This window comes from Mytilus trossulus, chromosome 10, assembly GCF_036588685.1.
Source record: "Mytilus trossulus isolate FHL-02 chromosome 10, PNRI_Mtr1.1.1.hap1, whole genome shotgun sequence".
Taxonomy (NCBI): Eukaryota; Metazoa; Mollusca; class Bivalvia; order Mytilida; family Mytilidae; genus Mytilus; species Mytilus trossulus.
Window position 1 is genome coordinate 77608778 of NC_086382.1, and position 144179 is coordinate 77752956.

The 144179-nt window shown below is 36.4% G+C and overlaps 6 protein-coding genes and 1 pseudogene across 8 annotated transcripts; 4 read left to right on the plus strand and 3 right to left on the minus strand.

Annotated features, from left to right (window-relative positions):
• Positions 1-2872: 2872 nt before the first annotated feature.
• LOC134688604 (stabilizer of axonemal microtubules 4-like) lies at positions 2873-16460 on the minus strand. Of its 2 annotated transcripts, XM_063549429.1 has the most exons (12): positions 16321-16460; positions 14438-14680; positions 13439-13592; positions 11759-11881; positions 10270-10330; positions 9263-9375; positions 8549-8620; positions 7585-7686; positions 6708-6811; positions 6163-6333; positions 5560-5727; positions 2873-4899 (listed from the first exon to the last, which is right to left on the minus strand). In XM_063549429.1, exons 2-12 carry the CDS (start codon positions 14665-14667, stop codon positions 4821-4823), a joined length of 1377 nt encoding a protein of 458 aa, XP_063405499.1. In that variant the 5' UTR covers positions 14668-14680; positions 16321-16460; the 3' UTR covers positions 2873-4820. The 2 variants fall into 2 exon arrangements, with proteins under 2 accessions (XP_063405499.1, XP_063405500.1); XM_063549430.1 differs by lacking the exon at positions 11759-11881.
• A 250-nt stretch (positions 16461-16710) lies between these two features.
• On the plus strand, positions 16711-29691 carry LOC134688605 (ribosome production factor 2 homolog). 2 transcript variants are annotated; one of them, XM_063549431.1, is made up of 10 exons: positions 16711-16805; positions 18566-18698; positions 19509-19546; positions 20145-20184; positions 21183-21264; positions 22085-22161; positions 22928-23027; positions 27950-28052; positions 28884-29028; positions 29481-29691. In XM_063549431.1, the coding sequence occupies exons 1-10, from the start codon at positions 16786-16788 to the stop codon at positions 29682-29684; spliced, it is 942 nt and encodes a 313-aa protein (XP_063405501.1). In that variant the 5' UTR covers positions 16711-16785; the 3' UTR covers positions 29685-29691. The 2 variants fall into 2 exon arrangements, with proteins under 2 accessions (XP_063405501.1, XP_063405503.1); XM_063549433.1 differs by having other exon boundaries at positions 16723-16809.
• A 367-nt stretch (positions 29692-30058) lies between these two features.
• LOC134688202 (helicase POLQ-like) lies at positions 30059-45345 on the plus strand (annotated as a pseudogene).
• A 7012-nt stretch (positions 45346-52357) lies between these two features.
• On the plus strand, positions 52358-76651 carry LOC134688606 (uncharacterized). The gene is made up of 4 exons (XM_063549434.1): positions 52358-52472; positions 56708-57237; positions 66218-66442; positions 73759-76651. The coding sequence occupies exons 2-4, from the start codon at positions 56724-56726 to the stop codon at positions 74985-74987; spliced, it is 1968 nt and encodes a 655-aa protein (XP_063405504.1). The 5' UTR covers positions 52358-52472; positions 56708-56723; the 3' UTR covers positions 74988-76651.
• LOC134688203 (uncharacterized) lies at positions 75928-91410 on the minus strand. The gene is made up of 2 exons (XM_063548674.1): positions 87600-91410; positions 75928-75953 (listed from the first exon to the last, which is right to left on the minus strand). The coding sequence occupies exons 1-2, from the start codon at positions 91408-91410 to the stop codon at positions 75928-75930; spliced, it is 3837 nt and encodes a 1278-aa protein (XP_063404744.1).
• Positions 91411-122000: 30590 nt separating this feature from the next.
• Positions 122001-126166, plus strand: LOC134688204 (uncharacterized). The gene is made up of 2 exons (XM_063548676.1): positions 122001-123935; positions 123995-126166. Exons 1-2 carry the CDS (start codon positions 122001-122003, stop codon positions 126164-126166), a joined length of 4107 nt encoding a protein of 1368 aa, XP_063404746.1.
• A 2784-nt stretch (positions 126167-128950) lies between these two features.
• LOC134688607 (uncharacterized) lies at positions 128951-131231 on the minus strand. The gene has a single exon (XM_063549435.1). The coding sequence runs from the start codon at positions 130762-130764 to the stop codon at positions 129838-129840; it is 927 nt and encodes a 308-aa protein (XP_063405505.1). The 5' UTR covers positions 130765-131231; the 3' UTR covers positions 128951-129837.
• Positions 131232-144179: the final 12948 nt, after the last annotated feature.

Genomic DNA, 144179 nt, shown 5'->3' on the forward strand with positions numbered 1-144179 from the left:
GTTTGAGAAAACTGAGAACGACTGCTTCAGCTTTAAGGAAATAAATTATGTTGTGGTTCCTTCGGTGCAATACATTATATGGTACTGAGAGAAATTTTGATGCTTGAACTTACCTTGTTACTTATTCGTCGCTTCAAAATTGCCACCCCATGTCACACATAGCTGAAACCCCGCATGTGGTGTTCTACACGGTGATATCCAAATGGTGGGATGTATAAGTACCGAGCCACATCAAATTTATATTTCCAAAAAATGACAGTTTCTCATCGTCTTGGTGCCTAGAAGCAAAATGTGCTGTTTAACAATGTGCAGATCGTTTATTTGTCTCTGTTGCGTAAAGATCAGATTGGGACGACTTGTTTATTCATGATTACTTAAATTTAATGGTGCATTGATACAAATTAACTGGCAATATTTTTGTTACAAAAAGTAAAATAACAACAACAAAAATGCACCGAGGAACATTCAAAACGAAAATATTGTTATCAAATGGTAAAGTCAAGAGCTCAAACACATCAAATGAATGGATAACAACTGTCATATTCCTGACTTAGTACAGGTATTTTCTTATGTAGAAAATGCTGGACTAAAACTGGTTTTATAGCTAGCTAAACTTTTATCTTGTATGACACTCACACAAAATTCCAAGCTTGTCACACAATGTTTGTTTCTCCATTTAAGAGTGCTAATTTTGGTTCTTCCATGCCGTTCGTGTTTAAACCAGAGGCAATAACATGCTATTGATAGAACTATGACTGTTCATGACCATGATCAGTTAAAATATTTTGTAAGTAAAAACATCCGTACTTTTATCAATACAGGGCAATGTTCCATAACTCGTTACCATATGTACCACTGATACGAGTTATCAAACTTTGCTAAGTATTTATGAATGTATACCGAATATTGCTAGGACTTCAACATGGGCTTCTATCATTATCATTTTCTCTAAAATATTTATTTTCTTTATTCCCTTTGTTTTTTTTATATGAATTTTAGGTACGGCATGCCGTACTAACGAACATTATTGGTACGACAAGATATGTACCTGCCGTACCGGCTGCTACGCCCCTGCAAAATTTCATAGTACTGGAACAAGATGCTAACTTGATCAATAACAACTTGTCATAGTGTAAACTATATAACAAGTATGGTAACCTGTAGCTGATAATTTTTGTGTTATTTAGTCTCTTGTGGAGAGTTGTCTGAATTGGCAATCATACAACATCTTCTTTTATTTCAATTCAATACTTTAAGCATGATGAACAAAAAAATGTAAAACTGATTATAAATTTTTAAATGAATTTCTAAGTCCAGGCACCATTACTCTTCACAAAACCATAAGCCTGGAACAAAATTTGAAAGTGATCTGTAACTTATCCTGATAAAAATATAATACAAGAGTGCACACACTGAAAAGTCTCGCCTTCTTTATTTATAATTGATATTATGTAGATAGAACTAAATATAAAGCTCTTTTAAAACTGTCACATAAACTTAACATGAACCTAGATAACTAAACATTGACCAATGAACCCTGAAAATGAGGTCAAGGGCAGATTAACCATGCCAGGAGGACATGTACAGCTAACAATTCTTCCATACAACAAATATAGTTGACCTATCGCTTATAGTTTAAGAAAAACAAACCAAAACACAAAAAAGTCAACACTGAGCAATGAACCGTGAAAATGAGGTCACGGTCAAATAAAACCTGAACTACTGACATAAAGATCGTAAAATATTTCCATACACCAAATATAGTTGATTTATGGCATATAGCATTAGATAAAAACATCCAATCTCAAAAACTTTACTTTGACCACTGAACCATGAAAATCAGTTCAAGGATAGATGACATCTGCCCGCTAGACATGTACACCTTACAATAATTCCATACAACAATTATAGTAGACCTATTGCATAAGGTATGAGAAAAACAGACCAAAACACGAAAAATCTAACTTTAACCACTGAACCATGAAAATAAGGTCAAGGTCAGATGACACCTGCAAGTTGGACATGTACACCTAACAGTCCTTCAATACACCAAATATACTAGACCTATTGCTTCTAGTATCTCAGATATGGACTTGACCACCAAAACTTAATCTTGTTCACTGATCCATGAAATGAAGTCGAGGTCAAGTGAAAACTGTCTGACAGACATGAGGACCTTGCAAGGTACATACATACCAAATATAGTTATCCTATTACTTATCATAAGAGAGAATTTAACATTACAAAAAATTTGAACTTTTTTTTCAAGTGGTCACTGAACCATGAAAATGAGGTCAAGGACAATGGACATGTAACTGACGGAAGCTTCGTAACATGAGGCATCTATATACAAAGTATGAAGCAGCTAGGTCTTCCACCTTCTAAAATATAAAGCTTTTAAGAAGTTAGCTAACGTCGTCACCGCCGACGTAGACGCCGGATCACTATCCCTATGTCGAGCTTTCTGCAACAAAGTTGCAGGTTCGACAAAAATTGAGAATGGAAATGGGGAATGTGTCAAAGAGACAATGACCTATTATCAATATCTTCAAGAATAACGAAAAGTGCAAAAAACTTATAATTTGAGTGAATTCTATACGTCCAACTATAAGTCTGCATAATATCACCAGATCAAAACAAAATTTGAAAATGATCCGTCAAAACAATAAACCAAATATCAAATCAATATCTTCAAGCATGAGGAACAAAATGTTGAAAACTGATTTGCCTGATTGATAGATGGACAGATAGATGGATGGACTGATAGATGACAGAATGTTAACCTAAAACTCCCTATGACTGCATGGGTAGGGGACTAACAATAGGATAGAGGGGGCAATAATATTTCTAAAAACATTTTAAACAATTATACTTCAGATACTTTTTTTTTTATTTTTTCATATCATGATTTATTTTACAATTCCATAGATCACATGCCTTTGACAAGTGATTAATCACCTGACCTTGACATATAAATATTACCTATTCATGTTGTTACTTTACAATATCACAACCTTCATTGGTTAAATGTTTTAAATAACATTATAAACATATTTTCATTTTCAATATATAACACTGGAAATCTTTTCATTAGGTACTGATAATATACATCCAGTGATATATTCTGAATCCAAACCTCAATAAAATAGTTACAATCTCTTAATTTATAAACGTAGGTAGTGCAAATTTAATTTAGCAAGAAACATTGATTTGATTCAACAAACCTGTCCTTTAAGTTACAACATAAGGTTTTACTGCTCATGGTTTTCAAAAGTTAAATAAGCAGCATAAAAGAATAGAAAAACTTATATAGAAAAAAAACCAACAACAGCAGACAGACAGAATGGTTCAATCTTGATACAAATAAACAAATAAAAAACACATGACATGTAAAGTCATTACACACAATGTATAAATAAACATAGAATAAAAATAGAATTACATAAAATCATCATAAAAATAATTATTTGAATGTCACAAACTTAACAGCAAAAGGTTTTATCACAATTTTTAAATACTGATTAAAAATATTACATGTAAGAAAAATACATAATACATTTGTAAATGAAATACCAAAAAAGATAAAACATTTCTAAAGTCTAAAATTGCTGTCTATTTTGTTGGGTGACCCTTGATAAGCATGTGAATACAGTCATCTACAATAATATTGTGGCTTTTTCTTTTTTGTTTTGCGTTTCTTACTGAAATAAGCATATAAACTATGATATATTTATATAATAAAGTAACACCCATAAATAGTTAAGAAAAGGATATTCTTGCATAACTTGTTAGTTAGAAATTGGTTTCAAAATCAGCAAATTTGTGCAAAAAGCAGCATACAAAATTTGTTTATCATGAATAATAAACAGTGAAATTTGACTACCCTATTTCTGTGACAATAAACAGTAAACCTAAAACCACCCTGTTTCTATAACAGTAATAAATTTTACATATAAAGGATGCTTCTTTAGACATTTCTATTATGGTTTGTTTTGTGTTTTCAAAAACTTCTCTACAGACGAAAAACAAAACTAGAGAAGTTCTGAAGAAAATACTATTGACAGGATTTCTGAAGAGAGGTAGGTTAAAGCTTGATGATTAGGAAAGTATATAATGAACATCAACCAAAAATATAACTTTTATAATGTAAATGTTGGGTTTAAAACTCAACTCTGGAGGTCTTATGTTAGATAAACTGGGGTTTTTTCATCCTCTTTTAATCTTAATAAAGTATCATTTCTATTTTTAATAAACATTCCCTTTACATAAAACATATTATAAAATGAAGATTTCCTTATATTGCACATAAATAACTGCAGTATATAAACATAAATATGCAAATAAATATAAGGAATATATACACAAACATATAAACTTTCTAAAATTGTATTTAAGTATATCATTAAGAAATAAATATTAAAAGAAAGTTTACGAATAATTGTATATTGTGTGGCAGATTACACAAACCAGCCAGATAATGCCATGTGATGTTACTAACCTGCATGTAAGCAGATATTATTATCTAATTAGGGGGCAATTTCGTGGAAAAGAATGTAAAAATGTCAACTTATGGTTTTTTTAATATTGAAATTTGAACTCTGTATATATAAGACTAGTAAAGTGTCCGTAAATTAAAGACACAAGAACAATATAAAATCAGTAAAAATATAACATCCATTTGACACATGTCTTTATAAGATACAAAAACATTCACATAATAATATAAAATGTAAGTTTTCAGCAACTTATATTTTACTGAACAATTTAGTTTGTCTAATTATAACTGCCACATACCATCTCTCACTCATTTATAACTCTACTCAAAACACTGTTAAACTCCTGTTCATTTTAGCATCATGTGTATGGTCATCATAAAACACATCTCTGGCTTTCATACTCCTATAAATACATAAATGTGTATGTGAAACCTCTCTTTAATAATATTGTAAAATAAAATAAATATAAAATATTTGTTTGTTGGAACTTTTGAAGTTATTCCCTTGTTTGTTGATATTTCCCTGATAATATTCCATTTTCTCTGGTGTCTAATAAGTTTTGATGAGTGTTTCAATTTACCTAGACTTAGCATATTTCTGATACCACCTATTTACACTAATTCCATTTCAGATAATTTGCACTTATCAAATTTTAAGTCAGCATTTCTTTGAAATATGACCATTGAGCCTTGTATAAGCTTTGACGTTAACTCTAATAATATATTTAATACAAGGCTCAATGGTCATATTTAACTAGTAGTTTACTAGCCCATACAACTTGATTTTGATATCTTATGATTGCTACAAATGATTAATTCTGGCTTTCTGTCCAGCCTTCCAGGTATTCTGTATGTTTCAGCCATTGAAATAAAATAGAGAAAGGAAATGGGGAATGTGTCAAAGCGACAACAACCAGAGCAGACAATTGCAACAGCCAAAGGCCACCAAAGAGTCGTCAATGTAGGAAGAATTCCCCAACCCGTAGGTGTCCTTCAGCTGTATACTCTTTGTTGCAATCATACCACATCTTCTTTTTTTATATCTTATGTTGCCCATTACTTACCTTGCTACATATGGCTCGAGTCTTCTGAGAGTATCTGTGCTATGTATATCTTGACCATAAGAATGGACAGATGTACTCTTGGTAAATCCATCTGGTTTTTGCCGTTGTATTTCCCCACGAGTATGACCTTCACGATCTTTTCCTACAGGTGTGGGATCTGGACCAAACCTAAAAATAGATTGGTTATATAATTAAGCTACGTGTGTTTTCAATATAGTTCTCATATCAATATGTTTTTAAGAATTGTCCAATCCTAAAATCCATAAAAGCAGGAGTGCACATGCCAAATATTATGCCTGCTTTACTTATCATAATTGAATTTATGTTGAAGTTTAATGTTGAAGTCTGTAATATGAAGGTTTTACTTTATAGAAATCTTTAGAGGCAATCTCCACTTGACCTATGACATAGAAGTGCTGCCAAATGTATAGACATATTACTTGGGGGCATTATGGACTAAAGCTCATCCCTAGGAAATTATTAATAGTTTCATTGTTACTCTGTATATCTCATAGCCTTACCTGTCATGCAATGAAATTGTAAATCAACTATAATCATTGGTTGTTACCTTTAACTGTTACCCAGTATATCTGGTAACCTTACCTGGTCATGTAATGTGTTGTAAATCGTCTATAATCATCATTAACAGCTACAAATCTATCATTATTTTCACTGTATCCAGATAACTCCTGTTTCCCAACACCAGTTCTCTCCAGACGATCAGCCTCATTTTGACTTGGCCTTTGTTGACCTTTAAATATATCTTTTGTAATGCTGAAAAAGACATACAATGATTATATAACTTCAAAAACATTTGTTAGTCTGCTATCAGGAAAACAGAAATATAATCATTGTTCAGAAATACCACAACATTGAGAATAAACCAATGAATGGTGAAAATATAATTATTTTACTGTTCTGAAACATTCAAACAAAACCTGATTTTCAGATTACAGAATAAAAGCAAAAATGACTTGGTATATTAAAATGATTTTTACAGTAATAAGATTTAAATTTGAGGTTTCCAGTAGATAGCATTGCTCTTCCTGGCAGCACTTGTTATCAATAGCAATAGGCATGCAGTCTTACTTCATATACATACAAATTTTACCTAGAATTATTGTTTGTAATTGTAATAAAAGTTTTACCTAGAATGGTTGTTTGGATTTGTCATATTCAGATAATCAGCTGGGTCTGATTTCTTTGTTCTCTGTAATCTGAGACCAGGAATATCATCAGCTCTATCATAAGCCTAAAAATATATTCGTTTACTTTATAAACACATGTAAATTAAACTTAAATATCTATATATCAATCAAATATTACAATAAAGGTATTAAATCCATTGTAATTAATTTAAATTCATATCAGGCCCTTGTAATTTAAGAACTTATGTTGGATTTGATTCTATCACGAAATGACCTATTTAATAAATAAATGATTTTTGAAAATTTCTTTGATCCTATTATAATTATATGTTGTTAGCTGCATTGTCAGCATGTACCAATACTTACATCCAAAGGATTTCTGGGGACATACTATAATTATATGTTGTTAGCTGCATTGTCAGCATGAACCAATACTTACATCCAAAGGATTTCTGGGGACATACTATAATTATATGTTGTTAGCTGCATTGTCAGCATGTACCAATACTTACATCAATAGGGTTTCTGTGGACATACTATTATTATATGTTGTTAGCTGCATTGTCAGCATGTATCAATACTTTCATCAATAGGGTTTCTGTGGACATACTATTATTATATGTTGTTAGCTGCATTGTCAGCATGAACCAATACTTACATCAATAGGATTTCTGTGGACATACTATAATTATATGTTGTTAGCTGCATTGTCAGCATGTACCAATACTTACATCCAAAGGATATCTGGGGACATACTATAATTATATGTTGTTAGCTGCATTGTCAGCATGAACCAATACTTACATCCAAAGGATTTCTGGGGACATACTATAATTATATGTTGTTAGCTGCATTGTCAGCATGTACCAATACTTACATCAATAGGATTTCTATGGACATACAATGGTTTTGCCTTTTCTCTTGTGAATCCTGTCCCCCTCTCAGATCCTGAAGCCAGGTTTGGTAATGGTTCATCTCCCTTAAAATAAACAATGCAAACTTATATATACAACAATCTCCAATAAAAAGGAAGTAACAGAGTGTTGTTTTACAACAGTTTTTCAAACAGACAGATATTTCACAAACACCGGACAGAACTGAATTTTTCTTCAGAAATGTAATATTAATGAAAAAGAAACACAATTTTTTTCCTAGAAAATTTACCAGTTAATTTTGGGTATTCAAATTTTTTTTGCAACATGAATTTTCCCATTGAATGAAGTCATTGTACACAATAGATACTGTTCTCTGTGGAGCTCATTCAAATGGATCTTTAAATTTCAAAGTTTTGAAAACTTTCCCTTAAGACATCACCATGACAATTTAACCATTTTTGTTTAGTTACAGACATATAAAGACATTGCTTTGAAATTTAGAAATTGGTTACCAACAATGATATATATTCTCCTTCTGTGAATTTGCAACCAATTAAGCCATCAAATGTACCTTCTAAGTCTGAGTTCTATTCAAACATTATTGTTGAGTACAACAATCTAAATAATCTGTCTTTCTAATTATACTTATCACTTATAAACAGGTCACTTCCAGGCAGAGGTCAGGGGTTTACTGTTGAGTACAACAATCTAAATAATCTGTCTTTCTAATTATACTTATCACTTATAAACAGGTCACTTCCAGACAGAGGTCAGGGGTTTACTGTTGAGTACAACAATCTAAATAATCTGTCTTTCTAATTATACTTATCACTTATAAACAGGTCACTTCCAGGCAGAGGTCAGGGGTTTACTGTTGAGTACAACAATCTAAATAATCTGTCTTTCTAATTATACTTATCACTTATAAACAGGTCACTTCCAGGCAGAGGTCAGGGGTTTACTTACATGTGGATATTCTGATCTCAGGAAATCTGTCTTCATTATAGTAATCCCTGTTGGTCTGTGTGTCTGCCATCTCTGTCAGATAATATATATACCAATTTATTATGACTATGTGTGTGGACATAAATATGATAGTTTAGGGGATAAGCACTTCAAAATGACACACACACACACACATTCCTTGGGAGGATCGATTTTATTTAACAATTAGAAAATTTATAAATACAATTCAATAATCAGTTATCAAGCCAATTTTACAACTTGTATAAACCTGATGTTAAGTGGTTGTTATTTGCTGATGTGTTTCATAAGTATTTCTTGTTTTTAATATAGTTTAGACCGTTGTTTTTCCTGTTTGAATGGTTTTACTAGTCATTTTTTGGGGCCTTTTATAGCTTGCTGTTTGGTGTGAGCCAAGTTCTGTGTTGATGACTGTACTTTGACCTATAATGATTTACATTTACAAATTGTGAGTTAAGAGTTGTCTCATCAGCACTCATACTACTTCTTCTAGATCTAAAGGGTATGTTTGTTTTAAACTTAAACTATTTAATAACAAAAAATATGTTACATGTAAACTTCAACGTTTTTTACCAAGAGTTTAATTTCTGTATATTATAAATTATTGATGAAAATGGACCCAATCAACTTAATTTAAGTCTACTGACTATTTATGGTTATGTAAAATATCATATATAGGGCTTCCATTATACTCACAGGTCTATCATTCTTATGTGGATCACCTGGGTAATATGTGATTGGTTCTACGTTATAGGCATGTGTAAATCCTGTACCCTCTGGGTCACCAACAGTCTTCATTGATACATCCACTGAAAAATACAACATAAATAACTTACACAGTTCTAAGCTAACTTGGGTAGGGCAGTGGAATCATTGACTTCACAAAGTTCATACAAGTGATCAGATCAGGGAACGAGGTGGGGTGTTCACTAGCAGAATATCTGTTACCCTAAATGAAAGTAAACTAAAACACTGAGTAAATCAACAGTAAAAAGGTAATTATGGTCATATAGCTATTTATATTTTCTCAAAATAATTGTCCACTGATTTTTTTAGTTGTACATTTTGTATTTCAACCCTTATATCATTCACCTTGACAAAGTAACCAATCTGTAAACTGAAAGTCAAAGTTATGTGACAAAGTAACCAATCTGTAAACTGAAGGTCAAAGTTATGGCACAAAGTAACCTATCTGTAAACTGAAGGTCAAAGTTATGGGACAAAGTAACCAATATGTAAACTGAAGGTCAAAGTTATGGGACAAAGTAACCAATCTGTAAACTGAAGGTCAAAGTTATGGGACAAAGTAACCAATCTGTAAACTGAAGGTCAAAGTTATGGGACAAAGTAACCAATCTGTAAACTGAAGGTCAAAGTTATGGCACAAAGTAACCAATCTGTAAACTAAAGGTCAAAGTTATGGGATAAAGTAACCAATCTGTAAACTGAAGGTCAAAGTTATGGGACAAGGTAAATCAATTTTAAAGTATTATATATCCTTGATGTTGAAATTCAACAAGTCTTTCAAAAAAGTTTTTTAGTGACCATTTATTCAATATCGATTCAATATTGTTCAGTTACTCAATGAGGAATTGTTATTCTGTTACTTTAATATTGACTTTCTTAACTGTACAATATTTGTATCAGAAAATCAGAAACCTATCATTGTTAGATAAATAATTGAATATCATGTTAGTACTTACTTCTATCTGGCTGATCTCCCCTGAATCTCTTTGATGTCTCTGATAACATATACTGAGGACCCTAAAATGACAAAACATCAGTCAGAACATGTAACATATACTGAGGACCCTAAATGTCAAAACATCAGTCAGAACAGCTCTGTTAAAATGTTTAACCAGATCAAAATATCCAACTTATCATTAATACCATTTACCTTTTTAAACTTTACTTAACTGTAAACACCTTATCAATAATAGCACCTGTATTTTCTGATGCTATTATCATAACACATGCTGGCTTCGAAGGCACTCCATTAGCCCCCATAACTTCTTAAAAGTGGACTGAAACTTTGATTTTACTAGAGCCATTTTTTTTAATTGTTTTTTTTTCTGAGAAACCTTTTTGCAGTACTTTTTTGCAGTACTTATTTAACATAAATTTAAAATGCAGTCGTTTTATACAGCAAAAAAGTAAAGTGGACAAAAAGAGTGTATGTCTATACCCTCATAGCACCCCAGAGAGAAAGGGGTCCAGAGTCATATTAGAAGAGTTAAATGACAAGTAAATTTTGGGATAAACAGTGTTTTTATACAATGAATATGAACAACTTCACCAGATGGTGTAAGGAATAAAAAAAAATGCTCAAAACACCATGTGCCAAGTCTAGAATTTCAAAGGTTCAAATACTGGGACTGTTAACAAATCATACGCAAAATATCTTTAACTGTAAGGTCTGGTCTGGACAAGCATGTCTGTCATTAACTTAAGAATATCATAAATGATTGTAAGGGTTTGATTTCAAATTAGTCCAACTTATACGAATTCACCCAATATGCATATTATATAATAACAGTGAAAGTTACACTTTTATATGAACAGAAGTCAAGTCAGTATAAATATACATCACATGCTGAATACTATCTTTAATGACAGCTATACTGGCAAACAAGTCAACCCATCTGGACATAAATAAAATAAATGTGAGTAATGTGTATTACTAGTGTACATAGAAGAATATGTGTGTATAAAGTGCATTGCTAGGTATTGGTTGTGTTAAGACTACAAAGTGTGCAAAACTATAATAAAAGTGCATCAAAAACAATATAAAGTACAGGATTCTACAATTATAAATTGAAATAAGAATGTCATTTGTACATTATAACATTGAAAGAAATGCAAATTTTCAAGTTTTTTGTACAACTTAATTATAAATATGAATATAAAAAGTAACTAAAATGATTGAAAATGAAACTCACTAACTGAGTCACTGGAAATTGGAAATTTAACACTCAATACTAGTTAACTGGTTGTACATTACTGTAAGAGACTGGATTTTCAGTGTATTATTATGATATCATCTCTTTCTTAATACAAAGAGTACTTGAGTGTAAAAACGTGCCAGTGTCCTCAAGAATCATGAAATTTGATGAGCTTGTAACCGTTTCTTCCAGTGCTGTGTCAAAACATGTGAATTGTTGGCCATTAGTCACACCAGCTTTAAAAACTTACATAGCCCTCATTTTCTAATTCTATCGGATCCTTAGCTTGTATTCTATGTAATAAAGGTTTAGATCTCGGCAGAATATTGGCTGGTGCAGAGGCAGCCCTAGTATCTATAAATACTGCCTTTACCTACAATAACAAAGTCTAAACATGCAATAAAGATAAGCCAAAAAAAATTAAAAAGTCTTTGAAGTACAAGATTATATTATCTCCCTTTCTTAAGAAGCAAATCATTCTCCATGAATATAATGTCTATATACAGAAATCAAAATTTGTAGAAAATCAATGCCAAAAGGTTGTCTGTCGAACTTATATTTAATATACATGTACATCATTTTTCTTCGTCTTCAATTTTTGAAATTATCACTCAATTTCAGACACCATTTTTGATTTAATTTAATTCAATTGATTCCAGTACAGAAAATTATTTCCTAAATTTCATCTCTCAGTAATAAAACATCATAATAATTTAATTCAGTAAATTTGCAGACATATTCACAATGATGTGCATTATTTAAAAATGTTTAACTAGAATAAAGGGAGACAATAATGTAAATACAAAAGTAAGAAAAAAACAATATATTGGATTTACTGCAAAAACATATATATTTCTTGTAAATCAAAAATGCTTCCTTTACAACTTCCCTTTGATTTTTCTTTTTGTCAACAGACATGCCAGATGAGGTTAAGTAAATTTAACCAGCATTTTGTATAAATTGGCATCTTATGACAAAGGCTTACTGTAGGTTTTTATAGAGTTTTCATTTCATCTTTAAAGTTAAAAAAAAAAAGAAACGGTAAGTGCTATATGCATTATCTCTTTAATCAAAACATGACCAGGTTGTATCAATTTACATTTCAAATCTGTAACTGTGTCATGACTATATTTTAAATAATACCATAATCCTTTCTTACAGATGCTTAATATATTGTATCAATTGAATTTTTAATTTTTAAATGTTCTTGCAATAAATCCCTCTAATATAAGAGTGTTATTATATATAATATATAGCAAAACCGTACAAATCATTTTACAATAAGTTGTACATGTATGTTGTACCTCCATCAAAATTATATTGGTACATTTATCTTTATTATTGTGAAAGGAAAATGTGTGGAATTTTCAAAACTGTTTTGCTATATATTATGATTTATAAACTAAAGAGGTGATAATATAGTATGTTAAAAGGGTATGTGCTAAAATAATAAAAATCTATTTATAAATTTGTGTACAATATTTATATGTGTGTTGAATAATAACAATAAAATATGTGCAAGTCTTAAACTACTCTAACATGCAGTTCTAAATGTATGATTATTTTGTTTAAGATAAAAAGTAATGCAACAACTATAGGTTGTATTATAGGGTTGATCTTTCTGATATACAAAGCTGTAGTATCCCATAATTGCATTATGTTATAAGTTTCATACTTAATCCAGTTATTGGAACAGTTTTCTTCTTTCATAATATATCTCACAAACATAATCACAAGTTAAACAATATATATCTTTATGGTAAGCTTGAGACAGTTATACCATTGACTTGATGATTCCAAACAACCTTAAATTATATGTCACAAACCGTAGTCTCAAACTATTATATTATTAAGGCTTCTGTAATTAAAATTCTTATAAGAACTAATACAAAGTTCCCTTATGACAACCCCACTCCCCTACCCAACTTACATCAGCATCTTTAGAAAATGTGATTGGTTTCTGTCGTACAAATCCTGACCCCACTTGATGGACATTACCAGGTAAAGGTTCTCTACCACTGTTCTCCTTGTACGGTTGGTAAGCTATCTCTGTTACTGTGTGGTAGTTCTTGGAACAAATATCTCTGTAAATACAAATAACACGTTTTAGAACTTAAACAAATTCAAGGGTAAAGACAGTAACTATACAGAATTGAAGAACTAGGTAAAATGTTAAACAGTTATTACTAGGTAAAATGTTAAACAGTTATTACTAGGTAAAATGTTAAACAGTTATTCATATTGCTCAATCATTTGATTTCTAAACAGTCTCTTTTGTCTTCTCCAAGGTTTTTTAAATGTTTTGCCATGGTTTTGTGTGTTTCTGACAAATACTTGTTCCTATGTTGTGCTGTTACAGGGAGGATTGAGTGCTAACAAACATGTTTACCCCCCCCCCCCCCCCCTCCCTTATTTATGAAACTGTCCCAAGTCAGGAGCCTGTGCCTGTAGTTCAGTGGTTGGTTCTTGTCTGTCATATTTGTTTTTCTTAAACTTTTTTAATTAGTACAAATTAGGTTGTTAGTTTTTTTAATTGAATTGTTTCATATTTTTCATGTCAGGGCCATTTGTAGCTGACTTTACGGCAAGGATTTTTCTCATTGTTGAAAGTTGTATGGTTGCCTATAATTGCTTACATCCATTCTCTTTGAACTTTGCTGGAATGTTGTCTAAAAGACAACCATACGATATTTCCTCATTTTTATATTGTGATTTTTTATTGCCTCTTTGGTAATTTGGTCTTTTTTTCAATTCATAAACATTTCTAATTTCAAACTTTTAAAATTCACAGTAAATAGAAAAATCGACTGCAATCTATGAGCTGCTGTTAGTTATTAATTATAGTCATGTTCTCAGTGTATTTTATTGGCTATAGAAAGTACTGTGGTATAATATATGTTGAATGCATGTCTGTAGTTTAAGTACTTACGCTAGAGTTGGGTTATCAGATTGATCAAGACGTTGGTTATAATATACGGCTGGTCGGAAGTTGGCAGAGTAACCAGTCCCAGTATGTCGGCCAGTTCTTGGTTTAAATTTTTCATGATATCTACCATAAGTGGTAGAATTTTGTGTGATGTAAAATTTCATCATGTTAATATCTGGACCTTGACTGGCCTTGATATGGAGATTTCTACTTCCTTGTGGTAAAGGACCCATCTTTGTTTGAAAGCTGGAATATAAATGAATGTAGATGAACATGAATAGTGAGATAGTGATAAATAAAGTTTCCTGTTACTTCACTTTCACATTTATGATTAGCAAACTGTGAATTAATGTAGATATTTCTTTTTATGTGAGAGGTCATTTAGGGGTCCTCTTAATTCATGTTATGCATTTCTATGTTGAAAAGACAAATTAACTATTTGCATTATAATAATAACCAAACCTTTCAGTCCCAGGGGTAAATTGTAGGATCAAAACAATAGACATGTATGTGAACTGTCAGAAATATAATATTTATGTAAACTCTCTACCAAACTGGATAAAAGCTTGTGCAAGACTTTTGGTCTGGTTTCTAAAGCTCTGATGTACAAATAAATTCTCAACAAAGAACTAATCAATGTGACACGACATGTAGATAGTACTCTCATTAGTAAGAATAGAATTTAATTAACAAACCCTATTCCTATAATGCTTTGATAAAACCTTAAAATATCCTAAAAGTGACATAATTAAGTCTTCAGTACAAATTACTTTGTGCAAACTGACATTCTCAAGTAACATGCCACAGCACTTCAGCAGAGAAAAAAATAATTAAACAGAAATCAATTAAGGTCAATAAAGATTTTTTTTCAACTTCAGATACTTTATTTTACCATTTAATAGTTGTTAACAAAGTCCATTAATGTTACAACAATGACACTAAGGTCAATAAAGATTTCATGAATTTAAAATAGAATCATAAAAATTTCTGTAGGAATTTAAAAAGAGATAAGACATTTTTTTTCAGCAATTCCCTCTGTACTTAGATGCTATGGAAGACAATTAGCATACACGTGTACATGTACATATTGCTACATGTATTGAGTTCTCATTTCAACAATGGTCAATGGAAATTTTTATCTAGCTCTTACATGAATATATGGCCCATGACAGCCATCATCCTTTAAAAAAAGTATTATTTTTTCACTGAATGTACAAAAATTGTAAAAAAATATTCCAACTTCAATTTTAACTTTATGAAATGCTTACAGTAGAGTACTAGATCTGGGGACCTGTAGCTGTGTAGGGGATGAGCCATCATAGACATTGTGACATTAAGCTGTTTGCTTTGTGAAAAGGAAGCAATCAGAAGATCATGTATAATAGGGCTCTTCACGGTTAGTTTGGCCATGTTGGATAGGGGGCAAATTTTTTAGAAAGAGGTGGAAATAGTATAAAAGTATGGGAAATCCTATGTGTGTTTCCAAGCAACTGCTCTGTTTCTATGATGTTTTCCCGTATTTTTGCCCCCTATCCAATATGGTTGAACTAACCGTGAAGAGCCCTATTAAATAACAGTTTTTGGTATGGTACATTTTTATAAGGTGACATTACTTATACCTAACCATTAGGCATTACAAAGTCCCTGATCCAAACATATAGCCATAGCACCTAAAGTAAAAATTCCCTCACCCTTAAATAAAGGGAGCCCTAAAATAACAGAGGACCAACAATGTAATATCATAAAATATTGACAGTTGTGAACATGAATAGGAATATAATTGACAAATTATGATGTGCAAAACATCTTTACTGTACTTTTACAACCAATTTATTATCTTTCATAAAATTTATCAATGCAAATTTTCTATAGCCACTTAAACTTACGATTATTTTATCACTGATAAAGTCTGTTTGGTATGTAAACAATTAAAATACGGTAATTTAACTAAATTGTTCAGTAAAGCTTCTTGGTTGCCTTGGACAACATGTGCTCTTTGTGCTCATAAATTTGTGACGTACTTGACAAAAATATGGGAGACAATTTTTATTTTAAAACAAAAACCGAAAATGACCGATAAAAGTATAAACAACAACGATCTTTATATATTTTTTATAATTTTTTTTATAATTTTTATCAGATATTAACATACTGTTGAAAATCATATTTCTTTCATTAATTTTCTACTGAAATAATAAATGTTTTTGTTAAAATATTATTTTTTAGCCAGATTTACTTAAGTCAAATCTAATCCGGAAGTTGTTTTGCACGTCTTACCGAAGTTGTTTCTAACATTAGATTCACACGTGGAAAATTTGTAAACAAGAAACAGACACTGCAAGACAGTAAAAATGGTCATGCAAAGAGTAGTGTAGGTTATGAAATATCATTATCAGTGTAAAAAAAATGAACACACTTGAAAGTCGATTTTCTTTTTATCATTTATTGTTTAAAAGTTTTAGATCATAGGCTAATGAACATAGGCTTTAGTTTTAGTTTAGAAAAATACAGAATACTTATCAATACATGTACTAGGTGTTTTAACCTTTACACTGTTCACACATAAATCAAGTCATATCAAAGGTTTATTTGTTTTGATTTGTGTCTGAACAATACATCACACACACTTATCTCTGAAAACAATGCAGTGGCGGATCCAGAATTTTTCATAAGTGGGGGCCCATTGACTGCCTACTAGTAGGCCCATGCCAGTCACACGTAATGGTTAAAGTTGTGACTGAGTACAGAAATATGAAGATAGAGATAGATAGGCACATGCCCCCTCTAACTCCGCCTCTGCCATGTCTATATATACTTTGATAAACTCATTCATTTTCTTGACAAAACACACACAAAATCTAAGGTCACAAGCAGGTGGGTCTTTTCACCACCTAACACCACAGAACACCGCCGAACACCTCAAATACCACCTACCACTAAGAAAAACTATGATATTATACAATAATACGATAAAATAAATTAAATTACTTATAATTAAACAATTTTCCGATTTTTATGGGCATCATTTTTATGTTAAAATCGAAAATCAATATGAGGAAAAACGTCTGCAGATTCATCACTTTCCGGATTACATTGTCATGATTGTGTGTGTTATAAAATTCAAATATATTCATAATTTATAGTCATGATAGTAATCAGTTCAAGTATCCTGGATCTCTGTTCATTGGTTAGATTTTGATATTTTTCTCTTTTATTATTGGTACAACTATTTTATAAAAGAGTTAGAAGAAGAAAAAATGGAAAAAAGTATATTTGAAGTGTCCATGAGGGTCAGCGGAGTTCAAAAAGTGGGGTGTTGTAAGACTCTTCCTTTCTGTTTTCTGTAGATATTTGGACTTTTAATCTTCTGAATTGTTGAATTAATCACTTGAATATTATATTTAAGTAATTCACATTGATAACGATAAAAGACAAAATAATGAACTTTTGGGGTGTTCGGTGGTGAAAAGACCTACCGGTCACAAGCTATTAAAAATAATTATATTTCATGTTTTCTGATCTCTTCTTTTTAAAATCTATTTTTTATCCTGTCCAAACTAGCTAATTTTATTTCACTTTTTAACAAGCTGGTTATACCAGCAATCCCAATTTTAAACAAACTGAACTAATTAGGTCTAATGCAGTCACCTGAAGAATTAATTAGGTTTCAGGGAGTATAAAATTTAAAATGGAAATGGGGAACGTATCATAGAGACAACAACCCAACCAAAAAGCAGAAAAGAGCCCATGGTCAAAAATGAGTCTCTAACATATCAAGAAAATCCAACAACTCTAGTTGGGCTTCAGCTGGCCCCTAAACAAAATTTGTACTAGTTCAGTTACATTTCAGTAGACACTTAACTCAGAAACATATAAATAAAGTAATATGTGGCAGGGTTAAACACGTTTTGTGAGATCTCAACCCCACCCACTTTACTTCTAGCAAAGGCAGAATAAACAAATACACAGCAATATGCACAGTTAAACTCAGCTTAATAAAAATCTTAGTCCAATTTCAAAATAGGTAACAGAAGAAACTAAGGGAAATGATAATAATACACCAGTTAATAAAGGACTACTAACAGTTACTGAAATGCACTACATTTGTACATATATGTTTTTTTAATACAGAAAGCCTAAGACACAAAAAGGAAGAAGATTTTTAGAGAACAGAGATGGCAAGATTACAGAAAATACAAAATCATCCATGTTTATCAAAGGTGGAAATACCAGCATTACTGTGTCACAGATTTTAAAGGAACTAGTAAGAAATTAAAGTTAAACTACTATATCCAAGATTAAGATATTAGTAAGAGATAATACTTAAAATTGCCATAACCAACTTTAAGGATATAAAAGATAAATTACTATACATAGTGATACCATATATAAAATTGAGAATGGAAATGGGGAATGTGTCATAGAGACAACAACCCGACCAAATAAAAAAACAACAGCAAAAGGTCACCTACAGGTCTTCAATGTAGCGAGAAATTCCCACACCCGGAGACGTCCTTCAGCTGTATATATATATACAAATATATACTAGTTCAGTGATAATGAACGCCATACTAATTTCCATGTTAAAGATATTTGTAAGAGACCAAACTATAGTAACTATATCACAGAACTATAATAAAATTGAGAATGAAATGGTGAATGAGTCTAAGAGACAACAACCCGACCAAAGAGAAGAAAACAGCCGAAGGTATTGGTGAAAGATAGATCTTGAATTATGTTACAACATCCTTAATGGTTGAAAAAAGATATAACTGAATTATGTCACAAAAATAATAAGTTGAACTTGAAGTGATTAATCAGAGATTTATACTTTGCTTGAGAAGGTAATTCTTGGTTTAGCTCACTTGGCCCAAACTGTCATGTGAATTAAACTTTTATAACTTATCACAGATAAAATCATAAGTAAGAGATTGCCATGCATAACTTTTATCATACTTGTACTATATCAGAAATAGAGGAATATTCAGATGTCAAATTGTTATAACTAAAACAAAGAAACTGATAACATTAGAATACTACTGTATATAATTTCTTATGATTATTTGTATTTCAGTACATGTTAAAGAAACCTCATGCAGTGATGTATAAAAGGTAACCTATTAGCACATGATTAGTAAATCAGTAATTGATAAATTCTGTATGATGTACCGTAGTAATCATGATTAGTAAATCAGTAATTCTGTATGATGTTGTACCGTAGTTATCATGATTAGTAAATCAGTAATTCTGTATGATGTTTCACTGTAGTAATCATGATTAGTAAATCAGTAATTCTGTATGATGTTTCACTGTAGTAATCATGATTAGTATATCAGTTATTCTGTATGATGTTGTAATAATCACAAAATAGTTATTGTTTGAGACAACAAGTGACAGAACTATATGATTAATGCAGCAGTTAACGATTTAGCCGATTAAATGTATTAATTAATTAAATACATGTTTACGCCGGACAGAAAACAGAACAGGTAATGGCCTGTCCCCTTCTATCATTCTATGTTAAATTAAGATTCCAAACCAGGAACCAGAAATATACCTGTTTATATCACATACATGTACATGTTATAATTGTATGTTTAATTATAAGTTAGTGTTCATTGAATTGTTTAAATTCCCTGTTATCCTTACATGTAAAAGGCTATGAATGTGTTTCTCCTTATTTACTTGACTTGCTTTTTTTCAATTTCAGAAAAAATATATTGCGACCATTTGAAGATGAAACACCACTGGTAAGTTATCAACGGTTATAAAATCATCAAAAACAATATAATCATGGAAACCGTGTTAACATTTTAGAATAAATTTGAAACACTCAAAAGAAGACTGAACTAACCATTAGACCTGTTCCTTTGGGAAATGGAGCACAAACACAAAATGATATGGAAATATTGATTTTTTACTGAACCAACCAAATATAGTGTCATCAGTCACCTGTTCAAGTAAAAAAATATAACATCAAAGTATAAAAAAAAATATCACATCACAATAAACAGAACCAGCAAGACACTGCTGAGGCATTACATGTGGTTGGGTTAAACTAGTTTCCTTGATTCTTTCTGGTCCAGTTTAGTTGTAAATTAAACAATTAAACATTAGTTCACATGGCTACCGTAAAAAAAAACAAACTCTGATTTAAAAAGAAAACAATGACTAAGATTGTCTGAACAGAAAACAATGAATGCTTTGGATAATGTCTGAACAGAAAAGTAAAAACACAAAAATACTAAACACCAAGGAAAATCAAAAGTCCAAACACATAAAACGAATGGATAACAACTGTCATATTCCTGACTTGGTACAGGCATTTTATAATGTAGAAAACTATGAAAGCTTTGAATAAATGTCATGACAGAAAACAATGAAAGTTTTGGATAATGTTTGAACAGAAATCAATAAACGCTTTGGATAATGTCTGAACAGAAAACAATGAACGCTTTGGATAATGTCTGAACAGAAAACAATGAACACTTTGGATAATGTCTGAACAGAAAACAATGAACGCTTTGGATAATGTCTGAACAGAAAACAATGAACGCTTTGGATATAGTCTGAAAGATAGGATGATTGTTGGCTTCTTCAAATTAAACTCAATGAAACTGTTGGACAACAATTATATGAAATCTACCTTTTACATTGTAATATTAGTTTGTTTAAGCTCTCATTTATAGAATGACTAAGTAAGTTAGATGTTTGTTTCATTACAGTGTGATTTTAAAATGTGTTGTAGGAGTTTTTCTCCAAGAAATCTGACGCCTCATTATTTATGTTTGGCTGTCATTCAAAGAAAAGACCTGACAACTTAGTATTAGGTATGGTATTACAGTCAAACCTCAATAAGTCAAAGTCAAAGGGATCCGACAAAACTTTGTGCGATTATATTTCAATTCTTGTACAAAGGTCATGTAGATATTATATTTAGTATTAACAGAAATAATTATTTCATAAAACACTTTGCAGAATTTACAGTACAGGGGTGATGTTTACAAAGATATGGAAACATCAAATATTGAAGTACTCGTAATGTTAAAAAGATATAAATGACTAGTAACATCTGAAAAATAAGTAAATCTGCAAATTTATCTGTAACTAAACATGCTAAAAGTCAATCTGAAAATTCCATGCTGCTTAATTTCATAATTTTCTATCTAAGTGATATAGTGTTGAGCTATATATGACCCCATTAGAAATAAGTAGAATCACTTTCATTGATTATCCTTTGAAGACATCATCTTGAGAGTGCATTTTAGCATCACCATATTTGTTTTATTTCATATCTTTGATTACACAGATTTTTAAACTGTACTTGTATTTATAGTCGATATCGATTCCTAAATGAATTTTACCTTTTACCATTTACGTTTTACTATGTTTAATGTTGATTTTGCAACTGCTTATTCATATAGAAATATTTTTGTATAGACTATTATGTCTGAAAAACAAATGTTTTGCAGCTTTGATAACAAAATTTTACTTCCACTACGAAATAAAGAAAATCAATAAAGATGTTGTGGTGTATCAAGTGTGAGTAGGATTGTTGTGTTAGATACATGCTACACCATACATTACACTATCTTTCCTTGCATTAGTTTATTACATCTTTTATCACATCCACTTTAATATATATTGTAGGAAGATTATTTGACTTCCATGTGTTAGATATGATAGAATTGGGTGTGGATAAATTTACACCAATGGCTGAAATAGAGGTAGGTTTATCCTTTGTTATAAAGAAAGAGACTTAAGATACTGTGGATTCATTTATTTTCGTGGGTACAAATTTTCGTGGATTAAAAAACACTTGGACTTTCGTTGATATTTAATTTTGTGGTTCTGACAAAGTCTGCATGCAAGTCTATTGAAAAATTGTAATTCGTTGATCATTTAAATTCGTGGTTAATCTGTACCCACAAAATCCACCAAAATCGGTATCCAACGAAAAATAATGAATCCACAGTGTTAGACAGGCAGTCTTCTATACGTCAAAGTAGACAGCAACAACATAGTCATAAGGAAAAAAACACAAGCAGCGATAATTAATTTTAAACCTGTGACAAGAAATCGACCAGACCTGTAACCTCAAATTACATGTGGTTACTATTTATTTATAATTATGTACAATCTGTTATATGAAAAAGTGGGATATACTATTTTATCTCTGTCTGTCCATACGTCTGTCTGTTCTTCCCATGAAAATTTTATGTTGCATCCTTCTCAGGAACTACATTACAGTTCTCTCACTAAATAATTCAAAATTTGGTGACTATGTTGAATGCATCTATCCAATCCAACTAGAGATAAAGGATACAACAGATATAGTTAAGTCGGCCTCATATCTTGACTTTTATCTAGAAATTGATAATTTCTTTATTAATGATTTTATGATATCAAATACCATCTTTGATTTAACTTATTTTCAGGGTCCTAAGTGTTCTCTTGATATCAAATACTATCTTTGATTTAATTTATTTTCAGGGTCCTAAGTGTTCTCATGGAACCAAGCCTTGTTTGATATTCACAGGAGAACTATTTGAACAGGATAAAGAACATAAAAGACTGAAAAACCTCTTCATTGGTAAGTTAACTCGTGTAAGATCATTGGTAAGTTAACTTGTGTAAGATAATTATCTACAGGTAAAAACCTCTTCATTGGTAAGTTAACTTGTGTAAGATAATTATCTACAGATAAAAAACCTCTTCATTGGTAAGTTAACTTGTGTAAGATAATTATCTACAGATAAAAAACCTCTTCATTGGTAGGTTAATTTGTGTAAGATAATTATCTACAGATAAAAAACCTCTTCATTGGTAAGTTAACTTGTGTAAGATAATTGGTAAGTTAACTTGTGTAAGATCATTGGTAAGTTAACTTGTGTAAGATAATTATCTACAGGTAAAAAACCTCTTCATTGGTAAGTTAACTTGTGTAAGATAATTATCTACAGATAAAAACCTCTTCATTGGTAAGTTAACTTGTGTAAGATAATTATCTACAGATAAAAAACCTCTTCATTGGTAAGTTAACTTGTGTAAGATAATTATCTACAGATAAAAACCTCTTCATTGGTAAGTTAACTTGTGTAAGATAATTATCTACAGATAAAAAACCTCTTCATTGGTAAGTTAACTTGTGTAAGATAATTATCTACAGATAAAAACCTCTTCATTGGTAAGCTAATTTGTGTAAGATAATTATCTACAGATAAAAACCTCTTCATTGGTAAGTTAACTTGTGTAAGATAATTATCTACAGATAAAAAACCTCTTCATTGGTAAGTTAACTTGTGTAAGATAATTATCTACAGATAAAAAACCTCTTCATTGGTAAGTTAACTTGTGTAAGATAATTGGTAAGTTAACTTGTGTAAGATCATTGGTAAGTTAACTTGTGTAAGATAATTATCTACAGGTAAAAAACCTCTTCATTGGTAAGTTAACTTGTGTAAGATAATTATCTACAGATAAAAACCTCTTCATTGGTAAGTTAACTTGTGTAAGATAATTATCTACAGATAAAAAACCTCTTCATTGGTAAGTTAACTTGTGTAAGATAATTATCTACAGATAAAAACCTCTTCATTGGTAAGTTAACTTGTGTAAGATAATTATCTACAGATAAAAAACCTCTTCATTGGTAAGTTAACTTGTGTAAGATAATTATCTACAGATAAAAACCTCTTCATTGGTAAGTTAATTTGTGTAAGATAATTATCTACAGATAAAAAACCTCTTCATTGGTAAGTGAACTTGTGTAAGATAATTATCTACAGATAAAAAACCTCTTCATTGGTAAGTTAACTTGTGTAAGATAATTATCTACAGATAAAAAACCTCTTCATTGGTAAGTTAACTTGTGTAAGATAATTATCTACAGATAAAAAACCTCTTCATTGGTAAGTTAACTTGTGTAAGATAATTATCTACAGATAAAAACCTCTTCATTGGTAAGTTAATTTGTGTAAGATAATTATCTACAGATAAAAAACCTCTTCATTGGTAAGTTAACTTGTGTAAGATAATTATCTACAGATAAAAACCTCTTCATTGGTAAGTTAACTTGTGTAAGATAATTATCTACAGATAAAAAACCTCTTCATTGGTAAGTTAACTTGTGTAAGATAATTATCTACAGATAAAAAACCTCTTCATTGGTAAGTTAACTTGTGTAAGATAATTATCTACAGATAAAAAAGGTTTCTGTTTGACCTACTTTTTGGAAAGTTTGCTATAGCTTGCTATTGCTACTTTCCATAGCCATCGGCCTGAAACTTATGGTGACAGATTATCGCCATTTATGAATTCTGATCCGAGATAATTTAGTACTAGTACTAGTGTTTGAATTCTGATTCTTGGAAGGTTCTTTTAAATTTTGAGTAAATACTCATTTGACTGAAAAGATTACAGCTTTAATAAAAAAGAATTGAATGTTCACCGACGATTCAGATGAATATAAGTTCATTGTGAAATTGAGTATCTCAAACACTACTTCGCGGATCTGCCATACGCTTAAGAGAAAATCACAAGAAATCTACGCCAGATTGCGTCAGTTTCATTCATGAAAATTTCATGAATGAACCTTTTCCGCTCTACTTTTACCTGTTTACTATGTACTTACGTAAACGTGGTAAAAGCCCGAGAGTATCGAAAAGATCGGGAATGACTCAGTCTGATTAAAATGCGAGAACAAGTTGACATTTTGACTGCCAAGCCGTCGGATAATTGACAAGTTTGTTGTAACAAAACACAGGTGATAGAATATAAAATACTCGATAATTATATGTCTAATATCTCATTAATGGACGAGTACAGGAAAATACGGTACCGGCTTTCATAAAAAAAAATATTTTAAAATAGCGGCATTGTTGTCAAACATCGATCGAAAGGTTTTGATGCCAAAAATCATTTGAAAACTTTAATTCCGTTATTTAAATACATTTCAATGTGGATATAAGGGCCTTCACTCGTTCAGCATGCTCAAGTGGATCAAACTGACAGCAGAAAAACATTGACCCAACGTCAATTCTTCTTCAGTCTTCTCAGTCCACTCCAATAATTTACATCATACCACCTCTGACCACCTCTGGTGTATTATCGCAAATTCGTATCATATATAGCATCCATATTAAAAGCAACCGAGTGAGCATATACTTCTTAGAATAACATAGCTCAGGGTACGAAGACAAGCTCAGGGTACGAAGAAGTGCTGTAGAAATAATTAAAGTTCATGAAATTTTAATGATGTGTACCCTTTGGCTTAAATAACTGCATTTTCACCTCAAAATTTATATAGATTACAGGTCACAAACATGTGCATAGCCATGCCCTATTTAAATAGAAATTCAATTGCTTTGTCATCCAAACACAGTGCCAATGATTACAATAATATATCAAACGAATGGCTAACAACAAAAATTCTATGAATCTAGCGTATATATAAACTTTTTATTCATGTGGTCATACTGCTGTTGTTATGCTCCCACCATATTGAGTTTTATCCTTGTTCTTCTGTAAGTAATGTACATTCTTCCCTTACTTATAAGTATCTCCATATATCCCAAAATTCGTTTCTGTTCTCTTACTTAAGTTTGCCTGAACCAAATTGTATGAAACTAATATGCAATGCTTATAACCACAATTCACAAGTCAAGTTTTAATTTTAGTTGCGTAACTTTTACCATTCTAGCGTTTAATGCTACTATACAAAAAGAAAAGTTGCTATAAATTAAAGTTTCTGTTCTCTAAGTATAGTTTGTCTTCACCAAATGTTATGAAACTTATACACAATTCTCATTACCACAAACACTGATCAAGTTTGAATTTTGGTGGATTTATTTTTACTGCTCTAGGGTTGTGCCTTGTTACAAATGGAACCAGATGCTCCACAGGGCACAGCTTTATACGACCGTAGAAGTCGAACCCTGAACTGTTGGGACAAGTATGGACACAACATTCAAGCTTGATACAGCTCTGAATTTGGATTGAGATCAAATTGTTGACCTAACATATAGGTTTCTGACACAAAACAAATGTCAAGATCTTACAATTCTATTGCGCAATACTGTATAATTAGAATGAATACACAATGTTTATTAACCCATAATTCAGATCAAGTAAAAATGTTGGTAGTGTCACATTTACAGTTCTTGAGTTTGATAACGTTAATGCTAGCGAGGGCATCATTTGAGTCCCATGGACATGTTCCCTATTTTTGATAAAAGCCTTTAATATTAATTCACTTTCTTTACAGTTGTATTGATTTAAGTTACTGTAATTGTCTTATTTATAAGTAGGGATGCAGTATTTTTTGCAAAGAACCAATGCTCTCCAAAAGAGTTCAAAGAATGAAAATGTATTAATAACTATAGGCAACAATAAAGGTCGTCAAAAATGAGAAATGTTTGTACCGTATATATATAGAAAGCTTTTAAAGGCCCCGATATGAAACATGTGGAACAATTCAAACAAACAAAAAATTACATGTGAATTTACTAAAAACAAATATGAAGTTGACATGGTACTTGACATGGAAATTAACAGAGCTTTCTGCATGTATATTTCATTATTTTAGATCTACAGCTTAAGGTTGCAATCATGAGCAAATATCAAAACTTTTTATGATAAACATAAAAAAGGGATTTTTGATAATTACTGACGAGACAATGGTTTAGTTTTAAACATCAAAGCTGTGATGAAATATACACATTTGAAATAATACACGTCTATAACCTTTTTGGAATAATACACAGCTACAGTTGCAAACTTTCCAGAGGTGCTATCCAGCACTTTGATTGAGGAATGACAGCCGTAGGTCTTTGAAATTGCATACACATTTTACTTGACTGAACTTTGTGTGTAACAATTTTTGAACTGGAGCTGAATTTGAACTTTATTTGTACAATAGTGACTTACTTATTAAGTTTAAGTCTCATTCCAGTTGACTGATTTTGACAGAATTATAGCACATGAACTATTTCATGAACATTGCATGCATCCAAACATATTTTTACGCCCTATTTATGGCCATTATGTTTTCTGGTCTGTGCGTCCATTCATCTGATTGTTCTTCAGTTAGTACATTCGATGTTTGCCTGCTTCAGGTTAAAGTTTTTGGTTGAGGTAGTTTTTTATGAAGTTGAAGTCCAATCAACCTTGAAACTTAGAACACATATTTTCTATGATACGATCTTTCTAATTTTAATGCCAAATTAGCGTTTTTACCCCATTTTCACAGTCTATTCACAGTCTATTTCACAGAATGATTCTGTTCTGTAAATATTTTTGCATACATCAAATGGACTTTCAATCACAAATGACCTACAACCATTCCTATCATATCGTTGGAATATTCCTTAGATTAGGGAATGCTTTATTTTATTGCTTAGATTAGGGAATGTTTTATTATATTGCTAAGATTATCACATTAAATATTAAAAGTAAAGAAGACATAAGTTTACCATCATCACCTTAAATATTGAAAAACAAACCTTATAATTTCAGATTTCTTCCGAGGACCTTCAGTAAAGAATATCAGATTAGCAGGTGTTGAACATGTTATCAGTGTGACAGCTATAAAAGACAAGATCCTTCTCAGAAATTACAAGTAATGATCAATTACTCACATGACTTATATTGATCAATTACTCACATGACTTATATTGTTGATTGAGTACTTAGCAACTTAATGCCTAACAATCACATGGCTTGGGTAAGGGATAAGGATTTTAGTACCAATAGCTTCTAAGTGGCCTGCAGTTAACTGACATGGCATGGCAAGTTCAGCTACTAAGTGGCCTACAACCAGTGCAAAGATGTAAAATGGGGGACATATCATTATTTGATTTATAGACTTTTAAATAAAAAAAAAAGTTCTACCACTTAATATTTTGGTTTTTTTTCAATACACAATTATGTTAATATTAATTTAAAACTGAAATAACATGTGTTTTTGTTTTAAGCAAGAACTCCAATAATAATATAAATAGTAATCTTTGTTTCAAGAGTTTAGCTCCAATAAGTATCTATATAAAAAAAGAAGATTCGGTATGATTGCTAATGAGACAACTATCCACAAAAGACCAAAATGACAAAAACATTAACAACTATAGGTCACCGTACAGCCTTCAACAATGAGCAAAGCCCATACTGCATAGTCAGCTATGAAAGGCCCTGATAAGACAATGTAAAACAATTCAAACGAAAAAACTAACGGCAGTATTCTCCAATTATAGGGTATTACATAACTTTCTAAATATTACTTTATTTTTTTCTCTCACTTGGTTGAATTTTGAAGTGTGTAATCTTCCTCTTTTATAAAACGGACATTCTTTATAATGAATAATGACTTTAATATAATTCTAAAATTATGTATCTAGAAATGATTGTATCATAACAAAATATACATTATTTGATTTAACAATCAATTTTTCTCCAGGATCATGTTGAAAAAGTCTGGTAGCAGAACACCAAGAATAGAACTTGCTGAGATGGGTCCATCTTTAGACCTAGTAATGAGGAGAACCAAAATAGCCTCTGATGATTTATATAAACAAGCCCTGAAAGTACCTAGAGAGGCTAAGGTTAGTCAATGAAAACACTAAGAATAGAGCTTGTTGAGAGCACTCTTTCTTTTAGACTTATTAATGAGAAGACTTGAAATAGCCTCCAAGTGTTGATATAAACAAACCCTGAAAGTACCTAGAGAGACAATAGTAATTCTTTAAAACCAGACTGAATAAGAGCAAATACCTATATATATAAGTTTGAGTATGACTTGGCTGGGGACCATATCAATTACCTTCCACACAACTGTGTTAGTTATAAATGTTCAGAAACAATGACAAATGAGCCCTTAAACCCTTTTTGAAAACATAAGATACACCACTTAGTCGAACAAATAAAATCATATCTCAGAAATATAGGAAACTTATTATCTTTCTAAAATTGATAAGAAAGATGAAATTTAGACATGACATGATACTATATCTCAAAAATAACTGCTCAATAATTATTTTAATTTATTTTTTTTTAGCCAAGAAAGAAAAAGAATATTTCCCAGGATGCCTTTGGAAGTAAACTAGGAAGAATTCATATGACAAAACAGGACTTGGGTAAATTACAGACAAGAAAAATGAAAGGATTGAAAAAGAGACAATCAACAGACTCTGCCGAGACCACTGGAACAACAGACTCAGCTGAAACCCCTAGTAGTCCAAAGAAAATAAAACAAACATAAACTCTCATCTTTATATTTTATTCATTTTCTGTAGTTGAGAACTTTTTATGCCCCGCCTACAATAGTAGAGGGGCATTATGTTTTCTGGTCTGAGGTCCATTTGTCCCTTCGTCCCTTCGTCCGTCTGTCCCGCCTCAGGTTAAAGTTTTTGGTCAAGTTAGTTTTTGATGAAGTTGAAGTCCAATCGACTTCAAACTTAGTACACATGTTGCCTATGATATGATCTTTCTAATTTTAATGCCTAATTAGAGATTTTACCCTAATTTCAGGGTCCACTGAACATAGAAAATGATAATGTGAGTGGGGCATTCGTGTACTGAGGACACATTCTTGTTAATATTCTTTTTTGGTAGACATGGTAAAGATTGCATGAAATGCAATCAAAATCTTATGGTTCTGACTGGATAACTATATCTTCCAAGGTAAATCACTACTTTTGAAATACTCAAAATAAAGTGCATTGATCATAAAATTCTATCTATACATGAACATTTCCAGAAACTTATCAATGCAATATATACTCATATATTCAAGTTACAAAATACTTGTCATAACAATTTCATTTCAACTTTTGCAAGGAGCAGGTATCTTCTATCTGTTCTAAAAATATCAATGATGTCATTTTTGTTGAGCCTGCAACTTTTGTCGTAGAACTTGTGTGATTATTAAAGTGATTAGGTGGTGTAAGTTTACTTAAAAGCTTCATAATTTAGAAGGTTGAAACCTGGATGCTTCCTACTCCTTGACCTTATTTTCATGGTTCAGTGAACAAGTTTAAATTTCAGTGGTCAAGTCCATATCTCAAATACTATAAGTAATAGATCTAGTATATTTGGTGTATGGGAGGACTAAGATTTTCAATCCAAACTGGCAGTTGTCATCTGGCCTTGCCCTCTTTTACATAGTTCAGTGGTTATAGTTAAGTTTTTGTGTTTTGGTGTGTTTTTTCTTACATTGTATGCAATAGGTCTACTATATTTGGTGTATGGAATGATTATAAGGTGTACTTTCAGTGTTCTCCCCAGAAATTTTGGATAGCATCACATTTTGCGTTAAAAAAAAATTAATGTCATTTGTTGCGTAGCGTTGATGCTCTATTTCCTTTATATGTTTTATTTTATATTGTTCAATTCATAACTGAGAATACAATTAAACTATAACAACAAAAACAGTTGTTTCAGTTTATGTTTTCTTTATTCATTTATAGTTGCAGAATTATTTTTTTCCTCTTGTGCAAAATACTACTTGCCTAGCTGGCAGGTGTGAGCTGATTTTGACCTCATTTTCATGGTTCAGTGGTCAAGTTCAGTTTTTAAGTTTTGGTCTTTTTATCTAATACTATATGCAGGTCAACTATATTTGATGTATGGCAATATATTGTGATGTAAATGTTAGTCTCACAGGTTTTATTTGACCTTTTGTGTGTGTGTGTGTGGGGGGGGGGGGGGGGGGGGGGTTATGGCTCAAATCATTCAGCAATTAGCGAAAAAAAAAGGAAAACAAGGGGTTTTCTGGTTAAAGGACAATTTAAAAGCAGTGTAAGGAAGGTAAGACAATTCCATTTAAAGCATACTACTATATAGATGTTATATTACCTCCCTTACACTGCTTGAAAATTTTGTAATAAGAAATGATGATTGCCTTGAGATGATTAGCTGTTAATTTATATTAAGACATGTTTGGGTTACTATTAATTAATATTAATTTCAGCCATGACTGAATGTCATTTTATATTTTCATATTTTATGATGTATTTAAATGTGTAGTTATTGTTGCAAACTCTTTTTGATATTTGTCCATTTTATGGTCTTCGATCTAAAGTTCAGCAGCTTCTACAAGTACATAGAGGAATTACAAAACTTTGGCAAGATGAATGTTTGAATCTGCCAGGTGTGAGAGAAGGAATAAATCTAATCTATTCTTTACCTACTTGTGATGGAAAAACATTAGTAGCTGAGATACTGATACTCAAACAGATACTGTGTCAACAAAAAGATGCTATTACTATAGTCATTATACTTCCATTTGTTTCAATAGTACAGGAAAAGGTTAGAAGAATTTCCACATTTGCATTAGAATTAGATTTCTTGGTCGATGAATATGCAGGCAGTAAATGCAGATTTTCTCCAATGTAAAGACGGAACAAACGATCGTTTTATATAGCTACAATAGAGAAAGCTCACTCACTTATTAACAGCTTGATAGAGAACAACATATTAGATTCTCTAGGATTAGTTGTTGTGGATGAACTCCACATGATTGTGGAAGATGGGAGTCGCGGTGCTACTTTAGAATCAACATTGTTGAAAATTATTCACAAGCAGAGTAATACACAGATCATAGGAATGAGTGCTACTATGAACAAGATTGAAGATTTACAGAATTTTCTAAAGGCTGATGTCTATCATAATGATTTAAGACCTGGGAAATTGAGAGAGGACAACATTTATGAGGTAATATTTAAGACGGCAAAAGAATTGGTATCGCACAGCCGGGTTGTGACTTTTCCCTTTTCTTCTGAACAAACCAAAACAGATCGAGACTATTTAATGGGATTAGTATTAGAGGCGACTGATAGAAGATGCTTACTCAGAGGGAACACTGTGTTTACTGGCCTGTACACTTTGGAATAGCCTATCATCATAGTGGACTGACGATGGACGAGAGACGACTGATAGAAATGCTTACTCAGAAGGAATACTGTGTTTAGTGGCCTGTACACTTTGGAATAGCCTATCATCATAGTGGACTGACGATGGACGAGAGACGACTGATAGAAGATGCTTACTCAGAGGGAACACTGTGTTTACTGGCCTGTACACTTTGGAATAGCCTATCATCATAGTGGACTGACGATGGACGAGAGACGACTGATAGAAATGCTTACTCAGAGGGAATACTGTGTTTACTGGCCTGTACACTTTGGAATAGCCTATCATCATAGTGGACTGACGATGGACGAGAGACGACTGATAGAAATGCTTACTCAGAGGGAATACTGTGTTTACTGGCCTGTACACTTTGGAATAGCCTATCATCATAGTGGACTGACGATGGACGAGAGACGACTGATAGAAGATGCTTACTCAGAGGGAATACTGTGTTTACTGGCCTGTACACTTTGGAATAGCCTATCATCATAGTGGACTGACGATGGACGAGAGACGACTGATAGAAGATGCTTACTCAGAGGGAATACTGTGTTTACTGGCCTGTACACTTTGGAATAGCCTATCATCATAGTGGACTGACGATGGACGAGAGACGACTGATAGAAGATGCCTACTCAGAGGGAATACTGTGTTTACTGGCCTGTACACTTTGGAATAGCCTATCATCATAGTGGACTGACGATGGACGAGAGACGACTGATATAAGATGCTTACTCAGAGGGAATACTGTGTTTACTGGCCTGTACACTTTGGAATAGCCTATCATCATAGTGGACTGACGATGGACGAGAGACGACTGATAGAAGATGCTTACTCAGAGGGAATACTGTGTTTACTGGCCTGTACACTTTGGAATAGCCTATCATCATAGTGGACTGACGATGGACGAGAGACGACTGATATAAGATGCTTACTCAGAGGGAACACTGTGTTTACTGGCCTGTACACTTTGGAATAGCCTATCATCATAGTGGACTGACGATGGACGAGAGACGACTGATAGAAATGCTTACTCAGAGGGAATACTGTGTTTACTGGCCTGTACACTTTGGAATAGCCTATCATCATAGTGGACTGACGATGGACGAGAGACGACTGATAGAAATGCTTACTCAGAGGGAATACTGTGTTTACTGGCCTGTACACTTTGGAATAGCCTATCATCATAGTGGACTGACGATGGACGAGAGACGACTGATAGAAGATGCTTACTCAGAGGGAATACTGTGTTTACTGGCCTGTACACTTTGGAATAGCCTATCATCATAGTGGACTGACGATGGACGAGAGACGACTGATAGAAGATGCTTACTCAGAGAGAATACTGTGTTTACTGGCCTGTACACTTTGGAATAGCCTATCATCATAGTGGACTGACGATGGACGAGAGACGACTGATAGAAGATGCTTACTCAGAGGGAATACTGTGTTTACTGGCCTGTACACTTTGGAATAGCCTATCATCATAGTGGACTGACGATGGACGAGAGACGACTGATATAAGATGCTTACTCAGAGGGAATACTGTGTTTACTGGCCTGTACACTTTGGAATAGCCTATCATCATAGTGGACTGACGATGGACGAAAGACGACTGATATAAGATGCTTACTCAGAGGGCATACTGTGTTTACTGGCCTGTACACTTTGGAATAGCCTATCATCATAGTGGACTGACGATGGACGAGAGACGACTGATATAAGATGCTTACTCAGAGGGAATACTGTGTTTACTGGCCTGTACACTTTGGAATAGCCTATCATCATAGTGAACTGACAATGGACGTGAGACGACTGATAGAAGATGCTTACTCAGAGGGAATACTGTGTTTACTGGCCTGTACACTTTGGAATAGCCTATCATCATAGTGGACTGACGATGGACGAGAGACGACTGATAGAAGATGCTTACTCAGAGGGAATACTGTGTTTACTGGCCTGTACACTTTGGAATAGCCTATCATCATAGTGGACTGACGATGGACGAGAGACGACTGATATAAGATGCTTACTCAGAGGGAATACTGTGTTTACTGGCCTGTACACTTTGGAATAGCCTATCATCATAGTGGACTGACGATGGACGAGAGACGACTGATAGAAGATGCTTACTCAGAGGGAATACTGTGTTTACTGGCCTGTACACTTTGGAATAGCCTATCATCATAGTGGACTGACGATGGACGAGAGACGACTGATATAAGATGCTTACTCAGAGGGAATACTGTGTTTACTGGCCTGTACACTTTGGAATAGCCTATCATCATAGTGGACTGACGATGGACGAGAGACGACTGATATAAGATGCTTACTCAGAGGGAATACTGTGTTTACTGGCCTGTACACTTTGGAATAGCCTATCATCATAGTGGACTGACGATGGACGAAAGACGACTGATATAAGATGCTTACTCAGAGGGAATACTGTGTTTACTGGCCTGTACACTTTGGAATAGCCTATCATCATAGTGAACTGACGATGGACGAGAGACGACTGATAGAAGATGCTTACTCAGAGGGAATACTGTGTTTACTGGCCTGTACACTTTGGAATAGCCTATCATCATAGTGAACTGACGATGGACGTGAGACGACTGATAGAAGATGCTTACTCAGAGGGAATACTGTGTTTACTGGCCTGTACACTTTGGAATAGCCTATCATCATAGTGGACTGACGATGGACGAGAGACGACTGATATAAGATGCTTACTCAGAGGGAATACTGTGTTTACTGGCCTGTACACTTTGGAATAGTGGACTGACGATGGACGAGAGACGACTGATATAAGATGCTCACTCAGAGGGAATACTGTGTTTACTGGCCTGTACACTTTGGAATAGCCTATCATCATAGTGGACTGACGATGGATGAGAGACGACTGATAGAAGATGCTTACTCAGAGGGAACACTGTGTTTACTGGCCTGTACACTTTGGAATAGCCTATCATCATAGTGGACTGACGATGGACGAGAGACGACTGATAGAAGATGCTTACTCAGAGGGAATACTGTGTTTACTGGCCTGTACACTTTGGAATAGCCTATCATCATAGTGGACTGACGATGGACGAGAGACGACTGATATAAGATGCTTACTCAGAGGGAATAATGTGTTTACTGGCCTGTACACTTTGGAATAGCCTATCATCATAGTGGACTGACGATGGACGAAAGACGACTGATATAAGATGCTTACTCAGAGGGAATACTGTGTTTACTGGCCTGTACACTTTGGAATAGCCTATCATCATAGTGAACTGACGATGGACGAGAGACGACTGATAGAAGATGCTTACTCAGAGGGAATACTGTGTTTACTGGCCTGTACACTTTGGAATAGCCTATCATCATAGTGAACTGACGATGGACGAGAGACGACTGATAGAAGATGCTTACTCAGAGGGAATACTGTGTTTACTGGCCTGTACACTTTGGAATAGCCTATCATCATAGTGAACTGACGATGGACGTGAGACGACTGATATAAGATGCTTACTCAGAGGGCATACTGTGTTTACTGGCCTGTACACTTTGGAATAGCCTATCATCATAGTGGACTGACGATGGACGAGAGACGACTGATATAAGATGCTTACTCAGAGGGAATACTGTGTTTACTGGCCTGTACACTTTGGAATAGCCTATCATCATAGTGAACTGACAATGGACGTGAGACGACTGATAGAAGATGCTTACTCAGAGGGAATACTGTGTTTACTGGCCTGTACACTTTGGAATAGCCTATCATCATAGTGGACTGACGATGGACGAGAGACGACTGATAGAAGATGCTTACTCAGAGGGAATACTGTGTTTACTGGCCTGTACACTTTGGAATAGCCTATCATCATAGTGGACTGACGATGGACGAGAGACGACTGATATAAGATGCTTACTCAGAGGGAATACTGTGTTTACTGGCCTGTACACTTTGGAATAGCCTATCATCATAGTGGACTGACGATGGACGAGAGACGACTGATAGAAGATGCTTACTCAGAGGGAATACTGTGTTTACTGGCCTGTACACTTTGGAATAGCCTATCATCATAGTGGACTGACGATGGACGAGAGACGACTGATATAAGATGCTTACTCAGAGGGAATACTGTGTTTACTGGCCTGTACACTTTGGAATAGCCTATCATCATAGTGGACTGACGATGGACGAGAGACGACTGATATAAGATGCTTACTCAGAGGGAATACTGTGTTTACTGGCCTGTACACTTTGGAATAGCCTATCATCATAGTGGACTGACGATGGACGAAAGACGACTGATATAAGATGCTTACTCAGAGGGAATACTGTGTTTACTGGCCTGTACACTTTGGAATAGCCTATCATCATAGTGAACTGACGATGGACGAGAGACGACTGATAGAAGATGCTTACTCAGAGGGAATACTGTGTTTACTGGCCTGTACACTTTGGAATAGCCTATCATCATAGTGAACTGACGATGGACGTGAGACGACTGATAGAAGATGCTTACTCAGAGGGAATACTGTGTTTACTGGCCTGTACACTTTGGAATAGCCTATCATCATAGTGGACTGACGATGGACGAGAGACGACTGATATAAGATGCTTACTCAGAGGGAATACTGTGTTTACTGGCCTGTACACTTTGGAATAGTGGACTGACGATGGACGAGAGACGACTGATATAAGATGCTCACTCAGAGGGAATACTGTGTTTACTGGCCTGTACACTTTGGAATAGCCTATCATCATAGTGGACTGACGATGGATGAGAGACGACTGATAGAAGATGCTTACTCAGAGGGAACACTGTGTTTACTGGCCTGTACACTTTGGAATAGCCTATCATCATAGTGGACTGACGATGGACGAGAGACGACTGATAGAAGATGCTTACTCAGAGGGAATACTGTGTTTACTGGCCTGTACACTTTGGAATAGCCTATCATCATAGTGGACTGACGATGGACGAGAGACGACTGATATAAGATGCTTACTCAGAGGGAATACTGTGTTTACTGGCCTGTACACTTTGGAATAGCCTATCATCATAGTGGACTGACGATGGACGAAAGACGACTGATATAAGATGCTTACTCAGAGGGAATACTGTGTTTACTGGCCTGTACACTTTGGAATAGCCTATCATCATAGTGAACTGACGATGGACGAGAGACGACTGATAGAAGATGCTTACTCAGAGGGAATACTGTGTTTACTGGCCTGTACACTTTGGAATAGCCTATCATCATAGTGAACTGACGATGGACGAGAGACGACTGATAGAAGATGCTTACTCAGAGGGAATACTGTGTTTACTGGCCTGTACACTTTGGAATAGCCTATCATCATAGTGAACTGACGATGGACGTGAGACGACTGATAGAAGATGCTTACTCAGAGGGAACACTGTGTTTACTGGCCTGTACACTTTGGAATAGTGGACTGACGATGGACGAGAGACGACTGATATAAGATGCTTACTCAGAGGGAATACTGTGTTTACTGGCCTGTACACTTTGGAATAGCCTATCATCATAGTGGACTGACGATGGATGAGAGACGACTGATAGAAGATGCTTACTCAGAGGGAACACTGTGTTTACTGGCCTGTACACTTTGGAATAGCCTATCATCATAGTGGACTGACGATGGACGAGAGACGACTGATATAAGATGCTTACTCAGAGGGAACACTGTGTTTACTGGCCTGTACACTTTGGAATAGCCTATCATCATAGTGGACTGACGATGGACGAGAGACGACTGATATAAGATGCTTACTCAGAGGGAATACTGTGTTTACTGGCCTGTACACTTTGGAATAGCCTATCATCATAGTGGACTGACGATGGACGAGAGACGACTGATATAAGATGCTTACTCAGAGGGAATACTGTGTTTACTGGCCTGTACACTTTGGAATAGCCTATCATCATAGTGGACTGACGATGGACGAAAGACGACTGATATAAGATGCTTACTCAGAGGGAATACTGTGTTTACTGGCCTGTACACTTTGGAATAGCCTATCATCATAGTGGACTGACGATGGACAAGAGACGACTGATAGAAGATGCTTACTCAGAGGGAATACTGTGTTTACTGGCCTGTACACTTTGGAATAGCCTATCATCATAGTGGACTGACGATGGACGAGAGACGACTGATATAAGATGCTTACTCAGAGGGAATACTGTGTTTACTGGCCTGTACACTTTGGAATAGCCTATCATCATAGTGGACTGACGATGGACAAGAGACGACTGATATAAGATGCTTACTCAGAGGGAATACTGTGTTTACTGGCCTGTACACTTTGGAATAGCCTATCATCATAGTGGACTGACGATGGACGAAAGACGACTGATATAAGATGCTTACTCAGAGGGAATACTGTGTTTACTGGCCTGTACACTTTGGAATAGCCTATCATCATAGTGAACTGACGATGGACGAGAGACGACTGATAGAAGATGCTTACTCAGAGGGAATACTGTGTTTACTGGCCTGTACACTTTGGAATAGCCTATCATCATAGTGAACTGACGATGGACGTGAGACGACTGATAGAAGATGCTTACTCAGAGGGAATACTGTGTTTACTGGCCTGTACACTTTGGAATAGCCTATCATCATAGTGGACTGACGATGGACGAGAGACGACTGATAGAAGATGCTTACTCAGAGGGAATACTGTGTTTACTGGCCTGTACACCTTGGAATAGCCTATCATCATAGTGGACTGACGATGGACGAGAGACGACTGATATAAGATGCTTACTCAGAGGGAATACTGTGTTTACTGGCCTGTACACTTTGGAATAGCCCATCATCATAGTGGACTGACGATGGACGAGAGACGACTGATATAAGATGCTTACTCAGAGGGAATACTGTGTTTACTGGCCTGTACACTTTGGAATAGTGGACTGACGATGGACGAGAGACGACTGATATAAGATGCTTACTCAGAGGGAATACTGTGTTTACTGGCCTGTACACTTTGGAATAGCCTATCATCATAGTGGACTGACGATGGATGAGAGACGACTGATAGAAGATGCTTACTCAGAGGGAACACTGTGTTTACTGGCCTGTACACTTTGGAATAGCCTATCATCATAGTGGACTGACGATGGACGAGAGACGACTGATAGAAGATGCATACTCAGAGGGAACACTGTGTTTACTGGCCTGTACACTTTGGAATAGCCTATCATCATAGTGGACTGACGATGGACGAGAGACGACTGATATAAGATGCTTACTCAGAGGGAATACTGTGTTTACTGGCCTGTACACTTTGGAATAGCCTATCATCATAGTGGACTGACGATGGATGAGAGACGACTGATAGAAGATGCCTACTCAGAGGGAACACTGTGTTTACTGGCCTGTACACTTTGGAATAGCCTATCATCATAGTGGACTGACGATGGACGAGAGACGACTGATAGAAGATGCTTACTCAGAGGGAACACTGTGTTTACTGGCCTGTACACTTTGGAATAGCCTATCATCATAGTGGACTGACGATGGACGAGAGACGACTGATATAAGATGCTTACTCAGAGGGAATACTGTGTTTACTGGCCTGTACACTTTGGAATAGCCTATCATCATAGTGAACTGACGATGGACGAGAGACGACTGATAGAAGATGCTTACTCAGAGGGAATACTGTGTTTACTGGCCTGTACATTTTGGAATAGCCTATCATCATAGTGAACTGACGATGGACGTGAGACGACTGATAGAAGATGCTTACTCAGAGGGAATACTGTGTTTACTGGCATGTACACTTTGGAATAGCCTATCATCATAGTGGACTGACGATGGACGAGAGACGACTGATAGAAGATGCTTACTCAGAGGGAATACTGTGTTTACTGGCCTGTACACTTTGGAATAGCCTATCATCATAGTGGACTGACGATGGACGAGAGACGACTGATATAAGATGCTTACTCAGAGGGAATACTGTGTTTACTGGCCTGTACGCTTTGGAATAGCCTATCATCATAGTGGACTGACGATGGACGAGAGACGACTGATATAAGATGCTTACTCAGAGGGAATACTGTGTTTACTGGCCTGTACACTTTGGAATAGTGGACTGACGATGGACGAGAGACGACTGATATAAGATGCTTACTCAGAGGGAATACTGTGTTTACTGGCCTGTACACTTTGGAATAGCCTATCATCATAGTGGACTGACGATGGATGAGAGACGACTGATAGAAGATGCTTACTCAGAGGGAACACTGTGTTTACTGGCCTGTACACTTTAGAATAGCCTATCATCATAGTGGACTGACGATGGACGAGAGACGACTGATATAAGATGCTTACTCAGAGGGAACACTGTGTTTACTGGCCTGTACACTTTGGAATAGCCTATCATCATAGTGGACTGACGATGGACGAGAGACGACTGATATAAGATGCTTACTCAGAGGGAATACTGTGTTTACTGGCCTGTACACTTTGGAATAGCCTATCATCATAGTGGACTGACGATGGACGAGAGACGACTGATAGAAGATGCTTACTCAGAGGGAATACTGTGTTTACTGGCCTGTACACTTTGGAATAGCCTATCATCATAGTGGACTGACGATGGACGAGAGACGACTGATAGAAGATGCTTACTCAGAGGGAACACTGTGTTTACTGGCCTGTACACTTTGGAATAGCCTATCATCATAGTGGACTGACGATGGACGAGAGACGACTGATATAAGATGCTTACTCAGAGGGAATACTGTGTTTACTGGCCTGTACACTTTGGAATAGCCTATCATCATAGTGGACTGACGATGGACGAGAGACGACTGATATAAGATGCTTACTCAGAGGGAATACTGTGTTTACTGGCCTGTACACTTTGGAATAGCCTATCACCATAGTGGACTGACGATGGACGAGAGACGACTGATATAAGATGCTTACTCAGAGGGAATACTGTGTTTACTGGCCTGTACACTTTGGAATAGCCTATCATCATAGTGGACTGACGATGGACGAGAGACGACTGATAGAAGATGCTTACTCAGAGGGAATACTGTGTTTACTGGCCTGTACACTTTGGAATAGCCTATCATCATAGTGGACTGACGATGGACGAGAGACGACTGATATAAGATGCTTACTCGGAGGGAATACTGTGTTTACTGGCCTGTACACTTTGGAATAGCCTATCATCATAGTGGACTGACGATGGACGAGAGACGACTGATAGAAGATGCTTACTCACAGGGAATACTGTGTTTACTGGCCTGTACACTTTGTAATAGCCTATCATCATAGTGGACTGACGATGGACGAGAGACGACTGATATAAGATGCTTACTCAGAGGGAATACTGTGTTTACTGGCTTGTACACTTTGGAATAGCCTATCATCATAGTGGACTGACAATGGACGAGAGACGACTGATAGAAGATGCTTACTCAGAGGGAATACTGTGTTTACTGGCCTGTACACTTTGGAATAGTGGACTGACGATGGACGAGAGACGACTGATATAAGATGCTTACTCAGAGGGAATACTGTGTTTACTGGCCTGTACACTTTGGAATAGTGGACTGACGATGGACGAGAGACGACTGATAGAAGATGCTTACTCAGAGGGAATACTGTGTTTACTGGCCTGTACACTTTGGAATAGCCTATCATCATAGTGGACTGACGATGGACGAGAGACGACTGATATAAGATGCTTACTCAGAGGGAATACTGTGTTTACTGGCCTGTACACTTTGGAATAGCCTATCATCATAGTGGACTGACGATGGACGAGAGACGACTGATATAAGATGCTTACTCAGAGGGAATACTGTGTTTACTGGCCTGTACACTTTGGAATAGCCTATCATCATAGTGGACTGACGATGGACGAGAGACGACTGATAGAAGATGCTTTCTCAGAGGGAATACTGTGTTTACTGGCCTGTACACTTTGGAATAGCCTATCATCATAGTGGACTGACGATGGACGAGAGACGACTGATATAAGATGCTTACTCAGAGGGAATACTGTGTTTACTGGCCTGTACACTTTGGAATAGCCTATCATCATAGTGGACTGACGATGGACGAGAGACGACTGATAGAAGATGCTTACTCAGAGGGAATACTGTGTTTACTGGCCTGTACACTTTGGAATAGCCTATCATCATAGTGGACTGACGATGGACGAGAGACGACTGATATAAGATGCTTACTCAGAGGGAATACTGTATTTACTGACCTGTACAAGTACACTAGCGGCTGGTGTTAATCTACCTGCTAACAGAGTAAGTTTACGAAGTCCCTATGTAGGGAGTGCATTTCTGAGCAGGACCCAGTATGAACAGATGACAGGAAGAGCTGGTATTGGTTCTTCAGGGGAAAGCATCCTGATCACTTAATCTACAGACAGGGATAAGGTACAAGAATTTATTGCTGGATCAATAAATAAACTCATCATATATACTTGTACCAGGACTTTATTTTTTATAAAAGCCAGACGCGCGTTTCGTCCACAAAAGACTCATCAGTGACGCTCGAATACAAAAAGTTAAAAAAGCCAAAATAAAGTACGAAGTTGGAGAACGTTTAGGGCCAAAATTCCTAAAAGTGTTGCCAAATCCAGCTAAGGTAAGCTATGCCTGAGGTAGAAAAGCCTTAGTATTTCAAAAATTCTAAATTTTGTAAACAGTTAATTTTTATATATAACCATATCAATGACAATTCATGTCAGCACAAAATGTGCTGACTACTGGGCTGGTGATACCCTCGGGGAAATAAATATCCACCAGCAGTGGCATCGACCCAGTGGTTGTAAATAAACTCATCATAGATACCAGTACTAATTTGTTTATATACGCCAGACGCGCGTTTCGTCTACAAAAGATTCATCAGTGACCAAATGAGATGTGTTACAGTAGTCTAATGTATGATGAAGGAAAGGGAATCCGTAGTCTCATACGTTCTGTAATAGGTTTACAGGTTACTAAGAACACCACTGATGTGTTACTGTAGGCTAATGTATGATGAAGGAAAGGGAATCCGTAGTCTCATACGTTCTGTAATAGGCTTACAGGTTACTAAGACCACCACTGATGTGTTACAGTAGTCTAATGTATGATGAAGGAAAGGGAATCCGTAGTCTCATACGTTCTGTAATAGGCTTACAGGTTACTAAGACCACCACTGATGTGTTACAGTAGTCTAATGTATGATGAAGGAAAGGGAATCCGTAGTCTCATACGTTCTGTAATAGGTTTACAGGTTACTAAGACCACCACTGATGTGTTACTGTAGGCTAATGTATGATGAAGGAAAGGGAATCCGTAGTCTCATACGTTCTGTAATAGGCTTACAGGTTACTCAGACCACCACTGATGTATTACTGTAGTCTAATGTATGATGAAGGAAAGGGAATCCGTAGTCTCATACGTTCTGTAATAGGCTTACAGATTACTCAGACCACCACTGATGTGTTACAGTAGTCTAATGTATGATGAAGGAAAGGGAATCCGTAGTCTCATACGTTCTGTAATAGGTTTACAGGTTACTAAGACCACCACTGATGTGTTACTGTAGGCTAATGTATGATGAAGGAAAGGGAATCCGTAGTCTCATACCTTCTGTAATAGGCTTACAGGTTACTCAGACCACCACTGATGTATTACTGTAGTCAAATGTATGATGAAGGAAAGGGAATCCGTAGTCTCATACGTTCTGTAATAGGCTTACAGGTTACTCAGACCACCACTGATGTGTTACTGTAGGCTAATGTATGATGAAGGAAAAGGAATCCGTAGTCTCATACGTTCTGTAATAGGCTTACAGGTTACTAAGACCACCACTGATGTGTTACTGTAGGCTAATGTATGATGAAGGAAAGGGAATCCGTAGTCTCATACGTTCTGTAATAGGTTTACAGGTTACTAAGACCACCATTGATGTGATCGAATTCATGAGAAAAACTTTGTTGTCCACTCAAGGAAATACATGTGATGTTACTATGGTAACCAAAGATTCACTGCAGAAGTTAACTGAACTTGGTTTAGTTGTCCAGAAAGGGTCAATGTCTGAGGGAGATGAAAACTGTGGTGATTTTCATTTAAAAGTTACACCTCTAGGAAGAGCTACATTTAAAAGATATGAAGATATTGATAATGCCTCACAACTTTACAATGATTTGAAGAAGGGCGAGGAGTCCCTTGTTCTGGCTACATAAATACATATTTTGTTTCTCCTTATGATATGGTAGATATGGTCAAACCATCATGGATCATTTATTTCCAGCAGCTTTCAGCATTAGATATTATTGAATTGAAAGCAGCATCCTTGATTGGTGTGCCTGAGAGTTACATAGCCATGAGAGCTTCTGGACAACGCTCTAGACAGAATGTAAATGATTTGATATTAAATCGCTTCTACATCACCCTGATGTTGTATGAGTTATGGAAACAGAAAAGTTTATGGGAAGTCGCCGACAAATTTCAGCAAGCAAGAGGATTTATACAGAATATGTTGTCTAGTGCATCAGGTTTTGCGTCCAGTGTTCATTTCTGTTGGGAATTTGAAGTGTTTTTGGGCATACCAAGATTAACTTGGAAATTTTGTGAAAAGACTGCCATATTGTGTCACAACAGAATTAATTCCCTTGATGGAAACTCCAGGTGTCAAATTGTGAAGAGCTAAACAGCTTCATTCCAGTGGATATAAAACATTAACCCATGTGGCACATGCTGATCCAGTGGACATTGTTAAAAATATTAAACAGATTTCTAAAAAGGCTGCTATACAGATTGTTACTTCTGCAAAGGTTCGTTTAAATTAAAAAGCAGAAGCATTGAGAGAAGAAGTTGAAGAACTTATAAATGTACCTGAAGGAAGTGTTTCCGTGACAACTATAAGTTCCCAAGAATCGGATATTTTACCTCCTACCCATGATGGTGCACACTTCTCACAGGAATCAGTTTTTTATCTGTCTCCATGACATAAAAGTGTTATAAGCTAAAACTTGTGCCTTTTCACGTGTGTTTTAAATGTGTTCAGATGAACTATATTGTGCAATCATCAGCTGAGAAATATTGATATTATATTTTAAAATTCAGCATACACATATGTAAAATATTTCATGTTGGTGGCTTTACTTCAGATAAATTATGATGACTTCAACCAGAAAAAAAGGAATTTTTCAAATACAAAGGTTTTCTACGTCACTTTTAGGATTGTTGGTCCTTAATGTTCTTTAACTTCGTACTATATTTAGCCTTTTTAACTTTTTGGATTCGAGCGTCACTGATGAGTCTTTGGTAGACGAAATGCGCGTCTGATGTAAATAAAGAAAATAATCATGGTATCTATGATGAGTTAATATACATGTATTGATATTTGTCACTCATTTGTGACGAGAACCTATACAAGACTGATGCGCAGTTGCCTCAATATATATCTACACAAGATAACTCTTTGTGGAAAAATAGTTATTAACATAAGAACAGACACATCAATTTGGGAAGGGTCCGCTCCTATTCTCTTAGTACAATACAAACGATCATTAAATTCTATATCATGAGGTCTATTTTTTAGAACTGTCTCATTGACAATCATACCACATCTTATATTTATATCATCAGTTATGTGTGGATTACCGTAAATTAAATGAAAAGGCTGTAACACATGTGTATCCGATACTGATGATTGAAAATAACTTGTACATGTCGTCAATGTGTTTGTATTGTCTTTCATTTTTTGGTGGTGTGTTTTGTATATGCGACTTTTTGTATTTCTTTGGTTCTTATAACGTGATTCAGATCCCGGCAGTATGATATTGTTCTATTTTATGTCATTATGATATATTTCTATTATGAATTACAAAATACGTTGAACACAAACGTCAAAATCATTCAATCGCGTAGTGGAATTAACTATTTGTGGATTCTTATAAATTCTATATATAACTTTTAGACTTTTTTAAATCTGTCTATTTCTGTTTATTCTTACATACTTTTGATTTTTTTAACCCTGTATGCTAACATTGCCTATGTAAATTTTAAAATTGTTTGTATGCACATTGAACGACAAATCTATGTGACGTATAAAATTTTCTGACGTCAGACACACAAATCAATGAATATGTTTGTAGATAGATGTTTTTGTGTTCTGTTAAATTGTTCCTTTTAAAATTGTTATACGATGATGACTGATGTACCCATATTTTGACTACTTTATTTATTGTGTCTGTTTAGTTAACGCATCAATGTAAATATTACGGAATTTGATGAGACTGTCATCAAAGTGAGAGGGTTAGCGCTATAAAACCAGAGTTAATTCTACCAAGTCAGGAATATGACAGTTCATGTCCATTCGTTTTTGATGCGCGTTTTGTTATTTGATTTTGCCATGTGATTATGGACTTTCCGAATTGATTCTTCAAGTTCAGTATCTTTGTGATTTTACTTTTTGGTTATTGCTTATATTAGCAACAACAAAAAATGAAACCAAATTTCCGCGTTTTCAAACCCACTCATCGGACTTTTTGCATATACATTTGTGACGTGTGATATAAATATGCATGTATTGCGGCATCAATGTTCCAGGGCAGAATTGAAGCAGCATTTAGAAGTATACAGTGTCATGGTGTAGTGCTATGCATTGCAGATTTAATTTTTCATGGAAAACCATTTGATGACGCTTCTCAACTTTCAAACTTCTGTTTCATACGTTTGTTGGTAGTGTAGTAAAGCCTGTGTAAAGTTGGCATAATGTGAATGTTATCGTTTTAAGAGTAATGTATAGTTAAGCGCTTTTACTTTTGTCTGAGCAAAAGTTTGTCTGTTTTTATTGATATCCATTTGACGTGACTATCAAAATGAATATGTGGTGTGATTGCCAATGAGACAACTATCCACAAGAGATAAACTTGCATGATTTGGGACAGGCACAATGTACTTGTACATCCCGTCAATGTGTTATTGTCTATAATAATTCTCGTATAATTGTCTTTGATTGTTGCTGATATGCGGTGTCTATATGCCTTTTTGTGGTTTTTTTTTTTATACATATGACGTGGCTATGTACTTACACATCCCGTTATTGTGTTATTGTAAAACATTTTTGTATTCTTGTCTTTCATTTTTGCTTATGTGTTTTGTCTATATGCCTTTTTGTGCTTCTTTGATTCATTTATTTATTATAACACAATGCGGTGACTGCTGTACCCTTTAATATTTTTGATATTTTCACCTATTTTGTCTGTTTGTTCTGTTCACACATCGTTGTCATCATGGTCATTATGGTGGAATTTGATGCGATTTTAATACAAGAGAGGATTAGCTAGCTTTTGAACCGGGTTTTATCCACAATTTTCTACAAAAGAAAATGTCTGTACCAAATTAAGTCCGGAATATGACAGTTGTTATCCATTCGTTTAATGTGTTTGATCTTTTAATTTAGGCATTTGATTAAGGACTTTCCTTTTTGAATTTTCCTTGGAGTTCAGTATTTTTGTGATCTTACAGGGGTTATTTAGTGTTTTATACAATAAAAGTGAAATCCCAGGTATACTCAACCCATAGCACATACTTGTGTGATCATTCCATGCTATGCTGGGAATTAGGGGCTAATGTTTCCTCAAATAGTGAAATTAAAGCAGTAGCATATAATGAGAAAAATATTCTAAATAGTTGGATGTCTGATCAAGTTTTAAAAATAAATAGTATAAATGAATGTATACACAATATAGAATGTTCAAATGGTTTACAGAAAGACGTTGATGATTTATAACAATTTTGTTGATATTATGCATAATGAAATGAACAATAAACTTGAATCAAGGTTAAAAGTCTTGAATGGTACCAACAATAAAAGACGAAGATTTTCAAAAACCCTGGTTGAAAAACGAACTGACTGAAAAATGGAACAATATATGTAAAGCTGAAACAACTTTTTAAATTGTCCACATACATGTAATACGACAGAAAAAAAGATGCGCAATTTTTTTTTTCGAAATACGCAAAAACTTTGATAAATCCGTACAAAAATTAAAAAAGGCTATACTGGCACAGAGGCCATGAAGAACTTGTTAAATTTAGTGACACTAACTCTAAGCAACCTTGGCAAAAAATTGGCAAAATTGGTATTTGCAATGAGAGGCAATCGAACATACCTAATGAAATAGTACAAGATGATGGTAAAAGGAAGAACTGAATATTGTATGTAATCAACTTGATGAAGAAATTTCAATCAATGAGGTGTTTAAAGTCGTAATGAAGGCAACGAATTGTAAAAGCCCTTGTATTGACATTATTCAGGCAGAATGATGTCAAAATAACATTGTTATATTTGTATTACACAAGCATTTTAATTTATGTTTTAAGAAGGGCACTGTCCCTTATATGTTGAATAAAGGAATTATAACACCAAAACTAAAATGATATACCTCAGATCCAAGTGACTCGTTATCTTATAGAGGTTTGACTTTCGCTCCAGTATTGCAATATTTTATATGATAGATTAATTAATTGGTTAGATGAAAGGGAGGTAATGAAAGATGAGCAAAATGGTTTTGTAAAAGGGAAAAGTACAATTGATCATGTTAGAACAATAACTTCAATTATTGAGACTAGAAAATAATGTAAATTATCTACCTAAGTGGCCTTTTTAGATTTAGAAAAAGAAGCATATGACTCAATAAATAGAGTATTGTTGTTTAACAAAATTTAGGAATTAGTTCAAAATTTATGTATGCCCTTAAAGGGCTTTATTAAAATGTAACATGCAGTGTACGCCTTAACGGTAATATGATATGTTTTAATGTAGATACTGTTTTAAAGCAAGGTTATATATTATCGTCTGTTATGTTTAATATTTATATAAACACTCTTATTGATGATTTAAATGCTCTAGATATTGGTATAAATATTGATGATGATAAAAATAGCAATTTTATAGTATGCTGATGATATGGTATTACTGGCGGAAAATAAAAAAGATTTACAGAAAATGTTAGATACTCCTAACAATTTGTGTATTACTAATGGACTTTAACAGGTCCAAAATTATGCATTGTAGAAATCCATCTGTACCTAGAACTGAATGTAATTTTACAATTGGTACCAATACAATGGAATGTGTTAGTAACTATCAATACTTTTTTTTTTTATTAACAGAATTTTTAGATTATCAATAAATGATAAGGCAGTAGCCAAATCAGCAAGTATAGCTTTGTGTTTATTAATTGTAAACGATATATTTTCTAAATTATACAGCAATAGATTACTATCTAAAAATGAAATTCTGATTCAACAATATATAAAACATAAAACATAAATTATGAAAATCAGGTTATGGTATTTTCGTTTTGTTTTTGCTTGTAACAACAACTATATAAACGGAACTTTGAACTTTTAAGCTAGTTTGATATTTCCAATTTGGGCTAATTCGCCGATGATGGAGGAACTTTGGAGCTATTTGATAAGTTCCGTTCGGCATTTGTGGCTAGGGTCTTTTAGTCTTTGCGTTCAGTTTTTTAAAAGTTCATTGCTGATATGTTCTTCCCCATTTTAGCCAATTTTTCTGAATGTAGCTGTCTGACTATTAAATAAGTTCTGTTTGTAATTGCGACTTGTTTGTTAGTTCCTTTATAGACTTATTTGACAAAGAGGAACTTTGTGACTAGTTGATACGTTCCGTTTGACTTTTGTGGCTAGTATCTTTTTCCCCCTTTGAAAACTTTCAAAGATAAGATGTTACGCTTTTACTTTGCATCAATTCTCCAAACGGAACTTTGAGACTGGTTGACAAGTTCCGTTGGAACTTTTGGGCTAGTTTGTTAGTTCCGGTTTTGACGAATTTGGCAAAAAGGTACTTTCTAACTAGTTGATATGTTCCGTTGGAACTTTTCAACTAGTCAGTTTGTTCCGGTGGATCTTTTAAACCAGAGGAAGGAACAAAGTAACTAGTTGATAAGTTCCCCCTGAACTTTTCGGCTAGTTAGTTCTTTCCGGTCGGAACAAAAGAGCATTTACATATGTAGACACTGGAAAAAATGTTCAAATATGATAGAATAAATTTTAAGGTTTTCAAATGGTCAAGTAAAAAAGGTAGAGGTAGAATTAAGAATTGGAGCTATAGAGGTATAGAAATGTTTAAAAATCATAATTTTGATAATTATTGTAACTATGAAACTAATGTATCAAATAAGAGTATTATTGTACAATTAAAAACGATAATGTTTGATAAATATAAAATAGAATGTGGAGTAATAGAGTATCTTCGTATGTTCAAGGTAATAAATTAAGAACTTATAAGTTATTCAAATATGATTATTGTACTGAACCTTACTTAAAATGTAAAATGCCACTTAAGTTCTTTTGCTAAATTTAGATGTGGAATTGCTCCCCTTAGAATAGAAACTGGTAGATATGAAAGAAAAGAAATAAACGAAAGAACATGTTAAAAAACTTTTTATTGTAATAATAGTATAAAAGATGAACTACATGTTTTATTGAAATGTCCACTATATGAAGATCTTAGACATATATTGTTTTATGAAGTTGCAAATTTTAATGTGGATTTTAACATTTTATCAGATCTATAATGAAAAGTTATTTTTTTATTCAATAATGATAAAGTTTTAGAAGTGCCGCCAGTACCTGCTATAGCATTTTATTCAGAAGAAATGTTTTTTTTATATATATAATTGATTGTGCTGTATTTTAATGATATTCAAAAGCAAATATATATTATACATTGTTGGGTTGATGTTTAGACGAGTTGTATATACATTATGTACACAGCCAAGTATCACCATCATTGATGGCGATCCGATGGATACATCTTTTGTAGGGTTGTCACTGACTCAGACGTACTTATTATACATATATATGTGTACAATTTCTAATTGTTTTTTTCAATAAGATTTAGTGTACAGTCTCTTGTAAATCTTTCAAGATTGGCACATACAATGTGAATTTAAAAATTGTTGTTATACATGTATGTTTTATGTACCTGTATAAATATTTTATTGTGTAAATGTAATTGTATGTGGTGAGACTTTAATAAAATATTGAATCTTGTATCTACAACTATTTATATTTGAATATAATATACTGCTGGTGGACTATTAGTCCCGAGGGTATCACCAGCCCAGTAGCCAGTACTTCGGTACTGGCATGAAAATACGGATTTTTTGTGTAATTAAAATTTGCTGTTACAAAATGATAGAAATCATTATAAATTAAGGGGAATGTATCTCCCTCGTGCAAAGCTCTGATTCCTTTCACGGATTTGGCTATACTTTTTGGACCTTTTGGATTATAGCTCTTCATCTTTTATATAAGCTTTGGATTTCAAATGTTTTGGCAGCGAGCATCACTGAAGAGACATGTTTTGTCGAAATGCGCATCTGGTGCAAGAAAATTGGTACCGTTAATCTTATTACTACCACTGGGTCGATGCCTCTGCTGGTGGACTATTAGTCCCGAGGGTATCACCAGCCCAGTAGCCAGTACTTCGGTACTGGCATGAAAATACGGATTTTTTTGTGTAATTAAAATTTGCTGTTACAAAATGATAGAAATTATTATAAATTAAGGAATGAATCTCCCTCGTGCAAAGCTCTGATTCCTTTCACGGATTTGGCTATACTTTTTGGACCTTTTGGATTATAGCTCTTCATCTTTTATATAAGCTTTGGATTTCAAATGTTTTGGCAGCGAGCATCACTGAAGAGACATGTTTTGTCGAAATGCGCATCTGGTGCAAGAAAATTGGTACCGTTAATCTTATTAGTTGTCTTTGCTTTTAATCTGTAAACTATTAATTTTTCATATGCTCTATATAGACCGTGAAATGTGAAACTTTATCCCCCTTGTCCTCCTTGGACATTATTTTGTATATGCGTCGACAAAAAAAAATCATCATGAAATATTGTCCACTGTGGGTCACTTTTTACATGATAATATGTTGGTTTACATACGGACCCAATTTTCGGTTATGGTAATAAGACGTATCGACAAACTGTTTTTAGCGACACCTCCGCTGTTTTGGGATCAAAGTTCATCCAACTAAACTGAGCTGTCTCTACTAATTTACTAACTAGTTATAATAGTAAAAAGGGTAAGAATATATATATCAGACAAATTTTGAAAGTTTAATTAAGATTTTTCTGATCTTTAGACATTTACTGAATAATTTTGTCTAGTTTTAAACTTGATAAAAACAAATGTTTATTTTTATGTAACACGACCAAGTTGGAAAACAATTTGTTTTTATAGAAATTTGCATTATTTTTAAGTCAATGCTTGCAATTTTTGTGCGGCTAATTGCAACTTTAGGCAGAGACAGGTGTAGCGTCTCTGGACAGTTGTTAGATTGCCATGTTTCACTGTTTGAGATAGATTAGATAATTTTTTGAAAATAACTGTTATGCAAACTATTGGTCACCAAAAATTAGTCCAAATAATTATGACCTCTGGCAAGGCTATTTTTTTTCTGAGACGCCTTTGTTGGAAGTGACAATGCCTACATTTGGTCAAGTGATGATAAAGTCACACGACAGATTTAACAAAAAGTATCCTGGAACTGTGGTATTGGACATATATAGTCCTTATTATTTGTAAAACCCTAACACTGCTGAAAGTGCAACAAAATGAAAAAAGAATTACTCATTTAATACTAAGAATAGACATATCTCTGCCATTCTTAAAAACTTGGGAGATAACAAGTAATGTAGACTAATAAAACAAGAGACAGAATTAGATTAGGCACTGGCTACGGTTACATGGAAATGTAACAATAATAAAAATATTATTGTTACATAGGAGACTAAATGCCGGAATCCAATTTCGGGTAAGGAACCGATTAATAACGAATGTAACAATAATTACTGAGGCTACGGTTACATGGCGTTATTGTTACATGAACAACAGCAATATACGATGGGTCTATTAAAATGTACTAGATAATAAAAATTAAAGACATTTATTTTATATTTACAATACATACAATTATAAAATATGAATTCTTTAATTATTTATTTGCAATGACATTTTCTACATATCCAGTAAGTGGTTTTTGGAGCATTTCTGAGTCCGACACATTTTTGGTGAAACCACTCCAAGCAGCCATCACACACCAGCATTTGACCAGTGATGCCGCACTGTGAACGTCGTATACTGTTGAATTTCGTGACTTCGAGGAATACACCGTCTTTACATTTAAGTTTCAAGAACATTTGGCATTTCATCTGGAAAAACTAAAAACATAAAAACAATGCTTTCGGTCAGGGTTTAAGAAACAATTTAAAATTTCACAACAAAAACGAGGCAAGAGAGTTCCAAGTGGCAGAGGCAGACATAGTACTCTGTTAAAGAAGATGTGAGGCTGTTCTCGAAAGCTATTTGGCATAGCTAGTCACAAAACAAACATTTGATTTTAATTTCCCATATAAAAATGTTTTTAATGAGCACCATATTGAATAACTTAACTTACATGCATAATGGGTCTTAGACCCTCTGCATTTAAATGATGTAGATGTAGCAAATATGTCGTTGAAAGATGGAGAAAAAGAGTTGGAGACTTGGTCTGTGTCAATTTAAACTTTGAATTATGAAACGAATTGAATATTATGACCCATTGATATTCGTTTATAGGTTAAAATAACTTACCTTTGGTTTGGACGAGCTCCATCTGATTTTGAAACAAAATTACGTCCTCCGTGGATACATGTATACAGAAGTTCAGAGTATTTTACTTCACAGTTAGCAAACTTTGTTATAGATGAATCATTTTTTTTAGAACTGCGTTTGTATAGCTGAATGAAATTTGTGTCTTGATATTTTGTATCAGTTTTGTTTCAAACGAATCCCAAGTTTTAAATTTTTCACCCACAACAAAATTGGTCACAAGAATCTCTTCATCCATTGTGCATTGCATTGTATAATGACAGTAATACGAGTGGGTGTGCAGTTAAATACTTAAAGTGAACACTTTTCTCAGCCCGAGTTCTCAACAACAAACCATTGGTCTATATTTTCGCCTTTGGCACTACTTATCTAAAGTAGTATCTTTTAAACACCAAAACCATTTATACCTTAGAAAAAACAATTTAAACACCATTTGTTAACGATAATATTTATTATTTATCATTATTACAAGTATTATTTCGTACATATGCAAGATTAAGGCAACAAAACTATACAAGATTTAAGTTTAACGATTGCTGTTTTTCATGTAACAATGACGCCATGTAACCGTAGCCTCAGTAATTATTGTTACATTCGTAATTAATCGGTTCCTTATCCGCCTTTGCATTCCGGCATTTAGTCTCCTATGTAACAATAATATTTTTATTATTGTTACATTTCCATGTAACCGTAGCCAGTGCCATTAGATTATTGAGTTGTATCAGTCACCAACACCGTGTATCATCAGTACAGCCGATATAAGTACCTATCAAGCAAGCGTGATCGATTTTGACCTCACAGTAAGGAAAATCTTTTTTTTGTTCACATAATATCAATGTGTACACCAATTCAAACATAATAGTTGTTTTAAGAAATGATGTGGTCGTAGGTTGATGATTAGACATGTCTCATTATTTTCCCAAAGCAAGAACAATTACTAAAAACAGAGACATGTCTCTGCTAAAAACATGTGCAAATACTTGTTAAAGAAGTTGGCACTCATCTCATCTGATATAATTCTATATTCATTGCAACTCTTTTTCTGATAGAAGGCCAATGTGCGTGTGTAATAATTAAGTATAGTTGTATCAATAATTAGCGTTGAAATCTTTCATGCATATGTTATTGTTTTAATATTTTATTCCGAAAAAAAAAGCATTGTGTACAGTGTTTAGCTGTCCACATTAATCCTTCTGTACGGTGCAAAGTTAAGTTGCTGTACACAATACACAAAAACAAAATTTTCAGACTCGTTTGAAGGAATGAGTTATCACAGCATTCTGCACTGTTAGCCACTAGTTCAATGCCCCAGGCAAGTACATTTGTAAATATTGATTCAGGCTAGTGAAAATTATATAGTCATATAGAGACACTTCCTGCTACAGACAGTCAAGGGTACTACTTGTACAAGTGTATTTTATTTACTTCACGAAGTAAAAAAAAATATACACATATTTATTATAAGTAAATAAATAATGTTTGAATAATCTCCCCTTAATTTTCTAAAAAATTTACTTGTACAGGTAAATTTTTCTTACAATCCCACAAAAATCCTCAAGTTTGAGATTTTAATGATTTTTCTCAGGTTTGCTCAAATTTTTTCTTTAAGGTTCAATGTTTCATCTCATAAATTCATCAAAGACACTGATTGAGCAAAGATCTTGTATATTTGCACAAGGCCTTCAAAAATTGCTCCATCAGGGCTTGTAAATGAGCAGTGTTATGAAGATAACACTAACAGACAAATGGGATTTTCATTGTTTATGAAATTACACTTTAATGATAAGTTAAGACATCTGTAAAGGGTACACAGTTTAAATTCTATTAGAGCAAAGAAATCTTAAGAATTCAAGAAAAGAAGAAAGGGTGATTTTTTTACCTATACAAGTAAATGAAATTATTAGCTTTCTTTCAGGTATAACATGTAAATGTCTCGGCCATTGTAAAGAAATTGAAAGTTAGTGTTGACATTCACAACTATTTGCACATTTACAAGTTAATTGTTTTGATTAAAATATAAAAGTTGTCTTATAAATTATGTAAAAAGGAAAAAATCAATGCGAAAATTATTTTGGAACAGATATTTCAGATGTTGAGAAATGTACACCGAATGTTGATAAAACAATACAAAGATTTTCGTAACTGTGTGAGTTCAAAATCGATCATGCCCACTTGGTTAGTAAATTGTACCTATATCCGCTGTACGGTGATACAAGGTGACCAAGGTCCAGAACACTGTAAGATAAGGGAAAGCTAACTCTTATGTACTGGAACCAAGGGACAGCATCGACAGTGGTCAGTCTATCACTAGACTTAATGTTCTCATAGGACATGTACATTGTATACGTAGGAATAGCTAAAGCAAATGAAAGGTTTTCATAATTTAATTAAAGATAACAATTTAGATGATTCAGATGAATGGTGATAACAAATTAATAAGTAAACAATAATGCATGTAATGGTTATCTAATTAAAGTACAAGGTATCAAATCTAAATATCAAATCCAAAACCTACAATGTAGATATTTTTTTAATAAAGTATAATAGATATGAAAGTTCAGTGGAAACATTGGGTTACTTCCCTTTGTTCATTTTATAGAAATAAAATAGGAATTTTATACACATACATGTAACAAGATTCTAGAGAGTTAATTATTTATATTTCAGAGAGAAAATCTTCACCATGTTGAGATCTAGGCAATTACGAAGTCTTGCCTCAGCCATGCGACAGTTATCAACCAGAGGCCAGCCTTCTGTTTTCCAGAACAAAATAAGCATTCCTCAATCCTGTAATGTACAGAAAAGAATGATTGCTGTACAGCCAAATGAGCTTCGTAAGTCATGGCCAGCACCTGCTTTCAATCTGGACAAAATGACGGAACTACTTGATCACGATAACCATGAAATGCGCAAACAATTCCGCCAGTTTGTTAGTGATCCCATTATGATACCTAAGTACAACATTTCCTTAGCTGAGGAAAGAGAAGTAGCTTTACAGAGACTTAAACGTATATGTGATGCAGGTTTTTTATCAGTGCTTGATTTCAATGACAATCCATTACGAATATTTGCTGCCCATGAGTTAGCAGCCATCATTGACGCAGCTATGGCAACTAAGATGACAGTTCAGTTTAATTTGTTTGGTGGTACAGTTCTTAAACTTGGTACAGAAAGACATCACAAGAAACTGCTTAAAGGTAGGACAAATAAAACAAGGATTATGAAACTTCTTAAATTTAAAACTTATTGTGCAAAAACAATCATGATAAATAACACATTTAAGAGGGAAATGATAGGATTATAACTTGGTTTTAACATTTTTAACACAAAGAAACTTGTGAAATAATGAATTGACAGGAAATGCCTTAAAAAAAGCGTCACACTCCTGACATATACATGTATAATGCACTCCCACTCCTGACATGTACATGTATAATGCACTCCCACTCCTGACATATACATGTATAATGCACTCCCACTCCTGACATGTACATGTATAATGCACTCCCACTCCTGACATATACATGTATAATGCACTCCCACATCTATGATATAAACATATCACAGTTGTAATAATTTTTTTTCTTCCCCTTGGAATAGCCACTTCTGAAAAATAAAGAAGAAAAAAAAAATTTTTTAAATCCTAGGTATTCTTTGGTAGATGTTTAAAGACAGTTGTCACACTCCTGACATTTTTGGGTGCCTGTCTTTGGTGTCCATTAAAACACTAAAATATGTGATTTATAGCACCAACATACCCTTAATTATAGTGCTAATATACCAATACAAACTTATTTCACATACTGACATTATTGGACTTTAAAACATGGGTACAAGGAACCTTTAATTTTATAAATGTCATTTTTGAAAGACTTTTGTTTTGGTACATACCTTCACAATAAAGGTCAGTGTTTACTTTTTTATAAATTTTATTGGACCAAATTACAAAAATATTTAAGACTAATAATGTAGCAACTACCAGAAATATTTCAGTATAGCATAAAAAAAATCCACTTTTTTCAACATTACTTTGAAAATTTCTATTTTTTTAAATGTCACTCTATACGCGTCACACTCCTGACAAAAATGGCCTGTTTTTTTAGCATTTCTCTGCAGTGGTTTGAGATATCTTCATGAAACTTGGCAGCAAGCTAGCCCTGACTACCCTGCACTTTATAACACCTGTGTTATAATTCAAAATTAACTAATATAAAAATATACCACAAAAAGTAAAAATCCTCATTGTTTTTGAAATGGCCCAAATATTTTATGATGTACATGTACATGTAAGTCTTGCAGGTTCAATGAGGTTTATTAGACTTTGACCTCATTTTCACGGTTCATTGCTCAGTGTTAAGTTTTTGTGTTTTGGTCTGTTTTTCTTAAACCATAAGATAAAGGTCAACTATATTTGTTGTATGGAAGGATTGTTTCATGACATACATGTAGCTGTACATATCTGTCTGGCATGGTTCATCTGATCTTGATCTCATTTTCGTGGTTCATTAGTCAATGCTTAGTTTTCTTTGTTACATCTGTTTCTTAGAAACTAAAAGCAATTTATAGGTCAACTATATTTACGGAAATGAAAGATTGTAACAGTGCGTGAACTGGTGACAAAATATTATCGCCCCTGTAAACAGTGGGCTCTTCTGACTAGAGGTAATCGGTAAAGAATAGCGGAAAATGGTGTACATTGTTTACGATCTTGAAATGAGCTAACGCAGACGAACTGAGACGTGTCAACGTAATGTGAATATGATAATGCACCAGGTAAATTATTAATTGTTAAGTTTATCACATCATCGTATCTTCATATGATAGGTAAATAAGTGAATTTTCGATTTTAAGTGTCGTCAGGGTTCAAACCTGGAATCATGCCAACCTTTCATTTTTTTTTTTTAATACTAACCTATAGTCGGAACATCTTGATTTTCTCCCAATTTGTAAAGTTAATTATGCTGCTTGACATATATTTTTTTGGGAAAAAAAAACTGATATGCAGTCAAATGTGGCAGTTTTTAATATTTGTTGCTATGTGAAATAAAGGGAAGTAAATTAAAGTAAAAGAAGGCGCGCTTTTTCAAATAGTAAACAATTTAATTCAGATGCATAGTATTTTGTCAAATGATAAAGAATATCGTAGAAACTTGCTAGAAATTCATCTAATTTATAAAAGATATCCAACATGACATACTGAAATCTGAAAAGGGGTGAAACCACCATACCTTGAACAAATTCAGTTAAAAAAAAGGGGGGGGGGGTTAAAATGCTACGAAATTTAGATTTTTAAAGGCAGTGCTTTAAGGCCTGACTTTTAAGTCATGAGGTTCATCTTTTCATACGCAATCTTTGCAGGGGGTCTTTTGGCCAGAAATAGATCCGGAAATGTTCGAATTTCTCCTCTTCTTTTTATGGTATGATATGGTTTTTATTTCTTTCATTTACATTGGGGACTAAAGAAACGATCAGTGTGTTTTGTTTGTTTTATAGAAATTGTTATGAGTGTGTATTTTGCATTATAAGCAGTCAACCTGACTACAAACTATCATTATGTGTATTCCGTGCGGAAAGAGGTCGGGTCAATTTCGAGTGTTATCTGACATCTAAAGATTCTTTAATTAGTTCAGATGTTGATATAACAATGAAAAGTCGACTGAACATGATTAATATTGCATCTTCTATAATTCAAAGCGGAATTCGGTTTATGAACGAGAAACTGTAAAGCGTTTTCAATTTCGGTATTAGTTATGTATGTTGTCTACGTATTATCCTGGTTCCCGGTACTACGTTCCGGGTATTAGCTTTTTGTGTATGTGATGTGTAACATTACGATCGGGTACCAGCCAATCTACGTGTGTATGTGTACATGATTTCCCGCCAAAATGACCGTTTTACAGCTATGGAAAAAATAGTCCATAAACGTTCCGTATAATGATATGCAAATTCATAATTAATCGTAACTTTTTTTATCTTTGTATAATAAATATAACAAAATGGATTCCACAAAATTGAAAATATCATTATTTTACGAGGATTTCTCATATTTTTCTCACTTCCGGCGCAGTAATACGTATGTTTTGAAGAAGCTCGAAGAATTTGACAAAGTGAATTGAGAAGGAAACGGATCGATATACGTCCTTGCTATCAGGTAAAGCAATTTAAATGTACAGAACAAACACATTTACTTCACACAAATAGTACAGGCTTAAGCTTTTTATTGTCTTATACACGACTGTAGTCTAGTCGACGGCGGTGACCTACAAGGTACGGGTCATACTGGGTCAAGTCTAAATATGTAAACATATCCACGTGCTATTAGGTAGAAAGCATCGTAATGCAATATCTACAATTATTCCTCCTTTATACATCGTTTAACCAGATATATTTCCCCTTTATAAATCGTTTAACCCGATATATTTCTCTCAAATACACTTAAACACGTGTTGTATGTACGTATCTCTTCTAGTGTTTTCTTGTCCTTATTAAAGTTCATTTGTTGATGTTTAAATATTTTTGAACGACTGAACACAGGAGTGAATGAATGCAACAATTATATATACTGAAGACTTGGGCTGTACAATGATAGTGTACGTATATCATACTGATGATTATTCTAGCAGTAATTGTGTTAATTTAGGATGTAATGTTTAATGACAGGAATTCATGAGCTATGCCTCAGGCTTTCTGAAAAAATATCAATGACAATGTAAACAGGAACAAAAAATTGACACGAATGCTGCTCTCTTCTATGTTATAGTTATTTAGGTATGTGTGTTGCACAAGTTCAAAAAAAATTAAGTTATAAAACTTTTTTTCAGGGCACAAACCTACTTTAAAGAGACTTGTCTACTGCCATACCCATTCTAATTTCATGCACCATTTGCAAGCAAGAGACTGAATGGTTTGCAAAATTAAAAATCAGGACGGTGTCCAATTAAAACAAAAGAACTAAACTGGATGAATATTGTAGGAGAAATCTAGAGGAAAGTTTTGATTTGTGAAATTGGTTTTCCTGAAAAGTCATTCATCCTAGCCTGCAGAAAGGAACTATAACTGTCCACCACCAACTGACGAGCTAATGTTGAGCTTCACATATGGAATTACTCAAATACCATCAATGTCTGTGTTTTCAGCACAGATTTCACAAGTTATGACACAGCTGTGTTTTTTTATACCTGTTTATAGAGTTGTACACTAATTTTTTTTTTTTATCAATAAATATATATTGTGTCATTTAAGAACTTGTATTTTGCCAAAAGATGCATACTAGTGAATGAAAGTGGTGCAGTTCATTTTGCTTTGGTATATAGAATTGAATTACAATTGTTCATGTTATTGGCCATGGAATGCTTATAAAAATAAGGAGATGTGGTACAATGTATATGATATTTAGTGAGTTAATCAAGCAAAAGTGAATAAGAAATTGGTATAAGCAGTTACAGGTACATGTACTACTGTACAATCTCAAACAATGAGAAAAACTCGTACCGTAAAGAGAATTTCATATTTACAAGTAAGTTTTGTTTTTGTGTTGAATAATTTTCTTCTATTGTTTTAATTGCAAATATTGGAAGTGGTTAAAATGCTAATGAGACAGCTGTTATGGCCACAGAGCCTTAATTGAAAACTTCTTTTTCATTCATACCAGTAGATTTTGCCTGGAGTTAGAAACATATCTGCCAACTTTTCAAAATGCACATGGGGGTTTTACATGAAAGATGGTTCATATAGTCATACAAAACCTTCAAGGGGGCCTTCAAATGGAAGCAGGACAAGTCGCCCCACTGGCTAATCGCCCCACTTTTTAAAAAAACGCCACAAACTGATTTATCAAATTGCCCCACATGTGAAATTGGTTAAATCATGTTTAATATTACTCCTGCCAACTCGCCCTACTTATAAAAAAACGGTAATATTTAGATTAATAATATATATATAATTAAAAATAAAAACTCGCACCACTTTAATGAAATCTAATGAACACAGAATACAAACAAACCGAAAATTATAATTTACTTACTATTATTGATATATACTGAAATTATAATTCTAAAAAAAACCCGATTGTTGAAGAATAACTAAGTTTTGAAGCTTAGTTATTTGCATAACAATTGAAAAGAAACCTGTTAAATGTATCATAATGCAATATATGGAATCGAACTTATATTCATGGGATAACATCTTTTTCCATAAGTGGGGTGAGTTGGCATTACTAAATTCATCCTGGTTAATAATATATTTATCTAGATTTCACCGATTTCCATTAGGTGGGACCAGTTGGCAGGAGTAATATTAACGGGATTTAACACGGTTCACAAGTGGGGGCGATTTGGTAATCCAGGTTGGGGCAGTTTTTTTGTCGAGCTTGCAACTTTTGTCGCAGAAAGCTCGACATAGGGATAGTGATCGGGGGCGGCGGCGATGTTAGCTCAGTTCTTAAAAGCTTTATATTTTAGAAGGTGGGAGACCTGGATGCTTCATACTTTGTATATGGTTGCCTCATGTTACGAAGTTTCCGTCAGTCACATGTCCAATGTCCTTGACCTCATTTTCATGGTTCAGTGACTACTTGAAAAAAAAGTTAAAATTTTTGTAATGTTAAATTCTCTCTTATTATAAGTAATAGGATAACTATATTTGGTATGTGCGTACCTTCAAGGTCCTCTTGCCCGTCAGACAGTTTTCACTTGACCTCGACCTCATTTCATGGATCAGCGAACAAGGTTAAGTTTTGGTGGTCAAGTCCATATCTGAGATACTATAAGCAATAGGTCTAGTAAATTCGGTGTATGGAAGCATTGTAAGGTGTACATGTCCAACTGGCAGGTGTCATCTGACCTTGACCTCATTTTCATGGTTTAGTGGTTATAGTTAAGTTTTGTGTTTTGGTCTGTTTTTCTTATACTGTTTGCAATAGGTCTTCTATATTTTGTGTATAGAATGGTTGTAAGGTGTACAGGTCTACCTGGAAGGTGTCATATGACCTTGACCTCATTTTCATGGTAACTCAGTGGTCAAAGTTAAGTTTTTGAGTTTTGGCCTTTTTTTCTAATACTATATGCAATAGGTCAACTATATTTGGTGTATGGAAATGTTTCATGATCTACATGTCAGTCGCGCAGGTTTTATTTGACCTTGATCTCATTTTTTACAATTCATTACTTTTGTGTTTTGGTCTGTTTTTCTTAAACTATAAGCAATAAGTCAATTTTTTTTGTTGTATGGAAGAATTGTTAGCTGTACATGCCTACCTGGCATGGTTTATCTGACCTTGACCTCATTTTCATGGTTCAATTGTCAATGTTTAGTTTTCTTGGTTTATGTTAAGATTATGTGACAGTTGTAATAGGATTAGGATTATCAACATAATATCAATGATTAGTAAAGAAGGCCAGACATTTCAGTGTGTGCACTCTTGTTTTTAAAGTGGGGCGATTTGTCATGGATTCCCTTCAAATATATTCTAATGTGGTTTTTGGCTTCTTCGTGCATTAACAAGCTCATAGCCATTGTTGAATTAATTGTTTTCTTTAAAATAGTCGACAAAATTGCTCTTACAAAATTTCCATTTGGGAGCCTTGAGCTCGATGGGGGAAATACTCTGCAAATACTGACAGTTGCCAGGTATGGTCATCAAAAAAGTTGACATGTTACTATGTACATATACCATTATGTTACTTGGTGTTCTTGCTATAAACACAGTACAGAGACTAGTCAATCTTTGTGAACTATTTTTTATGGGAGTCATAGAATATGCGTATACAATCAATAATTAAAAATAGTCTATTTATATATTGAAAAGGAAAAGTTCTTATATGTCTAAAGAAGAGGGACGAAAGACACCAAAGGGACAGTCAAACTCATAAATTTAAAGCAAACTGACAAGGCCATGGCTAAAAATGCATTTCATGGGAGGCACAGAAAATATACTGTAAACATAGACTATAGATATAGGTGAACTAGGTACAAAAGAACTCTGAATCTTAAATTCTACAAACCACCTCTGTTCTATGGAAGATAATGGTATAACTGGACTAGAAATACACACAACCTGTAATTAACTGCCTTTACAGCGCTTTCGCGCTTTGATTTTTTTTTTCGACAGCCAAAAGATGATTTGACATGTAACTAACTACTTTTTCAATTTCATTGTAAAGTAAAATTGGCTTTTTTTGGGGTCTCTGTTTATTGTGGTCTGATGTTTTCAGGTTCTCTTTGGATTGCCAAATAATATTATAATCATCTAATTGAATGTTCAAATTATTTTGCAGCGATGGTGTGTATGGAAGGAAGACTGTCATAAAACCCAACAGTTCCGGTTGGCCCTTTAAATAATTGCTTAACATCAATAGCGATGTAAGATTCAAGTGTTTGATTTAGCACAAGTTTAGCCAGGTTTTCCTTGTAATTGTGGCAGAAAAACCGCTAGACAGTGTCATGCATTGAAAGGATATCAAACGGATATTTTATGGAATGATTCTCATACATATAAAATCATATGCATAGGAATGTGGAGCTAGTGTCTTTCATGCAGCAATTTTTAATTTCCAATATAAACTCTGAAAAGACAAGAGCATAGAAATGTATAACAATGAGAAACATTCTTTGTGAATAAAATCATTCCAAAACTTAAATGTGTCATTAGTGTTGCATTATTTATCAGTAGAGATAATCAGATTCCAGTAAGATTGTCCAACTGATGGTTTTTGTTTGTAATCCTTTTTGTAAATCTTAGTTGTTTTGACAATCCAGGCTGTGCATGTTGCCCGGCTGCCCCTTTCAGTGTGAGACAATATTTTGTTTATGATAAACAAAATCACTGATTCAAGACTGGAGCGGACCCCTTTTAGGCAGTTAGTGCGAATCCTTTAGGTTTAAACCATAATACATGCAATACGGGGGAGGGGGAAGATTTTTTTTTACAGAGTCAAACATTTTTCCTAATAATAATACATTGAGATTTAATATATACTTTGTTATATGTAGTGTGTATATTAAAGTATTGCCAACAAAATTCATCAAATTTGGGATCATATTATTGTTTGAGAAAAACCCTTACCCCCTGTACACCATAAAAGTTCATAATCTTCTGTAACACACGTGCATGGTTAATTCGGATCACAAATTTTCTATTCCGATGTTATAAGAATTCGAAGGTTCATATCATTTATAATATCATTCAAAAAATTTCTGGGATTTTTTTTTACTATCAACGTTGAACCTCGAGGTTACATTGTAGTAAAAAAAAAATCCAATAAAAACGTTGAATGTAAATGATATGCACGCCACCTTTAAATCTTATATTGTAGGACTCATGTTGTTCAAACATAATGTGTTGATCAATTATGTTATGATGTTTTTGATAAACTTCACATTAGGTAATCTTTCACGTATATTGATTACATTATATCGAGTTGTCCCAACGATATACTTGTCGGTGTGCTCGATCATACGAATTTACCGACATTCATATAGACAAAATGACACAACTTTGAAAAATTCTAGTGAAGAAACTACATTTCGGAACACGTTAAAAATTGGATACCCAGAAAGCTACATTATTAAGGTTTGATATATATTTTTTTCAAAAAAAAAGAAAAATATGCAGTCAAATGTGGCAGTTTTTTACACACCCCTATGTTGAACAATAGGTTGTTCAATTAACAGCATGTTTGGCAATTAAAAAATCATATATTAACACATTTAGCTTTAACATATACTTTATTTATAGTGGTTGTATAAAAGTTATATAATGGTTTTGTGTTTTAAGAGATATTCATCCCTATGCATATCGGGTTTTATGCGTAAATTGTCTCTCCTGTTTTTAGACCTTTTCTGTCTCTTTCATAAGAAGAGTGACTTTTCTATTGTTCTAGTGTCACTGGAAATCCCACTGGTAAGGTTTATTTCTTGTGTGGTTTATATGACCTTGACCTCATTTTCTTGGATATTTAGGACTATCAACATAATATCAATGGTTAGTAAAGAAGGCTAGACATTTCAGGGTGTGCACTCTTGTATTTACATTGTAGGACTATCAACATAATATCAATGATTAGTAAAGAAATCTAGAAATTTAAGCGTGTGCACACTTGTATAATAGTTTGATTGTTATATTTGGTTTATATTAACACACTAGATGACACTTGTTTCATGGTTTAATATATTTTTTAGGTATTGACACCCTAGATGATATTGGTTGTTTTGGTCTGACTGAACTTGGCTATGGAAACAATGCAGTTGAAATGGAGACTACAGCTACTTATGATAAAGCCACAAAGGAATTGATTGTCAACACTCCAACAACTGTAGCACAGAAATACTGGATCACTAATGGGGCTGTACATGCTAAACATATTATTGTCTTTGCTCAGTTGATGATGGAGGGAGTTAACCAAGGTTTGTTTATAACAGAAGTACTGGATCACCAATGGGGCTGTACATGCTAAACATATTATTGTCTTTGCTCAACTGATGATGGAGGGAGTTAACCAAGGTTTGTTTATAACAGAAGTACTGGATCACCAATGGGGCTGTACATGCTAAACATATTATTGTCTTTGCTCAATTGATGATGGAGGGAGTTAACCAAGGTTTGTTTATAACAGAAATACTGGATCACTAATGGGGCTGTACATGCTAAACATATTATTGTCTTTGCTCAGTTGATGATGGAGGGTGTTAACCAAGGTTTGTTTATAACAGAAATACTGGATCACTAATGGGGCTGTACATGCTAAACATATTATTGTCTTTGCTCAATTGATGATGGAGGGAGTTAACCAAGGTTTGTTTATAACAGAAATACTGGATCACTAATGGGGCTGTACATGCTAAACATATTATTGTCTTTGCTCAGTTGATGATGGAGGGTGTTAACCAAGGTTTGTTTATAACAGAAATACTGGATCACTAATGGGGCTGTACATGCTAAACATATTATTGTCTTTGCTCAATTGATGATGGAGGGAGTTAACCAAGGTTTGTTTATAACAGAAATACTGGATCACTAATGGGGCTGTACATGCTAAACATATTATTGTCTTTGCTCAGTTGATGATGGAGGGTGTTAACCAAGGTTTGTTTATAACAGAAATACTGGATCACTAATGGGGCTGTACATGCTAAACATATTATTGTCTTTGCTCAGTTGATGATGGAGGGTGTTAACCAAGGTTTGTTTATAACAGAAATACTGGATCACTAATGGGGCTGTACATGCTAAACATATTATTGTCTTTGCTCAATTGATGATGGAGGGAGTTAACCAAGGTTTGTTTATAACAGAAATACTGGATCACTAATGGGGCTGTACATGCTAAACATATTATTGTCTTTGCTCAATTGATGATGGAGGGAGTTAACCAAGGTTTGTTTATAACAGAAATACTGGATCACTAATGGGGCTGTACATGCTAAACATATTATTGTCTTTGCTCAGTTGATGATGGAGGGAGTTAACCAAGGTTTGTTTATAACAGAAATACTGGATCACCAATGGGGCTGTACATGCTAAACATATTATTGTCTTTGCTCAGTTGATGATGGAGGGAGTTAACCAAGGTTTGTTTATAACAGAAATACTGGATCACTAATGGGGCTGTACATGCTAAACATATTATTGTCTTTGCTCAATTGATGATGGAGGGAGTTAACCAAGGTTTGTTTATAACAGAAATACTGGATCACTAATGGGGCTGTACATGCTAAACATATTATTGTCTTTGCTCAATTGATGATGGAGGGAGTTAACCAAGGTTTGTTTATAACAGAAATACTGGATCACTAATGGGGCTGTACATGCTAAACATATTATTGTCTTTGCTCAATTGATGATGGAGGGAGTTAACCAAGGTTTGTTTATAACAGAAATACTGGATCACTAATGGGGCTGTACATGCTAAACATATTATTGTCTTTGCTCAATTGATGATGGAGGGAGTTAACCAAGGTTTGTTTATAACAGAAATACTGGATCACTAATGGGGCTGTACATGCTAAACATATTATTGTCTTTGCTCAATTGATGATGGAGGGAGTTAACCAAGGTTTGTTTATAACAGAAATACTGGATCACTAATGGGGCTGTACATGCTAAACATATTATTGTCTTTGCTCAATTGATGATGGAGGGAGTTAACCAAGGTTTGTTTATAACAGAAATACTGGATCACTAATGGGGCTGTACATGCTAAACATATTATTGTCTTTGCTCAATTGATGATGGAGGGAGTTAACCAAGGTTTGTTTATAACAGAAATACTGGATCACTAATGGGGCTGTACATGCTAAACATATTATTGTCTTTGCTCAATTGATGATGGAGGGAGTTAACCAAGGTTTGTTTATAACAGAAATACTGGATCACCAATGGGGCTGTACATGCTAAACATATTATTGTCTTTGCTCAATTGATGATGGAGGGAGTTAATCAAGGTTTGTTTATAACAGAAATACTGGATCACTAATGGGGCTGTACATGCTAAACATATTATTGTCTTTGCTCAATTGATGATGGAGGGAGTTAACCAAGGTTTGTTTATAACAGAAATACTGGATCACTAATGGGGCTGTACATGCTAAACATATTATTGTCTTTGCTCAATTGATGATGGAGAGAGTTAACCAAGGTTTGTTTATAACAGAAATACTGGATCACTAATGGGGCTGTACATGCTAAACATATTATTGTCTTTGCTCAATTGATGATGGAGGGAGTTAACCAAGGTTTGTTTATAACAGAAATACTGGATCACCAATGGGGCTGTACATGCTAAACATATTATTGTCTTTGCTCAATTGATGATGGAGGGAGTTAACCAAGGTTTGTTTATAACAGAAATACTGGATCACTAATGGGGCTGTACATGCTAAACATATTATTGTCTTTGCTCAGTTGATGATGGAGGGTGTTAACCAAGGTTTGTTTATAACAGAAATACTGGATCACTAATGGGGCTGTACATGCTAAACATATTATTGTCTTTGCTCAATTGATGATGGAGGGAGTTAACCAAGGTTTGTTTATAACAGAAATACTGGATCACTAATGGGGCTGTACATGCTAAACATATTATTGTCTTTGCTCAATTGATGATGGAGGGAGTTAACCAAGGTTTGTTTATAACAGAAATACTGGATCACTAATGGGGCTGTACATGCTAAACATATTATTGTCTTTGCTCAGTTGATGATGGAGGGAGTTAACCAAGGTTTGTTTATAACAGAAATACTGGATCACCAATGGGGCTGTACATGCTAAACATATTATTGTCTTTGCTCAGTTGATGATGGAGGGAGTTAACCAAGGTTTGTTTATAACAGAAATACTGGATCACTAATGGGGCTGTACATGCTAAACATATTATTGTCTTTGCTCAATTGATGATGGAGGGAGTTAACCAAGGTTTGTTTATAACAGAAATACTGGATCACTAATGGGGCTGTACATGCTAAACATATTATTGTCTTTGCTCAATTGATGATGGAGGGAGTTAACCAAGGTTTGTTTATAACAGAAATACTGGATCACTAATGGGGCTGTACATGCTAAACATATTATTGTCTTTGCTCAATTGATGATGGAGGGAGTTAACCAAGGTTTGTTTATAACAGAAATACTGGATCACTAATGGGGCTGTACATGCTAAACATATTATTGTCTTTGCTCAATTGATGATGGAGGGAGTTAACCAAGGTTTGTTTATAACAGAAATACTGGATCACTAATGGGGCTGTACATGCTAAACATATTATTGTCTTTGCTCAATTGATGATGGAGGGAGTTAACCAAGGTTTGTTTATAACAGAAATACTGGATCACTAATGGGGCTGTACATGCTAAACATATTATTGTCTTTGCTCAATTGATGATGGAGGGAGTTAACCAAGGTTTGTTTATAACAGAAATACTGGATCACTAATGGGGCTGTACATGCTAAACATATTATTGTCTTTGCTCAATTGATGATGGAGGGAGTTAACCAAGGTTTGTTTATAACAGAAATACTGGATCACTAATGGGGCTGTACATGCTAAACATATTATTGTCTTTGCTCAATTGATGATGGAGGGAGTTAACCAAGGTTTGTTTATAACAGAAATACTGGATCACCAATGGGGCTGTACATGCTAAACATATTATTGTCTTTGCTCAATTGATGATGGAGGGAGTTAATCAAGGTTTGTTTATAACAGAAATACTGGATCACTAATGGGGCTGTACATGCTAAACATATTATTGTCTTTGCTCAATTGATGATGGAGGGAGTTAACCAAGGTTTGTTTATAACAGAAATACTGGATCACTAATGGGGCTGTACATGCTAAACATATTATTGTCTTTGCTCAATTGATGATGGAGAGAGTTAACCAAGGTTTGTTTATAACAGAAATACTGGATCACTAATGGGGCTGTACATGCTAAACATATTATTGTCTTTGCTCAATTGATGATGGAGGGAGTTAACCAAGGTTTGTTTATAACAGAAATACTGGATCACCAATGGGGCTGTACATGCTAAACATATTATTGTCTTTGCTCAATTGATGATGGAGGGAGTTAACCAAGGTTTGTTTATAACAGAAATACTGGATCACTAATGGGGCTGTACATGCTAAACATATTATTGTCTTTGCTCAATTGATGATGGAGGGAGTTAACCAAGGTTTGTTTATAACAGAAATACTGGATCACTAATGGGGCTGTACATGCTAAACATATTATTGTCTTTGCTCAATTGATGATGGAGAGAGTTAACCAAGGTTTGTTTATAACAGAAATACTGGATCACTAATGGGGCTGTACATGCTAAACATATTATTGTCTTTGCTCAATTGATGATGGAGGGAGTTAACCAAGGTTTGTTTATAACAGAAATACTGGATCACCAATGGGGCTGTACATGCTAAACATATTATTGTCTTTGCTCAATTGATGATGGAGGGAGTTAACCAAGGTTTGTTTATATCAGAAATACTGGATCACTAATGGGGCTGTACATGCTAAACATATTATTGTCTTTGCTCAATTGATGATGGAGGGAGTTAACCAAGGTTTGTTTATAACAGAAATACTGGATCACTAATGGGGCTGTACATGCTAAACATATTATTGTCTTTGCTCAATTGATGACGGAGGGAGTTAACCAAGGTTTGTTTATAACAGAAATACTGGATCACTAATGGGGCTGTACATGCTAAACATATTATTGTCTTTGCTCAGTTGATGATGGAGGGTGTTAACCAAGGTTTGTTTATAACAGAAGTACTGGATCACTAATGGGGCTGTACATGCTAAACATATTATTGTCTTTGCTCAATTGATGATGGAGGGAGTTAACCAAGGTTTGTTTATAACAGAAATACTGGATCACTAATGGGGCTGTACATGCTAAACATATTATTGTCTTTGCTCAATTGATGATGGAGGGAGTTAATCAAGGTTTGTTTATAACAGAAATACTGGATCACTAATGGGGCTGTACATGCTAAACATATTATTGTCTTTGCTCAGTTGATGATGGAGGGAGTTAACCAAGGTTTGTTTATAACAGAAATACTGGATCACTAATGGGGCTGTACATGCTAAACATATTATTGTCTTTGCTCAATTGATGATGGAGGGAGTTAATCAAGGTTTGTTTATAACAGAAATACTGGATCACCAATGGGGCTGTACATGCTAAACATATTATTGTCTTTGCTCAATTGATGATGGAGGGAGTTAACCAAGGTTTGTTTATAACAGAAATACTGGATCACCAATGGGGCTGTACATGCTAAACATATTATTGTCTTTGCTCAATTGATGATGGAGGGAGTTAACCAAGGTTTGTTTATAACAGAAATACTGGATCACTAATGGGGCTGTACATGCTAAACATATTATTGTCTTTGCTCAATTGATGATGGAGAGAGTTAACCAAGGTTTGTTTATAACAGAAATACTGGATCACTAATGGGGCTGTACATGCTAAACATATTATTGTCTTTGCTCAATTGATGATGGAGGGAGTTAACCAAGGTTTGTTTATAACAGAAATACTGGATCACTAATGGGGCTGTACATGCTAAACATATTATTGTCTTTGCTCAATTGATGATGGAGGGAGTTAATCAAGGTTTGTTTATAACAGAAATACTGGATCACTAATGGGGCTGTACATGCTAAACATATTATTGTCTTTGCTCAATTGATGATGGAGGGAGTTAATCAAGGTTTGTTTATAACAGAAATACTGGATCACTAATGGGGCTGTACATGCTAAACATATTATTGTCTTTGCTCAATTGATGATGGAGAGAGTTAACCAAGGTTTGTTTATAACAGAAATACTGGATCACCAATGGGGCTGTACATGCTAAACATATTATTGTCTTTGCTCAATTGATGATGGAGAGAGTTAACCAAGGTTTGTTTATAACAGAAATACTGGATCACTAATGGGGCTGTACATGCTAAACATATTATTGTCTTTGCTCAATTGATGATGGAGGGAGTTAACCAAGGTTTGTTTATAACAGAAATACTGGATCACTAATGGGGCTGTACATGCTAAACATATTATTGTCTTTGCTCAATTGATGATGGAGGGAGTTAACCAAGGTTTGTTTATAACTAACTCTAAACATGAAGATTATATATGTAACAGAAAACTGAAATCCTAATATTAACTGGTCTAACGATTGTCATATGTAATAGACTTTGCTTGATATGGTACAACTGAAATCCTAATATTAACTGGTCTCACGATTGTCATATGTAATAGACTTTGCCTGATATGGTACAACTGAAATCCTAAAATTAACTGGTCTCACAATTGTCATATGTCAAACTGATATGATACAACTGAAATCCTATTATTAACTGGTCTAACAATTGTCATATGTCATGTATGTCAAGACCCGAGTATCTAAACTTTTTTGAGAATTTATAAAAAATTTAGTTTCAGATGCAGATCCTTTATTATCTTTGTATCCTGTGACTAAACATATCAAATGAAGGTCATTTGATTTAAACATATCAAATGAAGGTCATTTGTATCCTGTGACTAAACATATCAAATGAAGGTCATTTGATTAAAACATATCAAATGAAGGTCATTTGTATCCTATGACTAAACATATCAAATGAAGGTCATTTGTGTCCTGTGACTAAACATATCTAATGAAGGTCATTTGTATCCTATGACTAAACATATCAAATGAAGGTCATTTGTATCCTGTGACTAAACATATCTAATGAAGGTCATTTGTATCCTGTGACTAAACATATCAAATGAAGGTCATTTGTATCCTATGACTAAACATATCAAATGAAGGTCATTTGTGTCCTGTGACTAAACATACCATTTTGGAACCCTACAAATTGTATTTCTTTACTTGATCCTGTTTGAGCATGTTGGGGTACAATGTATTTGGAAATATTATTTTTATGCAGATACTGCTTTGCTGTCAATGTGACAGCCTCTTGTTTAATTTTTTTTTAAAACACTATGAAAGAAACTTAAAAACACTTTTGCCATGTATGCATAGTAGATCCAGGTGAGCAACATAGGACTTTTTAGTTTTTTATGCCACACATCAAATTCTAGTAAGGCCCTTGTTGACATGTCAGTTTTCTAGTTGTATTCTGGAATAACTTCATGAAAAGATTATTATATTGTATTCTGTCACTTAAACTCAAAACTCAAACAATAACCATATTATTTCAGGTATCCATGGTGTATTGGTGAGAATCAGAGATGATGATCTCAAAGTGATGCCAGGAGTCAGAGTGGAGGATATGGGATATAAAATGGGATTGAACGGTGTAGACAATGCCAAACTATTCTTTGACAATGTACGTGTCCCAAAAGAGAACCTTCTAAATAAGTACTCTGATATTGATGAAGAAGGGAACTTCAGTAGTAGCATTAAGAGTGAGCGTGCTCGATTCCTGACAGTGGCTGATCAGCTGTTGTCGGGACGTATTTGTATTGCAAGTATGTCCATGGGAGTGGCCAAAGCTTCCATGGCTATTGCCTTAAGATATGCTGCCTCCAGGTTAACTGTGGGTAAGACTGGTAAATCTGATACACCTATTCTCCTGTATCAACTTCAGCAACGTGCATTGCTCCCACTGTTAGCTCGTACTTATGCTATGAACTTTGGTCTAGACTATGTAAAAGATCGCTGGGCTTTCCAGAAAGAAGATGGGTCTGAACATGCAGAAGCAGTTACAATGTGTTGTGTGATTAAACCTCTGGCTTCATGGCATGTAGAGGAGTGTGCATCTACAGCCCGAGAGAGATGTGGTGGTCAAGGTTACCTGTCCTGTAATAGGTTTGGTCCATTCATTGGTCTGGCCCACGCTGCCATGACAGCTGAGGGGGACAATAGTGTACTGATGCAGAAGGTGGCTAAAGAGAGACTTGGTGTGTTCAGGCCACACAAAGTGGATAAAAGTCAATCAGAAGATCTATCTAGCACCAGCTACTTACACCAACTTCTTCTGAAACGTGAAAACTCATTGTTCATCAGTCTGGGCAAGAAAATGCAAGCTGCAGGGAAAGAGAAACTGTTTGACACTTGGATGTATCAAGAAAGTGACCTTGTTCAAGCAGCTGCTAAAAGTTTTGGTGAGAGATTAATCAGCGAGAGATTTGCAGCAGTAATTGAGCAGGCAGACTCTTCCTTGAAGCCAGTTCTGAGCACATTGTATGATTTATATCTAGTAGATGCAGTTGAGAAAGACCTGTCATGGTTTGTTATATCTAAGACAATGTCAATAGAGGCTGGCGGTAAAGTGAGTGAAAGAGCTGCCGACTTATGTAGGGAGGTATCCCCTCAGTCCTTAGCTCTCTGTCAGGCGTTCGCCATGACAGACACCATGTTGTCAGCACCCATTGCCTTAGACTGGGTAGACTTCAATGTGGGAGACAATCAAGGGGAAGTTCAGTAGACTGTGGCAGTAGATTAATTGGGAGAAGTTCAGTAGACTGTGGCAGTAGATTAATTGGGAGAAGTTCAGTAGACTGTGGCAGTAGATTTACTGCTGGAAGTTCAAACGATTGTGTTACTACAACTGCTATACATTTATGTACTTATGTATAATTTATTGTGATTTCAAAGTTATTAATTGATTGACATTCAAATTAAAAGCTTTCAATTAAAAAACAAATATTAGTGGCCAGTATTGCTTAGGGTTAGTTGGAGACATTTGAATGTCAACATACGAACAAGGGAATTTCTTTATTTATAAAAACTCTTTTTGAAAATTTGAAATCTGAACTTTAAGAAAATTTGTTACATGTTTTTTTTAATTTCATTTCATTTGCATTTGAGAGAGTGTTTTTGTGGTTTGGTTTTGAATGAAAATTAAATGTTAGTCAAATATCAGTATTCAGACTATGTCACTGATGCAATTAGACTGAGTTGTACTGACTGGTGGGAATATTTATCACTGTCAAAATATAGGTGTTAATACTTATTCCTAATATATATAAGTAATTTTTAGGTAGTAAATGTGCATGACAAATAAGAATGAACAATTGCTGTGTCTATAGTTTGGAACCATTTATATCATTATGCAATCAAATGGTTAAAGCTATAATGTATTATAATGTAATTTCTTCTTGATGGTTTGAATATTGAGTGACTTTGCTGAGAGTGCAACCATCAAATATATAATCAGATTATTGATTGTGACAAATATAAGTCATAATGACTGTTATCTCTTAATAGAGAGGTTAAACCTTTAATTATTTGTTTGTCAAATGTATTCAAATTAATTGTGATAATTCATGTCATTTAGGCATATAAAATATATTAAAAAAAATATGTTATTGCTATTTTCTCTAATTTTGGTCTAGATCTCTTTAGTAATAAGAGGATACAAAATGTCATGAGCCCATGTCATTGATGTTGCCTAGGAAAACAGCAATAAAAGGATTATCAATGTTCTGTCAAACTTGAGGATGTTTCTCTCCTTCATTTCAACTCCTGGAGGTCACTGATGACAATTTTTGCTGAGAAACATGCTCAGTTCTGCTTTGAAAAACCATGGATAGTTTATAAATATAGAACAAAATATACATGTATATATATATAGAACCTGTGTCTTGGTGTTTGTTTTGCTAGAAGAGATGTTATTGAGTATTTATCATTGTCTGTATAAAATGTCTAGTAGACTTCACAGAAATCAGAGTAATGAAACCGATGGGAAAACTTCAATTATATGACCAATGACATGACTTTTTGTTTATAATAAAATTTGTAAATTAATTGTTTAAAACACACTGTAATATTCCATCACATACACCAGTTTAACTTGAATACAATTATCAAAATGAATTGATTCCACAAATGTAGTACATGTTTTAATTAAGTTAAATATTCCAATACCAAAAAAAAATCATATTTACTCAAGTTCTGAAAGAAAAAAAATAATTTTGTCACTATAAAATATTATGACTTTATTAAAAAAAAAAAATGTGTATATCTGGGTTGCAAGGGTTTTGTGTTCTATAGTCTGTATCATTAAATAGTTACTGTTGTTATATATATTTTTACAAAAATTTGGAGAACCACATGAAATTTAGAGTTCTAATAAATGGAATTATCTTCTCTTCTGTTCTTTGTTTATTTGGTTAATAGTAAAGGTCCCCATAAGCCTGTTCCTTGTTTATATCATTAATAATAAGTATAAAAAAGATGATGTGGTATGATTGCCAACGAGACAACTATCCACAAAAGACCAAAATGACACAAACATTAACAACTATAGGTCACTGTACACCCTTCAACAATGAGCAAAGCCCATACCGCATAGTCAGCTATAAAAGGCCCTGATAAGACAATGTAAAACAATTCAAACGAGAAAACCAACGGCCTTATTTATATAAAAAAATCGTAAGGGTTCCGCGGAACCCAGTGTCTCGCCTGCTTTTGCTGTAACTCCCAGGCTCAACAAAAATGAGGAAAACAATCAATAAAAATATTCCTACTGATACTATCTTTTGATTGTAAGATGCATCTGTCCAAGTTTGGTATACATTTCAGGATAGTTTATGAATCGAATAAATGTTTTAAAAACTTAAAGTGCAGACTGTATTTTATGTTAACTGGATTTATTTTTTTACAAAATTTACTTCTGGATACTATCTTATGATCATAAACAAGCTTCTGTCCAAGTTTGGTACAAACCCATGATAGTTAAAGAAAGTTATTAAAATTTAAAAAACTTTAACCACAGAGTGAATGTTATGTTTCCCCGCAGAAAAAACTAAGTCCATTTATAAGCAAAAAACAGAAAAAAAGGAATTTTATTTTTGCAAACTTTACTTCTGGATACTATCTTATGATCATAAACAAGCTTCTGTCCAAGTTTGGTAGAACTCCAGTATAGTTTAAGAAAGATATTCAAATTTTAAAAACTTTAACCACAGAGTGAATGTAATGTTCCACGCAGAAAAACTAAGTCCATTTATAAGTAAAAAACAGAAAAAATGGAATTTTATTTTTGAAAAATTTACTTCTGGATACTATCTTATGATCATAAAAAAGCTTCTGTCCAAGTTTGGTAGAAATCCAGTATAGTTTAAGAAAGTTATTAAATTTTCAAAAACTTTAACCACAGAGTGAATATTTGTGGACGCCGCCGACGACGACGGAATGTAGGATCACTTAGTCTCGCTTTTTCGACTAAAGTCGAAGGCTCGACAAAAATGAACAATAAAAAAAAAAGTAACACATAAAAGAAACAACAACCACTCAATTACAGGCTCCTGACTTGGGACAGGCACATACATAAATATTGTGGCGGGGTTAAAATGGTCTTTATATTTGTCAGTTATTGCCATTCTGGTAACAGGACAAGCTGCTTGTATAGAAAGACATGACCTATATTTGAAGAGGGGATTGCATAGTCCTTTGGAGCAATACTAAGGGTGTAGCATTTGAAGAAGGGATTGCATAGTCCTTTGGAGCAATACTAAGGGTGTAGCATTTGAAGAGGGGATTGCATAGTCCTTTGGAGCAATACTAAGGGTGAAGCATTTGAAGAGGGGATTGCATAGTCCTTTGGAGCAATACTAAGGGTGTAGCATTTGAAGAAGGGATTGCATAGTCCTTTGGAGCAATACTAAGGGTGTAGCATTTGAAGAGGGGATTGCATAGTCCTTTGGAGCAATACTAAGGGTGAAGCATTTGAAGAGGGGATTGCATAGTCCTTTGGAGCAATACTAAGGGTGTAGCATTTGAAGAAGGGATTGCATAGTCCTTTGGAGCAATACTAAGGGTGTAGCATTTGAAGAGGGGAATGCATAGTCCTTTGGAGCAATACTAAGGGTGTAGCATTTGAAGAAGGGATTGCATAGTCCTTTGGAGCAATACTAAGGGTGTAGCATTTGAAGAGGGGATTGCATAGTCCTTTGGAGCAATACTAAGGGTGTAGCATTTGAAGAGGGGATTGCATAGTCCTTTGGAGCAATACTAAGGGTGTAGCATTTCAAGAGGGGATTGCATAGTCCTTTGGGGCAATACTAAGGGTGAAGCATTTGAAGAGGGGATTGCATAGTCCTTTGGAGCAATACTAAGGGTGTAGCATTTGAAGAGGGGATTGCATAGTCCTTTGGAGCAATACTAAGGGTGTAGCATTTGAAGAGGGGATTGCATAGTCCTTTGGGGCAATACTAAGGGTGTAGCATTTGAAGAAGGGATTGCATAGTCCTTTGGAGCAATACTAAGGGTGTAGCATTTGAAGAGGGGATTGCATAGTCCTTTGGAGCAATACTAAGGGTGTAGCATTTGAAGAGGGGATTGCATAGTCCTTTGAAGCAATACTAAGGGTGTAGCATTGGAAGAGGGGATTGCATAGTCCTTTGGAGCAATACTAAGGGTGAAGAACATGAAGAGGGGATTGCATAGTCCTTTGGAGCAATACTAAGGGTGAAGAACATGAAGAGGGGATTGCATAGTCCTTTGGAGCAATACTAAGGGTGTAGCATTTGAAGAGGGGATTGTATAGTCCTTTGGAGCAATACTAAGGGTGTAGCATTTGAATAGGGGATTGCATAGTCCTTTGGAGCAATACTAAGGGTGTAGCATTTGAAGAGGGGATTGTATAGTCCTTTGGAGCAATACTAAGGGTGTATCATTTGAAGAGGGGATTGCATAGTCCTTTGGAGCAATACTAAGGGTGAAACATTTGAAGAGGGGATTGCATAATCCTTTGGAGCAATACTAAGGGTGAAACATTTGAATAGTGGATTGCATAGTCCTTTGGAGCAATACTAAGGGTGAATCATTTGAATAGGGGATTGCATAGTCCTTTGGAGCAATACTAAGGGTATATCATTTGAAGAGGGGATTGTAAAGTCCTTTGGAGCAATACTAAGGGTAAAGAACACGAAGAGGGGATAGCATAGTCCTTTGGAGCAATACTAAGGGTGTAGCATTTGAAGAGGGGATTGTATAGTCCTTTGGAGCAATACTAAGGGTGAAGCATTTAAAGAGGGGATTGTATAGTCCTTTGGAGCAATACTAAGGGTGAAGAACATGAAGAGGGAATAGCATAGTCCTTTGGAGCAATACTAAGGGTGTAGCATTTGAAGAGGGGATTGTATAGTCCTTTGGAGCAATACTAAGGGTAAGGAATATGAAGAAGGGATTGTATAGTCCTTTGGAGCAATACTAAGGGTGAAGAACATGAAGAGGGGATATCATAGTCCTTTGGAGAAATACCAAGGGTGTAGCATTTGAAGAAGGGATTGTAAAGTCCTTTGGAGCAATACTAAGGGTGAAGCTTTGAAGAGGGGATTATATAGTCCATTGGAGCAATACTAAGGGTGTAGCATTTGAAGAGGGGATTGTATAGTCCTTTGGAGCAATACTAAGGGTGTAGCATTTGAAGAGGGGATTGCATAGTCCTTTGGAGCAATACTAAGGGTGAAGAACATGAAGAGGGGATAGCATAGTCCTTTGGAGCAATACTAAGGGTGTAGCATTTGAAGAGGGGATTGTATAGTCCTTTGGAGCAATACTAAGGGTGTAGCATTTGAAGAGGGGATTGCATATTCCTTTGGAGTAATACTAAGGGTGAAGAACATGAAGAGGGGATAGCATAGTCCTTTGGAGCAATACTAAGGGTGTAGCATTTGAAGTGGGGATTGTATAGTCCTTTGGAGCAATACTAAGGGTGTAGCATTTGAAGAGGGGATTGCATAGTCCTTTGGAGCAATACTAAGGGTGTACATTTGAAGAGGGGATTGTATAGTCCTTTGGAGCAATACTAAGGGTGAAGCATTTGAAGAGGGGATTGCATAGTCCTTTGGAGCAATACTAAGGGTGAAGCATTTGAAGAGGGGATTGCATAGTCCTTTGGAGCAATACTAAGGGTGAAGCATTTGAAGAGGGGATTGTATAGTCCTTTGGAGCAATACTAAGAATGTAGCATTTGAAGAAGGGATTGCATAGTCCTTTGGAGTAATACTAAGGGTGTAGCATTTGAAGAGGGGATTGCATAGTCCTTTGGAGCAATACTAAGGGTGTAGCATTTGAAGAGGGGATTGTATAGTCCTTTGGAGCAATACTAAGGGTGTAGCATTTGAAGAGGGGATTGTATAGTCCTTTGGAGCAATACTAAGGGTGTAGCATTTGAAGAGGGGATTGTATAGTCCTTTGGAGCAATACTAAGGGTGTAGCATTTGAATAGGGGATTGTATAGTCCTTTGGAGCAATACTAAGGGTGTATCATTTGAAGAGGGGATTGCATAGTCCTTTGGAGCAATACTAAGGGTGTAGCATTTGAAGAGGGGATTGCATAATCCTTTGGAGCAATACTAAGGGTGAAACATTTGAATAGTGGATTGCATAGTCCTTTGGAGCAATACTAAGAATAGGGGATTGCATAGTCCTTTGGAGCAATACTAAGGGTATATCATTTGAAGAGGGGATTGTATAGTCCTTTGGAGCAATACTAAGGGTGAAGAACACGAAGAGGGGATTGTATAGTCCTTTGGAGCAATACTAAGGGTGTAGCATTTGAAGAGGGGATTGCATAGTCCTTTGGAGCAATACTAAGGGTATATCATTTGAAGAGGGGATTGTATAGTCCTTTGGAGCAATACTAAGGGTGAAGAACACGAAGAGGGGATAGCATAGTCCTTTGGAGCAATACTAAGGGTGTAGCATTTGAAGAGGGGATTGTATAGTCCTTTGGAGCAATACTAAGGGTGTAGCATTTGAAGAAGGGATTGTATAGTCCTTTGGAGCAATACTAAGGGTGTAGCATTTGAAGAGGGGATTGTATAGTCCTTTGGAGCAATACTAAGGGTGTAGCATTTGAAGAGGGGATTGTATAGTCCTTTGGAGCAATACTAAGGGTGTAGCATTTGAAGAGGGGATTGCATAGTCCTTTGGAGCAATACTAAGGGTGTAGCATTTGAAGAGGGGATCGTATAGTCCTTTGGAGCAATACTAAGGGTGAAGCATTTAAAGAGGGGATTGTATAGTCCTTTGGAGCAATACTAAGGGTGAAGAACATGAAGAGGGAATAGCATAGTCCTTTGGAGCAATACTAAGGGTGTAGCATTTGAAGAGGGGATTGTATAGTCCTTTGGAGCAATACTAAGGGTGAGGAATATGAAGAAGGGATTGTATAGTCCTTTGGAGCAATACTAAGGGTGAAGAACATGAAGAGGGGATAGCATAGTCCTTTGGAGAAATACTAAGGGTGTAGCATTGATAGAAGGGATTGTATAGTCCTTTGGAGCAATACTAAGGGTGAAGCATTTGAAGAGGGGATTGTATAGTCCTTTGGAGCAATACTAAGGGTGTAGCATTTGAAGAGGGGATTGTATAGTCCTTTGGAGCAATACTAAGGGTGTAGCATTTGAAGAGGGGATTGCATAGTCCTTTGGAGCAATACTAAGGGTGAAGAACATGAAGAGGGGATAGCATAGTCCTTTGGAGCAATACTAAGGGTGTAGCATTTGAAGAGGGGATTGTATAGTCCTTTGGGGCAATACTAAGGGTGAAGCATTTAAAGAGGGGATTGTATAGTCGTTTGGAGCAATACTAAGGGTGAAGAACATGAAGAGGGGATAGCATAGTCCTTTGGAGCAATACTAAGGGTGTAGCATTTGAAGAGGGGATTGCATATTCCTTTGGAGCAATACTAAGGGTGTAGCATTTGAAGAGGGAATTGCATAGTCCTTTGGAGCAATACTAAGGGTGTAGCATTTGAAGAGGGGATTGTATAGTCCTTTGGAGCAGTACTAAGGGTGTAGCATTTGAAGAGGGGATTGCATAGTCCTTTGGAGCAATACTAAGGGTGTAGCATTTGAAAAGGGGATGGCATAGTCCTTTGGGACAATACTAAGGGTGTAGCATTTGAAGAGGGGATTGCATAGTCCTTTGGAGCAATACTAAGGGTGTAGCATATGAAGAGGGGATTGCATAGTCCTTTGGGGCAATACTAAGGGTGAAGTATTTGAAGAGGGGATTGCATAGTCCTTTGGAGCAATACTAAGGTTGAAGTATTTGAAGAGGGGATTGCATAGTCCTTTGGATCAATACTAAGGGTGTAGCATTTGAAGAGGGGATTGCATAGTCCTTTGGAGCAATACTTAGGGTGTAGCATTTCAAGAAAGGATTGCATAGTCCTTTGGAGCAATACTAAGGGTGGAGATTTGAAGAGGGGATTGCATAGTCCTTTGGAGCAATACTAAGGGTGTAGCATTTGAATAGGGGATTGTATAGTCCTTTGGAGCAATACTAAGGGTGTAGCATTTGAAGAGGGGATTGCATAGTCCTTTGGAGCAATACTAAGGGTGTAGCATTTGAAGAGGGGATTGTATAGTCCTTTGGAGCAATACTAAGGGTGTAGCATTTGAATAGGGGATTGTATAGTCCTTTGGAGCAATACTAAGGGTGTAGCATTTGAATAGGGGATTGCATAGTCCTTTGGAGCAATACTAAGGGTGTAGCATTTGAATAGGGGATTGCATAGTCCTTTGGAGCAATACTAAAGGTGAAGCATTTGAAGAGGGGATTGCATAGTCCTTTGGAGCAATACTAAGGGTGAACAACATGAAGAGGGGATTGCATAGTCCTTTGGAGCAATATTAAGGGTGTAGCATTTGAAGAAGGTATTGCATAGTCCTTTGGAGCAAAACTAAGGGTGTAGCATTTGAATAGGGGATTGCATAGTCCTTTGGAGCAATACTAAGGGTATATCATTTGAAGAGGGGATTGTATAGACCTTTGGAGCAATACTAAGGGTATATCATTTGAAGAGGGGATTGCATAGTCCTTTGGAGCAATATTAAGGGTGTAGCATTTGAAGAAGGTATTGCATAGTCCTTTGGAGCAAAACTAAGGGTGTAGCATTTGAGAGGGGATTGCATAGTCCTTTGGAGCAATACTAAGGGTGTAGCATTTGAAGAGGGGTTTGCATAGTCCTTTGGAGCAATACTAAGGGTGTAGCATTTGAAGAAGGGATTGCATAGTCCTTTGGAGCAATACTTAGGGTGTAGCATTTGAAGAGGGGATTGTATAGTCCTTCGGAGCAATACTAAGGGTGAAGCATTTGAAGAAGGGATTTCATAGTCCTTTGGAGCAATACTAAGGGTGTAGCATTTGAATAGGGGATTGCATAGTCCTTTGGGGCAATACTAAGGGTGAAGCATTTAAAGAGGGGATTGTATAGTCGTTTGGAGCAATACTAAGGGTGAAGAACATGAAGAGGGGATAGCATAGTCCTTTGGAGCAATACTAAGGGTGTAGCATTTGAAGAGGGGATTGTATAGTCCTTTGGAGCAATACTCAGGGTGAGGAACATGAAGAGGGGATAGCATAGTCCTTTGGAGCAATACTAAGGGTGTAGCATTTGAAGAAGGGATTGTATAGTCCTTTGGAGCAATACTAAGGGTGAAGCATTTGAAGAGGGGATTGCATAGTCCTTTGGAGCAATACTAAGGGTGTAGCATTTGAAGAGGGGATTGTATAGTCCTTTGGAGCAATACTAAGGGTGTAGCATTTGAAGAGGGGATTGCATAGTCCTTTGGAGCAATACTAAGGGTGAAGAACATGAAGAGGGGATAGCATAGTCCTTTGGAACAATACTAATGGTGTAGCATTTGAAGAGGGGATTGCATATTCCTTTGGAGTAATACTAAGGGTGTAGCATTTGAAGAGGGGATTGCATAGTCCTTTGGAGCAATACTAAGGGTGTAGCATTTGAAGAGGGGATTGCATAGTCCTTTGGAGCAATACTAAGGGTGTAGCATTTGAAGAGGGGATTGCATATTCCTTTGGAGCAATACTAAGGGTGTAGCATTTGAAGAGGGAATTGCATAGTCCTTTGGAGCAATACTAAGGGTGTAGCATTTGAAGAGGGGATTGTATAGTCCTTTGGAGCAGTACTAAGGGTGTAGCATTTGAAGAGGGGATTGCATAGTCCTTTGGAGCAATACTAAGGGTGTAGCATTTGAAAAGGGGATGGCATAGTCCTTTTGGACAATACTAAGGGTGTAGCATTTGAAGAGGGGATTGCATAGTCCTTTGGAGCAATACTAAGGGTGTAGCATTTGAAGAGGGGATTGCATAGTCCTTTGGGGCAATACTAAGGGTGAAGTATTTGAAGAGGGGATTGCATAGTCCTTTGGAGCAATACTAAGGGTGAAGTATTTGAAGAGGGGATTGCATAGTCCTTTGGAGCAATACTAAGGGTGTAGCATTTGAAGAGGGGATTGCATAGTCCTTTGGAGCAATACTTAGGGTGTAGCATTTCAAGAAAGGATTGCATAGTCCTTTGGAGCAATACTAAGGGTGAAGATTTGAAGAGGGGATTGCATAGTCCTTTGGAGCAATACTAAGGGTGTAGCATTTGAAGAAGGGATTGCATAGTCCTTTGGAGCAAAACTAAGGGTGAAGCATTTGAAGAGGGGATTGCATAGTCCTTTGGAGCAATACTAAGGGTGTAGCATTTGAAGAGGGGATTGTATAGTCCTTTGGAGCAATACTAAGGGTGTAGCATTTGAATAGGGGATTGTATAGTCCTTTGGAGCAATACTAAGGGTGTAGCATTTGAATAGGGGATTGCATAGTCCTTTGGAGCAATACTAAGGGTGTAGCATTTGAATAGGGGATTGCATAGTCCTTTGGAGCAATACTAAGGGTGAAGCATTTGAAGAGGGGATTGCATAGTCCTTTGGAGCAATACTAAGGGTGAACAACATGAAGAGGGGATTGCATAGTCCTTTGGAGCAATACTAAGGGTGTAGCATTTGAAGAAGGTATTGCATAGTCCTTTGGAGCAAAACTAAGGGTGTAGCATTTGAGAGGGGATTGCATTGTCCTTTGGAGCAATACTAAGGGTGTAGCATTTGAAGAGGGGTTTGCATAGTCCTTTGGAGCAATACTTAGGGTGAAGCATTTGAAGAGGGGATTGTATAGTCCTTCGGAGCAATACTAAGGGTGAAGCATTTGAAGAAGGGATTTCATAGTCCTTTGGAGCAATACTAAGGGTGTAGCATTTGAATAGGGGATTGCATAGTCCTTTGGGGCAATACTAAGGGTGAAGCATTTAAAGAGGGGATTGTATAGTCGTTTGGAGCAATACTAAGGGTGAAGAACATGAAGAGGGGATAGCATAGTCCTTTGGAGCAATACTAAGGGTGTAGCATTTGAAGAGGGGATTGTATAGTCCTTTGGAGCAATACTCAGGGTGAGGAACATGAAGAGGGGATAGCATAGTCCTTTGGAGCAATACTAAGGGTGTAGCATTTGCAGAAGGGATTGTATAGTCCTTTGGAGCAATACTAAGGGTGAAGCATTTGAAGAGGGGATTGCATAGTCCTTTGGAGCAATACTAAGGGTGTAGCATTTGAAGAGGGGATTGTATAGTCCTTTGGAGCAATACTAAGGGTGTAGCATTTGAAGAGGGGATTGCATAGTCCTTTGGAGCAATACTAAGGGTGAAGAACATGAAGAGGGGATAGCATAGTCCTTTGGAACAATACTAATGGTGTAGCATTTGAAGAGGGGATTGCATATTCCTTTGGAGTAATACTAAGGGTGTAGCATTTGAAGAGGGGATTGCATAGTCCTTTGGAGCAATACTAAGGGTGTAGCATTTGAAGAGGGGATTGCATATTCCTTTGGAGCAATACTAAGGGTGTAGCATTTGAAGAGGGAATTGCATTGTCCTTTGGAGCAATACTAAGGGTGTAGCATTTGAAGAGGGGATTGCATATTCCTTTGGAGCAATACTAAGGGTGTAGCATTTGAAGAGGGAATTGCATAGTCCTTTGGAGCAATACTAAGGGTGTAGCATTTGAAGAGGGGATTGTATAGTCCTTTGGAGCAGTACTAAGAGTGTAGCATTTGAAGAGGGGATTGCATAGTCCTTTGGAGCAATACTAAGGGTGTAGCATTTGAAAAGGGGATGGCATAGTCCTTTGGGACAATACTAAGGGTGTAGCATTTGAAGAGGGGATTGCATAGTCCTTTGGAGCAATACTAAGGGTGTAGCATTTGAAGAGGGGATTGCATAGTCCTTTGGGGCAATACTAAGGGTGAAGTATTTGAAGAGGGGATTGCATAGTCCTTTGGAGCAATACTAAGGGTGAAGTATTTGAAGAGGGGATTGCATAGTCCTTTGGAGCAATACTAAGGGTGTAGCATTTGAAGAGGGGATTGCATAGTCCTTTGGAGCAATACTTAGGGTGTAGCATTTCAAGAAAGGATTGCATAGTCCTTTGGAGCAATACTAAGGGTGAAGATTTGAAGAGGGGATTGCATAGTCCTTTGGAGCAATACTAAGGGTGTAGCATTTGAAGAAGGGATTGCATAGTCCTTTGGAGCAAAACTAAGGGTGAAGCATTTGAAGAGGGGATTGCATAGTCCTTTGGAGCAATACTAAGGGTGTAGCATTTGAAGAGGGGATTGTATAGTCCTTTGGAGCAATACTAAGGGTGTAGCATTTGAATAGGGGATTGTATAGTCCTTTGGAGCAATACTAAGGGTGTAGCATTTGAATAGGGGATTGCATAGTCCTTTGGAGCAATACTAAGGGTGTAGCATTTGAATAGGGGATTGCATAGTCCTTTGGAGCAATACTAAAGGTGAAGCATTTGAAGAGGGGATTGCATAGTCCTTTGGAGCAATACTAAGGGTGAACAACATGAAGAGGGGATTGCATAGTCCTTTGGAGCAATACTAAGGGTGTAGCATTTGAAGAAGGTATTGCATAGTCCTTTGGAGCAAAACTAAGGGTGTAGCATTTGAGAGGGGATTGCATAGTCCTTTGGAGCAATACTAAGGGTGTAGCATTTGAAGAGGGGTTTGCATAGTCCTTTGGAGCAATACTTAGGGTGAAGCATTTGAAGAGGGGATTGTATAGTCCTTCGGAGCAATACTAAGGGTGAAGCATTTGAAGAAGGGATTTCATAGTCCTTTGGAGCAATACTAAGGGTGTAGCATTTGAATAGGGGATTGCATAGTTGTGGGGACGATATCTTATAATATAACTCTGATAAAATACACAACAGCTTTGTAGTTTGACGTTTACTAGTTACTAAGAATATAAGGAGACGTCGCCGTGTGACGTCGCCCTTAGATACAATGTGACTTCCGATACGTTGCCGGTCCCGCGGTCTTCTCGACATTCTCGGGGCCTCAAAAAAATTGTCTGTTTGTCTTATATGTAGTGCTCCTGTAAAATCTATTCCTGTAGCCGTAAACGGTGGCGCTTCTTGTAGTCTTATCTTCTGTAATGGAGGAGGGTCGGGTGCTGAATATGGCTTTCCTATTATTTTACGGCATGTAACACATCTTCTCAGCATTTTTCTAATAACTTGTCGAATTGCAGGTATCCAAAATGTCTGTCTTATGTGAGTTATTGTCATATTACAGCCTGAATGTAAAACTTGTCTATGCGCGTCCATTATGATGAGTTCAGCCAATGCGTGATTTGATGGTAGTATATACGGGAATTTTGCGAATTCCGATATTGGTGCGTTGTGTATTCGTCCTTGACATCTCATAAGATTGTTGTCGTCTAAGAATAAACGTAGTTGTCTTATTCTAGGTAAATTTGTTGTCGTTTTCGATTTCAGCGCCTTATATTCTTGTGGAAAACTCGTCTCCTGACAGTGCTTTATCCATAATTCCGCGGATTTCTGTATTTCTGGTGGTTTCAATTGTCCTGTTTGTATTGAATTGCATTGCTTACGACACTTACTAACGAAACGTTGTACATAAGCAGTTATACGTAACAGTCTCTTATACGATCCATATCGGTTTATCTCCATAATAACGTGAAGTCCTGGTTGATTTTCATTTTTATCAGTTGAAATGTCTCTTGTCGCTTGACTGTTTTCTTGGTCATTGATTAAAACAGATAATGAGGCGTCGCTTACAATTGTGGTATTTGGAAATTTAGAAGTGTCCGTAAGCCAACTGGGTCCTGTTTTCCATAATGTACTTTCCTTATACCTCTCGCTTGTTATACCACGGGTTAACAAATCGGCTGGATTACAGTCAGTTGGGCAATATTTCCACATATGAGAATACGTCAAATCATTTATCTCGTTCACTCGATTTGTAATAAAACGTTTTAACGTTTTTGTTGATTTTAACCAATGTAGGACTATCTGGCTGTCGGACCATAGAGTTATGCTTGAACATTCTAATGTTGATTTAAGGTGATTTACTAAACGTGCCCCAATAACGGCGGCCATTAATTCAAGTTGCGGTAACGTAAGTTCTTTAAGCGGGGCTACTCTTGACTTTGCCATCACGAGTGTACTATCACTTCCGTTACACAAGTATGCTACTGCACCATACGCCTTTGTACTAGCATCAACAAATACATGTAAATTATTTCCTGTTGAGTTACAACTAGTTTTAGAAAATAAGTATCTATTAAATACCTCATGTGTTACTTGTTCTACGTCTTTGGCAAGATCCATCCATGAAATACGTATGTCTTCATCAACTTTTTGGTCCCAGTCAAATCCTCTTTTCCATATGTCTTGTAAAAGTATTTTATTTCTAATTGTGACTGGACTTAATAGTCCGAGAGGGTCATAAATTCGTGACGAATGTTTCAAAATTTCACGCTTAGTTACTATTTGTGAAGAATTAAGAATTTCTCGTTTTGGGTAAAACAGTTCATCGGTTACGCTGTTCCATCGCATTCCTAAAATCTTTGTTTCTTCATCTGTATCGAGTACGTTTTCTGTTGCTGCTAATGTACGAACCTTTTCGCTGTTTGAAGTCCAAGATCTCAGATTAAAACCGGCTTTGTTCATTAATGTACGAGCTTCTTTGAAATAAACAATGGCGTCATCTTCTGTATTTAAGCTAGACAATATGTTGTCAACATACAGGTCCCTTTCTAATAATTTCGTTGTTGTATTGTTGGTTTGCTGTAAATGTTTTAATAACGTGGCATTTAGAATGAAAGGTGAGCAAGTTGCTCCAAATAGTACAGCTTTAAATCTGTATTCAATCAAATGGCTATCAGGATCTGATGGATTGCTTAGCCATAGAAAACGTGTGACATCCCTGTCGTCTTCGTGTAGTCCAACATGTAAAAAGGCTTTTTCAATGTCCGTTGATATGGCATAACGGTTGAGTCGAAATCGAATTAAAATCTTCGTTAAATCATTAAGTATCGGCGGAGTGTTCATGAGACAGTCATTCAAACTGGGATGGTTTGATGAAATCCGACAACTACAATCGTACACTATTCTTATTGGCGTCGTGCTTGAGTCCTTTTTTACTGGATGATGTGGAATGTAGTGAATTTTGTTCGAAATCGGTTCAGTTTCATATACTCTTTCAATGAATCCGCGGTTTTCTTGATCCGTTATGATATCGCTGTACTTCTTTAACATACTTGGTTCTTGGCGCAGTCTTTTTATTACGCTTTCTGTTCTTTTCTTTGTTACAGCATAGTTTAATGGTAACTCCTCGTGGTCAGTTTTCCAGGGTAACTTTGCGTAATATTTGTGGTCTCGAAACTCAATTGAAGATTCTTGGTAATTTCGTATGTAATCATTCTCTTTTTCGTGTACTTCCGGAGATTCAATTCCTATAGCTTCGAGCTTCCAAAACGCTTCTAAGTCGTGTTCCTCAGTTTTACGTGAAATAAGCACATTGAAAATACTAGATGCTGTTGAGTACTGAGATTTTCCTGAGTGTAACGGTCCTGAAAGTAAGTATCCTAGTTTCGATTTGACTGCGATAGGTCCGTTTCCGCGTACAACTTTATCTTCAATTATTTCCCAATAAAAATCGGCTCCAATTAATAACGAAATTTCAAAAGTATCTTGTTGCGTAACAGGATGTGCGAGCTTTAGTCCTTTCAAATAGTTATTGTTCCTGTCAATGTAACGAATGTGGTTCTGTAACGGCGTAGCTATCATGGGAACGATTAAAACCTGTATTGGGATTTTATGTCCAGTTTCAGTTTCAACATAAACTGTGGCTTTATCAAGTCGCCTAGCATTTGCGTTGGTTTCTCCGAATGATGAGAGTTGAATATTGTCGGCTCCTTCTCTCTGTAGATTCAATTTACGCGCAAGACTCTCCGTTACAAAAGATCTTTGAGCGCCTTCATCAAACAAAATATTAGTATCAGTGCAATGACGATCTGACCAAACGGGGGCCACGGCAGTTTTCAACAATACATTTGAGTGAAATTGTGCTGACGAGTGTAAAATCGTGGAATCTTCTTGTATCTCGGTGTCCTTCACAAGATTTACTATAGTTGATGTAGATGGCGTAGTTTCGTTCTTATTACAACTGTTTAAAGAATTTCTAGTGTCAGCGTTACTTCTCTTTTCGGGGTCTGCGGTGTGTTTAACTTCGCTACATAAACTAGTGTGGTGTCTTTTACTGCAGTTACGACATGAGCCTTTTGATTTGCATTCCTTTATGTGATGTTTACCGAGGCAGTTGAAACATAAATGGTTTTGTTTAACGATAGCGAGGCGTTTTTCTAAATCGCGTATTTTCGGGCAATTGGCAGGCGAATGAATATCTTTGCAGAAAATGCACGGCTTAGCTGTTAAATGGTGATTTGCATTTCTAGTACTTGCGTTGTGTTTTCTTTGTGATTTAGCACCGGCGAAAAAGGTTGAAGTCGAAATATCAGTTTCCGTCTGTGAAACTTGTCCGGCTTCCATAATTTGTATTTCCTTAAGTATACTTTTTCTAAGATCTCGTAGTAACCAATTTGTCGTACCATGCTCCCGCGCGAGTTGCTTTCTGATTTCTCCGGGCAGTTTGCTGATTATAATCGGTACTAATAAATTACCGTATGAGTCCTGTGTCTGTCCAAGCGATTCAAGTCCTCTAACTAAACTCTCCATTTTGTCATAAAACATTCTCAGGCTTATGAGGTCACCTCGGGGTGGCGTAATATCAAGCAGTGCTTGTAGGTGTGCTTGTGTGATTTTATGAGTCTGTCCAAATCTCTCTATCAGAACATTAACGGCTTCTGCATAATTAGCGTTAGTTAGAGAAAATTTGGCCATTCTAATATATTGCCATTAAATGTAGGTAAAGTTAATTTTGGCAAACGGTGATTGCTGGATATAGCGGACGGGACAGCATAGCTTGATGTGGGAATTGATGTGGCAATTTGGCTTGTCTCTGTTAAAATTCGAGCGGCATCATTTGACTGTGGCAATGACGGGGCGACATAACTTGTCTGTACTATTTCAGGTGAACTAGTAGGGATGAACGGTGGACTGTCTACATTTAAAACTTGATAAGACGAATGTGATGGTTGATTGGAAATGGGTTGTAATGTCTTATCTATGAATATCTTAAAATGTCTCAGTTTAGTAACAAAATTTGTAGTATACTCATCTGTGTCTACGATTTCCGTCTCTATATCCTCTGTTTCCGATGCGTTCTCAATTTGTTCATTCAGTGTGTCGAGTAACTTCTTCTTCTGTTGTAGATTTTCGTATGTGGCTAACAGCTCCTCTCGGTCGAATTCAGAACTTTCTTTTGCGTCGGCAAATTTTCGTAAAAGTCTGGTAACGGCACTACGATTGCCCGTTCTTCTTGATTTCAGCTTTGGTAGCTCCATTAGTCACGGCACCATAAATGTGGGGACGATATCTTATAATATAACTCTGATAAAATACACAACAGCTTTGTAGTTTGACGTTTACTAGTTACTAAGAATATAAGGAGACGTCGCCGTGTGACGTCGCCCTTAGATACAATGTGACTTCCGATACGTTGCCGGTCCCGCGGTCTTCTCGACAATAGTCCTTTGGGGCAATACTAAGGGTGAAGCATTTAAAGAGGGGATTGTATAGTCGTTTGGAGCAATACTAAGGGTGAAGAACATGAAGAGGGGATAGCATAGTCCTTTGGAGCAATACTAAGGGTGTAGCATTTGAAGAGGGGATTGTATAGTCCTTTGGAGCAATACTCAGGGTGAGGAACATGAAGAGGGGATAGCATAGTCCTTTGGAGCAATACTAAGGGTGTAGCATTTGAAGAAGGGATTGTATAGTCCTTTGGAGCAATACTAAGGGTGAAGCATTTGAAGAGGGGATTGCATAGTCCTTTGGAGCAATACTAAGGGTGTAGCATTTGAAGAGGGGATTGTATAGTCCTTTGGAGCAATACTAAGGGTGTAGCATTTGAAGAGGGGATTGCATAGTCCTTTGGAGCAATACTAAGGGTGAAGAACATGAAGAGGGGATAGCATAGTCCTTTGGAACAATACTAATGGTGTAGCATTTGAAGAGGGGATTGCATATTCCTTTGGAGTAATACTAAGGGTGTAGCATTTGAAGAGGGGATTGCATAGTCCTTTGGAGCAATACTAAGGGTGTAGCATTTGAAGAGGGGATTGCATATTCCTTTGGAGCAATACTAAGGGTGTAGCATTTGAAGAGGGAATTGCATTGTCCTTTGGAGCAATACTAAGGGTGTAGCATTTGAAGAGGGGATTGTATAGTCCTTTGGAGCAGTACTAAGGGTGTAGCATTTGAAGAGGGGATTGCATAGTCCTTTGGAGCAATACTAAGGGTGTAGCATTTGAAAAGGGGATGGCATAGTCCTTTGGGACAATACTAAGGGTGTAGCATTTGAAGAGGGGATTGCATAGTCCTTTGGAGCAATACTAAGGGTGTAGCATTTGAAGAGGGGATTGCATAGTCCTTTGGGGCAATACTAAGGGTGAAGTATTTGAAGAGGGGATTGCATAGTCCTTTGGAGCAATACTAAGGGTGAAGTATTTGAAGAGGGGATTGCATAGTCCTTTGGAGCAATACTAAGGGTGTAGCATTTGAAGAGGGGATTGCATAGTCCTTTGGAGCAATACTTAGGGTGTAGCATTTCAAGAAAGGATTGCATAGTCCTTTGGAGCAATACTAAGGGTGAAGATTTGAAGAGGGGATTGCATAGTCCTTTGGAGCAATACTAAGGGTGTAGCATTTGAAGAAGGGATTGCATAGTCCTTTGGAGCAAAACTAAGGGTGAAGCATTTGAAGAGGGGATTGCATAGTCCTTTGGAGCAATACTAAGGGTGTAGCATTTGAAGAGGGGATTGTATAGTCCTTTGGAGCAATACTAAGGGTGTAGCATTTGAATAGGGGATTGTATAGTCCTTTGGAGCAATACTAAGGGTGTAGCATTTGAATAGGGGATTGCATAGTCCTTTGGAGCAATACTAAGGGTGTAGCATTTGAATAGGGGATTGCATAGTCCTTTGGAGCAATACTAAAGGTGAAGCATTTGAAGAGGGGATTGCATAGTCCTTTGGAGCAATACTAAGGGTGAACAACATGAAGAGGGGATTGCATAGTCCTTTGGAGCAATACTAAGGGTGTAGCATTTGAAGAAGGTATTGCATAGTCCTTTGGAGCAAAACTAAGGGTGTAGCATTTGAGAGGGGATTGCATAGTCCTTTGGAGCAATACTAAGGGTGTAGCATTTGAAGAGGGGTTTGCATAGTCCTTTGGAGCAATACTAAGGGTGTAGCATTTGAAGAAGGGATTGCATAGTCCTTTGGAGCAATACTTAGGGTGAAGCATTTGAAGAGGGGATTGTATAGTCCTTCGGAGCAATACTAAGGGTGAAGCATTTGAAGAAGGGATTTCATAGTCCTTTGGAGCAATACTAAGGGTGTAGTATTTGAAGAGGGGATTGCATAGTCCTTTGGAGCAATACTAAGGGTGTAGCATTTGAAGAGGGGATTGTATAGTCCTTTGGAGCAATACTAAGGGTGTAGCATTTGAAGAGGGGATTGCATAGTCCTTTGGAGCAATACTAAGGGTGTAGCATTTGAAGAGGGGATTGTATAGTCCTTTGGAGCAATACTAAGGGTGTAGCATTTGAAGAGGGGATTGTATAGTCCTTTGGAGCAATACTAAGGGTGTAGCATTTGAAGAGGGGATTGCATAGTCCTTTGGAGCAATACTAAGGGTGTAGCATTTGAAGAAGGGATTGCATAGTCCTTTGGAGCAAAACTAAGGGTGAAGCATTTGAAGAGGGGATTGCATAGTCCTTTGGAGCAATACTAAGGGTGTAGCATTTGAAGAGGGGATTGTATAGTCCTTTGGAGCAATACTAAGAGTGTAGCATTTGAATAGGGGATTGTATAGTCCTTTGGAGCAATACTAAGGGTGTAGCATTTGAAGAGGGGATTGCATAGTCCTTTGGAGCAATACTAAGGGTGTAGCATTTGAAGAGGGGATTGCATAGTCCTTTGGAGCAATACTAAGGGTGTAGCATTTGAAGAGGGGATCGTATAGTCCTTTGGAGCAATACTAAGGGTGAAGCATTTAAAGAGGGGATTGTATAGTCCTTTGGAGCAATACTAAGGGTGAAGAACATGAAGAGGGAATAGCATAGTCCTTTGGAGCAATACTAAGGGTGTAGCATTTGAAGAGGGGATTGTATAGTCCTTTGGGGCAATACTAAGGGTGAGGAATATGAAGAAGGGATTGTATAGTCCTTTGGAGCAATACTAAGGGTGAAGAACATGAAGAGGGGATAGCATAGTCCTTTGGAGAAATACTAAGGGTGTAGCATTGATAGAAGGGATTGTATAGTCCTTTGGAGCAATACTAAGGGTGAAGCATTTGAAGAGGGGATTGTATAGTCCTTTGGAGCAATACTAAGGGTGTAGCATTTGAAGAGGGGATTGTATAGTCCTTTGGAGCAATACTAAGGGTGTAGCATTTGAAGAGGGGATTGCATAGTCCTTTGGAGCAATACTAAGGGTGAAGAACATGAAGAGGGGATAGCATAGTCCTTTGGAGCAATACTAAGGGTGTAGCATTTGAAGAGGGGATTGTATAGTCCTTTGGGGCAATACTAAGGGTGAAGCATTTAAAGAGGGGATTGTATAGTCGTTTGGAGCAATACTAAGGGTGAAGAACATGAAGAGGGGATAGCATAGTCCTTTGGAGCAATACTAAGGGTGTAGCATTTGAAGAGGGGATTGCATATTCCTTTGGAGCAATACTAAGGGTGTAGCATTTGAAGAGGGAATTACATAGTCCTTTGGAGCAATACTAAGGGTGTAGCATTTGAAGAGGGGATTGTATAGTCCTTTGGAGCAGTACTAAGGGTGTAGCATTTGAAGAGGGGATTGCATAGTCCTTTGGAGCAATACTAAGGGTGTAGCATTTGAAAAGGGGATGGCATAGTCCTTTGGGACAATACTAAGGGTGTAGCATTTGAAGAGGGGATTGCATAGTCCTTTGGAGCAATACTAAGGGTGTAGCATTTGAAGAGGGGATTGCATAGTCCTTTGGGGCAATACTAAGGGTGAAGTATTTGAAGAGGGGATTGCATAGTCCTTTGGAGCAATACTAAGGGTGAAGTATTTGAAGAGGGGATTGCATAGTCCTTTGGAGCAATACTAAGGGTGTAGCATTTGAAGAGGGGATTGCATAGTCCTTTGGAGCAATACTTAGGGTGTAGCATTTCAAGAAAGGATTGCATAGTCCTTTGGAGCAATACTAAGGGTGGAGATTTGAAGAGGGGATTGCATAGTCCTTTGGAGCAATACTAAGGGTGTAGCATTTGAAGAAGGGATTGCATAGTCCTTTGGAGCAAAACTAAGGGTGAAGCATTTGAAGAGGGGATTGCATAGTCCTTTGGAGCAATACTAAGGGTGTAGCATTTGAAGAGGGGATTGTATAGTCCTTTGGAGCAATACTAAGGGTGTAGCATTTGAATAGGGGATTGTATAGTCCTTTGGAGCAATACTAAGGGTGTAGCATTTGAATAGGGGATTGCATAGTCCTTTGGAGCAATACTAAGGGTGTAGCATTTGAATAGGGGATTGCATAGTCCTTTGGAGCAATACTAAAGGTGAAGCATTTGAAGAGGGGATTGCATAGTCCTTTGGAGCAATACTAAGGGTGAACAACATGAAGAGGGGATTGCATAGTCCTTTGGAGCAATATTAAGGGTGTAGCATTTGAAGAAGGTATTGCATAGTCCTTTGGAGCAAAACTAAGGGTGTAGCATTTGAATAGGGGATTGCATAGTCCTTTGGAGCAATACTAAGGGTATATCATTTGAAGAGGGGATTGTATAGTCCTTTGGAGCAATACTAAGGGTATATCATTTGAAGAGGGGATTGCATAGTCCTTTGGAGCAATATTAAGGGTGTAGCATTTGAAGAAGGTATTGCATAGTCCTTTGGAGCAAAACTAAGGGTGTAGCATTTGAGAGGGGATTGCATAGTCCTTTGGAGCAATACTAAGGGTGTAGCATTTGAAGAGGGGTTTGCATAGTCCTTTGGAGCAATACTAAGGGTGTAGCATTTGAAGAAGGGATTGCATAGTCCTTTGGAGCAATACTTAGGGTGTAGCATTTGAAGAGGGGATTGTATAGTCCTTCGGAGCAATACTAAGGGTGAAGCATTTGAAGAAGGGATTTCATAGTCCTTTGGAGCAATACTAAGGGTGTAGCATTTGAATAGGGGATTGCATAGTCCTTTGGGGCAATACTAAGGGTGAAGCATTTAAAGAGGGGATTGTATAGTCGTTTGGAGCAATACTAAGGGTGAAGAACATGAAGAGGGGAGAGCATAGTCCTTTGGAGCAATACTAAGGGTGTAGCATTTGAAGAGGGGATTGTATAGTCCTTTGGAGCAATACTCAGGGTGAGGAACATGAAGAGGGGATAGCATAGTCCTTTGGAGCAATACTAAGGGTGTAGCATTTGAAGAAGGGATTGTATAGTCCTTTGGAGCAATACTAAGGGTGAAGCATTTGAAGAGGGGATTGCATAGTCCTTTGGAGCAATACTAAGGGTGTAGCATTTGAAGAGGGGATTGTATAGTCCTTTGGAGCAATACTAAGGGTGTAGCATTTGAAGAGGGGATTGCATAGTCCTTTGGAGCAATACTAAGGGTGAAGAACATGAAGAGGGGATAGCATAGTCCTTTGGAACAATACTAATGGTGTAGCATTTGAAGAGGGGATTGCATATTCCTTTGGAGTAATACTAAGGGTGTAGCATTTGAAGAGGGGATTGCATAGTCCTTTGGAGCAATACTAAGGGTGTAGCATTTGAAGAGGGGATTGCATAGTCCTTTGGAGCAATACTAAGGGTGTAGCATTTGAAGAGGGGATTGCATATTCCTTTGGAGCAATACTAAGGGTGTAGTATTTGAAGAGGGAATTGCATAGTCCTTTGGAGCAATACTAAGGGTGTAGCATTTGAAGAGGGGATTGTATAGTCCTTTGGAGCAGTACTAAGGGTGTAGCATTTGAAGAGGGGATTGCATAGTCCTTTGGAGCAATACTAAGGGTGTAGCATTTGAAAAGGGGATGGCATAGTCCTTTGGGACAAAACTAAGGGTGTAGCATTTGAAGAGGGGATTGCATAGTCCTTTGGAGCAATACTAAGGGTGTAGCATTTGAAGAGGGGATTGCATAGTCCTTTGGGGCAATACTAAGGGTGAAGTATTTGAAGAGGGGATTGCATAGTCCTTTGGAGCAATACTAAGGGTGAAGTATTTGAAGAGGGGATTGCATAGTCCTTTGGAGCAATACTAAGGGTGTAGCATTTGAAGAGGGGATTGCATAGTCCTTTGGAGCAATACTTAGGGTGTAGCATTTCAAGAAAGGATTGCATAGTCCTTTGGAGCAATACTAAGGGTGAAGATTTGAAGAGGGGATTGCATAGTCCTTTGGAGCAATACTAAGGGTGTAGCATTTGAAGAAGGGATTGCATAGTCCTTTGGAGCAAAACTAAGGGTGAAGCATTTGAAGAGGGGATTGCATAGTCCTTTGGAGCAATACTAAGGGTGTAGCATTTGAAGAGGGGATTGTATAGTCCTTTGGAGCAATACTAAGGGTGTAGCATTTGAATAGGGGATTGTATAGTCCTTTGGAGCAATACTAAGGGTGTAGCATTTGAATAGGGGATTGCATAGTCCTTTGGAGCAATACTAAAGGTGAAGCATTTGAAGAGGGGATTGTATAGTCCTTTGGAGCAATACTAAGGGTGAACAACATGAAGAGGGGATTGCATAGTCCTTTGGAGCAATACTAAGGGTGTAGCATTTGAAGAAGGTATTGCATAGTCCTTTGGAGCAAAACTAAGGGTGTAGCATTTGAGAGGGGATTGCATAGTCCTTTGGAGCAATACTAAGGGTGTAGCATTTGAAGAGGGGTTTGCATAGTCCTTTGGAGCAATACTTAGGGTGAAGCATTTGAAGAGGGGATTGTATAGTCCTTCGGAGCAATACTAAGGGTGAAGCATTTGAAGAAGGGATTTCATAGTCCTTTGGAGCAATACTAAGGGTGTAGCATTTGAATAGGGGATTGCATAGTCCTTTGGGGCAATACTAAGGGTGAAGCATTTAAAGAGGGGATTGTATAGTCGTTTGGAGCAATACTAAGGGTGAAGAACATGAAGAGGGGATAGCATAGTCCTTTGGAGCAATACTAAGGGTGTAGCATTTGAAGAGGGGATTGTATAGTCCTTTGGAGCAATACTCAGGGTGAGGAACATGAAGAGGGGATAGCATAGTCCTTTGGAGCAATACTAAGGGTGTAGCATTTGAAGAAGGGATTGTATAGTCCTTTGGAGCAATACTAAGGGTGAAGCATTTGAAGAGGGGATTGCATAGTCCTTTGGAGCAATACTAAGGGTGTAGCATTTGAAGAGGGGATTGTATAGTCCTTTGGAGCAATACTAAGGGTGTAGCATTTGAAGAGGGGATTGCATAGTCCTTTGGAGCAATACTAAGGGTGAAGAACATGAAGAGGGGATAGCATAGTCCTTTGGAACAATACTAATGGTGTAGCATTTGAAGAGGGGATTGCATATTCCTTTGGAGTAATACTAAGGGTGTAGCATTTGAAGAGGGGATTGCATAGTCCTTTGGAGCAATACTAAGGGTGTAGCATTTGAAGAGGGGATTGCATATTCCTTTGGAGCAATACTAAGGGTGTAGCATTTGAAGAGGGAATTGCATTGTCCTTTGGAGCAATACTAAGGGTGTAGCATTTGAAGAGGGGATTGTATAGTCCTTTGGAGCAGTACTAAGGGTGTAGCATTTGAAGAGGGGATTGCATAGTCCTTTGGAGCAATACTAAGGGTGTAGCATTTGAAAAGGGGATGGCATAGTCCTTTGGGACAATACTAAGGGTGTAGCATTTGAAGAGGGGATTGCATAGTCCTTTGGAGCAATACTAAGGGTGTAGCATTTGAAGAGGGGATTGCATAGTCCTTTGGGGCAATACTAAGGGTGAAGTATTTGAAGAGGGGATTGCATAGTCCTTTGGAGCAATACTAAGGGTGAAGTATTTGAAGAGGGGATTGCATAGTCCTTTGGAGCAATACTAAGGGTGTAGCATTTGAAGAGGGGATTGCATAGTCCTTTGGAGCAATACTTAGGGTGTAGCATTTCAAGAAAGGATTGCATAGTCCTTTGGAGCAATACTAAGGGTGAAGATTTGAAGAGGGGATTGCATAGTCCTTTGGAGCAATACTAAGGGTGTAGCATTTGAAGAAGGGATTGCATAGTCCTTTGGAGCAAAACTAAGGGTGAAGCATTTGAAGAGGGGATTGCATAGTCCTTTGGAGCAATACTAAGGGTGTAGCATTTGAAGAGGGGATTGTATAGTCCTTTGGAGCAATACTAAGGGTGTAGCATTTGAATAGGGGATTGTATAGTCCTTTGGAGCAATACTAAGGGTGTAGCATTTGAATAGGGGATTGCATAGTCCTTTGGAGCAATACTAAGGGTGTAGCATTTGAATAGGGGATTGCATAGTCCTTTGGAGCAATACTAAAGGTGAAGCATTTGAAGAGGGGATTGCATAGTCCTTTGGAGCAATACTAAGGGTGAACAACATGAAGAGGGGATTGCATAGTCCTTTGGAGCAATACTAAGGGTGTAGCATTTGAAGAAGGTATTGCATAGTCCTTTGGAGCAAAACTAAGGGTGTAGCATTTGAGAGGGGATTGCATAGTCCTTTGGAGCAATACTAAGGGTGTAGCATTTGAAGAGGGGTTTGCATAGTCCTTTGGAGCAATACTAAGGGTGTAGCATTTGAAGAAGGGATTGCATAGTCCTTTGGAGCAATACTTAGGGTGAAGCATTTGAAGAGGGGATTGTATAGTCCTTCGGAGCAATACTAAGGGTGAAGCATTTGAAGAAGGGATTTCATAGTCCTTTGGAGCAATACTAAGGGTGTAGCATTTGAATAGGGGATTGCATAGTTCTTTGGGGCAATACTAAGGGTGAAGCATTTAAAGAGGGGATTGTATAGTCGTTTGGAGCAATACTAAGGGTGAAGAACATGAAGAGGGGATAGCATAGTCCTTTGGAGCAATACTAAGGGTGTAGCATTTGAAGAGGGGATTGTATAGTCCTTTGGAGCAATACTCAGGGTGAGGAACATGAAGAGGGGATAGCATAGTCCTTTGGAGCAATACTAAGGGTGTAGCATTTGAAGAAGGGATTGTATAGTCCTTTGGAGCAATACTAAGGGTGAAGCATTTGAAGAGGGGATTGCATAGTCCTTTGGAGCAATACTAAGAGTGTAGCATTTGAAGAGGGGATTGTATATTCCTTTGGAGCAATACTAAGGGTGTAGCATTTGAAGAGGGGAATGCATAGTCCTTTGGAGCAATACTAAGGGTGAAGAACATGAAGAGGGGATAGCATAGTCCTTTGGAACAATACTAATGGTGTAGCATTTGAAGAGGGGATTGCATATTCCTTTGGAGTAATACTAAGGGTGTAGCATTTGAAGAGGGGATTGCATAGTCCTTTGGAGCAATACTAAGGGTGTAGCATTTGAAGAGGGGATTGCATAGTCCTTTGGAGCAATACTAAGGGTGTAGCATTTGAAGAGGGGATTGTATAGTCCTTTGGAGCAATACTAAGGGTGAAGCATTTGAAGAGGGGATTGCATAGTCCTTTGGAGCAATACTAAGGGTGAAGCATTTGAAGAGGGTATTGCATAGTCCTTTGGAGCAATACTAAGGGTGAAGCATTTGAAGAAGGGATTGTATAGTCCTTTGGAGCAATACTAAGGGTGTAGCATTTGAAGAAGGGATTGTATAGTCCTTTGGAGCAATACTCAGGGTGTTGCATTTGAAGAGGAGATTGTATAGTCCTTTGGAGCAATACTAAGGGTGAAGCATTTGAAGAGGGGATTGCATAGTCCTTTGGAGCAATACTAAGGGTGAAGCATTTGAAGAGGGGATTGCATAGTCCTTTGGAGCAATACTAAGGGTGAAGCATTTGAAGAAGGGATTGTATAGTCCTTTGAGGCAATACTAGGACGGCGTGCATAAAGCTGAGTCTACAAACGTAACGTCTTCAAATAGCCAAAATCATTAAACGTAAGCGTAACAAACACACTGGACACATAGTTTATCACCTAATCTTAAAAATAAACGTTCAACATGTTTCATTTTTTTCGAACATCAAAGTACAGCAAATGTACATTCTGAAAATCTATGAAAATACATACTAATATCGGTGTAAAGGAATTTATAAGCGACTGTGGCATAGACCCTTTTCAGAAAATAGCGTTAAAACGTCATTTCTTTAAACTGTAACATAATAGCTGGACATTTACAAAATCCAGGTGTTAAGCCTGGACCAGCGAATCATTCATATTTTGCAGATTTGTTTAAACCTCGTGTTATGCACATTTGGAATATCGAGTCATTTCGAAAAAGAAAATAGCAAGTACATATCATTTTCACCGATTCTTCCATTTGCTAATATTTTACTATAATTACTACTTCTTACACATAACGAACTACATTCCAAACTCATCCACAATGACCGATTTGGATTTTTTTAGGTGAAGTTCGTATGACGTCATAGTACGAATCCGAAAAAAGTATTGTACGAAAATGCAAGAATATACGTTGAATTTGTACAAAATCCAGGTCAAAAACTCAATTTTATGCTTATTTAAGGTTACAAGTTACACATATTTTTGCCGTTTGTCCATGTTAGTTTCATTCTTTATAGATTTAATTTTGATAACCTTTTTAATTATGTAAATTTTAATAGCTGGCTCCAATCATTTTATCCTTAAAAATAACTTTCTATCTAAAATATATGTTTAACACGGTTGTATTAAGCTACTTTTAAAAGAGCATTTGTGGCCGTCAATTTTGTGCACGCCGTCTAGGGGTATAGCATATGAAGCGGGAATTGCCTATGCGTTTGGTGTAATACTAGGGATGTAAAATTCGAATCAGAGATTGTCTATGCTTTTGGAGCAATTCTTAAAGTTAATTATGAGAAATAGAACTATACTTGATCTTTTATGATGAAACCAAAGATGTAGCATTTGAAACAGACTATACATATACTTAATCAATAATGGGTGTTTTAGAGCAAAATTTAAAAACCCTGTATTGGAGAGAGAAAAAACAAAAAGTCTGAAATCTGACACAAATTCCCCCCAAAAAAATTTACGGGTTAGAATTTTTCGTCTGGAAGCCGCACGCATAAGACGTGGGAGAGCTACCGGTGGTCTTTCGACCGTCGAGGCCGGCGAACTACCGGTATATTCTCGGTAAAGAAATTTTACGCGTGAGAATTTTTCATCGGCTTCCGGGAAGCCGCACGTTGGACGCGAGCGAGCTACCGCGGGTCCATCGACCATCAAGACCTCATGACGTTGCAAGTCCTAACTCGAACCCTAACACCCTAACCCTAACCCTGGAGCCCTCATTCCTAGTGTACTCGTTTTTCGATGAAAAATTCTGACTTCTTAAAATGTTGTACCGATGCTCTATTTTTTCAGCCCTGGACTTTTAGAGAGACCCACACCAGCCTGAGAGAATGTTTCAACCGGACCCGGCTACGTACCTACTACCGCGATAGACCTCGATGGGTCGGCCACGTACCTACCGCGGCCAAAACCCGTTGGACACCTGCGGTAGTCAGCGAAGGATCGGCCTCGTACCTACCGCGCGGTAGAGACCCGTTGTAGCCCTTCGATGGGCCGGCCACATAGGTACAGCGGTAAACATCCGCAGTATAGGCATCGACGGGTCGGCCTCGTACCTATCGCAGTAGAGACCCGCGGTAGCCCTCGATGGATCGGCCACGTAGGTACCGCGGTTTACACCCACCAGTGTCCTGCGGTAGTCATTGATGGGTCGGCCTCGTACATACCGCGCTGGAGACCCGAGGTTGTAAACGATGTACATACCGCGGTAGAGACCCGCTAAGGTCCCGCGGTAGCTCTCGATGGGTTGGTCTCGTACGTACCCGCGGTAGGCCGGCCCACGTACCTACCCGCGATAGCCCTCGGTAGACCGACCACGTACCTTCCCGCGGTAGCCCTCGCTAAGCCGACCACATACCTTCCCGCGATAGCCCTTGATAGGTCGCCCAAGTACCTACCCGCGGTAGCCCTCGATAGGCTGGCCTACGTACCTACCCGCAGTAGAGACCCGCGGTAGCTTACACAGACCACGATAGGCCGCCCACGAACCTTCCTGCGGTAGAGACCCGCGGTAGCCCATGATAGGCTGGCCCACGTACCTACCCGCAGTAGAGACCCGCGGTAACTTACATAGCCCACGATAGGCCGCCCACCTACGTATACCTTCCTGCGGTAGAGACCCGCGGTAGCCCATGATAGGCTGGCCACCTACCTTCCTGCGGTAGAGACCCGCGGTAGCTTACACAGACCACGATAGGCCGCCCACCTACCTTCCTGCGGTAGAGACCCGCGGTAGCCCATGATAGGCTGGCCACGTACCTTCCGCAGTAGCCCCCGTACATACCCGCGGTCGAAATACCCGTTTGTGTTTTCAGTAGATCATTACTTAAAAATGGAAGCAGATTGTAAATTTTTTTACTTTGATTTGAGAAAAACATAAAATATCTTGGAAAATAGCTACATTGCCTATTAATAGCTTTTTTTTTTTTGTTCCTAAGCTGAGGCTCTTCCGACTAATAGTATCTAGATTTCTAAAATCCTAAAATACGACACACCCAGGGCAGGTACGGTCGCCCGTCGACCCGATGGTTTCCGCTATCCATCAGACACATTACTTGTTTACCGTTCTGACCGGGAAGGAATTTTCAAAATAAAAAAAAACAACGTTGGCCTTCGAGAAATGAAGAAAATCTGTCACTGGCTGGCATTGGGTCTTACAGCGGACAGCGGGGGGAAATATACCATCGTGACAATATTCATACGAGGATGAAATTGATTATCGAGGATAGGGTTTTAACTACCTCGACTGGCTTTACAGCCCTCGAACTGTCGGTTTGATCATGAACAACAAATGGAAGTTTTTAACTACGTCGACAGCTGGCTTTACAGCTTTCGAACGGTCTCAGATCTGTTCTAAGTGTTTTTGTTGTTGTGATATACAAGTACCCGGCCACGTCCACTCTGTGTTTTTGTTAGATGTGCTTATATTTGTATCCATCTGATGAGTTAGGCCTGTTTCAACTAATTTTTATAGTTCGTTCTCATGTTGTATTGTAACACCACTGTCCCAGGTAAGGGAAGGGTTGGGTTCCCGCTAAAATGTTTAACCCCGCATCATTCTGTATGTATGTGCCTGTCCCTAGTCAAGAGCCGGTTTTTAAAAAAATTGTTCAACACTTGTCATTTTGGGGCCTTTTATAGTTGACTATATGGAATGGGCTTTGCTCATCGTTGAAGGCCGTATGGTGACCTATAGTTGTTAATTTATGTGTCATTTGGTCTCTTTTGAAGATTTGTCTCATTGGCAATCATAACAAATCTTTTTTTATATTTAAGCTCGGTATTTCGGAGAAATAAAACAGTGGCATGTAGAACAAACATTATGTATACTTGGTCTTTCGGGGATATAAAACAGTGGCATGTAGAACAAACATTATGTATACTTGGTCTTTCGGGGCAATACTAAAAGTTTAGCATGTGAAACATATTATGTATATACTTGGCCTTGCATAGTAAAATTAAAGGTTTAGCATGTTCAACAACTATATATACTTGGCCTTTCCGAGCAATTCTGCGGTTTAGTATGTGGACGAAGCGGAGGTTGCTTGGCCTACAATCTCGTTGGCTATTTACTTCGTGTAGAATTAAAATTTTAAATTTATCCAGTAAATATAAACTAGGTAATTTAAGTGGTGATTAACTCGAATTTAAAATGTGATAAATTTTCCACTTGATCAAAATTAACATTAAAATGCCATTTAAACAACCACTAGATTTGAATGGATTAATTGCATTTTTGATTTGACCATATTTAAGTACGCCCCATGCTGTGATTCAAACTATTGTCCTTTCAGTGGGAACATTGAATATGCAGGTTGGTGTAACTTAAAGCTGGAATATCACAGTGATTTGTAGACAAAACATTATTGGTGTAATGGGGGGGGGGGGGGGGGGCTTAATTTCTATTATCACAGATCACAGCCTTGGTGTGATAAAATATAAGGGGAGAAGTGGTATCATTCCCGATTAGCCAACTACCCACCAGAGTTAAAATAAATTTGATGTTAATATAAAAATAATGAGATGCGGTATGCTTGCCAATGTTACAACTATCCACCAGAGTTAAAATAAAGTGGACTGAATTTTCGGCTCTCTCTTGAGTTTTGTCTGTTGCTTGGTCCGTTTCTGTGTGTGTTGCGTTTCGGTGTTGTGTCGTTGTTCTCCTCTTATGTTTAATGCGTTTCCCTCGGTTTTAGTTTGTTTTTTGTCCATGGATTTATGAGTTTTGAACAGCGGTATACTCACTGGTATAAAAGAGATAATAGTAACTGCAATTACGATTATCCCAATATGGCGACGGTAGATATAGGTAAAATCTTTACACTCGTTTTTCTTAAATGTAGCATGTATTTGTCAATAGTTACTCAGCTGTAAGGTTTATCTATACCATTTCATCATATTTGAATCGTAACGGTGCACTGGAATTGTCTAAGCGCTGTGAAAATAGCCGTTGAAAAATTCGGGATGATAATCGTAACTCGGAAAAAAAGATAATCGTAATTATGTATCTAAAAATAAAAAAGATAATCGTAACTGGAAACTGTTTTATTAATATTGACACTAAAAATGTAAATCTGATAGCATATTATGAAATTATGGCGATGCATTATTTACGAAACGTACCAACATCTTATGACATTTCTTTTTATGCATATATATTTAATAGTTCTTATGAAAACAGCTACATACTAGTATATCATACAATTGGAAGGGTGAACAAGCTTCAAGAAATTTGGAAATGGGAAAACACGAACTTTGTTAATTTACAGAAATTTCCAAACACTAGGTAAGCCACAAAATATGTGAATGAGCGATGGAAATTATGATACATGATAATAATTGTCAGGCGACACGCATGTGTCACCTTATATCAGATTTCTGATTAAGACAGTAAACAAAAAATAATTTCTGAAGTAAATAGTAAATATAGTTAATATTGTTTATAAATTCATTTATTGCAGGTGGTTATATGTGCTATTTCTGCCCCCGGTGATTTAATTCTAGAACATACCCTATTATGCCATAACGAAGTAGGAAAGACATTTAGTATTCGTCAAAAACTGTTTGACGAGAAATTAGTGGCTACAGTTTTCATGTCACTTCGATCATTTTTCATGGATGATATCATAACTTAAAAGCTATGATGAACAAGGGAAAACTTTGAAAAGTGTTTTACAGTGTCGTTTCGGAGTCTTTTATAGCTGACTATGCGGTATGGGCTTTGTTCATTGTTGAAGACCGTACGGTGACCTATATTTGTTAATGATGGGTCCTGTCTGTCTCTTGTGGAAAGATGTCTCATTGGCAAACATACCACATCTTCTTATTTATATTGGCTACTTCATGACTGTCACTGAAATTTCAGTATCTCAGATAGACAATAGACAATATTTTATTCGCACAAACACATTTACATTAAATGGTTATGGCATACAAAATTAAGACAATAAACGTACAATAGTTAAATTGATTACAATTATATTAGAGTGACAGTGGTATTCACAGCAAAGAAGAAAAAAGGCTATAAATATCAACAGTTAACACATTATTAATGTTCATGAACAATTGAAAAAAGAACACAAACAAAAATTAGGTTGGCATTGCATATTAAAAGAAATACAAGTTATACAGATGTTCTTAATAAAAGACAATCATTAATATACTTTATGGTGATTTTTATAATGACTGGTAGACTGCTATTTAAAAGTACAGTCAAATGCTTAAGTGTTATAGTGGACTGCAATTTAATAAAATTGAAATTAAAATTTTTATTAATATTTTGTATATAGGTATCCCTTAATGATGAATAACATGGACAGATTGAGAAGAAATGGTATTCATCCTCAATTTCTTGTCTGTTACAGGATAAGCAAATGCGTTTACTTCTTTCAATGTTGGTATAACGCCCTCTTTCAATAGATATAAACTATAAAAGAATCAAATTTAATTTTGAATTATGATAATATGACATCCTTAAAACATTTAATGCTATAGGCCCAAGACCACAATTAATGACCCTACTTTTCGTTGTTCACGAATATAGTTCCCTTTAATTAAGGTGTATTCTTTCTTTATTTTTTTTCTTGGCCTTTCTCATTGATTATTTAGTTTTTATGGGTTGGAAATGAAAGAAGATAGGTGAAATAAACTTTTGGTTGTTGTATTTTAACTTATTTTGATATGGAAAGAGTGATTAGGCTAAGTGCAAAAAGGTGATATTTACAGTTTTCGGAACATCTCTTGACTTGTCAATAGGGGTAGGGATGTGTATTGGCTAATTTTGTAAAAGTGATTGCTTCAATCTTTCTGAATTTTGGATATACTTTTGGACAGGTACTATACATTACACACACAAAAGATTGGACAAAAGTGCATGGTGCAAATTTTTTAATGTGACAAAAAGTTATAAAGAACTAATAGAGGAATTAATTGTGGTCTGTGGCCTAAGAGGCTGATACCCAAATTCTTGAAAATGAAGAAAGGGCCAACTTTTTTGGCAGAAAGTCACTTCAAATGATAAATATTATTGTTTTATTGTAATTTTAATCAATTTTAATTTTTAAACTGGCAATATTATGCAATTTAAGGCATTTTTGGCCATTTTGATGCACTGAAAGCCCTTTGACCCCAGTTTCAGCCCTTTCTGTCAATAATGTTGGACCCTTTTTATATTTTAATAATATATTACTACTCTATTGTCTTACAAAACATCACATCTTCAAAATGGATGCATTTTATTTGAAATATAGTCAGAAATTAACAGAAAGCTCTGCCCCTGGCTATAATGGGCAGTGTCAAATTTGGACAGGTTTATGTACACCTAATGGCAAATATGGAGTTATTAATTGTAAATTTCCAGATGCCAGGGGGTGGAGACAAATGCATGTGCACAGGCTTGCCTACATGGTGCATCATCAGAATATCATTATTGATAAAACTGATGATGTTTCGCACCTGTGCCACAATTCGAAATGCATTGCTGTCGAACATCTGTCGTTGGAACCTCATGGTTTCAACAACAGCCGGCAGTCATGCGTTTCAACCAGTTCCTGCTTGGGCCACCCAGATCCCCTCCCTCCATGCAGAGTGGAGTTGAAAATGGACAATAATAATTTGGGTAAAATGATTATCGGGTACTTCTATATTTTTAATTTTACTTCTTTTTTTTTTCTGGGGCGGGCAAAAAAAATATATTTTGTTATCAGAATGGGAGGAAAAAAGGAAAAGAAATTTGGAAACTACTGTACAACAACTTTAGATTCTTTTTTTAATATTTGGGTGGCCCTTAAAAGGACCTTTTATGATTCTGTTGGCTGGTGGCTCTGGTATCTCAGTCTGCAGCAGGTCTTGGAAGTTTTGGTTTGCAGTAGCTGTCATGGTCCTGGAACTGTAAGGCAGGCTGTGGATCTAGTTGACCTTTGCAGTAATAGTCATGCTTTTTATTCAGTTCTCTCCATGTCTTGTGCTCTGCAAGCCTTTCTGCATTCTGCTGCAATCTCCTTTTTTGAACTTCTGGTCTTAGTATATAATCTTGGTTATATGTAAAGTCAGTGTCCATTTTCTTGAGGTAACGTTTACTTCGTTCTGAAAGTTCTACTCCTAGATTCGTACATTTAAGTTGTGTTGAGGTTCCCGGCATGTTGTTGTTTCTATGTACTCCTGAAGCAAGTCGTCCTTCCATATTTTTGGAGTAAATAACATTTTTGGGCAAATTTACACTCAGTGCTCTATGAACTCCTTCATTTTTGTTGGTATTGTCATAAAGTTTCATGCTTTCAACAGCTGCTGTAGTTAATTTCATTTTCAGGATTTCTTGAAGTAAAAATTTATCTGTTTTATCCATTTGCAGGGCAGTGATCTGGTATGTTGCCAAGTAATGTGAACGACTCCACCAGTTGAGTGCATCATCACCTTTGCAGACAATGGAATATTCAGGACACTGGGTGCAATCACCATCATAGCAGCGGAGGGTAGCATCGAGCACTTTTGGTAAGTCTTTGCTTATTTCATTAATGTTTTTGTCATATTTCTCCATCAGCTTCTTTAGTATCATGGAGCATCTGCACTTTAGATCTTTGCTAAACACCGTCTTAAGTTGTTTATTTTCCTCTTTGGTTTTACCATGGAACATTCCCGGGCTGTATTGAGCTCGCAAAGAGGCCCTGAATTGAGACTGTCCCAAATGTACATGGTCTGCCAGTCTTTCTACTTTCCACATTGGTTCCACAGCTGCAAGGGCTTCTTCAATACCTTTAGCTGAACGTCCATCTCCATCTGTGGTCACATACCGTACCAGACATTTCTGGAGTCCTATCTGGTTTCCCATCTCTTTTCCCAGCTCATACTCTGACAGGGCAGCAGCTCTGTATAAATTTGCTGTACATTCTTCATGACCAGGACATTCTATTGGAAAGCCTTTCCCTCTAAGCCATGCCCCTTTCCAACACATCTTATTCTGTACAACAGCAGCTACAATAAACTTTCTATCTGTTATTGTTTCTATTCCCAATGCAAAAACTTGAGTCGCATTCTGACCAGGCTTCTTTTTACTAACTATTGTGTTGCTGTTGTATCGTGCATCCACAGTTATGTTAATTTCATTTTCTGGGACACCTCGCCTCCTATTCACTTCTTTTACAAGTTCCAGTTTATGTGCCATGTCTGTTTTGTTCAGCTTGACCATTTCAGCTGCTACTCTGCTGGATGTGCGTTGCATACTGCTTCTACATGGTGGTGGTGTGTCTATTCCTGCAAGTAGTTGCTGCACTGTTGTATTTCCAATTGGACAGTCCTGCAAAGCAGATGCTAGGGCTACATTTGGTTGTCCTGGGTTGGGTCCTGGTTTGCCATTAGCTATTTCCTTGTACATCTTCATTCTGTCTCCAATAAAACCACAGGCTATGCATTTTAAGGTAAACTGCCAGCAAGTTCCCCACTTTTTCTGTTCATAATAGTCAGCAATAAACATAGGACAGGATGGTGAGTCCACTTGGTGCTTATAAATATTAGTGTTGATCAAGCTTATATTTAGTTGACTGTCTATACACCTCATGCCAGAATGTAATTCTTTATTTTCTTCTCTTTTCAGGTCAGCATTATCGAGCGGTCGAAGTGTACAGATGTTACCAGTCGTCTCCATTTTGCAGTCAGACGATTTAAAAGTTTGCCGCACATAGGAAGTACTTGCACTAGCTGATTCAGGGATCTGTATTGACGTCTGGCTTCTGCTTCTACCACTGGATTTGCCTGCTTGGAAGCATCCAGGATTTCTTGGAGAGTTGTCTTTCTTTGACCATTTCTTGGTATGACCTTTAGTGAACATTTTGAAAAATTAAACTGGATCAGTTATATCCCAACTTGGACTAATGGCATAAAATTTGGACACCCTGATATTTATAATAAAGTGATGTACAATATCTGCTTTGATGTACATATTTGTTCTTTGATGCAATATGTGGTATGGTGTTACAGAGACCACCTTCTGAGGCAACTCTAAATTAAGTGTTTTCTTAACAGTATCCAGTTAAGCCAATTATTTCATTTTCAGGGGTCCAGATTAAGATTGTTTGATCAAATCTATGAAAATATGTTTCTTAATAATTTATTGAGTAATTAATTTAACAAGAAAGCATATTGGATGTTTTCAATTAACTTTTTAAATATTTTTTGTTGTCAAATTTGATCATGTGGATGTATTTTTTAATAAAAAAAAATTCTTACAAAAATCATTTAAAATATTTAAATCTCTTTATTGATAAAAATAAACAAATAGTTAAACTTCAATAAAAAATTTATTTGAATGTGATATTTCAAGGAATAAAGAAATTACACTAGTTTGAAATTTTTATTACATGTAACATGACCTGGTGTTTCACATGAATATTGGTACCTCAGGTAAACAAGTCAAGTACCTGTGAATTTTGTCTAATTATTGTTTGAGTTATATTTTACTTATTAAAGATAAGATAAGCTTATTTTTAAGATAAGTTTTGAAAGTGAGTTTTGTATTTAAGTATTTTTAAAGGAATTTTATTTAATTTAATTTAGCTAAAAAAACAAGAATTTTTGAAAAAACCCAATTTTTATTTTAAAAAACATGATTTTTTAAAAAATTTCTTTCAAATTCTTGAAATTTAGCCATTTAGCTGCTACAGACACCTTACTTTTTTAAAATATCTTGTTTAACAAGAAAGTTATTAAACTTTAACTTTTTCTAGTAGATACATGTTTTGTAAATTTCCTGCCATAAAATTCCTGTAAATTTTAACATGAGGGTAGTGTTATTAAAAGAATCAGGACTACCATAAAACTTGTCGGATTGATTTGAAATTTTGTATGCTGGTTCGATATAGAATAAACTTAATGCATGCTAATTTTTTTGGCATTTAATTGAAGAATAAGGGTCTAATAGGCCCAAGACCACAATTAATGACCCTACTTTTCGTTGTTCACGAATATAGTTCCCTTTAATTAAGGTGTATTCTTTCTTTATTTTTTTTCTTGGCCTTTCTCATTGATTATTTAGTTTTTATGGGTTGGAAATGAAAGAAGATAGGTGAAATAAACTTTTGGTTGTTGTATTTTAACTTATTTTGATATGGAAAGAGTGATTAGGCTAAGTGCAAAAAGGTGATATTTACAGTTTTCGGAACATCTCTTGACTTGTCAATAGGGGTAGGGATGTGTATTGGCTAATTTTGTAAAAGTGATTGCTTCAATCTTTCTGAATTTTGGATATACTTTTGGACAGGTACTATACATTACACACACAAAAGATTGGACAAAAGTGCATGGTGCAAATTTTTTAATGTGACAAAAAGTTATAAAGAACTAATAGAGGAATTAATTGTGGTCTGTGGCCTAAGAGGCCCAAGACCACAATTAATGACCCTACTTTTCGTTGTTCACGAATATAGTTCCCTTTAATTAAGGTGTATTCTTTCTTTATTTTTTTTCTTGGCCTTTCTCATTGATTATTTAGTTTTTATGGGTTGGAAATGAAAGAAGATAGGTGAAATAAACTTTTGGTTGTTGTATTTTAACTTATTTTGATATGGAAAGAGTGATTAGGCTAAGTGCAAAAAGGTGATATTTACAGTTTTCGGAACATCTCTTGACTTGTCAATAGGGGTAGGGATGTGTATTGGCTAATTTTGTAAAAGTGATTGCTTCAATCTTTCTGAATTTTGGATATACTTTTGGACAGGTACTATACATTACACACACAAAAGATTGGACAAAAGTGCATGGTGCAAATTTTTTAATGTGACAAAAAGTTATAAAGAACTAATAGAGGAATTAATTGTGGTCTGTGGCCTAAGAGGCTGATACCCAAATTCTTGAAAATGAAGAAAGGGCCAACTTTTTTGGCAGAAAGTCACTTCAAATGATAAATATTATTGTTTTATTGTAATTTTAATCAATTTTAATTTTTAAACTGGCAATATTATGCAATTTAAGGCATTTTTGGCCATTTTGATGCACTGAAAGCCCTTTGACCCCAGTTTCAGCCCTTTCTGTCAATAATGTTGGACCCTTTTTATATTTTAATAATATATTACTACTCTATTGTCTTACAAAACATCACATCTTCAAAATGGATGCATTTTATTTGAAATATAGTCAGAAATTAACAGAAAGCTCTGCCCCTGGCTATAATGGGCAGTGTCAAATTTGGACAGGTTTATGTACACCTAATGGCAAATATGGAGTTATTAATTGTAAATTTCCAGATGCCAGGGGGTGGAGACAAATGCATGTGCACAGGCTTGCCTACATGGTGCATCATCAGAATATCATTATTGATAAAACTGATGATGTTTCGCACCTGTGCCACAATTCGAAATGCATTGCTGTCGAACATCTGTCGTTGGAACCTCATGGTTTCAACAACAGCCGGCAGTCATGCGTTTCAACCAGTTCCTGCTTGGGCCACCCAGATCCCCTCCCTCCATGCAGAGTGGAGTTGAAAATGGACAATAATAATTTGGGTAAAATGATTATCGGGTACTTCTATATTTTTAATTTTACTTCTTTTTTTTTTCTGGGGCGGGCAAAAAAAATATATTTTGTTATCAGAATGGGAGGAAAAAAGGAAAAGAAATTTGGAAACTACTGTACAACAACTTTAGATTCTTTTTTTAATATTTGGGTGGCCCTTAAAAGGACCTTTTATGATTCTGTTGGCTGGTGGCTCTGGTATCTCAGTCTGCAGCAGGTCTTGGAAGTTTTGGTTTGCAGTAGCTGTCATGGTCCTGGAACTGTAAGGCAGGCTGTGGATCTAGTTGACCTTTGCAGTAATAGTCATGCTTTTTATTCAGTTCTCTCCATGTCTTGTGCTCTGCAAGCCTTTCTGCATTCTGCTGCAATCTCCTTTTTTGAACTTCTGGTCTTAGTATATAATCTTGGTTATATGTAAAGTCAGTGTCCATTTTCTTGAGGTAACGTTTACTTCGTTCTGAAAGTTCTACTCCTAGATTCGTACATTTAAGTTGTGTTGAGGTTCCCGGCATGTTGTTGTTTCTATGTACTCCTGAAGCAAGTCGTCCTTCCATATTTTTGGAGTAAATAACATTTTTGGGCAAATTTACACTCAGTGCTCTATGAACTCCTTCATTTTTGTTGGTATTGTCATAAAGTTTCATGCTTTCAACAGCTGCTGTAGTTAATTTCATTTTCAGGATTTCTTGAAGTAAAAATTTATCTGTTTTATCCATTTGCAGGGCAGTGATCTGGTATGTTGCCAAGTAATGTGAACGACTCCACCAGTTGAGTGCATCATCACCTTTGCAGACAATGGAATATTCAGGACACTGGGTGCAATCACCATCATAGCAGCGGAGGGTAGCATCGAGCACTTTTGGTAAGTCTTTGCTTATTTCATTAATGTTTTTGTCATATTTCTCCATCAGCTTCTTTAGTATCATGGAGCATCTGCACTTTAGATCTTTGCTAAACACCGTCTTAAGTTGTTTATTTTCCTCTTTGGTTTTACCATGGAACATTCCCGGGCTGTATTGAGCTCGCAAAGAGGCCCTGAATTGAGACTGTCCCAAATGTACATGGTCTGCCAGTCTTTCTACTTTCCACATTGGTTCCACAGCTGCAAGGGCTTCTTCAATACCTTTAGCTGAACGTCCATCTCCATCTGTGGTCACATACCGTACCAGACATTTCTGGAGTCCTATCTGGTTTCCCATCTCTTTTCCCAGCTCATACTCTGACAGGGCAGCAGCTCTGTATAAATTTGCTGTACATTCTTCATGACCAGGACATTCTATTGGAAAGCCTTTCCCTCTAAGCCATGCCCCTTTCCAACACATCTTATTCTGTACAACAGCAGCTACAATAAACTTTCTATCTGTTATTGTTTCTATTCCCAATGCAAAAACTTGAGTCGCATTCTGACCAGGCTTCTTTTTACTAACTATTGTGTTGCTGTTGTATCGTGCATCCACAGTTATGTTAATTTCATTTTCTGGGACACCTCGCCTCCTATTCACTTCTTTTACAAGTTCCAGTTTATGTGCCATGTCTGTTTTGTTCAGCTTGACCATTTCAGCTGCTACTCTGCTGGATGTGCGTTGCATACTGCTTCTACATGGTGGTGGTGTGTCTATTCCTGCAAGTAGTTGCTGCACTGTTGTATTTCCAATTGGACAGTCCTGCAAAGCAGATGCTAGGGCTACATTTGGTTGTCCTGGGTTGGGTCCTGGTTTGCCATTAGCTATTTCCTTGTACATCTTCATTCTGTCTCCAATAAAACCACAGGCTATGCATTTTAAGGTAAACTGCCAGCAAGTTCCCCACTTTTTCTGTTCATAATAGTCAGCAATAAACATAGGACAGGATGGTGAGTCCACTTGGTGCTTATAAATATTAGTGTTGATCAAGCTTATATTTAGTTGACTGTCTATACACCTCATGCCAGAATGTAATTCTTTATTTTCTTCTCTTTTCAGGTCAGCATTATCGAGCGGTCGAAGTGTACAGATGTTACCAGTCGTCTCCATTTTGCAGTCAGACGATTTAAAAGTTTGCCGCACATAGGAAGTACTTGCACTAGCTGATTCAGGGATCTGTATTGACGTCTGGCTTCTGCTTCTACCACTGGATTTGCCTGCTTGGAAGCATCCAGGATTTCTTGGAGAGTTGTCTTTCTTTGACCATTTCTTGGTATGACCTTTAGTGAACATTTTGAAAAATTAAACTGGATCAGTTATATCCCAACTTGGACTAATGGCATAAAATTTGGACACCCTGATATTTATAATAAAGTGATGTACAATATCTGCTTTGATGTACATATTTGTTCTTTGATGCAATATGTGGTATGGTGTTACAGAGACCACCTTCTGAGGCAACTCTAAATTAAGTGTTTTCTTAACAGTATCCAGTTAAGCCAATTATTTCATTTTCAGGGGTCCAGATTAAGATTGTTTGATCAAATCTATGAAAATATGTTTCTTAATAATTTATTGAGTAATTAATTTAACAAGAAAGCATATTGGATGTTTTCAATTAACTTTTTAAATATTTTTTGTTGTCAAATTTGATCATGTGGATGTATTTTTTAATAAAAAAAAATTCTTACAAAAATCATTTAAAATATTTAAATCTCTTTATTGATAAAAATAAACAAATAGTTAAACTTCAATAAAAAATTTATTTGAATGTGATATTTCAAGGAATAAAGAAATTACACTAGTTTGAAATTTTTATTACATGTAACATGACCTGGTGTTTCACATGAATATTGGTACCTCAGGTAAACAAGTCAAGTACCTGTGAATTTTGTCTAATTATTGTTTGAGTTATATTTTACTTATTAAAGATAAGATAAGCTTATTTTTAAGATAAGTTTTGAAAGTGAGTTTTGTATTTAAGTATTTTTAAAGGAATTTTATTTAATTTAATTTAGCTAAAAAAACAAGAATTTTTGAAAAAACCCAATTTTTATTTTAAAAAACATGATTTTTTAAAAAATTTCTTTCAAATTCTTGAAATTTAGCCATTTAGCTGCTACAGACACCTTACTTTTTTAAAATATCTTGTTTAACAAGAAAGTTATTAAACTTTAACTTTTTCTAGTAGATACATGTTTTGTAAATTTCCTGCCATAAAATTCCTGTAAATTTTAACATGAGGGTAGTGTTATTAAAAGAATCAGGACTACCATAAAACTTGTCGGATTGATTTGAAATTTTGTATGCTGGTTCGATATAGAATAAACTTAATGCATGCTAATTTTTTTGGCATTTAATTGAAGAATAAGGGTCTAATAGGCCCAAGACCACAATTAATGACCCTACTTTTCGTTGTTCACGAATATAGTTCCCTTTAATTAAGGTGTATTCTTTCTTTATTTTTTTTCTTGGCCTTTCTCATTGATTATTTAGTTTTTATGGGTTGGAAATGAAAGAAGATAGGTGAAATAAACTTTTGGTTGTTGTATTTTAACTTATTTTGATATGGAAAGAGTGATTAGGCTAAGTGCAAAAAGGTGATATTTACAGTTTTCGGAACATCTCTTGACTTGTCAATAGGGGTAGGGATGTGTATTGGCTAATTTTGTAAAAGTGATTGCTTCAATCTTTCTGAATTTTGGATATACTTTTGGACAGGTACTATACATTACACACACAAAAGATTGGACAAAAGTGCATGGTGCAAATTTTTTAATGTGACAAAAAGTTATAAAGAACTAATAGAGGAATTAATTGTGGTCTGTGGCCTATATAACAAAAAGTTGGTGCGCATGTGCAAAGAATCAAGTCGTATCCTTTTGATCTGTGCAAATTTTTTTCCTATTTTCATTTACACTGCCCCTATTTCTTCCTCAGGAGGGTAAGATCGTTCCATAATATCATATTGGTAATCATTTATCCACGAATTGACTGAAATAAAAGCCTAACTAGAGCAGATAATTGAATTCTACCGGAGTCACCAATGTAAACAAAGACAAAGATGGCGGCAAATACGAACTGACAGCGAACAAGTAGTGCCGAGAAGGTGTGTGTGTAGGTGGGTTCATCCTATCACCACACCCTTCTACAGCTACAGCTCATCATGTTATGCCTCATCATATTCATGTCTCTGATGTCTTGCGGACAACTCCTTAAGATCACAAATACTGTAGACCATCATGAATATCCTCAATTCACCATTATTAACAGGAATAATATACCAGACCATCAGATTATCCTGGCAAACCTCAGATCACATATAACTCTTAAAAATAAAAATGGATTTTCATATGAAACACATGGAAAACAAACATATCATCTTGCATATTTATCCATGCTACTAATCATGGCAAACGATATAAACCTAAATCCAGGTCCAGACACAACATTATTTCTATGCGGAACCTGTGACGAACCTGTTACATGGGAAGACAAAGGTATCATGTGTGATACTTGTAACCAGTGGTACCATACCACCTGTCAATCAGTTAGCTCTCGAACATACAACATCTTAGTAGAGGACAGTGCAATAGCTTGGGACTGCCTTATCTGTGACTGTCCTAATTACAGCTCAGTTTGCTTTGACATAGTATTATCTACTTCAAATTCATTTAGTATTTTATCAGATACATCTCTCCAGAGTCCACTTCCATCTGATTGTATCAAACCTATTCACGCATCAACACCAGACAGAAAGAAGCAGGATAAAAGTCCAAAAAGTGTACCTATTAAGATGCTCACAGTAAATTTTCAGTCCATCAAATCAAAGCAAGGACTAATTAAGAACTTAGTTGAAAGCACCAAACCAGATATTGTCCTAGGAACAGAAACCTGGATAGATTCATCTGTAAAAGATAACCAGATTTTTCCACCAAATTATAACATCTACAGAAATGACCGCAACATGAAAGGAGGCGGGGTGCTAATAGCAATAAATCATGACCATCTAAGCACACCTGTACCTGAGCTACACACAAACTGCGAGATTGTTTGGGCTAAAATCAGTCTAGCTGGTAGTAAAGACTTGTATCTTGCATCCTACTACAACCCTAAAACATCAAATGAGGAAAGCATTGAAGAACTTGGGCGAAGTCTTGAAAAAGTAAACGCTACAAAGAATGCCTTTATAATTGTTGGTGGCGACTTTAACCTCCCTGGCTGGAACTGGATAACAAGAACCCTGAAACCAGAATCAACATGTCAGAAAAACCACTACAAGTTTGGCGACATTCTTGACGACAATGGACTTGTTCAACTAGTGGAGGAACCAACAAGAGGCCCTAACACGCTAGACCTAGTGATTACGAACAATCCAACACGCTTCACACGCACCAAAGTTATACCTGGGGTTTCAGACCACGACATTGTCTTCAGCGAAATAGACACCAAGCCTTTAACTAGAAAACAAAAACCACGGAACATCCCCTTATACAGGAAGGCAAACTGGGAAACCATCAAAGAGGAAATGATCCAAACCCACGAAAAGATCAGAAATCTAGCCTCAAATTGAAGTTCAGCGGAAGAACTCTGGTTATTATTCAAAACCCAGGTCAACCAAAGTGTAATAAACCATATCCCGCACAAGATAGCAAAACAGAAAGATAGCCTCCCTTGGCTAACACCAAATGTACGTAAACTAATACGCCGCCGTGACAGACTATACAAAAGAAAGAAAAAGTCAGCAGATCCTAAGATAACATCCAAATTCAAAGAAGCCAGGCAAAAAGTACAGAAAGAACTACGTCGTGCATATTGGAAGTATATAGAAAACATAGTAACACCTCAAGAAGAAACCCAACAACACAGCAATATAAAACGCTTCTGGACTTATATTAAACATATGAAGACTGATAGCAGCGGCGTGGCACCACTACGTAGTGACGGAGTACTACACTCGCATCCTGTGGACCAAGCTACAATTCTGAATAAGCAGTTTCAGTCTGCATTCTCCTCCAAGGAAACATATAGTCCAGAAAAATTCAAATCTCGCTGTAACATGCCAGGTCAATACCCTTCTGCTGAGGATCTAATTTTTACAGAAAATGGAGTACTGAAACTACTTACAAAAATAAATCCAAATAAAGCTTCAGGACCAGACAATCTAAAACCAAGAATACTAAAAGAACTTGCAACTGAGATAGCCCCAATTCTAACTATCATCTTTACAACATCACTTAATACTGGGGAAGTACCATCTGACTGGAAGAACGCCAACGTAAGTCCAGTCTTCAAGAAAGGAGAGAGATACAAGGCAGAGAATTATCGACCAATATCTCTGACTGTTGATTGTGGCCATTATCTGGCAGAAGCAGAAGCAGAATTACATTAGATGTATGTTTCATTATAATACGTTATTCTGATTGGCTAATTGCACATCACATGTTATTCCGTAAGCAGTTGCATGAGACAATAACATTTCATTCATGATGACACGAGGTCCCACAATAAAGTGCACAGGTGAATTTAAAAATTTAACTTCATGAAAATCGTGTTTTTATAATCCTAGCTAAAAAATGTAATTATAAGTATTGAATGCTTCTTTTTGTAACTTTATAGGGTTGTAAAAGCGTTGACCGTGCGTACATTTTTAGAATGAGCTTCATACAAAATGTACTTCGGTCAACGCTTTTACACCCCAATAAATTTACAAAAAGAAGCATTCAATTCTTAAATAAGATTAGAGAAAGATTGGCCCTACATGGGATTCTTTGTGTATTATGAAATTAAGTAACGTAGAGTTCATTGACAAACATGGATTTGTGTTCTTTTATAGTTTGGCCAAAAGCCCGAAAATCAAGAAATAAACTTGATGTGGCTTTGAATTTTCTTACAAGAAATACTTATTCAAAGAATGACTGCAAAATTGAAAATAATTGAATAACCCATATTCCGCAAAATAAGAAACAAACTTATTAAAAATTCATAAATACTCGGTATATGAAAAATATGCTGCATACATATGCATGGAAGATATTGTAGAGAAAAATATTGAAGGTACTAAACAAGGAACATTTTTGTATTTGCATGCTTGCCATATAATTCGTATTTTTCTATTAAATTACATTTTTAACACACAAAATACCATTGAAATGCTGAAAGACACATTTATTATGTTTCAGTTACTATTATCCGATTAAGAAAATTACGATTATCAAAGAAGAAAAATACCATAGAGTTACGATTATCATCCCGAATTTTTCAACGGCTATTTTCACAGCGCTTAGACAATTCCAGTGCACCGTTACGATTCAAATATGATGTAATGGTATAGATAAACCTTGCAGCTGAGTAACTATTGACCAAAGCATGCTACATGTAAGAAAAATGAGTGTAAAGATTTTACCTATATCTACCGTCGCCATATTGGGATAATCGTAATTGCAGTTACCATTATCTCTTTAATACCAGTGATACTACTGTTGCCTTTATTTCCTCGACACCATTTGCGAGTATGGTCTTGAGGAAATGATGATAGTCTGTCAGAAGGGGACGATAAATGGGTGACCCGTGTTAAGAGAGAGTCATATCTCTTGCACGTTAAAGACACACTTGTAGATTTTGAAAAAGAGCAGGTCAATGCCGCTACAAGGCAGCACTCGCACCCGCAAAGTGGACAGGGATTAATATAAGTTGATTCTCTTTATTTCCTCCAATATACTGAAGATTTACAGCAATAACACATCTCGCAAGAATCATCGACGTGACGTGGAAGGGTTGTAATACAGACCATAAACAACAATAACATAGCATTGGTAATGGAACTAGGAATGTGTTCAAGAAGCATGAACCCGAACAAAGAGCAGAGAACTGCACAAGGCCAAAAATTGGTCTTCAACACAGCGAGACTGAAATCCCGCACCCTACAGCTGGCTGGTCCCTTTACAAAAATGTTTACTAGTTAAGTGAGAATGGACGTCACAAATAAAAAGGGTAAGGGTTCTACATTAATAAAAAGACAGTTTGTTCTCACCGAAGAAATCATTACCGACTTTACAAGGAGAGCTAATGTTATATCTGGTAAAAAGATACAGTAGTTTATTTTTAATCATAACAAGTACACAGACGACAACCTCCTGTCCCACTCCGACATCCCACCCACCACAAGTACACAGACGACAACCTCCTGTTCCACTCCGACATCCCCACCCACCACAAGTAGACAGACGACAACCTCCTGTTCCACTCCGACACCCCCACCCACCACAAGTACACAGACGACAACCTCCTGTTCCACTCCGACATCCCCACCCACCACAAGTAGACAGACGGCAACCTCCTGTCCCACTCAGACATCCCCACCCACCACAAGTACACAGACGACAACCTCCTGTCCCACTCCGACACCCCCACCCACCACAAGTACACAGACGACAACCTCCTGTTCCACTCCGACATCCCCACCCACCACAAGTAGACAGACGGCAACCTCCTGTCCCACTCCGACATCCCAACCCACCACAAGTACACAGACGACAACCTCCTGTCCCACTCCGACACCCCCACCCACCACAAGTACACAGACGACAACCTCCTGTCCCACTCCGACACCCCCACCCACCACAAGTACACAGACGACAACCTCCTGTCCCACTCCGACATCCCCACCCACCACAAGTACACAGACGACAACCTCCTGTCCCACTCCGACATCCCCACCCACTACAAGTACACAGACGACAACCTCCTGTCCCACTCCGACATCCCCACCCACCACAAGTACACAGACGACAACCTCCTGCCCCACTCCGACACCCCCACCCACCACAAGTACACAGACGACAACCTCCTGTCCCACTCCGACATCCCCACCCACCACAAGTAGACAGACGACAACCTCCTGTCCCACTCCGACACCCCCACCCACCACAAGTACACAGACGACAACCTCCTGTCCCACTCCGACATCCCCACCCACCACAAGTACACAGACGACAACCTCCTGTCCCACTCCGACATCCCCACCCACTACAAGTACACAGACGACAACCTCCTGTCCCACTCCGACATCCCCACCCACCACAAGTACACAGACGACAACCTCCTGTCCCACTCCGACACCCCCACCCACCACAAGTACACAGACGACAACCTCCTGTCCCACTCCGACACCCCCACCCACCACAAGTACACAGACGACAACCTCCTGTCCCACTCCGACATCCCCACCCACCACAAGTACACAGACGACAACCTCCTGTCCCACTCCGACATCCCCACCCACTACAAGTACACAGACGACAACCTCCTGTCCCACTCCGACATCCCCACCCACCACAAGTACACAGACGACAACCTCCTGTCCCACTCCGACATCCCCACCCACCACAAGTACACAGACGACAACCTCCTGTCCCATTCCGACATCCCCACCCACCACAAGTAGACAGACGACAACCTCCTGTCCCACTCCGACATCCCCACCCACCACAAGTACACAGACGACAACCTCCTGTCCCACTCCGACATCCCCACCCACCACAAGTACACAGACGACAACCTCCTGTCCCACTCCGACATCCCCACCCACTACAAGTACACAGACGACAACCTCCTGTCCCACTCCGACATCCCCACCCACCACAAGTACACAGACGACAACCTCCTGTCCCACTCCGACACCCCCACCCACCACAAGTACACAGACGACAACCTCCTGTCCCACTCCGACACCCCCACCCACCACAAGTACACAGACGACAACCTCCTGTCCCACTCCGACATCCCAACCCACCACAAGTACACAGACGACAACCTCCTGTCCCACTCCGACACCCCCACCCACCACAAGTACACAGACGACAACCTCCTGTCCCACTCCGACATCCCCACCCACCACAAGTACACAGACGACAACCTCCTGTCCCACTCCGACACCCCCACCCACCACAAGTACACAGACGACAACCTCCTGTCCCACTCCGACATCCCCACCCACCACAAGTAGACAGACGACAACCTCCTGTCCCACTCCGACATCCCCACCCACCACAAGTACACAGACGACAACCTCCTGTCCCACTCCGACATCCCACCCACCACAAGTACACAGACGACAACCTCCTGTTCCACTCCGACATCCCCACCCACCACAAGTAGACAGACGACAACCTCCTGTTCCACTCCGACACCCCCACCCACCACAAGTACACAGACGACAACCTCCTGTTCCACTCCGACATCCCCACCCACCACAAGTAGACAGACGGCAACCTCCTGTCCCACTCAGACATCCCCACCCACCACAAGTACACAGACGACAACCTCCTGTCCCACTCCGACACCCCCACCCACCACAAGTACACAGACGACAACCTCCTGTTCCACTCCGACATCCCCACCCACCACAAGTAGACAGACGGCAACCTCCTGTCCCACTCCGACATCCCAACCCACCACAAGTACACAGACGACAACCTCCTGTCCCACTCCGACACCCCCACCCACCACAAGTACACAGACGACAACCTCCTGTCCCACTCCGACACCCCCACCCACCACAAGTACACAGACGACAACCTCCTGTCCCACTCCGACATCCCCACCCACCACAAGTACACAGACGACAACCTCCTGTCCCACTCCGACATCCCCACCCACTACAAGTACACAGACGACAACCTCCTGTCCCACTCCGACATCCCCACCCACCACAAGTACACAGACGACAACCTCCTGCCCCACTCCGACACCCCCACCCACCACAAGTACACAGACGACAACCTCCTGTCCCACTCCGACATCCCCACCCACCACAAGTAGACAGACGACAACCTCCTGTCCCACTCCGACACCCCCACCCACCACAAGTACACAGACGACAACCTCCTGTCCCACTCCGACATCCCCACCCACTACAAGTACACAGACGACAACCTCCTGTCCCACTCCGACATCCCCACCCACCACAAGTACACAGACGACAACCTCCTGTCCCACTCCGACATCCCCACCCACTACAAGTACACAGACGACAACCTCCTGTCCCACTCCGACATCCCCACCCACCACAAGTACACAGACGACAACCTCCTGTCCCACTCCGACACCCCCACCCACCACAAGTACACAGACGACAACCTCCTGTCCCACTCCGACACCCCCACCCACCACAAGTACACAGACGACAACCTCCTGTCCCACTCCGACATCCCAACCCACCACAAGTACACAGACGACAACCTCCTGTCCCACTCCGACACCCCCACCCACCACAAGTACACAGACGACAACCTCCTGTCCCACTCCGACATCCCCACCCACCACAAGTACACAGACGACAACCTCCTGTCCCACTCCGACACCCCCACCCACCACAAGTACACAGACGACAACCTCCTGTCCCACTCCGACATCCCCACCCACCACAAGTAGACAGACGACAACCTCCTGTCCCACTCCGACATCCCCACCCACCACAAGTACACAGACGACAACCTCCTGTCCCACTCCGACATCCCCACCCACCACAAGTAGACAGACGGCAACCTCCTGTCCCACTCCGACATCCCAACCCACCACAAGTACACAGACGACAACCTCCTGTCCCACTCCGACACCCCCACCCACCACAAGTACACAGACGACAACCTCCTGTCCCACTCCGACATCCCCACCCACCACAAGTACACAGACGACAACCTCCTGTCCCACTCCGACATCCCCACCCACTACAAGTACACAGACGACAACCTCCTGTCCCACTCCGACATCCCCACCCACCACAAGTACACAGACGACAACCTCCTGTCCCACTCCGACACCCCCACCCACCACAAGTACACAGACGACAACCTCCTGTCCCACTCCGACATCCCCACCCACCACAAGTAGACAGACGACAACCTCCTGTCCCACTCCGACATCCCCACCCACCACAAGTACACAGACGACAACCTCCTGTCCCACTCCGACATCCCCACCCACCACAAGTACACAGACGACAACCTCCTGTCCCACTCCGACATCCCCACCCACCACAAGTACACAGACGACAACCTCCTGTCCCACTCCGACATCCCCACCCACCACAAGAACACAGACGACAACCTCCTGTCCCACTCCGACATCCCCACCCACCACAAGTACACAGACGACACCATCATGTCTCACTCCGACATCCCCACCCACCACGTAACGTCGAAGTCAATGTGCCTTTATTTAAACCAATGTAAATGAGAGATTTATCAATGTAATTAAAGTTTTCAGCTTTATCTAAACACCAAATCAAACTGGATGATGAACTGTTAAAACGTCATTGAAATAAAACCTGGAATTAATCCAATATGGAAGATTAAGGCCATTTAAAACGATTTGAGATGGATCAAATTTTAGAAAAAAGACAATAACATATTTAAAATTTGTCATCGATATGAAAAAAATATTCGTTTATTCATTTGAACTTCAATTTAACGTCCCATGCAAATCAAATTCTATAAAATAACATAACACGTCTAATAAGTGTTTTATCACTGAGAATTAAGGTTATTATCAATTAATGTTTTCGAATGATTGAGCAGTTCAGATAAACATTTCACAATAATTTAACATATCGTATCTTTTGAAAAAAACATTTTATTTTGATCGAAAAATTATAAATGTAACAACCGTCTATAGATTTGTTTTGTATATAATTTTTTTTTTGGTAAGTGTGTTTTTAGTGGTAGTTTATATAGTCCTTTATACACGTATGCAAAGATGATTCTATAATAGATACAATTGTGTAAAACATATACATAAAAGTACAGGATAAATAAAATAGCACACCATGTTGAAGCATATTTGATTGCTCGCCAAATCATATGACAATTGTTATATTGAACTTTGAAAGGTAGTTAATTCTATGGTAGAAGGTCAAATAATAAGTACTCAAGAAATAGAGGAACCCAGAGAAAGATGTGTATGTAGGGTATACATGTAACAATAATATTTTCTTAAAAAAATACAATTCCCCTGGTATATCCTGCGATGATTATAAAACGTATATATAATAGATTAGAACCTTAGTCAATGTTACACAAGATAAGTTAAAGTCTTAACGATCCCTAAACCTAAACCTAACAGAAGATGCACGTTTGGGCTTATTGGTATATTATGTTACGTTTTCACAAAATATCAAGTCGACATTAAAGCTCAGTTTTCGAGTCGACGTAAATTTTGGGCTAATCATCAAATTTACGTGTAGATAACAGGTATATTTATATTTTTATTATTTGCAAATATTACATATGTAATGAATCGATTTTGTTTCTATGTTCCCTTCACTTTTACAGACAATGTCTGCTGCTATTAACGTACAACGTGCAGACATAAAACACTATGTGTTACTCGGTAGCGTTAATCTGGTATGCATATTGGCGCTAAATGAAGTTTAATGATAAGATACATATTGATTCTTAATGAAATCCGCTTATATGAAATTGAGAATGGGAATGGAGAATGTGTCAAAAAGACAACAACCCAACTAAAGGGTAGAGTTCTGCCGATGGATAGCATGCAAACAACTGGTTTTAGAATACATGTGTTTATTTCCGATGTAAAGACCCTATGACTGAATCAATATAAATACCAAAATACACAATCCTTAACGACCTTACAACAGTTTTGTAACTATATCCCCTTTGAATAAATCTTTTGAAGGTTTGGTTAGCGTTTGAGTTAATGCCGATATTTTGGTGCTTTGTATAGAATAATACCATAAAAATGTATATGGTAAATATTTGAACGTATAAGATGTCTGCATGTTAATTAACCATTGGCAATGGTGTAATGGCATAACAAAATGATTTACATAACAACATACATAAACACTGAAATATGAAAAATAGCAAAAAAGGGCAAGCACCCAATAACATGCTCCTGACTTGGGACAGACCCACACAGAAAGTTGCGGGGTTAAACTATTTTAAAGGCAACAACCTTTCTCATAACTCTGGACAGTGGTGTAACAGTACAACATAAGAACGAATTATGAAAATCAGTTCAAAATGAATTAACTGATCAGAGAAATACAAATAGAAATACATCTAACAAAAACACAGAGTGGACGTGGCAAGGTACTTATACATTCCTACAACAAAAAGACAGTGAGTACAGAACTGAGAATACTCGAAGTTACTGACATCTAGTTCAAAGACAATAATAACAACTAATAAAAACAAATCATTCATCTTTAGTTTAACCAAAATAACAATCAGTTCACATCCAACTTCCAATGGATTTCATGTAAATATGTTATAAATATCAGAGAAAACATGACCTACATTATATAGCCATGAATGTGCATAAGTATTAATATTCAGTTTAATTTTGATAACAAAATCAATACTAATACCAATAAAAAACAATATTCAAAAATCTGAATGGATGATAACCGTGTTAAATTGGTCACCTTGTAGAATAAGTTTATTTAACGGATCGATAAATTCTAAATAATTGTTGTAAGTCTGGATGTTGGTTGTTATAGTATGTTACATTAGCTAAGGTTGTTGCACAAGTATAAACAATTATTATCTGAAATATAGGTTATTCTCCTAAAAGTTTAAATCTTTTAATCAGTAAGAAAGTTAAATTGGTAATTACTTATGCAACAATCATAGATTATAGATTGAACACGGTCGTTTCTGGATTATAGGCGGGATTACCGTATTTGTTCAATAGGCGATCTTCAATTTACACGGGAACTGAACCTCATCATATTTTTAATGTAAATGTTTCTGCAATGAACGAAAAGTCTCTACTACACAATGTGTAGTTGTAAAAACAAAATGTCTTAAAATATAGTTAATCATCCAATCAAAGATAATTGATAACGATATAAAAATTAATATTTTAAACTTATATAATATGTGGATAATTTCACACAATTTGTATTCCTACAACTGTATACAATGTAAATTGTATATGAATATTCCATGGATGGACTTTATGTCAGTTTATTGTTTGTATGTTCACATACCCAGTGGGAGTCTTTGAGAAACAAAAGTTTCACGGTTACATAAAATATGCCTACCTCTTTCAATTTCTTTCTTCCTGACCGGGCTCATAATGAATGAGTTTATTCCTCTTATTTTATTTTCTTATTCATATTTTGGTTGAATTGATTGATACGTATCGAGAAACTTTAATATATCCATTAACTGTGCTTTATTTTGTAAATCGTTTGATTGTATAGCTCAAACGCAAATTTTGGGCACCATGATTGGTTAATAAGAAAATATCTTATCTTACTTAACCAAGGAAAACACAGAGGAGCATGTCAGGAGCCATACACTTATCCTGTATCAAAACTGTCCTTAATTGTCTCTCAATCTCTCAATTTTTAAAAGATTTGAATCAAAACACAATGTTCTATGATAGATGTAAACAAATTAAGACAAATGGGTTTACGTATACCATACTGTTTACAAACTATAAATGAAATCAGTATATTTTAGGCAACTTGTCAATTCTGAATTATCTTACCAGGGTGAAATGTCTACAAAATAATAAACAAACAAAATCATTATACATGTATGATTTAATTTTTCTTCTGTACTCCGTATATATACACTAAGGATTACTCTGAATAAAGGATATTTCAACGCACTCTGTGTTTCAGATACAGTCTGATTAAATTAGATTCGAGTTATCCGGACTTCTCAAACTATTACCACTTGCGTATTACCAAAATATAGTTAAACACTGTAAATACCTATCTGTCCTTATTGAATTTTGATATAACATGTAAATCCCAGTAAATTTCAAGTCAATATGGTCAGTATCAGAAAGCTATCTGTGCATGTTTTTATATATACATACATACATATAGTCGGTAATTTTACCACAAAATATATAAGTCTTGATTTTAATCCGTAGAATTTGGGGGTGGTGAACTTCCACCTTTTGCAACAATACTTTGAAGTTCTGATTTTTCATTTTTCATACTTTTAGAATGTTTTGACAGTCTTGTACTACTTTTGTTCGTTTTAGTACTATTCGTGACAATGCTGTCTGGGCCTTGGTTTGTTAATGTTCGTGAACCAAGCTGGACTCTGGACGCAGAAATAGATTCTACATGTGTGTCTGTTTGATATCCTTGATCAATAGTAGGAAGAACAAGGGGAGCTAACCCGTCCATACGTGGGGTGTAATGTTCCAACTGTACAGTTCCGTTAATTCGCTGATTCTGCATTAATCTTGCTTTCAGCAATGAATCCGTACTCGAGTGAGCCGGATTATTCTTCCCGAAGAGTACCGGAGATATCCGAGGGGGTCGTTCAAACTGAATAGGTGACCTCACAAAGTCAAACTTTCCTTGATTTTTAATGACGCGTCGTGCTGGAAAATGTTTGTATGTTTTTTCATACACTCCAGGGATATTTGTACTTGTGGGTGACAAACTTCGAGGGTCCACAACATCTACTGCTCCCACATATGTCCTTTGTTTCGGTTTTGTCATAAAGTTTGTAGAATAAAATGTGACTTCCTTACTTTTATTTTCTGACGGACTTAGACTACACTTTGCTGATAGTTTAGATGACATGTCAGAGACCTCTTGTTCTCGGCATCGTTGGTTCATCTCAGACAGAATTTGTTGTTGTTTGCCTAAACGCCGCTTTTCAAAGCTATGCGATAGATCCATGATGGCGACTTTATCTGGTGTAGGCAACCTGTTTCTGGCATCCCTGTAATGTACCAATGTTTTCAAATGTTCTCGTGTCGGGTCCCTCAAAAACGAAGGCGCTGGCTCCACAGCTGCCTCCAGTAAGGTGTGGGACTGAAATAATCTCATTTTGTATCATAGATTGTAACTGTATTCCAAAACACCTCGTTCCAATAAAAATAATGATTTGTTAAAATAACATAACTAACTAAATTGATTTTACATTTCCACAATAGCTTGAAATGAACTTGAATTATTCGGCTTATAAGTAAATCCTTATTATGGTTACGACTCCCAGAGATAATCCGACAGACGATAATCTGCCGTGAATCCTAACTTTACACAGTTCAATCTGTGAACACACCGTTATATTGCCAGCTTTATTATAAACAACGCATTTAAAATTCTTTTATTTCAAGCAGTCTGTCAAAGTAGTATTAATGTTAAAATGCCGTTGATTCAAGCTTATTCATGATCATAAACCGTGATCGTATCAAATTTCCAATTATTTTATTATTTAAAAATCCAGTCTAAACTTACAGTAATTATTCAGTTACATATCATTTAAAAATCTGTTCCATATATAGTTATAATTTATTTACATTGTTTATAGAAGGAATTATTCTCTTTATATAAACTCAATTACTAATACATTCCTTTTTATTCTTAAAGTATTCAGAAAATCAATATAAGTATAATTTCACTTAGTCTTCACGTCTTATACATGTTACATATAGTTACCTAACAGATAACAATCGACATTAGATATCATTGTCCTGGACTGTATTGATTTCTACTAATATCTTTTATATGACGAGATGTATCAGTAGGATAGGTCTATTTCACTTATGGTGATCTGCAAAATAGAATGTCTTTTGGGATCTATGATAGGGGGAAAAATACCCCTCCCCTTTCCCTAAAATGAATAAGAAAATAATGTAATATTTATCAAAATAATTTGTAACTGAAGCATATATGTCTAATAGGCATGACACAAGTTCTTTGGCAGCGCAATATTTCCTAATAAAGGTAAATTAATCTTTCTTTCCAATTATCGAGTGTTAAAAAATATGTTTAGAAATCTATGTGGTATAAGGAGGAGAGATAGCTGTATACCAATTACATCAAATGTAAGTAACTTGACTTGTTGGTTATGTGTCAAAGTAATATGCCTAGAACGTGACACAATGTAGGCAGGCAAAGAAGACCCTCGTAAGCTGCCTCTTGACGATGCACGCCTTATCCCTATCCATAGCCCTCACCAAAGCCATATGCATAGCCCTTACCCCAACTCTAATCATATATATAACCCTAACAATGAACAATTCTTCCTGTATAAAATGTTTACCGATGCTATTGTTTCCCGTCCCGTACTCGAGAGACCCGGTAGCCAGCATGAAACCTTGTCCGCGGCTCCTCGATGAAGAATTCACCTCGTGTAAAAATTTTCCAGGCCCCGTACCTCAAGAGACCCACAATAGCCCACAGAAACATTGTCCGTTGCTTCCCGGTGAATAATTCTCCCTCATATGAAAATTTTCATGATACTATATAGTTCTGCCCGCCCCGCACATCAAGAGACCCTAGTTTAGTACGCATAACACCATGGCCGCGACTCCCCCATGAACAATTATCCCTCATGTTATTTTTTTTTACAATTTTCTGCCATACCCGTAAGTTGAGTGACGCGGTAGCCCTCATGTATCAAACTTATTGGTGTCGGATGGATCGGGTTGACGGGCGAACGTACTCGCCCTGGTTGTGCCGTATTTAATTGTTTTCATGGAGGCCCAAAATTTTCTATTTAGTCAGAGACAATTATGCATAATGTTATATGCAATCGATTCAGTTAATATGAGCAACACATTGTTTGATCTTTTTTGGAGTTGTCTAGTTAGAAGTTACGCCACATATTGATACTAGTTCAATAAGTGTTGTGTTTCTAATGACACTCAATATATCAATGAAGTCTCAGACAGATAGGTAACTCGTTTAATTATTTAACGCTATTCTATTTAAAACAATTAAATGTTATTTAATCTACTATTAGCCTCATTGTTCTTTTCGCTTACAAGGTAGACCATATCAAACTATTTTATTCAGTTTTCACTTAACGATTTCCGGTTATAATGTATACTTATTGACCATGTTGACTGGGTATGCATGAGTGGAATAGTAAGAATTTTCCCCATAGGTGCAACTATTGTCCTGAGGCGTAGCCGAGAGTAATAGTTGTATCATAGGGTACAATAAACTTACTATTCCACGAATATCTAGCTAGTCAGTAAGTGTTTTATTATATCGAAAAAACAACAGCAATAAATCAAGTCTGATCGTAATATATAAAGCAGAAACCAACCATAAAGTTTTCTTCGTAAATAACTTTTTAGGGTTGACAATTTAGGATATTCATCACAATGAAAGAGTCGATGACCACCAGCTGAGCTAATACGACAACTTAGGGACTTACCATGTTTATTTTTATATGTACTTTTACATATATAATATCAGAAGTCCATTACTAGACAGAGGCAGGGTATAAAAATCGTCACTAAACTACAGAAAGTATGAACCTTACCGTAATTAAAAAATGACGTTTGTATCACTAGTACACGTAGTTCATAACAAACTTACAGCAGAGAACTTTGTTGCCCGACGAGGACCCGCAGAAAATCAATCAGTGGGTCTTACGGCGAACAGCGCGGCAAAATTTATACCTTCGCTATAACTATGTAATTGTAATTTTTTGAGAAATAAAGTATTCGTATTCGTTAAACTTTTCATACGAGGCTGAAATGGTCATCGAGAAGCCGCAGACAATGTTTACGCGGGCTACCGCGGCTCTTTTGAGGTACGGAGCACCGAAAATACAGCATCGGGAAAAGTTTTTAACGAGAAAGATTTTTTTATAGAGGAGCCGTAGATTATAATTTTTCCCGCTTTCAAAGTTCTTACCGAGGGTAGATTCTCTGCCTTGGTCGTTAAAAGAACCGCGGTAGACCGCACCAATTTTGTCTGTGTCTCCTCGATGAAAAATTCTTCCTCGTAAAAATTCCTAACCGAGGGTATTTTTTTCTCTGTTTAGGTCGTCGAGAGACCTGCAGTAGCCGCATAAATCTTATATGCGGCTCCTCGATGAAAAAATCCCCCTTGTCAAAAAATTTTCCCGATGGGTTATATTTTTCTGTCATGTACGTCGAAAGACCCGCGGTAGACCACATTAACCTTGTATGCGGCTCCTCGATGAAAATTTCTATCTCGATAAAATAATTTACAGAGGGAATATCATCTCAGCCTTGGTCGTCGAGAGAATCGCCGTAGCCCGGATGAACCTTGTCCGCCATACTCGATGAAAATATCTGCCCCGTTAAAATTTCTTACCAAGGGTATATTTTCTGCCCTGCTTGTACAGTGACCCGCGGTAACCCGCTTAAACCGCGGCTCTCTTGTCAACGTTTTTGGATAGTCAGGGGATGTTTCGGAAAGAAAAAAATAAATACATAGGGAAGCGAGAGAGAAGGCATCGGTTCGCTCTCTTGTCGCCACTTGGACCACACACACGCACACATACGATAAGGCAAGCCGGGGGATGTTGAGCGGGCAAAAATGTTTTACATGTAGAGACAACAGAGCCGACCGTCACGGGGCAACTACCATAATTTGTCCCTTTGCACCAGTCGTACGTACACCGTTTGAAAGCCTAAGGTGAGAGTCGAACCCACGTAAGTTTAATCCGAAAAATCGACTCCAGAAACACCCCCTCTCTGGACTCGAAAGTGAACACAATTAAAAAAAAAGAAGAAGCTTTAATGTTTTTTTTAAATTATACTGTCATCTACGAAGAGTCGGATTTTGCAAATTTGGCTGTATTCTGGAAGATCATTCATGTAAATGATGAAAAGTATAGGCCATAGCACTGTTCCCCGTTGGACACCCGATGTGACTGGTAATTTTGAAGATGACATGTTTTCTAAAAGTACAGTCACTCCTTAAGTTCTATTTTAAAGAAAGAATTCGACCTTTTTATGTTTTGTTCTGATATGCCAATTTAAGAAATTATTTTAAATAGTAATCTTTTGTGTGGTACCTTGTCCAAACAAAATAACGGATTGTTCTGAAACATACATATAATGTTTTCATTTTAATACCCCAAAACATGTTTTCTACATGTGTACAAAACAGTAACACGCTGGTATTAACGGTATTGTAATTTCCATACATTTATGAAGGTCATTGGCATGGCCATTCCCTGTCGGATCCCCTCAGTCATGGTCTACTGACTGTTACTTTTGCTTGCTGAAGATGCATCTGTACTGATTTTGTGTCGTGGATGTATTCCTTTAGTAAAGGTAAATGAATTGAAGAGGTATGCACCATAATCAATGCTCTTCCCTTTAGTACAGGTAAATGAATTCAATAGGTATGCATCATAATCAATGGTCTTCCCTTTAGTACAGGTAAATGTATTGAAGAGGTATGCATCATAATCAATGCTCTTCCCTTTAGTACAGGTAAATGAATTGAAGAGGTATGCATCATAATCAATGCTCTTCCCTTTAGTACAGGTAAATGAATTGAAGAGGTATGCATCATAATCAATGCTCTCCCTTTATTACAGGTAAATGAATTGAAGAGGTATGCATCATAATCAATGCTCTACCCTTTAGTACAGGTAAATGAAATGAAGAGGTATGCACCATAATCAATGCTCTTCCCTTTAGTACAGGTAAATGTATTGAAGAGGTATGCAACATTATCAATGTATTTCTTTAGTACAGGTAAATGAATTGGAGAGGTATGCATCATAATCAATGCTCTCCCTTTATTACAGGTAAATGAATTGAAGAGGTATGCATCATAATCAATGCTCTTCCCTTTAGTACAGGTAAATGTGTTGAAAAGGTATGCATCATATGCAATGCTCTTCCTTTTAGTACAGGTAAATGAATTGAAGAGGAATGCATCATAATCAATGTATTCCTTTAGTACAGGTAAATGAATTGAAGAGGTATGCATCATAATCAATGTATTCCTTTAGTACAGGTAAATGAATTGAAGAGGTATGCATCATAATCAACGCTCTTCCCTTTAGTACAGGTAAATGTATTGAAGAGGTATGCACCATAATCAATGTATTCCTTTAGTACAGGTAAATGAATTGAACAGGTATGTATCATAATCAATGCTCTTCCCTTTAGTACAGGTAAATGAATTGAAGGGGTATGCATCATAATCAATGTATTCCTTTAGTACAGGTAAATGAATTGAAGAGGTATGCACCATAATCAATGCTCTTCCCTTTAGTACAGGTAAATGTATTGAAGAGGTATGCATCATAATCAATGCTCTTCCATTTAGTACAGGTAAATGTATTGAAGAGGTATGCACCATAATCAATGCTCTTCCCTTTAGTACAGGTAAATGAATTGAAGAGGTATGCATCATAATCAATGCTCTCCCTTTATTACAGGTAAATGAATTGAAGAGGTATGCATCATAATCAATGCTCTTCCCTTTAGTACAGGTAAATGAAATGAAGAGGTATGCACCATAATCAATGCTCTTCCCTTTAGTACAGGTAAATGAATTGAAGAGGTATGCATCATAATCAATGCTCTTCCATTTAGTACAGGTAAATGTATTGAAGAGGTATGCACCATAATCAATGCTCTTCCCTTTAGTACAGGTAAATGAATTGAAGAGGTATGCATCATAATCAATGCTCTTCCCTTTAGTACAGGTAAATGAATTGAAGAGGTATGCATCATATTCAATGCTCTTCCCTTTAGTAAAGGTAAATGAATTGAAGAGGTATGCATCATAATCAATGCTCTTCCCTTTAGTACAGGTAAATGAATTGAAGAGGTATGCATCATATTCAATGCTCTTCCGTTTGGTAAAGGTAAATGAATTGAAGAGGTATGCATCATAATCAATGCTCTTCCCTTTAGTACAGGTAAATGAATTGAATAGGTATGCATCATAATCAATGCTCTTCCCTTTAGTACAGGTAAATGAATTGAAGAGGTATGCATCATATTCAATGCTCTTCCCTTTAGTAAAGGTAAATGAATTGAAGAGGTATGCATCATAATCAATGCTCTTCCCTTTAGTACAGGTAAATGTATTGAAGAGGTATGCATCATAATCAATGTATTCCTTTAGTACAGGTAAATGAATTGAAGAGGTATGCATCATATTCAATGCTCTTCCCTTTAGTAAAGGTAAATGAATTGAAGAGGTATGCATCATAATCAATGCTCTTCCCTTTAGTACAGGTAAATGAATTGAAGAGGTATGCATCATAATCAATGTATTCCTTTAGTACAGGTAAATGAATTGAAGAGGTATGCATCATAATCAATGTATTTCTTTAGTACAGGTAAATGAATTGAAGAGGTATGCATCATAATCAATGCTCTTCCCTTAAGTACAGGTAAATGTATTGAAGAGGTATGCACCATAATCAATGTATTCCTTTATTACAGGTAAATGAATTGAATAGGTATGCATCATAATCAATGCTCTTCCCTTTAGTACAGGTAAATGAATTGAAGAGGTATGCATCATATTCAATGCTCTTCCCTTTAGTAAAGGTAAATGAATTGAAGAGGTATGCATCATAATCAATGCTCTTCCCTTTAGTACAGGTAAATGAATTGAAGAGGTATGCATCATATTCAATGCTCTTCCGTTTGGTAAAGGTAAATGAATTGAAGAGGTATGCATCATAATCAATGCTCTTCCCTTTAGTACAGGTAAATGAATTGAATAGGTATGCATCATAATCAATGCTCTTCCCTTTAGTACAGGTAAATGAATTGAAGAGGTATGCATCATATTCAATGCTCTTCCCTTTAGTAAAGGTAAATGAATTGAAGAGGTATGCATCATAATCAATGCTCTTCCCTTTAGTACAGGTAAATGTATTGAAGAGGTATGCATCATTATCAATGCTCTTCCCTTTAGTACAGGTAAATGAATTGAAGAGGTATGCATCATAATCAATGCTCTCCCTTTATTACAGGTGAATGAATTGAAGAGGTATGCATCATAATCAATGCTCTTCCCTTTAGTACAGGTAAATGAATTGAAGAGGTATGCATCATAATCAATGCTCTTCCCTTTAGTACAGGTAAATGTATTGAAGAGGTATGCATCATAATCAATGCCCTTCCCGTTAGTACAGGTAAATGAATTGAAGAGGTATGCATCATAAGCAATGCTCTTCCCTTTAGTACAGGTAAATGAATTGAAGAGGTATGCACCATAATCAATGATCTTCCCTTTAGTACAGGTAAATGTATTGAAGAGGTATGCATCATAATCAATGCTCTTCCCTTTAGTACAGGTAAATGTATTGAAGAGGTATGTACCATAATCAATGCTCTTCCCTTTAGTACAGGTAAATGTATTGAAGAGGTATGCATCATAATCAATGCTCTTCCCTTTATTACAGGTAAATGAATTGAAGAGGTATGCATCATAATCAATGCTCTTCCTTTGCATTCTATTGTATTAGTCTAAACACAAACAAATATATGTAATTGACTTTAAAAAGAACTTAAAACACTATCATGCACCTAGTACACTTTAAAGAACACTCAAGTTTTATTTTTTAAATTCGCTTGATCGCCCTATATTTTGGATGAGCAAACATAAAAATGATATGTAATTGGGTCAAATCAGTTGTTAATATAAAAATAAGAAGAGAGACATCTAACCACAAGAGACATAATGATACAGAAATTAACAATTTGAGGCCTTGAACAACCGCATAGTCAGCTACGAGAGGCCCCGAACTGACAAATGTGAAACAATTCAAACGAGAAAACTAACGGCACAATTTATGTATAAACAAGAATGTGTTCCCAGTACACGGATGCCCCATTCACACTATCATTTTCTTTTTCAGTGGGCCGTGAAAATGAGGGGGGGGATGTCTCTAATTTGGCTTTACAATTAGAAAGATCATATCATAGGAAACGTGTACTAAGTTCCAAGTTGATTGGACTTCAACTTCATAAAAAACTACCTTGACCAAAAACTTTTACCTGAAGCGGGATAAACGGACGGACGAACAGACGAACGCACTGACCAGAGAACATAATGCCCATAAATGGGCATAAAAATTAAAAAAAAAAAAAATATGTAACAGATCAACAAACGACAACCACTGAATTAAAACCTCCTGACTTGGGACAGGCACATAGAATCATATTCAAAACAGTGTGGTCCTGGTCATTGATTGACGACCTAAATTATCCCATTGACTGGGACAGGTTAGGTGAACGTTTGTCGGTAACAATCACTGCTCACCATGTACTTGTTAAAGACACCGAATCTGTGGGGTCACCAAAGGTTCTCAACACCTAAATTAATCAATTCGAAAAACGAATCCGGAATAATACGATGTGTTGATTTATATTAATAATATAAATCAAAACAAAAAGGTTATTCCTGAATAATTTTTCGAATTATTTTATTATCAAAGGCGTTAAGAACCTTTGGTGACCCCACAGTTTAAATTCTATAATAAGCAGTGGTTGTTACAGACAAACGTTCACCTAATCTGTCCCAGTCAATGGGATAATTTAGGTCGTCAATCAATGGCCAGGACCACACTGTTTTGAATATGATTCTACATACAGAATGTGGCGGGGTTAAACATGTTAGCGATATCACAACCCTTCCCCTAGCCTGGGACAGTGGAGTAACAGTACAACATAGTAACAAACTATGAAAATAAGTTGAAAAAGGAAGTTAACTCATCAGATGAATACAAATATAAATACTACACAGAGATGACGTGGCCGGGTAGTTGTACATCCCAACAACAAGAAGACACAGATCTGAGAGTACTCGCAGTTACTGCTTTGTTTCTTGCATCAATAAAATTTTATAATAAACAAGAAATAATTGTAACAGGATGCTGTTTCGAAGTCTCCTATAATCGACATTTTCATGGTCGTCTGACATTGGGCATAGTCAAGTACACATTGGTTTGGTTTAGTAAAGTGATATGCACGTGTGACGTTTATGAAATACGATATTGAACGAGGTTTGACCAACGTCCGACAAGTAAACAGAAACTGCGTTTGTTGTCATTACTCTTTGTATTATTAAAAATTAAAATAAACAATCGAACATCGTTTATTGAGCATTTTGCATATGCAATGTAATTCAGCCTTTGGGAAATTTCCGGCAAGTTTCTGATTTGGTCAAATCTGTGTCATTACATCTTAACAGTGTACCTGAATCCTGGATACCAATGTAAGATGAAACCTTGTATTATAAAATCATAATAGTCAACACCCCGTATAACCCCGATACAGATAAAAATTGGACGTATAGGCTTTCGAAGCGATTATCAAGACAGGGGCGGATCCAGCCATTTTAGAAAGGGTGGGTTCCAAACCCAGGACAAAAGGGGGGGGTTCAACTATATGTCCCCATTCAAATGCATTGATCGGCAAAAAAAAGGGGGGTTGCAACCTTTTTTGAGCATATATGAGTATGTCAATGTGCATGTTAGTTGATTCATTCGATTACTGTGGTATCATTATTATTCGTTGAATATCAATTTTCGTTGATTTCGTGGGTATAGGTGAACCACGAAATTAAATATTCAACGAATGACAAATTTTCTAAAGGCTTGTATGAAGACATAAGCAAATCCACCAAATTAAATATCCACGAACATGCAAGTTTTCTCCTTCATCCACGAAAATTGGTACCGACGAAAATAAATGAATCCACAGTATACAGTTGTTGCAAATTTTAGATATGCTGATACTACATAGAACGTTTGATAAAACTGCTAGATGCAAAACACACAGACATGGATCAATTGCCTACGTTAAAATATGTGGTAAACAATGCTGAATATCTTTTCGTTCATAATTCTTTTTACTATCAATGCATTATGCAATCATAAATAATTATATGTTGCATTACTGCGTGCCTTCAAATGTTTTCGTTTTTAAATAATCACGTGCACTGTACAGTTCGTTGACAAAAACCGTCACAATTCCCTCTCTTTGTAAGGTATTCGAGATAGCATCATCGACCCTTTTTCTGTATTTTATTGTTAAATTTTATCTGTAAATGTAGCCGAAGTAGTTGACCTTGAAATATCAGTCATCCAAAGCCAAAATTGCAATGTTTTAACCAGCGTACATATAACAGGATTATTTTTTATTATTGAATTTAGGACGTGCAACGTTATTCCTAATGAAATAAACAGATAAATATATTCCAGATGAAATAAAGTTTCAAAAATAGAGTACAGCCAATAAAACTTCAATGACTAAAACTTTTCAAAATTTGAGGCTCTTCCCAATGCCGATGTTGGTCCATACGAAAGAAGCCATAGGAGTTCGTTGAACTTTGTTTACCGAACGATTTGTTGGCATTTCAAATGTGTTTTTTTTTAAACATATAGAAAGGAGTAGGGGCAATAAGGCCCTTATTTGGCCCAAAAAATACTCTTTATTTAAAAGTTATCATACATATTTTTAAATTACTGAAAATTTTACAAAGGTATAAGGTACTAAGAAAAACCAATCAAATTTGACATCGAACTAGTTACCATTTTAACTTTTGTGAAAAGTTGTCTCAGTGGCCATCATGAGACAACTTTTCACAAAAGTTAAAATGACATGGGTGTAAGGGTCCGTGTAACACTTATCAATTCAAAGTTTTAAAAAGTTTTGAAATTTCAGATTTTTGGAATTTTGATCAAAGTTTTAAAATATCAAAATTTCAAATTGTGTAGAAGTTTTGAAATTTTGAAATTTTAACCAAATTAATAAAATATTAAAGTTTTAAATATCGTTTATAAATTTGATAGTTTAGAAATTTGATCAAACTTTTAAAATACTAAACCTAACGTGCAATGTTGATTATTTCACTTTTTGAAAGTTTGATTTTTTTCAAAATTTTGATTAAAATATCAAAAATAGAAAAGGGGCAAAAAGGGGGTATCTGTAAAAAGCAAAACGAGATAAAAACGGAACGAAACGAAACAATATGAATTGAAAACATACTGATACTTAAAAGTTAATGTATGAAATAAAACCAAGACAGACAGTTGTAAGCGGTGAAAAATTGGATGACAAAATAAATATTTCTCCAAAGAAGAGAATTCATTTCAAAACCAGACGTACGGCTCTGATATTGGCCATTTTACTTGCTGGTTTTTCTAGCACCCATATTATAGGAGAAACAGGAGTAACATTAAAAACTGAACAACTCGCAGTAGGTCAAACAGTATGGTTAGGTTGAGCATGTATATATATTTTCTACTGAACTCTAAGCAATAAAAAGGCTCAATACACGATGTATTTGCCGCTGTACTACATTGAACGCCCATCTATCCATTTGCATCTTCGCTAGCCAAGGGTTACGATCCACTCCCGCTCTCTTCACGAAGAGAGCGGGAGTGGATCGTAACCCTTGGCTAGCGAAGATGATCCATTTGTAGATGTCGGCATTTGAAAATTCTTTTCAAAAGTTTATATCAGTGATAAATGGTAATCTTTTGTGGAATCCAATACATTTAGATAGTCACTTTTTCTTTACTTTGATACTTCCACGAGGGGCTTCGATAATGGTATATTAAAATATTCTGATCCCCAATTTGATGAGAAAATAACTTATTCTGTGACAACGAAAAATTCCAGTCCCAATTTTCTCCATGCCTTACAGTGTTAAATTTTGAACCCGACAAGTTGATTAATAGCGATGAAAAACTTAATAAAATTATTAGCGCTTCGACAAAACAACCACACCCAACTTTTAAATTTAAACGGTTACCCCCTTAAAGACAACGTTTGAACTGGTTATCATATACGTACATTATGGGTCCTAAATCAACCACTGTTTTTAAAAAGGTAATAAAGGGAAAGGGATATTATTGTTCCGTATTTGCATTTTGTTATTTGGGCATTATTTAGTAATCGTACGACAATCCACTTTGAGCAAACTAAAAGAACACATGCAATGTACATCCAGTCAGAACGGGGCGTGTAAAGAAAAGCCAAACTGTCAGCTGCATGATGCATTTTTCCATTTTAGGCCGTATACCAATGTTGCTCTCGAAAATTCCGTACAATGTAAAACGCTGAATTTCAAGTAAAGAATTCACCTACGGAACGCAGAAAACTGAAATTTGAAAGTCGAAGAAAAATAAGAACCGAAACAATTAAAGAGGTGTTTGGCCAAAGTGAAGTTAAAACATATCAAAATCCATCTATAAGGGCTACTTTGTCCGAGGGAGTTGAATCCTACGTTTCTTCGTAATTTGTACGTAAACAACCTATTTTAAATTATCGATTTTTTTGTTGCCAGTGACAAATATTTCATGAATGTTCCGGAACAAGTTAGCAATAAATACAACAAGGAGAGAGTGTTCTATTGAAGAAATAACCTTTCAATTGGTTTAATTGAGGTCTGGAGCTGGCGTATGGCAGTAACTGCTAGCCTTATATATAGTAGTCCTTTGTTAATTTATTAGCATTGTCATTTTGATTAGTTTCTTTTGCTTCCTATTCTGACATAGGACTTGTATTTCCTTTTCAAGTGCATTTAACTGTTCGCATTACATGTATTACTGTGTGCAGAGAATGTCTCTGCTGTGTGTTTTTCATTCTTTATTTGCTAGAGGTATAGGGGAGGGTTGTGATCTCACAAAACATGTTTATATAGATTAGACCGTTGGTTTTCCCGTTTGAATGGTTTTACACTAGTAATTTTGGGGCCCTTTATAGCTTGTTGTTCGGTGTGAGCCAAGGCTCCGTGTTGAAGGCCGTACTTAAACCTATAATGGTTTAATTTTTAAATTGTTATTTGGATGGAGAGTTGTCTCATTGGCACTCACACCACATCTTCCTATATCTATTAACCCCGTCGCATTTGTCATGTTTGTGCGCCTGTCTCAATTCAGGAGTCTCTGTCCATTTAGTCTTGTATGATTTTAATTTTAGTTCATTGTTATATTTCGAAGTTTACTATGACGTCTATAATCACTGAAACAGTGCAATTTTTTGGTCTAGGGACCATCAGAAGCACGCTTAGCATGTAACGTTCATTGCGACGCTAACTATACATTAAGTATTCCTTTCGTATCATTTCTTGGAATTGAAATAAATCATAAAAGGCAATATATTATCGTCATGCACTCGATAAAAAAGAAAGCAAAACATTTAAAGTCAAATGGCGTCGAAGCGCCATTTCTGGGTCTACCTTCATCAAGAACGTCAAAAGTGCGAATAATACACTTTGGTTTACTGCGAGTTGGTCAGTTTTCACTGTTACTTCTAAATGTTTGGCACTGGGAACACCAAATAGCTCTGAAATTATTTATCTAAGAGATTTAAATCAACTTATTTGATTCCGGTTTAAATAGGTTTAGTCTTGTAACAATCATTCTTAGTTATAAATAAATAGCACGAAATATATTAAATAATTTTTGATAACAAAATAAATATTGAAAAGAAGAAGTCGTTTTTTTTTTATGAAACATATTAGACATCACATGGGAT

Coding starts and splice junctions, on each gene's coding strand:
- LOC134688604 (XM_063549429.1), bottom strand. CDS start 14,667: ATGGGTCCTTTACCACAAGGAAGTAGAAATCTCCATATCAAGGCCAGT. Junction 10,331..11,758: donor AATTAGAAAATGAGGGCTAT/GTAAGTTTTTAA, acceptor TTGTCATTTTAG/GGTCCTCAGTATATGTTATC. Junction 8,621..9,262: donor CACATAAGAATGATAGACCT/GTGAGTATAATG, acceptor ATTATCTGACAG/AGATGGCAGACACACAGACC.
- LOC134688605 (XM_063549431.1), top strand. CDS start 16,786: ATGGTCATGCAAAGAGTAGT. Junction 22,162..22,927: donor CACCAATGGCTGAAATAGAG/GTAGGTTTATCC, acceptor ATTTATTTTCAG/GGTCCTAAGTGTTCTCATGG. Junction 23,028..27,949: donor ACTGAAAAACCTCTTCATTG/GTAAGTTAACTC, acceptor TTATAATTTCAG/ATTTCTTCCGAGGACCTTCA.
- LOC134688606 (XM_063549434.1), top strand. CDS start 56,724: ATGTTGAGATCTAGGCAATTACGAAGTCTTGCCTCAGCCATGCGACAG. Junction 57,238..66,217: donor TCACAAGAAACTGCTTAAAG/GTAGGACAAATA, acceptor TATATTTTTTAG/GTATTGACACCCTAGATGAT. Junction 66,443..73,758: donor GATGGAGGGAGTTAACCAAG/GTTTGTTTATAA, acceptor ATATTATTTCAG/GTATCCATGGTGTATTGGTG.
- LOC134688203 (XM_063548674.1), bottom strand. CDS start 91,410: ATGGAGAGTTTAGTTAGAGGACTTGAATCGCTTGGACAGACACAGGAC. Junction 75,954..87,599: donor CCTTATATTCTTAGTAACTA/GTAAACGTCAAA, acceptor CTGTTTTCCTAG/GCAACATCAATGACATGGGC.
- LOC134688204 (XM_063548676.1), top strand. CDS start 122,001: ATGTTATATCTGGTAAAAAGATACAGTAGTTTATTTTTAATCATAACA. Junction 123,936..123,994: donor GACATCCCCACCCACCACAA/GTAGACAGACGA, acceptor ACAAGTACACAG/ACGACAACCTCCTGTCCCAC.
- LOC134688607 (XM_063549435.1), bottom strand. CDS start 130,764: ATGAGATTATTTCAGTCCCACACCTTACTGGAGGCAGCTGTGGAGCCA.